General features: G+C 45.8%; 1 protein-coding gene across 2 annotated transcripts; it reads right to left on the reverse strand.

Moving 5' to 3' along the window:
• Nucleotides 1–22266: 22266 nt before the first annotated feature.
• On the reverse strand, nucleotides 22267–69912 carry SNRPD1 (small nuclear ribonucleoprotein D1 polypeptide). Of its 2 annotated transcripts, XM_085607358.1 has the most exons (4): nucleotides 69733–69912; nucleotides 47702–47778; nucleotides 37150–37341; nucleotides 22267–22813 (listed from the first exon to the last, which is right to left on the reverse strand). In XM_085607358.1, the coding sequence occupies exons 1-4, from the start codon at nucleotides 69744–69746 to the stop codon at nucleotides 22737–22739; spliced, it is 360 nt and encodes a 119-aa protein (XP_085463484.1). In that variant the 5' UTR covers nucleotides 69747–69912; the 3' UTR covers nucleotides 22267–22736. The 2 variants fall into 2 exon arrangements, with proteins under 2 accessions (XP_085463484.1, XP_085463485.1); XM_085607359.1 differs by lacking the exon at nucleotides 69733–69912 and having other exon boundaries at nucleotides 47702–47801.
• Between the last annotated feature and the right edge of the window lie 37966 nt (nucleotides 69913–107878).

Raw genomic sequence — 107878 nt, forward strand, 5'->3', positions numbered from 1 at the left:
TCTCTGGCCCAGTCACCTCCCGTGCCCCTCAGCACTTCTCATTCACCTCATCTCTCCATTCAAATTGTTGTCTATTTGTATCTTACACCTCTCCAGTCCCCCCCATTCATCTTTCACATCTACCCTTTGTTCTAACAGAAGCACTCACCTTTTCCTCACACTCACTTTTTGCGTGTCCACACTTCTCTTCGGCACCTCACATTTCTCCTCATCCTTGACCTCTTCAATCTAACTCTCTCACTCCCTTGCTGTCCTCTCTCATCGCTCCTCACCAAGCATACGGGTCGGGCCCGTATGCTCCTCTCGGCCTGTGCCAATCTGCTTTTTGTTCCCTAATTCAAGAAGGCATGAGCTGTCAGTCGCGCTGTTTTAGTGCAGGCCGCGCAGTTATGGAACTTGCACCCTCCTTTGCTTCGCTCCACCAAGAATCTATTATCCTTTAGGAAGATATAAAAACCTGGCTCTATGCTCTGTAGGTCACCCCATTTGGCTGGTTCTCCTTCTTCTGTGTGTTTCTCATTGTCCTTCCGGCAGCAGATGGTTATTAGCCGCAGGACATCTTTGGTAACAGTAGTGCACTACAAATGTAATTAATAATAATAGGGAAAAGCAGGGGAGCCACTAGACCAGAACTTCGGGGGGTGGGGGCTAACACTCCTAGCCACGGCTGGCCCTAACACTGGTTACACACTGTGCAACAGTCTTTTTTGGTTCCCCACCCCCGTTTCCTTCTTCTCCATGAATTCCCTCACTACCACTCACCAACAATGCACTTCATCTCTCTATAGCAGCTTTCTGACAAACATTTCATTTTTTATAGCGCTACTCATACTTTAGTCACACTAATTTCTGTGATCGGCATGGTACATATTCTTTGTAGCAGGCACATTAACCCTCTGCACTGTGTGGGTGACAAGAATGCCCATGTGAGTGTACGGTGAGAGATGCAACAGTGTGAGAGTAGGGTGAGAGGAGTGACTGCAGGGTGAGTGAGGTGGCCGTACGAATTTGGAGTGTGGATGCAAGTTCAGAATGGGACGAATGAATGTATGATTACTGATGGGCTTGTTTGAGTGAGTTGCATATTGAGCAGTGATGGGGACAGGTGAGTGAAGTAACACATGAGTGCAGGGTGAGTAGTGTGCTTCTGTGACTGCAGGGTGAGGTATAGGGTGAACAGCGCAAGTGCATTGTGAGTGCAAAGTGATCACTGTGAGTGCAGGGTGAGCAGGTGAATGGTGTGAGTGCATGGTAATCAGTGTGAGTGCATTGTGAATGCTGTGAGTGCAGGGTAAGCGTGAAAGAGAAGGGCGAGAATGATGAGTGAGTTTTCTGAATGCAGGGTTTATTCCCAGGCACTTGAAGTAACTCAGCATGTTATTGGAGGCAGCGTAGGGTTTAAGATCTAAGTTAAACTATTGCTATTATGGCATCAATCTGGGATCGAGGGTTGAGGAAATAAATAATGTGCTGATCCTGCAACAAACTTCCAGTCCTATGGTTAGGGTAGCCAGCAGATTATTTTGATGGCCCAGTTGGTACAAAAATAAGCAATCACCTAAAACAGTATTTTAAGCACGTATCTGTGCATACTTTGAACAGCAAATATAAATAGAAAGCACTTTTAATTGTGTTCTAGGGCTGCCGCAATGATCCATGACTGATAATTAAAGAGAACAAAGACAGAAAAGTCACATAACGAATGAATACATACTTTTTTATTTATAAGTCTATTTGGTGTCAAGACAAGAAGGTCTTTGTAGGCTCTTTAAATAACACATGGCTCGCATTTTTCTTTTGGCAACCCTACTTTATATTCCTTTTTAGGTCTCGCCTGGCTATCGCGTAAGCGATCGCTCAGCGAGACTCTAGTAAGGGGCTCCCAAAAGTGCTCCCAAAAGTGGATTGCATGGCGAGCACGCGCACAATCACGTGCATCGTGCCACCATGCAATCCGTTTGGCATCGTACTTCAAAGGGTCCGCTCCCCCGCCTGGAATGCGCTCCCCCGCCAAGCGCACGCGCCACGCTCCACCGGGCTTGTCTTGTTTGGGATGTATTAAGTGTGTGTCAGGTAAACGTCTGCTCACACTCAGCCACCCTTTCGTTGCCGCTGCTATCTACTCACAGTTGTCGGGTGACCTGCAGAGGGTTGCTGAGCGCCGGCAGGCATGAGCGGCTACAGGCGTGTGACGAGGCTCCGTCAGTCCCAGGCAGTAACAGAGGTGTGTCGCTGGTGTGTGCGTTCTTGCTATGGTGCTTTCACTCCTCGCTTGTAGATCGCAGGTCTCGGTGCCATTTTTAGGAGTCAGTGGTTTCACTTTCTCCTCCACTTTATTCCCCTTTGTCGGGAAGCTAGCCCTCCTCGGGCGTTCATGCACTCTCACGCCTCTCTACGGTCAAACTTTGTTCTGGATCGCGTGTGCCTGATTTTTAATGGGTATGCCAGAGTTGGCAGCCTCTCCCGCAACGTTAGTCCCCGTTACTTTTCCGCTCGCAGCTGCTCATCGGTGTCGGCGCATGTTGCCCACTCGTCGTTATTAGGGTTTAGTGGTGTCTTGCCTTCAGTTATGGGATGACGGTGTTTGCTAGTGCTGGAAGTGTTGCATGTTCTCGTGCCTCTATCCCCTCCATGTTGCAGTTTCACTTTCGAGTTCGCATCATCGTGAACGCCATCTTGCTGTTCCTCCCAGGACTACGATATCTCCTTTGATTTTCATCCAATACTTGATTGGGAAATCTTTGTTTGTGTCCCTGGATTCTGCAGTGGTTCCGATGCACTGCACCTCTTTTGGATCCCATTTCCTTTGCAAGGTTCACTCGGAATTGCTGTTCAACCTCTCCGATCCGATGGAGCGACGCTTTTGGGTAGCCATTTGTTCTGCCCTCCAAGCATTCCCCCCCCCCCCCGTTTTATCTTTTCATCAAAGCTTCTATGCCTTGAAAACGGGCTGTGACAAGACAACGTAGCATGGTTTTAGAGATCTACAATGAAAAGATTATGCGTTACTATTGTAGGGATGTCGTAGCGGTACCGATAGCATTAGTGTTAACCAGCATTTGAGATTTCATTAAACAGCACTCCAGTGTTGCGTGTCCTGGCAGGCATGGATGATTTTAACTGCCATACATTTTGACTGGATTATTAGTTGGTGTTTCAAAACGTCACCATCGACTTTTGACGGAACCCGATGCATTGGCCTCAAAGATAAGTAGGCTACTTTGGAGTTTCCCTAATCTGTCCAAGTAATACGCTGCCTTGAAGCTGCGCTACTTTTAAGTTCTTGTGAGATGCCGCACTGCAGTTTTGCTTTCTAGATGCATTTAGATTCATTTTGTACTACTGATAGAATCCCAGGACAAAAATGTCTTGGGTGGAATGTAAATGGGATATTTTTATTTTTTTTATATTTATTTAAAGTTTTTTTTACAACAAACAGTCAAACAATGAGCAATATAACAGAAAGCAAGCATAATATAAATAACATATAAACAGCAGTAATAGAAAAAGGAACAGGGTAGATCAATTAAATCCAGTTAGTGACTGGATCCCAGATTTTTAGACCTTGTCTTTTTTTCTTTATCCCCTTAAGCTTATACATAGCCAATTCTATATGATAGATAGAGAGCAACTTGCATTGCCATTGATGGAAGGTCAGAGGTTCCTTATCAATCCACCGAGAAGTAATACAGAGACGGAAAACGGACATACAAATAAACAAAAATGCTTCTTCAGCAATAAGTCTTTTCCCTGACTGATCTGCTTGCACACCAAAAATGACTAATTCAGGAGAAAGTTTTACAACTATCCGCAGATTGTTATTAATAAAAGATTCAATATCAGTGATAAACCGGGATAGTTTTTCGCATTTGAAGAACATATGGATAGAGCCCACATCCACCTCATTACAACGATTGCATCTTAATTCACCGCCGACCTTCCACTTCGCTAGCTTGCCGGGGGAGTAGTAAAGATCGAAAACGGACATATAGTGCTGGCTTTGGAGGGACCCATTAAAAAGTACCTTCATAGATATATCAATAGATCTTCCTATATCAATCTCTACTATGTAACTTCCTTTGCCATTTGCTCTCTGCGGAGAATAAATCATCTTCAAGATGATTAATAATCATTTGATAAGTTGGGCCTATTTTATTTATTTTCTTGATAGTTTCTAAGATCTTATGAGGATTCATACAGGGATTAGTTAGAAGTCCTTTTGATTCTAGAAAACTCCGAATCTGAAGATACTTAAAAAAATGATGCTGTGGTAAGCCATATTTGGTTCGGAGAGCCGAAAATGAAAAAAATTGCGCCTCTTCATATAGATCGCCTAAGATCTGAATTCCGGAAGAATACCAAACTCTGATGATTTGATCATGAAAAACCGGGGGCAGGGCAGAGTTATTGAAAATTGGGGAATAGTAAGTGGTTTCCCCCAGACACAGAATTTTGTTCCTAAATTGTCGCCAAATTGTAAAACAAGCTAGAATAATCTTGAATTTGGTTTTTTTATAATAGCTGGGTTCGATAATTTTAACTAAACATTGAGGAGCTGCCTTACCTAGCAGTAATTCATAAACTGAGGGGTAGACAGATTCTTCAGTGACTGTGTCAACAAAAAGAAGTATCCCCATAGATCTTAAAGAAATAAGCCAATAATACAGCCGAAAATTAGGTAAACCCCACCCCCCTTTCAGCCTAGGCAAAAAGCACCATTTTAACGCTCGACGAGAGCGGTGATACCCCCACAGAAATCTGGAGATCATTCTATCGATTTTTGTAAAATAATGAGCCGGAAACAAGAGCGGTATAGTGCGAAATAAATATAAAAATTTTGGTAAAATTAACATTTTAATGATATTGACACGGCCAAAACGAGAAAAGTGCAAGTTATTGAGTCTCTCCAAGGTTTTATTAGAAAAATACAAGACAGGGTCGATATTTAAACGTACAATATCCTCCACCTTGGATGATATCGTAATGCCCAAATATTGAGCTTCAAGATCAAAAAACATTTCTTTAGGTCGGCCGAAATCAGAGTGAATCAGTTGGGTTTTGGCCACATTTAATTTATAGCCGGATAAAAAACCAAATTCTTCCGCCAAAGATATGATTTTTGGGAATGCGCGGTCGATATCTACGGTGGTTACAGCAACATCATCTGCATAAGCAAAAATTTTGAAAAGATTGGTGTTAATTTTAACGGGTATGATGTCTGCCGCCAGGTATAAATTACGTAGGTACGGTTCTAGGTATAAAGCGAACAGCAAGGGGGAACAAGGACAGCCTTGCCTAGTCCCTCTTGTTATCGGAAAGCCCTTTGAAATGGAGTTGGTTATTCTAATGGCAGCTTTAGGTTGAATATAAAGGGCTTTCACAGCATTAATATATGAGATAGGAAAGCCCATCCAGAGCATGGAGGACCAGAGGAACTCCCAAGAGACCCTGTCGAACGCTTTTTCTGCGTCCAACAGGGCCACCGCAACCGGAGATTCAGAGGTCTGAGCCCAATCTAATAAAGCTATTATTTTTTTAACATGGTCTGTAGTATCTCTTTTCAATATAAAGCCATGTTGTCTGATGGAAACGAGGGTCGGCATCAATGGGTTCAATCTGTTAGCGAGAATTTTTGAGTAGATCTTACTATCGGTGAAAATCAAGGAGATAGGACGATATGAGCCTAATTCTTCACTATTTTTACCCTTTTTAAAAAAAATTACTATCGTTGCGAGGGACCATGACGCAGGTGGATTGCCAGCAAAAACCGAAGAAAAGATCTTAATTAATTCTGGCTTTAAAATTCCTCTGAATACTCGATAGAATTCCAGCGGGATAGAATCGGGACCCATGGCTTTTCCAGCCGCGAGACCAGTAATGGCGAGTTCAATCTCATCCCATGTAACTGGAGTGCTAAGACACTCCACATATTCTGCTGGCATTTCCGTAGTATGGATCTGATCAAAATATTGTTTTATAACGAGGCCCGGAACACGATCCGATTGATGATAGAGCAATTGATAGAATTCGTTAAAAGCGGCAAGTATATCTTCTTTAGAGGTTTTAAAGCCCCCATGAAGATCTTGAATTTTGAGGATCTCGTTAACAGTGGCTTTTTGACGTAGTCTATGTGCTAGGATTTTCCCGGTTTGTTCACTTAGTTCATAGCTTTCAGTCCGATGTTGATTAGAATGTAAGACTGCTTGATCAGCTAAATGAGCATAAACAAAGCTGCGTTTGATCGATAGATCCAGTTGGGATTCCTCTATATCATGGTTCAATTTAATACATTCAGCCAGCCGGGTCTCTGCATATAAAACTAAATCACAGTCCCTTTTAAATTTTTTCCGCTTATCCTTGAATTGAAAATTGGAATATTTTAATGTCTCTCCCCGTACCACAGATTTGAATGTGTCCCAGACTATTGGAACTGAGGCTGACTGATTATTTAACTCAAACAAATCCTGGATAACTTTAGACATAAATTGAATATAATCTGATTGTAAAAGTAAATTCCGTTGAAACGTCCAAGTAGATTTGTGCCCTGCTTCGATTGATGAGATACTAAGCTTTATATAGAGGGGGTTGTGGTCCGACAGCAACCTGGGGAGGATTTCTACCACAATTTTACCCAGAAAAAACTGAGATAAGAAAAAATAATCAATCCGGACATGTTTCTTATGCGGAGCAAAGAAAAAAGTGAAGCCAAACTCATCTGGGTGGACAGTATGCCAAGCATCAGATAAGGCATTGTCTAGTACCAAAGATCGGAGAGCCTTAAAAGACCGTGGCTTCGATCCTTTATACCTTAGATTTTGTCTAATGTTAAAGGCAGCGTCAATATGAATATTGAGATCCCCACAGAAAATAATGGGAATACTACAGAGAACTAGCTCCTGATTTAGATAATTAAATAACTCGGGGTCGTCAAGGTTGGGACCATAAACTGAATAAAACATGAACCTGTTCTGAGAGATTAAAAGTTCTGCCATGGCCCAGCGGCCCCATTTGTCAGCAGCACTCTTAATTAAAATGCCCAAATTCCGACGCATGAGTATGGCAACACCACGTTTAATACCGGTCTGCCTAGAAACCACTAATACTTCCAGCCCCAAACTCTTTAATAAATCCCTTTTCTCCCATGATAAATGCGTCTCTTGGAGGCAGAGTATATCTATTTGCCGTAAATAGATCATTTTGGACAAAATACCTCGCTTCTTCGCATCATTAAGACCATTAACATTGAAAGTACATATTTTAATTATCTTATCCATTGAGATACAAAAACAAAGAAAAATTAGGAAGCTAGGATTTATCAAACAAGGCTCTGTATATAATTGAAGACAAGCCAAATTAAAAAAGGTCATTGTTTTACCCAGTATTGAAACATTAATAAAACAGCCTGAACAAAACTCGATAGCTTGCAAATAACAGGACATTTTCATTGTATCTTGCTCAATTTGGACTGATGTTGAATTACACCCCCACCACCACCGCCCCCCCACACCCACCCCTGACACCTTCCCCCATCCCAACTCCACCCCCCACCCCAACCCACCTTATGAGGCACAGGGATAGCCAATCCCTGGGGTCACCGAGTGCCCCCCCCGTTCCCCTCCCAGATGACCCGAGAAGAAAAATGCAGTTCAAAGATCAGCTTAGACCAGCCAAGAATATCAACCCAACATAACTATACTATAACTATAATATTTAAATGTCATTCTTTTGAAGAAAAACATTAAATGATAAAGAGTCAAGATATTCCTTTGCAGCAATTTCGGAAACAAAAAATCTTGTTTGGTTTTTAAAAATAACTTTAAGTTTGGCTGGATTTTGAAAATAGACCGTGGCACCTTTTCCTTGAAAATTAATTGTCTTAACTGCCATCGCTTAGTAACAGTAGACTGACAAAAATCCGGTCTGACAAAAAAACAGCAACCCTTAGCAGAGCACTTTTTATCCAGTCGGGCCAGATCAAAAACAGCTTCTCTCGCTAAGAAATTGTTAAATCTAGCCAGAATGGCTCTCGGATACTCTCCCTCTTTTGGTCTAGATTTAGTTTGAAACGGAAAGCGATGAGCACGTTCAATGATCAGAGGCTAGTTCCAGGATGTGAGTTCGGGGAGTGCTTCCGAGAAGATCGCAGATAAATTTCCGAATGTCTGGACCACCTAGATTCTCAGGAATTCCAAGCACACGCAGATTGTTTCTCCGTGATTGATTTTCAATCTCAGCAAGCTTGAAGCTGACATCATCCCGTTGTGCTTTAACAGTGGCAAGTTCTTTTTTTTGCATAGCAACTTCATCTTCGAGGGAAGATTGCCTGGTTTCGGCTTCCAAAACTCTGGTTGTCATATCGGTACAAATTTTTGTAATGCGACGAACAGCATTTTTAACTTTTTGACATGTACCTTGTGTACGAGCGATCTCGATTTTGGTATCTGATCGATGAGCCAACATGGTTTGGTAAATCATAGAGAGAGTCACTTCCGGAGAAAGATCGGAATCCGGTGCTTGACGAATAGCTGGGTCACTTGAAGGATTAGTTTGAATGGATAAAGGATCTGCTGCACCATTGGACTTGTTCCGGATTGGAGGTGTTCTCCTAGCCCTGACCTTATATTTCTTTACTGTCACACTAGAGACAGGTGACGACTCGCTGGTCCCAGTCTCTTCACCCGGGCTACTGTCTTCTGGATAATCAGCCCAGTCCTTATCCATACTTTCATCAGATGTGAGGTCAGACATGGAAAAAAAATTCTCAGTAGGCTCCAAGGCAGATTCCTGACACAAAGTTTCGATAGATGCTGATATGGGCTGGGCAGACATAGACAGAGAAGTAATCTGAGCATTTGTGATGGTATTGGTATTCAAAGCCGCCCCAGCAGTATTAATGGAAATATCTGGAACTACAACTCCCAGAGTGCAGTGCGACGGTGATCCAAGCACATGCACAGAGTCAAGAGAACGTGATGCCTCTAACTCAGGATGAGAAACAAAGTTTGAGGAGTTTGAGGTGGTGTCTAAGGGTGCAGAGAGAGTCTGTACCAATACACACAGATTAGTAGCGTTTTTAACAGCTTGCTTATTGAATAATGCAGGAACTGTTTGATTGGGAACATCACCACCTTTCTTAGCCGAGGAAAAAGTAGATATGGATGCGGACTCACCGGATTTGACAAACCCACGGGTTAGATTAACAGCTTCCAGCTCCTCTATGCCAGCGTTTTGGGCGTTCTTGTTCTTACCGCTACGCGTGTGGAGAGGCTTCGGCGGCTGATTGGAGTTTTTCGGCGGCATAGTGTATGCAGAACAAAGCGCCGATTGTCTTACCCAACAGAGCGAGAGATACCGGGTGAAATCACGTAGCCGAGGAAGCCGAATGATGAGGGGCCACATAAACAACAGCGGAGGTGGATGCGAACAACCCGGCACCAACAAAGTTAAAAAAAAATCCGGTCACACAAACGGAGAGCCAAGCCCAAATCAGCAATAGCAAATAGCAAAGAGGAATCCCGGAGCGTGATAGAGCTGATAGTAGCAAGCAACTCCAAAGTCCGAGTAAGAGCAACAGAGTCAATCCGGCTATGCTTCGCGCCAGCGAGTCATGAATGCTACTGTGGAAATCAGCATGGAGACGGAATCAGGTGGTCAGTCAGTCTCCCATCGGCGTAGGCTCTCCTCGGGTCAGAGATTCCGGGAGTGAGACGGTAAGCAGCTTACACCGCTAGACTAGCGGTCGCCATCTTGCCTCTCCATTGGAGGTAAATGGGATAAAGTTAAATCTGATCCAGGTTTATGCTGCTACGTTGGTTAACGATCGTATAATGTTTTGGTGCCAGATAGTGTAACTGGACTAGGTTTCATAATATTTGCAGGCTCTTGCGAAAATGTTTTAAGCTTTTTTAAAAGACATTTTTATATTTACAGTATTGTTTAGCTTATGCTTTTAAATTTCTGTCCCTTTCCTGTACTCAGCACATGGGTTACACCGGTTTTTAGGTCGGGCCTGGGCAGCGCATGCGCTGCGAGACATGCTGTATTAGAGTATGGACTTGAAGCCCCGCCCACTCTCCGCTCCTATTTTGCCATTGTCCTTAATAAATGCTGACTTCTGATTCTTTAATAGCCTTGTTAGTCCCTCCTTAGTGCTGCCTTGTCTTCATTTGTAACCTCCCATGAGGACTGGCCCTTTTACTTCTGCTGTTACATGGTATGTTTATTTTAGTCTATAAGCACTATTTTCTTTAATGAGTTTCTGGTACTGCAGGCACGACGTGCTTTCTTGAAACATTCAGCGCGCCATGCGCAATTTCACTTTCAAAGCAGCCCTGGATCGTGGCCGCTTCTTTGCACTGAAATAGGTCTTGCATTTACGAGTTTGAGCTATTGGCATTATAAATGACAATAGCTTAAACTCTCGCAAATGCGAGACCTATTGTATTGCAATTTTTTTTTTGTAATCGCTTCCCATACGACTCTTTGACTTTAATGTCGGCCACGCATCTTTCTCTAGACGAGCTGCTTCTTAAGAAAGGTGCCCGGCCGCTATTAAAGTGAAACTGCTGCCTGGAGCACTTTTACAAAAAAAAAGCATTTGTCTTGTCAACTTGACAAACGGATGCTTTTTGTTGTAAAAACGCCCCATGCGGCTCCTTCACTTTAATGGCGGCTGCGCCCCTTTCTTTAGATGCAGCTCTTCTAAAGAAAGGTGCGTGGCTGACATTAAAGTCAAAGCTCTATTACAAAAAAATATTTGCAATACAATAGGTCTCGCATTTGCGAGAGTTTAAGCTATTGTAATTTATAATACCAATAGCTCAAACTCGTAAGTGCGAGACCTAATGCATTGTAAATGCTTGATATTAAATGGATTCTCACACTACAGCAGTAAATCTAAAATACAAATATAAGGAATAGGCAGAGTGAGGACCCAGGGTGTACTGGAAGGGGGTTTGGGGGGGGGGGGGGGGGGGGGGGGGGGGGAAGACACTAAGCCTTTGTAACCAGTTCACAAAGGCATGCAAATATGCAAATGGCCTTTAAAGACCTGTGAAAAACTCGGACAGGCGTGCCAGAGATAAGACTCCAGACACTGCCCAGCTGAGCCTCCAGCAGCTCGAGTTACACTGCAGCAGCCCAGGCTGAGACACAGGATGGAGGAAAAGGGGGGCTGAATCCCTTGGGCCTCGGCAGAAGTGTGCCTGGGAATGCGCGACCCCCTTTGCATCGCTCCATCCCCCCCCGGGGGTTGCGCCCCCCAGTTTGAAGACCCCTGCTTTAGAGTCATTATAAGAAATGTTAACACAAGAGGTGCATTCAAATCTATTCGTGCAGACCCTTGAAACTAGACGTCAATATGAGATGACACAGTTGGATGGCTAGACTAGCGATATTCTAAAGTATGTCGGTTAATGTCAGGTAAAAGGGGTTCTTTTACCAAAGCGACTCCAAGTGGGCTGAAAACAGCAGATTTCTCTGGGGGTTAAGAAACATTCACGCGAAGTGTATTTTCCTGCAATATACCCCGCACTTAGCCCACTCTAACCTATACATGCATTTCATATCTTGCATACGTTTTGCCTATGATCTTACACCAGAAGGGTCTTTACTTGTGGGAAACCTTGGCGGCAGTTATATTTTACATGTATGATTCGTTTTATGTCATGCCTTTATTAATCAGTGACCCATCTTTATCAATATGACCTTGCCATAAATCAATATTACAGAGTCAAATCATTCTGGCAGGATCCTCCATCAATGATTAGGTCATAAATCATAAACGGGGGACAGGTCATAAATCACCTCTGCCATATATGAATCCAGTCTGGTCATTTGCTTGTCATATTCATGACACCTTTTTGTTTTTGAGGCAATCATACATGCCGCTTTTGGGGTCAAAGATTCTTGTTGGTTTTCTCCCATCACGATTGGGGTAGCCTCTTCCTGCTGTTATGCTCAACTCGCGGATCTGGTCTACGAGTGCTGTGCTCCACTAACTCCTCTCATCCCCTCCCCCTCCCCCCCCCCCCCCCCCCAGCCAACCCTCCCCGGCTGTAAGGCATCCAAGGTAAGTGGCCTTCCTCCAGCCCACCACGACAGTGTACCTCCTTTACCAACAAATGTACTCCTTTGTCCGTCACACCACGTGAGGCTTACGTCTCCAGCAGCGGCTCCTTTCTCCTCGTTGCCCCGGAAAACTCATTCCTCCTTCGGACAGGTGCACCCCATGGGTAGCATACAATACCAGCGTCTTAGGTTCATCAGGCAAAGTCTGGTGCTCTTCAAGCAGTTAGCCTTGCAGTATTGGCTGACTGCAATGTTTAATTTCCTTCTGGAGTTATCCACTGCCCCATTTGACATGGCACCCCACCATGACAAACTGGGGATGATTTCTGACATAACAATGGTGGTGCTGCTTCTCTTAACCCTAGACGGATGTCACGGAGGAGAGCCTTACGCCCCAGTTGCTTGAGGTCGTTAAACTCCCCTGCCCACTTGCTGCCGCCCGAACCGGCCCCTTCCTAGTACTCCCACCAACACCTCTTACTAGTCTTGGTGTCCACACCCAATCCTCTGTCATGTGAAATGTCAGCGTTATGTCTTCTACGCCTGCTGAAAATTCAGCACCTGGCAAACATGCCTTGTGCTGTATTTAAAGGTATTTAGTCTTACTTTTACCCTTAGGCTGATCAGTCTTCGTTCTGGAATACCATGCGTTGTCCTTAATACACTCCACCTGTCCCAATTACTGGGCGAAGTGGCACAATCCGGGAAATGTTCTCTTATTGCCCTCGCGGTGGTGAAGGTGTACTGCAGGAGCAGTTCCACCGACCTTTCTGCAGAAGGAAGGCAACTTGAATGCTAATAGTGGATGTTAGACCTGACACCTTTTGGTGTGGTCTTCCCTTGAGACATTTTCGTCGTAGCCCCCCCCCAATTTTCATAAATTCGTTGTGGTTGTTGGCTTTGGGATTCCGTGTACTTTACCATGACCAATAAGAGCTAAAGGACATGCGCCATCTCCTTAAAACATGTTAGAATTGGCCTACAACCGACTGGCTTATTTAATTTACTCGAGGTCCTTATGAAAATTGAACTATTTTACCCAGGGCCTGTAAATTAAATGCTACTAGTGGGCCTGAAGCTTCTATTGTGCAGCCCTTTAAAACATGTACTAGGCCTGCCACTGTAGCCTGTGTGCAGTTTTAAACTGCCAATTCGATTTGACAAACATTTTGGCAGACATCAACCTCCTTTTAATGCTACTAACGGCCCTAAAATGCACATAGGGCAGAATGCACTGAATTAAAAAAGTTGGACATGTACCTTTAAGTTTTACATGTTCTGGTAGTGAAAAAACTCCCAAATTCATTTTTCACTACTGAGAGGTCCACCTCTCCTATAGGATAACAATGGGTTATCTTATTGCATTTAATAAGTGATAACCTTTGATTGGTTTGGCCTCAAAGGATTTCTAATTTAAAATAGTCTTTAAAGGTGAAGTTCAATTTGAAGTCACAATTCAGAAATTGTCACTTTTGGAAAGTTGGCATTTTCTTGTCTTAACCATTTGGTGCCTTCAGCCGATGTCAAATGAGTGGCAGTTGGCCTTTGTGTATTCCTCATAGACAGTGAGATGAAAAGGCCCTAGGTGTTGGCCGCATCAGCATCCAGCCAAGCAGGAGAGGCGTAGCCGTTCCTTACCCCCACTTACATTTTAATGGGGTTGTCTCCAATAAACACAAAACTTGACACCAGCATTTTGTCACCCTAAACACCATGGAGCCTTGCCAGGGGGAAGGATGGAACTTTCCAGACCAATTTTTCAACCATATTTGTATTGATATTTTACATTTACAGTGACATTTTGCATCGAATCACAAATCTTCAGAACACATTTACTTGTATTGCTTTCATAATGCTTTATTATTCAGGTGGTGAATAGTTAAGTTTTTGTCACGATTGAAATATTTCTACAGAGAATTGCTGAATATAACTGAATATGTAATGTTACAACGCGATCAAAATGATCGCGGTATGTAACATCGCAGTTTTTACAACGACTTGCGTTGGAGGGCGCTGGACTTAGTAGTAAGATTTACTATTCCAACACCAGTCTACGTACAGTAGTGAAGGTGTTGGAATAGTAAATTTTACTATTCCTTAGGTTATAGCGCCCTCCAGTGCAAGTCAATGTAACGCTCGCGTTGTAATGGTTGCGTTATAAATGCATCACGGTGTAATCACCGCGATGTAAAGGATGTTTCCCATATAACTGGGGGGCGGAGGGGTGCTCATGGGGTTCTGGGTACAGGTGTCAGATGAAGACTTGGGGCGGTATGTGTCTCGGTGAACAGTGGTTCCACAAGTTACCAAGGGTGAAGTGAGGGAACCTGCGGTCAGTCTATTTCTGGGGGTCCAGCTTACACTTAAGGCGTGAAGCTCGGCACCGATACCTAGTGACGTTAACTGTGCACTGCAGGGGGACTGGAATCTGTGTTCGCGGCCTGCAACTGCGGCTGTGTGTCTTGTGGTGTGTGATGGAATCCCTTCGGGTCGTCATGGGTTAGTGATTGTTTGAACTGATTAAATAGGATAGTCCAGTGATATAGGGTGTTTGCGTGTCCCTTTCACCTCTTCTCGTAGTGTTTCCTCCTCCGCCAGTGCCCATTTGTGTACCGCCCACACCCATGCAGCAAGCGGAGGGCCTGTAGGGGACCGCCAGTGCAGGTCTATGTTCCGTTTTGCCAGTAAGATGGCCAGTGATACAAATCTAAGGGGCACTTTGTGTTGTTTCCTCCTCTGATAGATACACAACGCACAGGCTGCCCACGTACTCAGATATGTAAGCCCCGTGAGGTCCTCGATTGTTCTTATGAATGTGTTGCCAGTATGATTGCAATGTGGGACAGCTCCAAAATATGTGTTGGAAGTCCGCCGCCTGCGATTGGCATCTGGGGAATAAGAACTGGGTGTCGGGGTAAAAGCGTTTGAGACGCGCTGGTGTCAAGTACACTCTATGTAGGATATAGAACTGTATATTTTTGAATCGCACGTTTCGAGACACCTTCTTAGGGTATTCAAGGGCCCTTTCCCATTCTTTCTCGTGTAGAGAGAGCGGCCAAATTCTTCTTCCCAGGTGGCCCATAGGGTCTCTAGTGGTTTGTTCCTGAGATCCCTGATGGCTTTATAGATCCAGGTGACCAAGTGTCGTCCCACTTCCATGTGTAAGATTGTGCGTACAACCGGGTGCGTGGCTGGTTCACCTGTCGAGAGGTCATGGTACAGGCAATAGTTTGCGAGGAGTTGACAGTGGAGTAGGAACTGACCAGCAGGGAGATCATGGTCCTCTATCAGAAGCTGGAAGGGCCTGAGCTGGCCATCTTCAAATAGCAACTCCGCCTCAGTGATACCGCAGTCTGTCCACATATGTAGCATGTTAGGTGTATAGTAGTGTTCACGTTTGGGCCATCCAACCAGCGGAAGAAGGGGGGAATAAAGAGGCCTCCCTGACAACATAGTATATCCTTTGCATGCATTTGCTTGCCACTGTTACCTGTACGGGATTTGTACATTTTGGTTTGGTGCCCGGTAGGAGTAGTCGCCAGAGTTCAGGAATGGACACGGGACCATTCGTGGTGTGTCTCACATATGTGTCTGCCTGTCGTCCAGTAGGAAAGCCACTGCAGTTGTGCAGCTAGGAAATAGGATTCGAAGGATGGGACAGCCAGTCCTCCTTGTGTTGTGGGTAGTTGTAATTTAGCTAGTGCTATCCTGTGTCTGCTTTTCCCCCATATCAGCAAGCCAAGGAGTGCGTCTAAGTCTTGAAGGAAGGATCTGGGTGGGATTATTGGCAAGTTCGTGAAGTAGTATAGTAGTCGCGGATCAATCATCATTTTGGCGATGGCCACCCGGAGCTAACGGGAGGTTTTTCCAGAATCCCACCGAGGATCTGATGCCTGCCAAAGCCCTACGGGTGGTTACCTTCGTAAATGTCAGCTTGGGGTGTGATAGAGACGAACCCCAAGGTATCGGGGAGCCTCTGCGCTCCAAGCGATGGTCTGATCTCCTAGCCCGACGACCCGGGGGAGGGGGTGTTGAAGGTTCGGGTGTAACAGGTACACTGTAGACTACTCCCAGTTTACGCATAACCCGGAGACTTTTGCGAATTCTACCAGTGTGTCCCAGATAGGTGTTAAGTCCTCGGTGATGTCTCTAATATATATATTAAAAGGTCATCGGCATACATAGAAACACTGTGCATGGTTATTTACTACAGGAATGCCCCACTGTTCCCCCCCCCTCTCGTCGCAACCGTATGGCCAGTGGTTCCACCGCGAGGGCAAAAAGCAGAGGCAAGAGTGGGCAGCCCTGCCTCTTTGCACCTCGAATTCTGGTGAGATGTAGCACCCTATATGAACACGCGAGGTGAGTCTGGTGTATAAGAGACGAGTGTATGCCAAGAGAGTAGGGCCAAGTCCTACACGTTGTAAAACCAAGAAGAGGTATTGCCACGTGAGGGTGTCAAAAGCCTTTTCTAGGTCTAGTATAAGGCAGGCTGCTCGGGCATAAGTGGCACTCACCTGATCTTGGACATGGAATAGGCGGCGTATATTCTGGGATGTGTTTCTGCCCGGGACGAAACCACACTGATCAGGGTGTACCAGGGGCCGTATGATGTGTGCATCTATCTGCTAATATATTGCCTAGAATCTTGCAATCAGTGGAGGAGCGTGATGGGGCAGTAGGATGCCATCAATTGTGGGTCTTTCTGCCACTCCTCCTCCCCCCACCCCAAGGAGGCAGATGGGGGCAATAGCACCTTATAATCTCCCCCCCCCCCCCCAAAAGCTACTTGGGCAAGGGCCATTGCTACCAACGTTTTTGGCAAAAATTAGCCAGTCTTTGCCTCTTCGCCCGCCCCCTCCCACCAAAGTAAGTAGATGGGGGCACTAGCACCTTATAAGCCGCCACCCCCACCCCCCCCCAAAAGCCTAACGGGCACCAGGGATATGTTTATGAGAATGTCACAGAGAAGCCCCAAATGCAAGGATCACCTCCCCATTTTTTTGCCACGCATTGCTGCCGTTTCCGTGAAATTAAGGGAAAGTTTGTGTGTAGAGTGGCCCTTGGCTGGCAGTGTGCCCAGAGTGGCCCGTGGCTGGCAGTGTGCCCAGAGAGCGAGTGAGTGTGTACTGTCACTTGGCTGGTGGGGTGGCTAGCATGTATCCCCCAGCGTTCCTACCCAGAATCCCCTGCAAACATCAAATTGACTTAAGTCATACTTTTTCTAACATTTGTGTGGGAAAGTTGCAAGATCACCATGGAGGCACAAATTTCCTACCACCCAGTGTTTCCCTTGGTCTCCCGTGAAAAATTATAACTCCCGTGTGTGGGTGCCCAAAGTGGCGTCAGACAAAGTATTAACTGCTCTTTTGGACCCGCTTTGGCCTCCCCCCAAAACGTATATGTGAGGTATAATTTTTATCCGGAGACTGAGGGGAGTGCGGAGTGGTAGGAAATTAGTGGAGGAGGTGATCCCACCATCTTCCCACACAGAAATTAGAGTAAAAATGTTACTTTGGAGCTAAATTTGAGGTTTGCAGCGGATTCTAGGTAAGAAACCGTTGGCAGATCCAAGTAAACCACACCTCCCTGGACTCCCCCAGGTGTCTAGTTCAGAAATACCGGGTTTTGGTAGGTTTCCCTAGATGACCAGCGAGCCCAGAACCAAAAACAGAGGTAACTCCCATACAAAACCAGGTTGTTTTGTGATTGATAATTTTGATGTCTCCACAAACATTTTGGGCCCTTGCCTGCCGCAGGTACTTGCCCCCCCCCCCACACGAGAGGTACCATTTTATCAGGAGACTTGAGGAAATGCTGGGTGGGTGGAAGTTTTCAGATTCCTGATTGAGTTTGAGGTTGGCGAGGGATTCGGGGTAACAGGACCTGGTGGAAGCCACACAAGTCACCCCATCCTGGATTCCCCTAGGTGCCTAGTTTTAAAAAATGTATAGGTTTGCATGGTTTCCCTCAGTGCTGGCTGAGCTAGGGTCCGAAATCCACAGCTAGGCACAATGCGAAAATGTGTCTCCACATTGCGTTTTGGGCTATTTCCTGTTGCAGGCACTAGGCCTACCCACACAAGTGAGGTACCATTTATCAGGAGACTTAGGGGAATCCAGAATTGCAGAACAAGTGTTATTACCAATTGACTTTTTATGCCTTTCTGCTTTCCAAATGCAAGACCGTGTAAACAAATGTCCTCTAATTCACATACTAGTATGGATACCCACCATTTAGGAGCTATGCAAAAACGACTGCTTCTAAACTGGATTTTGTTCCCATTTCCGAAATACATAGGTGTCCTGCATACCCATTTTTCACTAATTTTACCAAATTAATTGCTATTGACACGATACATAACGAAAAAACGTTACAAGGCGCAATTCAGTTATTGGCTCTGGGTATCTTAGGTTCTTGATGAACCTCCAAGTCCTATATATCACCACAACCAGAAGGGTCCAGCGGAAGTAACTGTATATTGCAAAAAAAAAAATCTTCCATACTCAGTTACAGGTAAAAACGTTGGCACAAATGGCTGTTTCTCAACTCAATCTTTAATTTCAACTGTAAGTTTCTATAGGAAAACCTTGAAGGATCTACATAAATGACCCCTTCGTAGACTCAGAATGTTGTTTTTTCAGTAATGTATAGCTTCCTTAGACCCATCATTTCTTTCACACCCATTTCTACCATTAACTGGAAGGAGGCTGAAAGCACAAACAATAGGAAAGATAGGCTATGTCCCAGTAAAATGTGAATACTGTAGAAAATGTTGATTTTCTGACAAAAGTCTGCCTCTTCCTGAAAGCTGCAAGGGTGGTGATTTTAGCACCATATTGCCTTTGTGGATACCATTTGCAGGGGGAAAACCAGACGCTTTCTTCTGCAGTACTCCCCCCATTTTGACCAAAAAAATGTTAGCTGTGTTTTGGCTCATTTCTGGGTACCCTCTAGGGGACTCCACAAACCCTAGGTATATTTTGAATCCTCCGGATGTTGGAAGGAAAGGACGCAAATTTGACGTGGATACCTTAGAGGGGCCAAAAAGTTACAGGGGCCTCAGCGCGAACTACCCCAAATAGCCTAACAAAAGGCTTAGTACAGGCAAGGGGGAAAGGTCTAGCAGCGAAGAGGTTAAATCAATGTATCCAAACCACACCCCATTACAATTTACCACAACTACTAACTGCCCCTGGTCTCACAACTAGATGCCTACAGAATGCGCTTTCATCTTTTATGCGCTAGTTTCCACTAAAAAAAAAATTCATCAATTCATATTTGTCATTTTATTTATTAAATTATTCTCCATTTTTATACAATGGTGTGGGATTTTTCGTATTTGTTTCCACTTTATTACTGTTTGTGTGCTACATAAATAATTAACACATTGCCTTTAAGTTAAACGTTGCTGCTTTTGTGCCAACCTACCAGAGGGCCAATTTAGTGACTAAATGTCTCTCCCTTCCACCCACCACCTTTGAACAGACCCCCAGCTGCGAGTGTCCGAATACTTTATTGGGTGCCCGAGCCCACTACTCTAATAATGAGGCCACTCCGACTCACAGTCGTAGACATTGGCAAAGGAGTTAGTATGAAAAAGCACCACAGGGTAGCATGAAAAGCCACATTCACAGAGTGCATAACAGATCAGATGGGGTCTTGAAGGATACACAAACAGTCATCAATGCCATCGGTCCTTCTGCACAGGGAAGGCCCCAAACCCCACCACCTCTCCAGGTATTAACCACGATGCCCCTAGCAATGCAAGTCATTTCACAGCGATCAGCAAGCACCCATTTTCCCAAAACACTATATACACACTTTCACTGCTGGGCATCGGACATTGATATGGGAGCTATGACTCTCTGTTTAGCATGAGACTGTTTGGCATTTACCCTTCAGACTGACTCTTCCTGTGTTACACAGTCTGGCAAGGCAACTGTAAACGAAGCGCGTCCCTCTGAAACTAAGATTGACATGCACAGAGCTGATTTGATAAGTGGGTGCGTTGGAATCCCTCACCACCGAACCTCCGGGGTGTCGGAGACATGGCTGTGTGCATCAGGGCTGAGGGCGGGGGGGAATGTTGTACGGTAGCCGGCCCGAGAGGTTGTAGGCATGACGATGTATGATTGTGGCAACTTGTTAATAAAGGTTTTTGAAATCCAAAAAAAAAAAACACTATATACACACTGGTCAACCACCTGGGCCCTGTTCTACCACCATAGTTTCCTTCACTTGATGAGCTTGCCAGACAAGGTGATAACCGAAACATCTCCCTCATCACTAAACCAGCTCAGCTCATAGAATTCACCCATACTGTCGTCCAATTCAGTGCACTGATTCGAATGATTTCCCAAAAACTCCCAACAACAGAGTACACAATCGCTTCCTCCAGCCAGTCACCCCCCTGGAGAAAATGGTGAGGTGCCCTTTAGTCTCATCTCACAGGGATGATTGGGACCCCTTGAAGAGCCGATTCCTCACTGACCCAACATCAACCTAAAACTGCTCAGGATCACCCATAATACCCCTTTACTGTGAGAGCTCGCCAATTGCATGCTACTATTTCGATTGCATCATTCAGAAACGAGACCTGCCCCGAGGGAATATTGTAGCTCCCTATGAGAAGCACAAAGATCAACCAAGCCCTGGGATGCACTGAACACGTTTAGTAAGAAAAACAAGATAATCACTCCAAGAATGTTAGGAATTTGGGGGGGGGGGAGGGGGGGGGAGTGATGGAGCGAGATGAAGACTATCAATCTTGACACTGGATAATCCAAGCAGAGTTTTTTTTCTCTTTTTTGGGAGTGGTGGCACATCCCTGGATGACACACATACCTTTTGGTCCCATTGTGCTCTCAAATCATTCGGGGGTGGGCAACGGAGGGCAAACAGAAGTAATGACAACCGTTAAAAGAAATGATTGGGCTGGAGATATTTATGAACCGTTTTAGGTCTCACCCAGACAAAGCAAGAGCTCTTGCTTATAAGAAATGTTAGCAAACTGGGGGCTTACAGCCCACCCACTAATTACCAGTGGTTGACTTCAATCTCACTCTTGTGTTTGCCCATTCCCTGGAGTATGGCCTTGCATCTTTCCACTGCTTTCGTTTTCGGAACGGATATAGATTTTCTGTTGAAGCACTGCACGAGAGCATGTTTGAGCTCTCTTGTGCTTCTCTCCCCTTCGCCCTCCCATCTCATTCACTCACCTTTTTGCTTCCCCTTTCTTGCTCTCAATCCAGCATGCATTTCTTTGCCCCCCTTGCTCTCCTAGGTTAATGTGCTTTTCACACTGCACCACTCCTTACCCCCACAACCCAACCCCCACCAACCCTTACTACCCAGACCCTATAAAAAAAATTCCACCCAAAACAAAGAGCAAGGATGCAGCCATGAGCTGCGTCATTTTGCAAGTGCGAGCACAAGTGTTCACAGGAAGCACACACCTACAAAATGACAAAAGTCCCAACAACCACGTCATCATGATTTAGTCCTTTTAATAATCTTTCCTTCATGCCGTTTAGCATCTGTTTTGATGATGAACAGCATGAAGACGACATTGGCAGAGCTAAAGGGGCACCACATTTAATGAGACCTAGTGGCTCTGCCATTGCTTACTCATCCTGGTAAGAGAGGGAACTCCAACATGCCTTAGTCATACGCCACCATGTGAGTAAAAGTACAAACAGATCTCGATGTGGTGCTTACAAGAAACATGAAACATGCACTCCAAATAACAGTATTTGGGAGTTATCACAAGGAAATTTCACCTAGTACAGGATCGCTTCATTCAATATATGAAGCACAACCGAGGCATTAATGTGCCAGATTCGAATAAAGACCATACAATATTTTACCTGAGAGAATGAGCTAAGAAAAGAAATGCACAAATCAAGATTTTCACCAATATACTTTCGATAAAAGAATTCATACAAGACTGTTCCGTTTGTCTTGCAGGTCGGTGTAGGACTGGGGAGTTGGCTGGTGCAGTAACGGATTGTGTTTGGATTAACCACACGAAGAGTACTACCTGACAGACCTATTAATAAAATGCTCAAACATTGGTCAAGCAAAAACCAAACATTTGAGTGGTTCGGATAAATGTGAATATCTAAAGTGAAAAATGCTGACAATTAAAATAGTCAATGTAATACCTGGAAAACAACAGGCACTTTTCTCCCAACATATCTATCAAATTTGCCTTTATTTCACTCGGACATTGCTGGTAGACCATACATGTCAAACTTTGTGGAAACACTTAATTTATTCCACTTTTACATAATGGAAACAGTCTGAACGAGGTAACTAATAAATGGCGACAAGGAACATGCTTTCAGTTCCAACTTCAAAATATGATCCTCAAATAGGAATGTATATATAAATAAGCTGTCATGTTGTGAAACTTAACATTCAAGATAACAATTGCTGAATAGCTACAAGGCAAGTGTTGCGCTAGAATTAAGTCAGTTTTATCTTAAGTAGCAAAAAGAGTGTGCTCCAAAAGGGGGCGGGTATTGAAAAAGAAAACTTAATGGAAATGGATCCATAAAACGGTGGACTGTAACGAGAGACAAGTTGTGGGCATATACCCGTTTATTAAAAAACAAAACCTGTACAAAATATTCCGTTTTTTGACATTTATATCTTGTGAAAAATTATCGTCTGGGTCCTCCTCTGCCTCTTCCGCGGCCACGCCCTCTTCCACGCCCTCGGCCTCTGCCTCTCCCAGCAACTGTGAATCAGAAAGGTAGCAATTTTTCAAACCAATGTTAAACCCTGAATATTTACATAATCATAAGTAAAAAAAGGGTCATTTATCAACTAATACCGAATGGCTAATACATTTTTAAATTAGAAAGCAGACTTGTATAGATTTGATCCACTGTTGATACTAAAGTTTGACAACAGTCACAAACTAGTCGGCAGTTCTAAAGCACAAGTTATTCTTCAGAGGGTTGTATCTAGTTCAAACAATGTTTATTGTGGAGGGAGGCACGGGAGCAGACAAAGGATGGGGGTGGCGATGGTATGGGGCAATGGAACTGCAGTTAGTGTCTGCCTTTACCACTACCATTTACTAGAGTGTGACCTCCCAGTCATCAAGTTTATATTAACTACCACGGATAACTGCGTGAATTAGTCAGTTTCCTTTAATGATTTTTTTTTTTTTTTTTTTTTTAAACCTTGGTGTTACCCGGCTCTGACGTTTGGTCTTACAGTATGGTTGCGAAAATCACTTCAAAACTGCAACATCTGCTTTAAGAATGCTGCATTGTGAATTAATAAAGCTCTATTTTGGAGCAGAGAATTCCAGTAAGCAAGACTGAGTATATACACTAGCACAATCAGAATTTCATTTTTTTTTTTAAATAATAAATTACCAATATCATTTACATCTACAATTTAACCCGGTCTCAAACTTCCCTGCAGTTTCTTACAAAGACAGCCTTTGACAGGAATATACATTTTTAAGTCATAATAGGTCGCCTTTCATGTCATTCTCATTTTATACATATTAGGGTGACACCAGGATCATCTCCATGTGCCAATTCTGAGAATCTGTCTAATTGAGCCTATATTTCTGACAAGAAATCTTTACGGATCACAAAATCCCAAAGCATATACATTTAGGTTCCTAACCTGGTTTGGCAGCTGGTACAACGATTACTCTAGTTTTTCAAAGAATTAAAGCAGCTCATATTAACATTTCTCTTGCATTTCTGTGAAGGACATCAAGCCTTCTATAGCTAACAGCTGATCAATCTCCCAGATCTATTTGTCTAGTCAGTCTTTACAACAGTGGTAAGATGTGCCAGAGGGCAATTATCCCACAAAGACGCACAACCCATTTCTTTATTTACATCTTTAAATTAGCCTTACAAAACTGATATCCTTGAGAAAGTGCGCTTAATGACTTGCAATTTAACCTTTTTTAAAAAAAACTTTGATCCAAGTGATTTGGCGGAAAAGCCTACTAAATTCACACAAAAAAGGAGCTTTGTAAAAACATTGCGAAAGTCTCATAGCAGGACTCGTTTACTAAGGGCAATGCGGCTCTTGCCACTGAGGGTTTTACCTGCAAAAGCAAAGAAACCACCAAACTATTAAATCTAGTGAAGAAAGGTTTTTCAAGGGTGCTTACATATTCCTAGGTATTAATAATATCTGGCTATATGCAGCCTCCACAGACTTGAAATATAAACCTCTTCAGGCATTCAAAAAGGCTACCCATGTTACACTTGAGGACAGTTCTACTGAAAGTTTGCTGTGCCCATTGTGAAGCGTACAAGATCAGCATCATTTATGATTGTTTGCACTCGTTTATCACAGGAGCTATTAGGGGAATTAGCAGAAGTATAAAAAAAAAATCCTTGACTAGTTTAATCGACTGAGCATTCCCCACGGAGAAAAGGTGTGTGTACTTTGATGTAAAGTCTTGGCTATGAGTTTTCTGGGGGGTCACAAACAAGATGGTCTCTTGTGTGCTCCAATCTTGGAACACCATTTGGAATACTTGCTGGTTTAATTCCCATTCATGCAAGACTTGCTCGTCTGCTTACACTCTCTGCTTCCGTGTTTTCTACACCAGACAGGTATATTGCTATCATGGTTATCCTTCTATCAATTGCCGTCTACAAATGCCCTGGGCTGGTTTTGATAGTGCATATGACCATGGTCGTCCTGGTTTGTTGAGGAAAAACATTTTGGTGTGGTACCCATGTGGACTTGGAGTCCATTCTCCAGACATGCGTTTGGAAGGCCTTTAAGGCAAGGAAGGCTGTCTAGAGTTCAAGGACATTTATGTACTAGACTGCTTCCCCTAGTACCCAGATGTTGAGCTCTACCCTGAGGGCTCCGCAGTTTGCCTGTGAAGAGTGTGTGGATTGTCACAGGTGGAGTTAAATGAATGCAAGATCAGGCCATTACGATGCCCACTCTTTATGTACAACTCTGAGTTGCAACCACCAGATCTTCACAACTCCATTACTTATGACGATTAATTCTAGAGCCATTCCTGAATAGATCTCTTGCAGTCTTGCATGAGGAATCAGTAGGATGAAGGACACCATCATGCTCATCATTACTGGCTGCCCGATGTAACAGTGCATTTCTGTTATGTTATTGCTTGGATCCACTTGAGTGGGGAACGCACTTGCTGTGTTGATCCTTGCTGCCAGAAAAATATTTTACCTCTCCAGCTCCAAGTTTACTGTAAACCCAAGTTTACTGTAAACCCTAGTTTGTGTAGCATGTCCAGGACTGTGCCAAGGCTTCACCTGTACAGGGAAAATGATCTTGCTTTAACCAGCCAGTCGCCCTCGCAGCCAGACACGCTGCGAGGGGTATGTATAACTTCTAAAGTGAGCAGCTCCTGAGGTGGAGCATTATGTGGACATTTTGGGTACTGACTTTTGCCAAAGGGAAGCTCCCTAGACTGGTAGTGAACCTTGTTTATAGAAAAAGTGCTGAAATTTCTTGTGCCTGCAGCTGATTAGAACGTGCAAGTATGCACCCTTTAGGTGCATCATTACCATGCCGATTTTATCTGGAGCCGCAGGATGACCTCCAGCAGCGCTCATTTAGAATTTTTGAATATTTATTCATTGATTTATGAAGCAATGATCTAGAATGCGGCATAGCAACTTGTCCGGTTTTGGCACAAGAAAATACGCTGAATAGTTTCCCTAGTTCACTACAGCCAGAGGGACTCTTGATTGCCTGCTGTTGCAGAAGTTGTACTACCTTATGCTGGGGGCATAACATTCCGTTTTTGTGGCGGACCTTCTCTTTGTGCTAAAGCTGGGCCACTTGCTTGAGAAGCTTGGTCTTCTAGTGGGCTGTTCCCTTCCTCTTGTCCTACCGTGAATGGGTAGACACTGGGCAGGTTGCAACTGCTGCAAAGTAGCTTGCTGAGGATCTGTGTTTTGCTGGGAGAATTGTGGGGTTCAGCTTTAGCCGCCCCCTATCAGTCTTCTCAGGGAGTTGCCCCTTTGCAGAGCCGAAATAGATTATCTCCAATAAAAAGGTGTGTCGATGCAGGCCTGCACCTTATTCTTGAAACCAGCCAAACAGAGTCAGCTTGTTTCCTCAGGGTTGTGGCCGTGCTAACATAACAAGCGAGTGGAATTATCAAAAAGTAAAGAGCACTCGTCTAGTGTAGTCTGCGGCCTTTCCTTTGGGGTAAGGGCATCAGTATCTTCTTAGCTTATCTTGCTATAGTCTTTCGACGTGGAGAATTTTTCCGAGGGATGTCCTCCACTGATGTCCTGATGTCGTGACCGGCAGAACTTGATTTTGACTGCATGGTCCACCTACTTTTTGGTGTTCAGTCCTTTACTTGTATGGACGTTCTCTGTAGATGCTTTCTTTAGAAGTGCTCGATCCGTAAAAAAGTTTTTTTTTTTTAGCATCCCTGGAGCTTCAACCATTGCTTCCAGACCAAACCTAGGGAAAAGTAATCTGTAGATGGCGACAACGCACATGGGGATTGGGGAACCCACCTGTGGTCACATAGGGACTCATAGCACCCAATGGGAACAGATGACGCAGATCACAAAAACTAAGAAAAAGACCAATTTGCCGAATGGGGCATTATTGGCATATCGACCCTAGCCGACGTACTCTACGATGGGTCATTGAAACCCTTACAAGAGCTGCAGGTGGAGTACCACAAGCACCAATTGTTCTGCTACTTCCAGCTCTGGCTTGCAGTCACGCCATATTAGAGACCCAATGAAGTTATTCCCAAAGACGGACCCTTAGAGGCGAAATCCTGCTCAGGCATCAAGGAACATAAACTGTCCTCTATTGGATGTTGCAGCGCAACGAGCTGGACCCAATGGTCGAGGTGAGGGAGGCGTGGACATGGGACTTGGAGCCGCTAGAGGACAAGGACTGGCTTGAGTCAGTGGCTGCCCCCTAGAGAGGCAGCGATGCAGCATCGCACATACCTCATGAGAAAACCGCAGTTCAAAATATAACTGGTTAGCTCAGGAAGTTGCTTGTGCTGTGGATACCCCATGGAGGACCAGTTGCACACATTATGACTCCAACCAGTTTTATCACACATTTGGAAGGGGGTACAATGAAGCCTTGAGACAATACTGGGCTGAACGATACCTAGGGACCCGAAATTGATCCCTTGACACATCCCAGGTGATATGGGGGTGTCAAATGTAAGAGGGAGCTGCACTAGTTGGGCCTGCTGATGGTTAAGCGCACCTCGGGACAGATTCAATTTACCATTGGAACTCGCAATTAGCTTCTGATCCTGCATAAAATCAATCAGTGCTCCAATATTTTGCTAGTCAACCAGAATGCCTACCCGTAGAATTGCCTTTGCCTTACAAATACAGATTGCTATGCAAAACGCAACCCACTCTTGTAAGGGCATTCAATCATTGATCCCGTAACAAGCAAAATGTCACTGCATCCTTTTCTGATAAGTGGCCTTGTTGGTAGTGGGGGTTCCTGTCCCTCACCGCCGCCACCAAATGCTCATGGCGGGACTCCGTATCCCACACCACAGTTGCCAGGTGCAAGATCCGGACCCCCTCGTTTCAACGTTAGGCTAAGTAAGGACACCATCTGAGATAGCCCTGCTCACCCCCTTAGTAGCTTGGCACAAGCAGCCAGGCTTAAACCATGGCACGAGTGTACAGTATGTGCAACCACACTCCCAGCAACCCAATGATGTCACCACAAACAGACTGAACACGAGTATAATCTTTATATAAGAAGATACAAGATATGACCACACAATACAAAACCAACATATAATAGGTAGTATTCCTTCCGTTGGATTGGTAGGGTCTAATCCCAACCACCACTTCTAACCAACAGTTAAGCTTACTTCTAACCGTTTCCAAAAGGTTAGGCCGGTCGCATTGCTAGAATCACCCATGTTGCAAAAGAAACGAAATACTCCAAAGCGTAACAATATACTCCTGTACTGGGCAATAGAGAAAATCCCCGATGTTGCGCCGCAGTCATCTACTTTGCAATAGAAGGAATAATGCAATGCGTCAAGCTACAATCATGTTCTGCGCAATGAAGAAATAATGCAAGCCGCCACGTTATAATCCTGTACTGTGCGATGAAGAAGAAACGCGTTACTTACCTGTAACAGCAGTTATCCAGTATTGGTGTCTTTCATAGATTCACATGCCTGAATCATTCCCCGTCGTCGAGACGGGAGCCTCCGGTACATAAAAAAGTAATGTCCTATAGACATACATAGAGAAAAATAGGCCTAAGGGCCTCCCCTTAGTAGCCTATCATAGTCCTTATGCAAAAAGGACCAAACTTCTAGAGCCAGCCAATCAGCTATCACCTCCCTCTAGAACCTTCCTGGCAGGAGCCTCAGTCCCTCAGATTTTCGTACGCACCAAGCTAGGTAGGCGTAATATAGTTAGAGAGAGGCGTGAGTCCTTCCAGGGGAGGCGGGAGGGTTGCATGTGAATCTATGAAAGACACCAATACTGGATAACTGCTGTTACAGGTAAGTAACGCGTTTCTTATCCAGTATTAGGGGTGTCTTTCATAGATTCACATGCCTGAATCAGAGTAGTTAGCAATGCATTATGCACATTTCCGATGTAACATGCCAGAAAGGTACTTGAGATAATACAATCATTATCATAACAGTTCAAAGCATTGGCATATATCAAAACAGTAAACAGTAAAGAATGTGCATACCAGGAAGGCGGGTTGTTGGAAGGCTCACCTCACTGGAACAGATGGCGGAGCACCGCCTGGCCCACTGCCGCATCCTTCGTAAGTTCGGCATCCAGGCAGTAGTGTCTGGAGAAGGTATGCGGTGACTTCCACGTCGCCGCTCTACAGATGTCCAAAATCGGCACTCCAGCAAACAGCGCTGCTGATGTGGACATCGCTCTGGTGGAGTGTGCTTCCACCCTGTCTCGCAACGGCCGTCCGGCCCCTTCATGGCAGAACGCTATTGCAGAAGAAATCCACCTTGAGATGCTCTGTTTTGTAAGAGGCATACCCAGCCTTGGTCTGCTGTAGGCCACAAATAACTGTGAAGATTTTCTGAATGCTTTTGTCTTATCCATATAAAACTTAAGACATCGTTTGAGATCCAGAGAATGGAGCGTCCTCTCTGCTGCCGTGGTAGGGTTGGCAAAGAAGGAGCGTAGGACCAAAGGCTCGTTGAGGTGAAAGTCTGAAGGCACTTTCGGTATGAACTTGGGATTTGTCCTCAGCACCACCCTGTCCTGTTTGAACTGCATGAAGGGCTCCTGAATGGAGAGAGCCTGCAACTCGCTGACCCTCCTGGCAGATGTGAGCGCAAGTAATAGAGCCGTTTTCCATGAGATGTACTTGATGGAGGCTCGGTGAATGGGTTCAAAGGGGTGCTTCATGAGTTGGTTAAGGACCAAGTTGAGGTGCCAAGTCGGTGGGACCCGTCGGGGCCTTGGAAAGGACCTATAAAGACCCTTAAGGAACTGTTTTACAAGTCTGCTGGACCAGAGAGACGGGCCTTGAAAAGTCCTGGTAAAACGTGAAATTGCCGCCAGATGCACCTTTATGGATGCATGCGCTAGTCCGGACTGTGCCAAGTGCAGGAGATATGGTAATATCTGCTCGGGTGTGATATGAAGCGGTCTCAGGCCCTTCTCTGAGCACCAAACGCAGAAGCGCTTCCATTTGAGGGAGTAGGTTTTGTTGGTACTGTCCGCCCTCGCCTTTGCTAGCACATCCCTGCAGTCCTGCGGGATGTTCAATTGGCAAAACTCTCTGTGCTCAGGAGCCAGGCCGATAACCTGAGCGATTGTAGGTTCGGGAATTGCACTTGTCCTTTGGACATTGTCAGCAGGTTCGGGTGCTGTGTTAGACGGATCGGCGTCCTGATGGAGAGGCGATGAAGGTCCGAGAACCAGTGCTGCCTCGGCCAGTACGGGGCGATCAGAATTAGTGTACAGGGCTCCGCCTTCATCTTCCTGAGGACCCTGGGAATCATCGGGAACGGTGGAAAAGCGTACGCAAATACGCTGAACCATCCTACGGAAAAGGCATTTCCGAGCGACTCCGGTTGGGGATGCCAGCTTGCGTAGCTTGGGCATTTGGCGTTCTCCCTGGTGGCAAACAGGTCGATTCCTGGGACTCCCCATTCCGAGAATACGTGTGTTAGTGCACTCTCGTCGAGCTCCCATTCGTGGGAAAGGGATTTCTGCCTGCTTAGGGCGTCCGCCATGGTGTTGTCCTTTCCCGGGACGTAGTCCGCCCTGAGCGTAATCCCCTGGAGAACAAGCCAGTTCCAGATTTTCTGCGATTCGCGCGATAGCGTGAGCGAACGCGTTCCTCCCTGTTTGTTCAGGTAATGCATCGTCGTGGTGTTGTCCGTCCTGACGAGCACCTGGGAGTTCTGGATGCGTGGTAAAAAGGCCTGCAGAGCCAGAAACACAGCCCTCAACTCCAGCAGATTTATATGGAGGTGTTGCTCCCGATCCGACCATTTGCCGCTGACTTTGAGGTCCTGAAGGACAGCTCCCCATCCCGCTAGAGATGCATCTGTGGTGATCACCAATGGCGCTGCTGGCAGCAGGAACGGTAATCCTCTCGAGAGGTTTCTGGAATCCTTCCACCACTCGAGACTCCTGGATATTTGTGGAGTTATGTTTATAATGTCCTCGAACGAACCTGCGCTCTGAGTCCACTGGTTCGAGAGAGCCTCCTGCAGTGGGCGCATCCGCAGCCTGCAGTGAGGGATGAGTAATATACAGGAAGACATCATTCCCAGAAGTGACTTGAAGGTGCGAACTCAGGGATTTCCTGGATTGCACCGTTTTGGCCAGGGATATGATCCTGTGTTTTCTTTCGGCTGAGGGAAATGCCCTTGCGCATTCCGTATTCAAGGTGGCCCCGAGGAAGGTGATACTTCTCGTAGGGGACGTATGTGATTTCTGAAGGTTCAGCGTCAATCCTAGATGATTGAAAAGATTGGTACAAGCGTTGAAGGATTTGGTTGCGCCTACGGCCGTAGGCGCCTTGACCAGCCAGTCGTCTAGGTAGGGGAAAACTTGATGACCCATTTGGCGTAGGAAAGCTGCCACAGGAGAAAGGCACTTGGTGAAAATCCGCGGAGCGGATTTGAGGCCAAACGGAAGGACCTTGAACTGGTAGTGCTGTCCTGCCACTTCGAAACGGAGAAACTTCCTGTGCCCCTTGAGTATCGGGATGTGATAGTAAGCATCCTGAAGATCCAAGGATGTCATGAAGTCTCCTTCCTCCAGAATGCCAAGGATCTCTTGGAGCGTCACCATCCTGAACGACTGACTCTTCAGGAAAGAGTTGAGTGCCCTGAGGTCCAGGATGGGTCTCCACTTCTTTTCTTTCTTCCGTATCAGAAAGAAACGGGAGTAGAATCCTTTCTCCCTCTGAGCTGATGGAACTCGCTCGACAGCTCCCTTCTTTAACATCTCCGATATTTCCCGGAGCAGCAGTCGCAGATGTCTGTGAGGAGACCTGCGGGGAGGGGTTGCAGGCGGGATGGCGGTAAATTCTAGGGAATGGCCGAATCTGAGAAGTTGGAGCACCCAACGATCTGAGGTGATGATGCGCCAATTCTTTAGGAAATGAGTCAATTTTCCTCCAATTTGTGTAGAACAAGATGGTAGCTGGACTGGCTGGAGTAAGCGGTCACTGGCGTCCGCCTGTGCCCCTTTTCTGGTTCTTACCCCTGAAATTGGATCTTCCGTAAGATGATTGTCGACCCTGTTGTTGCTTTTGCTGGTACTGGGTCTTGTTCTGGAACGAATATGAGGACTTATTCTGGAATGATCCTCTGTAGGAGGACTGGCCTCTAGATTTGTTGCCCCGAAAGGACTGGTTCCGTGCCTGCAAGGTTCCAAGCGCTCTAGCCGTGTCCGTGTCCTTTTTAATGGCTTGTAGCGCCTCATCAATCTTATCTCCAAATAGGTGCTGTCCGTCGAAGGGCATATCTAGCACCTTCGTCTGCACTTCCTGCCTGAACGATGTTGCTTTGAGCCATCCTTGGCGGCGCAGGACAGCCGCCCCAGCCAGTTGACGGAAGCCTGTCATGGCTACATCAATGGCGCAATCGATGATCTCTGCCGCAGAAGACTGGCCTTCGGAAAGGAGTGCTTTCACCTCATCCTGTGTGGCACTCGGAAGTTCTGCTAAGTAAGGGGCAATATCCTCCCAAAGTTGGCGGTTATAACGCCCTAAAAGGGCTATAGAATTGGCCACCTTGATGGTCATTGCCGAAGTGGTCGAAAACCTTTTGCCTATTGTGTCTAACTTTCTGCCCTCCTTGTCTGGTGGTGCTGAAAGAGGCGAGGATGGATTGCGTGAATTTTTCTGGGCCGCTTGGGTCACGACCGAATCCGGCTTCGGGTGGCCAGTCAGGCAAGCTGGCGCCGTGGATGGTGCTCTATACTTCTTATCCAGACGCGGAACGACCGCAGGAACTGAAGCTGGCGTTAGCATCAACTTCTTTCCCTGGTCCCAGAGGAAGTCAATGATAGGGATTGATTTGGACGTCTTTTTCGTCTGCTCCTTAAAGTCATGGAGGAAGCATTCTGTTTCCGTCGACTCCATGACCATATGGAACCGCGTCGCAGCCCGTTCCACTAGCTTATGAAAACCACCTATATCCACAGGTGGTGAATCTGCCTGGCGCGGTTGTGGGGAAGGTGGTGACGATGCTACATACTCTTCCTCCTCATCCTGGTCCGTCAGGTCTCCCGGGACCTCACCTTCCTCCATCTCCTCAGCCTCCTCATCCGTTGAGTCTATCACCTGAGGTGGCGGCTCGTGGCAGACCTGCGTTACCTGCCGTGATTGCCTTGGGGCTGTCGCTGGGGGGTTAGTAACTGGCACTGGGACCCCTGTATCCTGTGTTGGTGGTTCTGGGAAACGTTGTTTGTAATCCCTGATAAGGAACTTGAGGTCCTTAACAATTGCCAGAGGGAGGCAGACCATTGGGGTGACCTCCGTGCGGACTTGTTCCTGGACGGGGCGCTCCTGCGCACTTGAACCTTCCTGCTCCTCGTCCGTGCTTTGGCATTTGACAAACAGCTCGGAAGGGGAAGTAGCCTGTTGGAAGAACTCTTCTTCGGACTCTTCGCTCTGCAGGATCTCCAGAGGTAAATTGGTTTGGACCTTGCTTGGAGATGTTGTTTCCGGGGTAATCTGTGGTCTGGGAGCAGTTCCATGCACAGAAATCTCCTTGGTTTTCCGTCCCACGGACGACGACGACCTTGCCGTCGACGGCTCAGCTGTCACCAACGGCGTCCCCATCGACGATATTTCCGTCGTCGACGATATTTCCGTCGTCGACGCTTTCGTCGTCGACGCTTTCGTCGTCGACGCTTTCGTCGTCGACGCTTTCGTCGTCGACGCTTTCGTCGTCGACGCTTTCGTCGTCGACGCTTTCGTCGTCGACGCTTTCGTCGTCGTCGCTTTCGTCGTCGTCGCCTTCGTCGTCGACGCTCGTCGACGATGCCTTCGTCGACGATGCCTTCGTCGACGATGCCTTCGTCGTTGACATCTTCGTCGACATCTTCGTCGACGATGCCTTCGTCGTCGACGCACTCATCATAGATATCCTTGACGTCGACTCTTCCGTCGGCGGAGGGCTCCTCGTCGACGAGGCCCTCGACGGTACTATCTTCGTCGTCGACGATGATTTAGACGACGGTTTTAATAGTATAATAGATGAGATAGGGGTACCTGCAGACGATGATGATGGAGTGGTAGTCGTCGACGAGCGGGCCGACGCCGCTGTGGACGTGGACACTGTCGTCGTAGCTGTGGAGACATGTCCTGATGGCCTTTTTTGCACAGATGATGGCGTCGCAATTTTTGAGGCCGACAGAGTAGGCTTCTTGAAGGTGAGAGAGACTTTATCAGACGCTGAAGACTTCGAAGATCTCGCCTCTGAAGACTTTTTGTGCGTCTTCGTAGGAGGAGCGTCTGAGGGGCCAGGAGATGCCATTCTCGGCCTCTTCAGGGAGACTCCAGAGGCTCCAGAAAAACTCGCCTCTGAGGACACCACACTGTCCTTGTCTTTGAGCCTGTCCAGCCAGATAAGCAGGCGGCCTTCCCTGTCTCTCAAGGTCTTATGTGGGAAAGACCTACATATTTTGCAGTCCTTAGGGACGTGGTCCGGGTAAAGGCAGTACAAGCATAGTTCATGCTTGTCGTCCACATGAAGCCTCTTCTTCCCACATGAAGAGCAAGCCCTGAAAAGGGCTTTCTTCTGGGAGTCCGACATGCCAGGAGATGTAGATGAAATAAAACACTCACTGAAGCAAAAAGAGGCCTGAAGTAGTCAGCGGTGAAATCCTGAAGAAGAAAGTCACCAAAAACTGTGAATAAGTTGGTTTGAAATGAATCCTGAGGAGAGCTCAGGTTGGAGACTCCCTAGCACAACGTGCGGTAGAAAATCTGAGGGACTGAGGCTCCTGCCAGGAAGGTTCTAGAGGGAGGTGATAGCTGATTGGCTGGCTCTAGAAGTTTGGTCCTTTTTGCATAAGGACTATGATAGGCTACTAAGGGGAGGCCCTTAGGCCTATTTTTCTCTATGTATGTCTATAGGACATTACTTTTTTATGTACCGGAGGCTCCCGTCTCGACGACGGGGAATGATTCAGGCATGTGAATCTATGAAAGACACCCCTAATACTGGATAAATAATGAAATGCGCCACTTAATCATGTGCTCTGCAAGTGAAAAATAACGCAGTGCGTAGCGCACCAAGCATGTAGTTCGTCAGGCACAAAGAAGGTCAGGCGTCATACTACAGTTCAATACTTCATTAGAAGCAATAGTGCAAAGTGTAATACGACAGTCTAGGTGCTTCGTTAACAGTTGCCCCCAACATGGATCCATGATAACACAAAAGTACAGCTTCTCACTCCGGCCCCAGTACGGCCCCTTCTTGAGTCAGCACGGGCCTCGAGCCGAAGCAACAGGTTCGTGCAGCTGACAGAAGCGAGAGTCCTAGAGCGTCCCTCCGAGCCCGCACCCCATACCAGGTGACGATCGACGTTACCGAGGGGGTGGGGGGGGCGCGCGACCCCACTCTCCTCCTTCAGCGACTTGGGCCTTGATCCAGAACTCAGTCAATGAGCACGTGGAGCAGGGGCCAGCCGCTACCACTTCACTCAGAGGGCCCAATGACCTGGCCGTCCTTCTGGCGGTCTCAGTGGATACACTGCCCAGGCACTCCTCACCAGCGCCTCTGGTTGCACCGCGACACGCACTCTGCTCGTCCGGGACTCGCCTCTTCTCTGGTGCACACGATGGCCATACGCTATTCACCAACGCCTTGGCTTGCACAACGACACGCACCCTGCGCGTTCGAGACGCATTTCTTCTGCCGGTGCACACAACGACCAGGTGCTCTTCACCAATGCCTCGGCGTGCACCACGACACGCACCCTGCGCGTCGGAGTCAGTTTACTCCTGTGTGCCCACGATCACAAGGCACAACCTGAGGGTCTCAAGCTGCTAAAGCACGCGCACACCACGTTGCTTGGGACTCCTCCTGAAACTTTTAGGTCTCCAAACAGGGAATCAGCTCACCTCGGGCTCTTGGGGTGCAGGACACAGCACAGTAATGTTCAAGCCCCAGATCACGAAGCAAGGGTCAGTCCTATCCAGCAGTCTCTTCAGCAACTTCTTCCTTGGCAGAGGTTCTTCTTGACCACGAGAGAGGTTAAAGCCTTTGCTTTTTCAACCTGTCCATTTCGCCATTCAAAACTAAACCAAATTCTAGGGGTTTCAGTTCTCTTAGTTATGTCCCTTCATATCTTTGAAGTTCTAAGTGCTCAGGGGTCCCCTGACTCCTGCTTAAATCAGTTCTGGGTGTCTCCCTCCCAGTGTCACCTTTTCCTTTTGATACTGGGGGCCTGGATCCTTAATCACTCCGCAGGAGATGGGTCACTTGGTTTATAGCACCAGCCCAGGCCTTTCACCTCCCGGGCTTCTCCTCCCCCTTCTCTCCGGATGCAGGGCAGCCTGGTGCCATCTCAACCCCTCCCTTGAGTCAAGACCTCCCCCAGCTCCTCTCAGATCGACAGTCAATCCACATTCAACAGCGACACAGAAATGCTTAAAGCACAAAAGTCAGACACTTTCTAAAAGAGCGGTTTCTGAACACAGTGACAAAACCACTTTCACAGAAGATGTGTTATGACACTGAGTTCATACATACTAAACTTCACCTCTCCATTATAAACTTATTGAAAACTAGACTAAAACACCCAGCCTCCCGCATTCTGTCCTATGGGCAGAATGGCCTGTCACTGGTGAAAAACGAAATGGAGTGTTTTTCACTGTCAGGACATAACACACCTCAGTATATTTCCTGCCTTTTACCTACACTACACCCTGGCCAGGGGTTACCCGGGACCCATCACTGGGGTGCCCACTGTGTATGCATAAGGGAAAGTAATGCCTGGCAAGTGGTTGTACTTGTCAGGACAACATGCTAACTAAGCACTCTGCGCGCAGGCCCTACACTGAAGGCCTGAGTTCCCTTGTCTGCGCGCCTTTGCATTACTAGCCCTTGCACACACAGTGCACGTCACTAGGGACTTTTACTAGTAAGGCAAACATACCAATCATGGCCAACCAATTACCATTGTACTTTACATAGGGAACCCTTGTACTTTGACACTGATCAGCAGTGGCAAATTACCCAAAGCATCTAAATTGGCAACTATGTCAGGAAAACATTCTAGGGGAAAGCAAAAAGTTCTACAGGCCTCCTGCCCCTAGAGCCTTTCCACCTTCTGTAAAACAGCTGCTGGCAGTGTCAAACCATCTGCATAAACTACATCTCTAATCTATTAGCACATTAAATTCTGCAGTTAATGCAACAAAAAAAAAAAAAAAAAAAAAAAAAAGGATACAGCTGGTTTCAATAATGCGGCTTTTAAAAAAATAGTTTGATTTGTGATCTCTGCCCGATTTTCTTTTAGTGGCCTATAATGGACCGCACATTTGCAGTGTTTTTTGCTAACATATATCAAACAAACACGAACGTTTGTAGTTGTACGTTTTACAAACACTTACCCGCTTCTCTTTTCTTGGATTTAACTTTCGGTTCAACATCAACCAGCAGCGTATCAAGAGGAAGACTGTCCGGTAGAATGAAGTATCGAATGTTATTGCCTCGAATACTCAATGTTTCCAATTGTACAGGCTCTCTGTTCTTCAAGGTCATTTTCACAGCTTTAAGATGTGTATTCATACTCACATCCACACCTAGAGTATAGGAAGCCGGAGAAAAAACAGAAACATGGTGAGAAGTGCATCAAATAAAAATATTGTCAAATGAAGCAAAAAAATATATATATACATTTGTGAAAACAGTGGTTGTGTAGGAGCACTTTTTCAACATGCTTACAAACAAACTCCTGGTGGCTGAACTGACACTAGTGATTCCTTCCTGCTCCCCCCCTCCTCCTCCCGAGACAGCAACTCAAAGCACAACGGTGGCAGTGTAAGTACACCCAAGTTAAAAGATGAAGCCATGGAAGTATCACACAAGACTGGATACTAAAAGCTGAAAAAAGTATGGGTCACTGGAACAGACACAACCAGTTAACACACACTAGACATTGTCTTGGAAGTTACACATGGTGGTTAACTGCTTTATAAAAGTCCTTCTATGCCCAACTGGACAGAGGTGAGGCATTCTAGGTTGTCTGTTCAGGTGAGGACCTGGCTAGACGGTTCTGCCAAGACCCATCTCATGGGATATGCATTTGGCCGGGTCCAAACCGAGGTGGCACGGTGAGCCAAAAGGGCGATGGGTTGGGATGCTACCCTGAGAGGGTCATTGTTTAGACAAATTGCAAGCATTCTTACCACCAACTTTTTTCCAGGAGAAGTCAAGTAGCTAGTAGATACAAGTCCATTGTATTCAGGCCCATAAACAATTGTGCAAATATGAGCAGATCTCCTTTTTGCTATGATTTACAATATAATTAGGCTTGATTGGCAATAGTACATCACAAAACGCGAAATAATGTACAGAAAACTGCACTAATACACATAATGTATGGTTAATGTACTGTTCCATCTATCCATATTTTGTCTAAAAGGATTAGTGCTTTCTTCCTAAAATTTTACCAAGCATTCGAAAAGGAAAATGGCAGTCAAACAAATGTTTGCTAGCACTGCGTGTACAAATGCAATAGATAAGTATCCATTGGCTTTGTGAACAATAATCAATGTGTACAGATAAACTGAACGTGACAAACAGGTTGAGGACCAAGTGTTCTTTTTAAATGTGCTTTAGTACCCTGTGCATTCCAATGGAAGTAATTCTTGGAAGGCGGAAGAATAATCCAAATAGCGAATAGAATGAAAGGAGGAAAATAATAGTTTGAGGGACGCAAAAGCCATCTCGGTGTGTGTTTTAACTAATTAAGAAACACTGACTTGTATAGGTGGCAAATTTAGTGGTTCCACAAACATAGGTTTAAAAACTTGCTTACAAGCGGAGGGCCCAGCAGCCCACCTTCTACCAGACGGTGTGCCTAGTGTATTGAGACACCTTGATGAAGTTTCACTATTATCCCGCAATGTAACTTCAACTCGCAAGTTTAGTAGATACTCTGGATTTGATTACTACGCTGGGACAGCCTCATGAAAAGTCTAAATGTGGTTCTCCCCAAAAATGGAATAAAATGCTGTAAAAGAAAGTTTGACGAAAAGAAAAAACATGTATCTACAAAATGTTGGTGCTCAAATTGTCCCAGCTTTCTTCAAAAGAATCAGAAGAAATCATTTTTACAAAAATATACATCTTTAAGTAGTGGTGGATCTATCCTATTTTGTGGTTTTTAGGCCTTTAACATTTGGGAAAAATAGGCGAGGCACCCTTAAATGAAACCGTAAAGATCTAGCTCTGAAAACTCTACAAAATTCAGAAAGTCAGTTTATTTGAGTAGACTACAGAAGGTGTTCTCCAAATAATAATTGGCTTTACAAAAGTGACAATAAAGAGTGGGTCTTGAGGGGTAGGGGCAACACTACTTCCAGTCGCAGTAACACAAATACATAGTTGGGCTTAGATGTCACTCGTACATCGTACAAACCCATAGAAATTCAGCATTTAGTTACCCGAGGAAACTAAATTACATGCCTGCAAGGCACTGCTTATGACCTCACATATTTCATCATACACTACTTGGTCCGTGACATCACTGATGCGCTCTCAAATAACACGGACGACATTATCCAGTGATTGTGAACTTTTTCTAAATGTGTGACTGTTAAACATATATACTAAGTTATTACACAGTAATTAGTTTACTTTGTGTACAACTAATGAGTGATTCCATCTTAAAACAGATAGGAGTATCTTTGTACGAGTGTGTGCAAGTGTCTGTATGGGTGAGCGAGTGTGAGAGAGGCTCCATGGGAGACTAGAAGGGTGTATCAGTAACTTTAGGTGACAGAGCACATGAGTAAGTGGGAGTGTGCACCAGTCAGTGCTGTCTGACAATGGCATGGCATGAGTGATGTAATCGGTCGTCATAAGTAAGGCATTATAGGGGCACAAATTAACTAAGTGCTGAATTTCTATGGTTTTGTTGGAGTGAAATTTGGAAGGGGATGTGGGCGGGTGCGTGGGTGGCTGACTAAATGGGTTGGGTGTGCGTGTCCGAGTTGTTCTGAGGAGGTGCACGAGTACCCAAGTGGGTTCTGCTAGTTTTCGAATTACTTCTGACCATAATTTTGCTTCTTTTTTGCTAATTGCTGACCTTCAGTCTGCTTCTTTCCGACCTGGATGGGTTATGTGGGGGTGACCTTTCACAGGATATGGCCCAACCGAAATGGAAAAGGTTTGCCATTTGTCAATTTGGCAGTTAGGTTCTTAACCTTTTCAGCTCTACGGACCTACAGAATTCTGGATAAATCTCATGGGGGGGGGGGGGGGGGCGAACTCTTGTAATTCTTGAAGCTCCTCATCTTTAACTATTGAAACAAGCATTAGCATAGCCAATAGGTCTCGCTTTTGGGACCTTATAAGTATTTAGGTATGCAGCACAATATCCTTGGTGCAACAGCGACTGTTGCATGGCTAAACACTTATAAGGTCCCAAAGGCAAGACCTATTGGCTATGCCAATGCTGGTTTGTTCTTATTACACAGCAGTCGAAAGAACATGATGTACAGTAATAAGAGCCGAGGTGAAATGCGTTGTAGGAGACGCTGATGTAAGTTTTGGGTCTACCCTCTACATCAGGAGCTGCCTGCTGACGTCAGCCGTGCGCTTAGGGTGGAGGCAGCTATGATTGGGCAAGAGGGACGTAGCGCCCGGCACACTGAAAGGAACATAGACAATAGGTGGTGGTGGGGGGAGGGTTGGTGAGAGGTACTGCGTACGAAGAGAAAACACTATTCACTCCAGGTTTGTGATTTCAAGATAGGGTATTTGTGACCAGCAACCAATTTGAGGCCAGCCTTCCTTTTCTGTAGTCTTTTACGCAAAGTAATTTGTGGGTGCTGCTTACAATTTTTTGTTTGTACATATATCGCCTCAGTTCTTCCCAGAGCATAAATTAAGTAATAGGTTTGAAGAACCAGTCCTAATGTTAAAGTGCTCTGCATTGTCGTCCAGGCAAGGGGCCTGAAGCGCTGTCCACATGAGATTGCGAGTGCACTTAGACACATCCTGAGACGATGGTCGAAAATCTGGAAACTGTCAACGAAGAGGGCCTGCAAGGGGGTACCTTTAGAACAAAACGTAAAATCTGCTGTTCTTAGTCCATCCTCAACCTTCCAAATCATTCAGGGGTGCATAGAAGCACAGGATGTAGTGTTATGCTGCAGAGCCCCCTCAAACAGTAAGCCATCATTGCCTCCTTCGAAATTAAACAGCGGATGATGGATGAATTAAAACTATTTTTTGGAACTGTAGCAATTTTTTCAGTGGTCCTTGGAAGAGGAGTTTGTGATCGGTTTAAAATAACTTGCGTAATCTATGATTTGACGGCGTGGTTGCTTCTCATCAGGGCTGAAGTTATGTGGGACCAGTGGACAGTTGGAAAAGAATAAGCATTTCTAGATTGCTAATCCAGTGTTTTTTTGAAGAGCAAAAATAACATCATAATCGTAGGAGTTGCGGAGTTCGGCAAAAGAGGTGAGACAATAATGGATACACTCACATCTGCAGATGCGCTACTGACTTGCATTTGTTTTTATATCCAGCCTTTAACATCTGAGCAGGTTCCTGATTTTATATCGTAGTTAGAAAATAGTCTCGTAGTTGTGTCGATTGGCTGTATGCAAGCGCTTTCCAAAAGCCTGCGTCATAGTAAAGTCCAATCCAGGGGTGTAACAAAGACCGCCAACCTTCCGGACAACGCATTCTGTGGTATATGAGCAACTTAGGGACCCCCTCATCACATTCTGCAAAGGGCTCCGGCACCATCATTTTGCGTTACGCCACTGGGCAGCTCAGTGGGCAAATGCACCCACTGCAGATATGTGCAAATAACCCGAAGGTCACCGGTTCCCATCCTGTCTATGCAGTCTTTCAGCTTTCCAAGGGCGTATGAATGAGTGCTAACTAGTAAGTGCAATTAACACTTATTATCCTAGTGCTTTCAGCAGTGATCAAGAGCTTAATAAACACAGATCAACCTGAACTAAATTGCAAACTTAGTGTTTGCCGTTTGCACTTACGGTGACGGAAAGTAAAGAGTTCAAATCCCAGAAAGCCGGATACAGGCTTGCATTCTTCCGAGGTTGGTAAAGAGAGTAATATCAAATAGTCAATAGTAACATGTTATTCTCAGTGCTTAGCAGCAGTGGGCGAGAGGTATGAAGCGCTGTACAAACAAGCATTGGCCGAGCGACGCGGGAAGCTTGTAGTAATGTAAAAAAAAACAAGCTAGTGATGCACGCGTGCGCAGCAGCACGAAAAAGTGAAAGTGATCGTGCTGGAAGGGAGGCAGAGCGAGCGTGCACGCTCGCCTGAACGCAAGCGCTAGGCCATCAAAAGCTTGTGGCAGCACTTTGAAAACCCAGATACTAAATGTCTCGCAGCGCATGCGCTGGCTAAGCGAGACCTAAAAATTAGTGGGGAACACAATAGACCCTTGGAGGCTCGGGTAATTAGTGTATCAACAGGTAAATGTGCCTACAAGGGATTCTGTCATACTTATTCACATGTTTTTAGGAATCATCAGTTAGAAGCTCTAAAAAGTATCTTACCTTGAATTATTTCGAAAGCTTACTCATTTCAAGATGACCAGATCGACAAAAAATGATAAAAGAACACAGACAGGTGTATACTTCTTGATACACAAATTTATGTTGAAACAATATTAAAGGGTACAAAAATACTCCAAATGTAAACATTTATAATCACACAGTGATCGAGATTTAAATGTTTTTTGTTGCTGCAGTTCTCATTGTCACTAATTTGGTCATCCATTCCAAACAATATACACATACGGAAATTGTGACTGATTATACAGAAAGCAAATCTTTTAGTGAGAAAAATCACAAAGAAAATTGGTGCAATTGTAGACGTTTCGGTCTATTTAGTGAAGCCATCTGCTAGACCATCTCTAGGACGGTAGTGTCATATGTTGAATGACCCCCACATAAATGGAATGCGAGTTATAAGAAAAAGATACACTTGTGAAAAAGATAAGAAATAGTGGCATGCCAACTCCAGAATGGGTTAAAACTGGATGCAGAACCATCCAATGATAGAGCTGATAATTGCCCAAAGAAAAGGGTGAAATATTTACAAAAATAAGATAAGAAAATATCACCCAGAAATAGATTTAAGAAGTAAACTGCTACACCTTACTAGGGAAACGACATTGGTGACTTATAGTAGTTGATGTAGTCTGGTCCGTTGAGATCTTGAGGTCAAAAGCACAACTATTAGATAGCTAGCGGTGACAAAGCAATTGTCAAATAGGTCTCTATTCAAAAGAGAAGAGATGACAAGTATAGAATATCTAAAATAGTCAGCAGCTGGTATATTTAAAAAAACAGAAAACATAGCAAGTGCCCACAACATAGCTCTTAGGGATTCAACTCCGCGTTGCACTATACAAGTACTTGGCTAAAGTAGCTGGTGTTGAAACGTTAAGTAATACTTACAAAACAAGCGATGTTTATAGATTGAGGTACATTAGTGATAGCATTCAAAGGCCTGCCATATCGCTTGCTCGTGATGTGCTCTATCCAATGTGGCACACATGTGGCTTACCGGGAATGTGGAAAGGACATGGGGCAATCACTCCTCCAGTGATCCACCCAAAAAAGTATTTGAAGTGTCAATGTCACCAATCACTTCATTGCTATACGGAAACAAGAGGATGACATAAGAATTTGAAGCAAACACCGGTAAAAACTAATCCATTCACTTAATCGAGGGCTTGAAAAGCCAAAGGTATAGTATACTCAGTGTTCAAGACGGGCGCTGCTCCGAGTAATGATCTGTTACACACACGATCGGCATCAAGGAGCATGAGGGGAACCCCATATGTTTAAAGAAACTTCCGGAGTCACGTGATCAAATTTAAACTAAAGAGGGACTAAGTTCCCACAGACTAAGTTTCCACGAACGTGGCGGCCATATTGGAAGGGTGTCGTCCATCTATGTCCAGAAGTGATTTCAATCAGTGGTGCAAATTTGCACAATTTATTTAAAAATCCTTTTAAAAACAGGACTACACAGAGCGGGCAAGGTGGAAAATTCAATCTTGATCGCATGGCAAGTCAATGTTAGGTACTGTAGTTGCCATTTTAGAGAAGGGGCTTGTCCCAAAGACAAAGAAAAAGTTAAAGGCCAACTTAGGATAGATGCCCAAGAGGAGTCAGTATGTCATTGCGATAGAAATGCAGTGGCTCATGCAAGGAAGAACAAAGAAAAACAGTATTTACAGTAGAAGTTGTTTCCAAAATTGCTCCTTGGGGTTATAAATATTATATAAATCATGTAAATGGACACCACTCCAATCATCATAAAGGTAACAATTGTAGGTGGGGGTTGTAATTGCTTCTAGAACCATGCTACTGGTTAATATCTGATCTATATGGTCAGGCAGATATTCAATATCGTAAGGACACATCATTTAATGGAACAACGTTACTATTTATGCATAGCAGAACAGATTGTAAATTACATTGTCACAAAGTAAATCTGAACAAACCGATAATTTATATACGACAGATTGTACAGGCACACATACAGAAAAAGATGGATACTTAGCACTTTGTACAACATAACTTAGTGCCGATTCCTGTAACTGTCCTATGTATATGAAATGGATCAGAGATATTACAACATACAGGTCAGTGTGCCACTCTACTGCTGAATGGAGACCGCTAGCTATATGGTCAGTGTGACAAATCCAGCGATTTTCTTTTAGTGTCAGTACCTGGTCCATATTTGTTTGCCTTTTACATGGTTCTACCACTTCAATAACCCACCATGTCATCGCTCTGAGTGTTGGAGATCAGTATAATGTTCAACAAGGGGAGCATTTTCCACCTTAAAGTGGATTTGGGACCGAGGTTGGAGAATCCGCTTCTAACAATTTGGATGGTTTTACCTATGTAGTGTAAGCCACGCGGTCACCTGATGCAATACACTACATTTCTGGTGTTGCAGTTAAAGTGTTGAGGTGTAACCTGTTGTCCGTTGCACTACTGGTTGGGGGATGAAGTCCTCTTGGATGCGGAGGGACCTTGGGGGCCAAAAAAGCCCTCCTGTTACCTCCAGTAAGTCCCATACAGCGGGATTCCCGAGAGCTGTTTGGAGGCCCCGGACCCTTTCTCCACCACTCTGCAAGCTCAACTACTAGTTAAACAAGCATTGGCATAGCCAATAGGTCTCGCCTTTGGGACCTTATAAGTGTTTAGCCATGCAACAGTTGCGTAACTAAATACTTATAAGGTCCCAAAAGCGAGACCTATTGGCTATGCCAAGCGGACTTGCGGCCCCGAAAGTGAAAGCGATTGCGCTCGCGATCAACATCAAAGCGGCCTTGCGGCCGCGAAAGTGAAAATAATTGCGGTAAAACGCGGCGCGCGCGCCCGCGCACGCGCACTGTAGCTCTAGGCTGGCCTGGTAGCACTTTTTGGAGCCCTCTCAATAAGTCTCGCCAGACCAGCGCATGCGCTGGGTCAGGCGAGTCCTAAAAACTACAGAGAGATGCACTTTAAACAAGCATTGGCATAGCCAATAGGTCTCGCCTTTGGGACCTTATAAGTGTTTAACCATGCAACAGTTGATGTTGTTGTACCAATGATATTGTGCTGCATAACTAAATACTTATAAGGTCCCAAAGGGTAGACCTATTGGCTATGCCAATGCTAGTCTTCTCTGTGTCTCACGGGAATGTGTTTGTTTAACTGCAAGTGTGTGGGGTTGGACGGCTCAGAGCCTTGGGAAGAGTGGCACACAGTAGCCATTATTCAGACCAGTTGCGGTCTGCTTGCCTTGTGTTTTGGAAGGAGGAGGGTGGGATTAAGGCTTGGGGGTGAGGTGGATTCATCCAGATAGAGGTTTGTGTTCTTAGGGTGGGTGAGGGGTTTTCCACAAAGTGCACAGAAACATTTTAAACATATCTTGAGTTGCACCTTTGTCAGATGGCTGAGATAACCTGGTCTATAGATAATCATGCTTTGCAGAAGCTACTGGATGATGCAAGTTGTTCATATGCCTAGCATGACAAAGATACACATTGCCTCTGTTAACATTTGTGGGCTGAACAATAATGCTAAACGGCGCAAAGCAGAAGATCACAAAGCTGTTAAAGAAGAACTTGTGTCTAAAAGAGAGACATACCGAAGGTTCAAGAAGAAAGCTCCTTGAAACCCTAGGATATGTGTTAGGTGTAAGCACTATGCAAGGCACAAACACTTGGAGTGGCTGTTCTATTTCACAATATTTGCAAGAGCAAGCGGACATGCTGTGGTGGTGCAGAGTGATGCTGTGGTGCTTCTAAGATGGTGCTGAGTGGTGGTGGTGGTGCTTAGTGATGTCCTAACATTAGTATGAATAATGAAGTGTCTAAACACTGATAAAGCTGTCCCTATGTACATACAAGGCTAACAAATGTGTGATGACTTAAACATTAAGGTGCAAAACAGTACATGTGTAACTAAGGTGGAAAAGCTTACAGGAATATCTGCTAAAGTGCTTCATTCATGCTAAACGTTGCATGGACAAACGTAATTTATTTTAAAAGAATTACGATTAGAGTCTGTAAATAAAAGAAAAATAGTAACTAAATAAAGGTACTATGGTACCATGTAAAGTCATTGAACAGCGCTTTTTGCTTGCGTGAGGAAGAGAAGTAAGAGGAGAACTTAGCATCTCACAAAACTCTTCCGTGCAGTAAGGGAGGGGGAGGAAAGCCGGCCATGCGAGGAAAGGAATGCTAGAAACCAGGATAGCAGCTGTGCGCGTGCACGACATCGCGAACGCAAGCTGGAGGCCTGAAAAAAGCCACTAGGTTAGCACTTCCAAAACCCGCTTACTAAAACTCTCGTCAGAGCAGCACTACAAGCGCTGGCTCAGGCAGGACCTAAAAACCACAGGTTACAGGGACGTTATAGCTAGGTTCCGAATGTACCCGTACAAAAGCAGTGAAATTGAGCAGTTAAGGTTACCTGAGTAGTAAGGCACTGCTCATGACCTTACATAGGACACCCATAACACTATCAGTGAAATCACTGACGGGAGCAAATCTTGGGGATCTGCAACACAGTATACAAGACATGCTTTGGGCTTCAGAGAATAGCTTGCATTAATATTGAGGGTCTATTCTGAGCATTCACTTTACATCTGCAAGATAACAATTGGCCTGCTCCAGAGGTGCATCCCTGAATTACACCCCACTCAAACAACTACCAAGATGTTTCCACGGCAGAGCTGCCTGAGACCCAATAATCAGCATAAGCAGTGCACCCTGCAAATAGCACAACAGTTACTAAGTGAGCAGTGCAGGAAGAGATTCTTCATTTGTATCATGCTACTGGCCACCTCTAAATAATGCACTTAGTTTGTGGTTTAATTCATAAGTCAAGACAATCCACACTATATCACGGAGTACTTAAAGACCTTCTATTGACTCCCTTTCAAGCATTTATGCTCTAGCAAGATCAGCCACAAATGCCAAGCAGGACAGATGAGCAAATCCTAAGAGATGAACAGGACTGATATAAAGAAGGGATCTCCAACCATATCTGTAATAAGGTTACTCATTCTGAGCTACTATTAGTGTTGTACGACTTACTCAAAATCAACTTTAAATAGATTCTGGAAATACATTTTATCCAAAACATCAGCTATTGAGTTATGAAAATACACACATTTCCATCAAAAATACAGTCTCAGTTTTGGTATTCAACCAAGTAAAAGCTTTAAATTTAGTCAGCTGGAAACCACACAGGAAAGTTACTTATAGGTAGCTTGAGAACTACCAGTAGCTCACATGCTTTGTGGAGAAGCCCGATCTAAGGAGTGGTAGCCCATAAATATTAACTTCGAATCAATAAGCTAACCCAAATGTTCAAACAACCCTCCACCCAGGTAACCAGCAAGCAATTTAGTGAACGCTTGTGTGAAAATTACCTGTAATCGTTCCATGAACTTGGGTTCCATTTTTCAACTCTACAGTAACCGTTTCATGGCTCAATTTCATCAAGAACCTGGAGGAGAATAAAAGCACCATCAGCATTTTTGTATAGGAGTTAAATTATTTGAACACTGTTAGGTGAGTAACGTACAAGAAAGGATCTGCAGGGTAGTCAAAGGCTGAAACAGCAAAGACAAAACACTAACCAGAGGGACATTTATAAATGCCTGGTATAGAGGAATTGCAGTTCTTGTGCACATTAGATTCAGATTTGGTGTCTGGAACCGCAAATATACAGCTTTGCTTAAGCAAGTCTTGACAACGTACTCCCAACATGCATACTCTGAAGGAGGAATATGAAGAATGGCCTCATTGACAGTACAAGCCACCAAGGTCTGGAACTACCAACCAGCCAAGAATCGAAACATCCAGGAGCATGAACTTGTACCCCAACAAGCACCTATATACAGGGCCACAGGAATTGTGACAGTGCAGCCGTGGCAATTTTTGCATAATTACAGATTTCCCGCATAATACATTATCTAAAGACACTGTTGGCCAATCTGAGCACTCTAAACTAGTCATCCACTGCATGTCCCAACTAGCTTAAAACTGTGACCACTTTTACATTCTGCAATGACATTCAGACATTGGATGTTAGTAACAAAGCCCGCCCCAGCAAATCTCCCCTACCGTTTCGCTCTCTCTAACCATGCCTGCCTTGGACCAAAATCTTAAACAAAATTTCAAGTTGGACGACCCAGTGTATTTACCCAAAAGTAAACTAGGCGCATGAGAAATACCATAAAAGGACAGCAGAGCTGCACAAACCAGCCATCCTACGCAAACCCACAAACCATGTGCACATCTCACACCTCTTCAGCCACCATACTACTAAGCACGGTGTCCCATAACACAATAATCACACCTCATTGTTCAACATTAATGGCATGGAAACACTGCTTTAGAACTGTGAATTATTGCAGATCTTAACAGTCAACTGAGATCCAACAGTCAATTTCTTTATTTCCATGAATGATTTCTTAAAGAAATACAATATTGCAGTAATAAGATAATTGTATATTGCTATCATTTTAGCTTTTTATAAAAAGGGTAAAACCCCTCACAAGTTTAACAAATTAGGTTTTCCTTCAACATACAATATTTAACTATTTTAATAAAAAATATCTGAATTCATAAATTTGGAGGAAGAGGAAATCTTAGTAAAAAAACATAAAACAAATGTTAGCCCTGATTTACTTTATAGTTTCCAATAGCAGCTGTGATGCCAAAGTGCTTCAAAGACCATATAGAGACTTGTGCATCAGTGCGTCCTCCAATTACATGCTTCCTTCGTACTGGACGGAGGGCCGGCATCCTCTCACCCATTAAGTGGGGACTGCCTAGGAGATGTACCACTGTGTATTTCAGTTTAAATTCACACAGGCAATACCCAAGGTTCTCATCAACTTATTATCTGAAGACAGCAATTTTCCAACTGGGATCCACACTTATTTGGAAGCAAAAAAGTATACTTCTTACACTACTGTCCGGTATCTTATACATAAGGAAAGTTCCCAACGTCTCCAAGACTAGCAGCCATCAGTGATTTAGACTTTCTCTTCCCTAGATACAATCTATCTAGAATGATAATATCTGCTCTACCTTTAAGGATGTTTTTTTGTTGCTTTTTTGAAAATTCAAAGTTTGCACAGATAGTCAATAGATTCTTAGGCAAAACAGTGGATTTTCTCTGTTCAAGCGGGGGAGAACATAGAAAAGAAATTTCAAGGCTTGTGAGGTTGTCCACAGAGACCAAGGGTCAAAACAATTCCTGCCTGTCTAAATCATCGCATTGTTAGGTAGATCCAAAACTGTCTTTAAGCTGCGATTCTCTAAAAAAGTATCAATCCACAAGTAGATCAAGAGCTAATAAGTCAGCCCAAAGTGCTTGAGGAAGAAGTTTGCCCAATGTAGCCTAATAGGTTTGAATGCATAGCTTCCAAAACATCAAACTGATAGTGCTTTCATAGTTGATGACACTAGGACCCCTAAATTTGCAAGCAGGAGTATAAGATATGTATTCTCATTAATCTGCTCCAAGGGTGTTTTATTTAAATACCACATAAATTATATGAGGAGTGTTATTATCCAAGTTTAAAATGGATTTGCTAGATGTGCAATAGAAATGCAGAGTCTGTAATTTTCTTTAAAGGCATACGAATGGATCGTCAGGGTAGGCCAGACGGCTAATATATAATGCTCCTGTTTTCAGGGAGAACGTTTAGCCCTCATGGCGTTTGGCAGGTAAGAAGTTACAGGATGAAAAGAGGGGCTAACACGCCGCCCTGCAATAAACCATTTTAACCGGTATTTTTGTCAGATAATGCAACAGATCCATTAAGGTCCACCTGTACCCAATTATTTGTGCTTTTTTTTTATCATCATAAGCAACAATTTCTATGGAATGCTGCATTCAAGAAGTTTCTGGCAAAGGATACATCGGTCCATATGGTTAAAAGCTTCCCAGAAGTAAACAAAGCAGCAAAGTTTAGTAACGGTTTCCATGGACCCCCTGGCTGCTCTCAATAGGAAAAACGCAATTATCTATTTTGTGCGAAATACTCTTGCTCAGTTGTGCCAATTCCTGCTCCTAATGTCCATTCCTCAAAATGCATCAAAAGGGGTTGGGCACAGATCTTGGAGTATATGTTTAGGAGTGATATCAGTCTACAATTTGCAGGGTCAGAACTTGCGCCCTTATGCATTGGTTTTAAGATTGTCCCAATCCATAAAGATCATAAAAAGTACAGATAACTATACAATGGGGCGAAGAAGCACAGCTACAGAAACCATGCAGTCGCAGAAAGTGTTGTTTACAAAGAAACTAGTAGCTCTAGAAAGCACAAACACGCGAACACTGCACGCAATAAGCAATAGAAAAAAAGGAAACGAGTGACGACAAAGCCAACAAACACTAAAAATGGGCAGTCTAAGCCCCTTATAAGATTGTTAATTATCTGGTCCCCTTCCATGAAGACTTCATATAACTAATTATTTCCAGAAATATTTCGATCCCTTGGGATGTTAGTTGATTTTCCAACAAAAGGTCCATAACTCGATCCAACTGAGTAGGCCAATCAGTGATATAGCTGCAAATAAATTCTGTCTAATGCACTTTAGTTACTTGGGCTTCCAAATTGACAGATCACCATTTAAGTATTTGCAAACTCCAGAAGTAGTTGGAATTATTTTAAAGGTATAGCCTTCATCATACCATCCCAATTTAGAGACTTTATCGTCCAGTAATTGTCTATACTTGTAAAACTCTACACCCACTAAACACAAGGTCATCTTTGTATCGAGTGATTAATTTATTCACAGCACTTCTGGCCCCTGTACATTCTTCATCCAACCACCCTCTCTAGGAAAATGATTTTTTGCCCGATCCCCTGTGCTTTAGACCTTTAGCTATCTTGCAGAGGTGCTAGTTGGATCAATTACCCAGGCTCAATGTTTTGAGTACTTTTATCCACAAGGTTAAAAGATCTTTAAGGCTTTTGTCTGCGATACACACCCTTAACAAATTGATATACAGTATTTCAAGACAGACATACTGGATCATGCTCAAAATGCCGACCAGAAAGTACTGAATCCACGCCAATGTTCGCTTAGCCCTAAATAGATCACCTTAAAATCCTTGATGGATCCAAACCGCTCAAGAAACGTAAATACATATTAAACAATGTTTGGGACACCATTGAAAACAGTACAGTGCTCCGGGCTGTGAATAGCCAGTAGAAGTTAGGAGCTCCAACATCTTAATGTTTGTTCACAACTGTTGCAATCCCCTGGTGCTCAGGGAGGCCTTTATTTTTACAAATTAGAACATTTTGCCTCAAGGGGAGAAATAATCTACTAGCCTTAGAGCCCTTTGTAGCAGGCTCAAAAGCTATTAAAGGACCGCTGCCTTGTTAAAGGCCCATGCCTCTACCCTAACGCTGGAGCGAGCCTTTAATGGTCAGTAGGGCCCGCTATGCCGGGCTCTAAGCCTATAGTCAATCATTAATCTAACGTTTGCATGCATAAATGTTGCTTCTGCTGGGCAGCCACCTTTAGATGGACCTTTTACATTTATAGGAATTTGTTGGGACTAGATTAGATAAAACCGGTTTACTTCTGCGAGATCCAATGACTGTTGAGTGGTCATAGAGATCTTGTAGCAATCCATCTCCGAGGTATTCAATACTAAAAAGAGACCCCTTTAAATTAAAATCACCTGCAACAAAACAGGACTGAAGGGAACCAGTATTGCAGATTGAACACATCGAGCTTTTCCACTTTTTCGAACATTTTACAGTTTGGGGGAATATAAACATTTTGAGCAGAATAATATGCAGTTTCTTTGAATCTCAAATTATAGTATTGAGCATGCCAGCAACCAATTACACGTCTCTTAAAGGGTCACTTTATCCCACTAAGAGCACAGATGTGATTATTTATTCTCTCCCCCCCCCCCCCCCCCCCAACCTTCCCAGGTGTTCAAATTTTGATGGCGGCGCAGTCTTTGAAAGACAGGGAAAATTATCTACTGACTAGTAATCCCACAACCAAATTTCTTGACTAACCAATATAGAATGTAGTAAGTTAATTAACAGTGATGAGGAGTAAGAGCATGAAACCCATGTTTGTTCAAGACCAAGATCTTTAAAGAACCAGGATGTTCATTATCCTACTATAAATTAGAAATTCACTTTCTATATATCTGCAAATTAAATGCCTTTTTCGCCAAAACCACATCCATATCAGTTTTGACCAAATAACCAACAAAAAGTTACATTGGACTGCCATTGGATTGCCGGCGGTGCGAGGCATCAAAATGCTTGCCAAGTATATCACGTTTCCTCACTGCCAGCGGTCTCATGGCGGTGTTCACACCATAAAACTGCTGGCGGTGAGGAAACTAAAGGGGCCGTGCCTCAGGCCATGGGAAAGCATGCAGGGGGCACACTGTGTGCCCCCTTGTCTGCATGTACGTCCAGTCCCTGCACAGCATGGACTTAAAAGTCAATACAGTGCAGGAACTTGCTTTGGCATGCCCATTGCCTGCCTTTTTCAAAGGTACCGCCGTGGGAACACCAAAGGACCGCCTGCGGGACGACAAGAAAACTCGCAATCTGGGAGGCGGCAGAGAGATAGCGTACCGTCAAACTCGTACCCAGGCCCTTTGTCCTTGCACTGTACTAACCACCAGAAAACATAGTTCAGCTGAACAGATTTCCTTTAATGACGGGATCATTTTAAAATATGGTTAGCAGTCTACAGTGATTTAAGGACTGCATGTTTGACTTCCTTTTTGATGTAGTTGGAGGATAAAATATCTTGGCGATCTCCTCCTCCTCCTGCCATCTTGGCAGATTGTCACCTTTCCCCCTGTTAGAGGACTGAGAAGAGAAACTCCTCGGAGGCATATCCAATTGACGGTTTCGCCTGCCTGTGCTTCACAGATTTCCCCTACTTTTTTGGGGTGAGAACTTACCTTTCTACCACACTGGTCAAACTAGACTTAGCTCCTTGCTGTCAACCTGGGGCCTCGTTTTTGAGCCCATGTGAAACGGTTATATACGAACCTTACCGCCACGGTCCGCGTGGGCAGATATTGTTCTGCTCCCTTCCCCATTCGCAGGGGAACGAGAAATGGGGTGCCCCCTTTCCCCGCTTTTATTCACCTTGGCCATCAAGCCCTTGGCAGCGTGGGTGCGCCTAGATTCGGTCTTCCGAGGGCTAAACTGGTCGCCGGAGTGCTCAGATAGGATCGCGCTATATGCGGACGACACGTTATTCTTCATATCAGATCCTTGGTCCTCCGGGCCGCGGGTGCTCCAGATCCTGCGGATATTTGGGGAGACATCCGGACTATGCGCTAACCCGTCCAAATCTATCCTGTTCCCCATATGCAGCGAGCAGAGGAGTCAGGCTTGGGCCTCGCAGCTGATCATCGCGGGTGAGGGTTTCAAGTAACTTGGGGTATACATCACCAAATGTCCCAACGTAGCTTGGTAGCGTAATATATCCCGCTACTCCCTGTGGTGAGCGACGAGACGTCGGTGTGGTCCCACCTCCCTCTTTCGTTATATGGCCGGTCTGCCATTTTCAAAATGGTGTCACTGCCACGCTTGCTTTATGGGCTCCAGAATTATCCATATCCTATCCCCCCGTTGTGGTTTCTCCAAATAAACGCGCTCCTGAACAGGTTCCTATAGAGGGGCGGGGGAGGTCCGTGTGGATCTTGAGACGTGTATTCAGTCCACGTACTGCGGCAGGATTGCGGCAGCTGACGTTCGAGCGTATTACTGGGCTTCGTAGCTCGTGGTAATCAATGTCTGGTGGTACAGCGATCAGGCGGACCCAGCCTACGCTGTGGGACGGCTCTTCATGGCGGATACCCCGCTGCTCCACCTTCTATAGAGCAGCTCGTCCTTCGAGACGCTTCCCCCAGGCTGCCGGACGGCGATCCAGATAGAGGCGAGTGACCAGGTTTATGGGTTGGACTGGCATGTTGACTAGCGCTACTCCCCTTTGGCAGGGGTGGCACCTTCGGCCTGTTTCGACCTTGGTGGGGTTCCGCAGATGGGACGATATCGGGATATCTACACTAGGCAATATAATGCAGGGGCCCACACTTATCTTCCTGTAACCGCTGGAAGGACTTTTTAACCAAAACAAATCCCAGTTTCATAGGTACCTACAGCTCCACCATGCTCTGTCTCCCCTGATACAACATCTCACGTCTTTACCCGAATTTCACCCACTGGAGGGCAGGTTGCTGATGGGAGATCTGGGGGCTCACAAAATTCGTCAAATATATCAAACCCTCACTACACACTCAAAATACGATGCATCGGACTCGGGTGGCGGACTTACCTGCCCAGACAGACAATGATTGGGCCGAAGCGTTGGCTAGTCCCAGGTATTCTGCTGTTTCCACTAGATACCGGCTGATCCAATTTAAGTACCTCCACAGAATATATTACACACGCCTCCACCTCTGGAAGATGGGGGCAATTCAGTCCCCCACATGTCTCCGCTGTAACTTTGACGAAGGGTTGTTTCTTCATACGGTATGGAGCTGTGGGGCACTGCAACACTTCTGGTCGGGCGTACTGTCTTGCGTGGGGCGGGTACTGGCATGGGATATCCCAGCAGACCCTAGACCAGAGGTCTTCAAACTTTTGTAGGTCGAGCGCCCCCCCCCCCCCCAGCTGAATTTTTTTTAAATGTCAGGCTCCCCCACCACCTGACAGAAATTTCTGGAATCTGGTATACTACATTTTCGACCGCCACCTGCATATCCCGGCCATATCCGGCAAATAATGTTCAACACAATAAGAGTGTTTAGTGGGGGTGGTTAATTGACAGAGGCTTATTACACAGCTCAAGACACAATTTTCCAAGATAAAATGTGCGCAAATTGTTTTTACTAGGATACTTCGTTTTACACACGACAGATTGATTATAACACCACCAACATTAATGTGACGGGTGTGCCTGTTTTTCGCCACAGAGACTGTCAATCTGTGGAAGGATTTTCGCTACAGCCATCCTCAGGTTGTGATCCACATCCAGTCTTGAACGGTACTTAGTCTTTAATACTGCAAGTCCTGAGAACCCAATCTCACATAAATAGGAAGAGCTATAAGGCAAGAGAGTTTTGACAGCAGTTGTGCTGTGTGTACAGATCCCATGAGGATGAGGCACTCTTGCTTTACTTCCTGAAAATAAAATGTCTTTGCTCTCTTGTGTTGTTCTTTTGTCTGGTAATAAGTGGCTGCCTAAGAGTGAATTGGTGATTCCCATGTGGATATAACAGTTTTTGTAATAATGTAAAAATGAAAATCTCTTTGAACAGGAGAAGGCGCCGTACTCCAGGTTTTTGTTTTCTATATTTGGGCACACAGTTTTTCTCCTTTGCTCTGTTCCTACGGGCCTTGCCGAAACCCCCAGAGAGGTTTCTTTACACTACAGTATGGGCACGTCATGCCCCATTGCAATTTTCTTTACATTACCTTGCTCTCAATAGGTGTGCCAAGGTTTCAGATTGCTATGTGACATTTTCATAATTTCAGTGTAATTGTGAGTGACATTTCAATGACTACGAGTGACACTTTCTCACGAGCAAACTCAAGCAGTGAAGATGAAGGAAACAAATATCTGGAATTGCACCCATTTGAGCAACATGACTGTGCCAGCAAAAGCACATTTTCATAGCATACCAAGTCAGTGTAACAGTAGATCATGATTTACACACTCTTCCTGCACCGGGGCAATGGAGGTCTGACCGGTGTCCCCTTAGCACAGTGAGGAACTGAAGGTGCTGTAATGTGACACACTTTACAACTGGCACCCACGGACTGTAGGCAGTTGCCTGATCGTGCGCTGCCAAAAAGGCATTTGCTAATTAACACAAACATACTTGGTTGGCAAGGGCACTGCACAATACACTGAGGCTGAATAAATCGAATTACAATAGTTGGGCCGTAACAAGAAAAATTTCAATATTTCCTGCCAGGTGACTTGGTGTGACCAGCGCTGCTCAGCTCACTTTAACTGCACGATGTATTCTGGGAGCTGTAGTGCAGACCGGGTCTGGATTAGTTGTTCCAACTGAAGACAACACATTGCTGATTTGTAAAAGAAAAGTCCATGGCAGGCACATGTGTGAGAGCGAGGAAGGGCGGAGGTCTGGAAAGCCACAGGCCCTTCCTAAATCGATTTGATTTTTAAAAAACCTGCTGAACACAAGAGCGCTAGAGTTTGCCTTACTAGGGTGGGCAGGCATTCGCTCCAAGCTTCCCTCCCCTCTCCCCACATCAATTTTACTTGATGCATCCTATTCCATCGGAAAAAAAAAAAAAACGTGTACAGAAAAATATTGCAGTTTCTGCTCACAAAACCGGGGTACCGAGAAGACAGTTGCAAGCCTCCTAGATAAGAAGCACGCCTCTGTTCCTGACAGGCCTTGCTGAAACCCCCAGGGAGGTTTCTTTAAATTTCAAAAGTATGAGCACGCCGTTCCCCAGTGCAAGATAGTTAAAACTAACATCGTGTGCCTTCGATTTCCCTCTCCCCAACCCCACCCCAGCCTCCTCCCCCACCCACCCACCTCTGCCCTGACTTAGAAAACATCGAAAGAATGTTTGCATCAAAAGTAGATTTTTCACACACGCTGCAAATAAACTGGTAGTTTAAATCTTCCGACAGCAGCAGGAGAACACCAGTGCATCAGCAGAAGAATTCTTCACTTCCGACAGCAGCAGGAGAAAACCAGTGCATCAGTAGAAGAATTCTTCACGGCGAGGAAGCAAAATGTAAATCTCAGACCAAGATAACCGCGACAGGACAGCAACCTAGGGAAGTAAAAGGCAGCAAACGGGAGGAGTGAAGAAACGCCACACTACCCAAAAAGTTAGACTTCAGGTGCTTTATGTTCCTGGTTTTGCAGGACTTCCTGCCATCTGTAATGCTGTCCCCTTAATTGGTGTAACATCAGTGATGACGTTACTAAGTGCTGATTGGCTGCTGTGCAGGAGTTAGCCAATCCAAAATCCCCATTTGAAATGGGGAAGACTTGCAGGAATTAAACGTACTTTCGAGTCGACGTGAGACATTTGAAAACAAAGGTGAGGTTTAAAGTGAAGTGCCCCCCCCCCCCCGAGATGATGGCGCGCACCACAGATTTTAGAAGTTTGCCCTTGACTGACACTCCTGCACAGCACAGAAGACATCAGTGGGAAACAGATACAAGAGGCACCTCCTGTTCTTGTGCAATGCCCCGCTTAGCTAGTATGAGACACAACATTGGAAGCCCCCCCCCCCCCGTATTGTGACATGGAAAAAGGCCTTAGACATGCATGTCTGCCGAAATTGCGGTGTTTCAGGTGAGGGGCTGTCCACAGAAGTACGGGAAGAGTTGGGCCAGGTGGGTTAAATATCGCTGTATCTACTTGGCTCTCTTAACGCAGCCAGCAAACCAGGACCCTATTGAACGGCTGGTGCTAAATGACTCGCCAGTTTAAGGCGATAGGTCATTACAGACGTAGATGGAAACTTCTTTGCTGTATTTATATCCTGCTTTTCACGGGGTGTATGGTGCGTGGTTTGGGGTGGTTCTTGGTCTTTTGTTCTGCAGACCTCCTGGGGGGAAACTTTTCAGTACCTAAAGTCTTTAGCATCTGCCATTTCCATGTACGATGCTTGTCGGGCGTTGCCCACTTGGTACTATAGAAAATCAATAAAAACTGTTAAAAAATATATAAGAATCAGTCGACATTAACTGTATGTACTGCTACTTCAGCAATAGGCGACTGGTCACAAATCCAATTCATTACTGCAGGTGATTGGGGTGTAGTTGTAACGAGGTCACCATCAGCAAAAATCTCTCTGGGAGGAAGAAGCGATACAACCTCTGCCGCACAAAGTCTGTACTATGCCGGCATTTAGGACTGGAATTAGGGTTAAAATTTATGTTCGTACTGTTCAAGATTCTAATAGGCCTTTTAAAAAAATGCAGAAACAAGGACTGAAATGTTCTCAAAGTTATGAAGCAAGGTTGACGTAGTGGACATGGATAATAAACTATTCTTGGAGTGAGCCTCTTCTAGTAACCTCCTTGCTCTTTTCTCTGAACTTGGAGGCTCAGTCGACATTTTCTCCAGCCCACGCTGCCTCGTCTGTAGCAGCCAAGGATTCAACAAACTCCGGAATATCACTGGGTTCAACCATTCCCACCAGTTTAACATTTACAAGATCTTCAGAGCAGGATGTTAAGACTATTTGAATTTACTGACCCTAAGAAGACTGCTAGACGTACTTGATTGACCCTTCTATCCTTTCCTGCAGAAGTAGACTTTCCTTTTTTTTTTTACAGCGCCGGGGGGACACAAATTATTTAAAATTTTCTTAAATTTCCTTTTCTCGAAAATCCTCAGGAGTTCATCCGAACAGTCAGTATGATTAGTATAATCAGATCTTATCATGGAAGTGCTACTGTGAACTGCCTTGAGGAGCTGTGTACTATTTAGTGAGCTGGCAAACATCGATTAATCAAGTGACAATAAAGGAGACGGTAGCCCCCTCCTCCCCAGGGAGAGGCAACCCCTCATCTCTAAAGAAACTATTTAAAGAAGTCTCCTTCATAACGATCAGCCGTTGGGTTTGATGGCCGGCATTGAACCCTGGATGATAAGTGCCCACTCTGCGAGAGGTACGATGGCCTCTAAATCATTCAAGCTGGGGACCAAATTGGAAAATACTGTCAATACAGCGGATTGGGCGTCAGATTCCATTTTGAAAGACTTTACTTCAAGCCGGTATTTAACATGCCTTCTCTGGTGGTTAATAAGCTTTGAACTAGTGTAATGCTTGCCTCCGATCCTGGCGGAGACAAGGAGTATCCCATCTGTGGATCGGAGGTCAAGTTATTCTCACCCAATGATCACATTTACTCCTTCAGGATAATTATGGCTTCACATGTGGTTATCAACCATACTATTGCATATCTTTGACTGTAAAGCTCATAATGACCAGTATAGTCTGCGACTCCAAGAGTACATATAAAAAGTGAATCGCCGTTTATGGCCCATTTTATCAAATATATTTGAAATTGATGGACGGGTTAGTTCCTTTGTTTATACACGTAGATAGAGATGCTTATTGCATGCAGAGAAAAGAGAAAACTGTATGGCAGCATGAGGCACAGTTATTGGTTGAATAGTGTTACTGCTGTTTTTCTCTAGTGTTCAAGGGGAAAGTAGTTTTGGTAAGTTATTGGAATCCTTTTGTAGCTGCTATTTGAAATAAAGATCAGACCATATCCTTGCCTCTGTGTCCTTAATGGAACTGAAATTTCCCTACACGCAAGCTAAGAATTTTTGTATTCCCTATTAAAATCATATTGGCGAGAACCTCCAATTCTACCTTTATCTGCAAAGTTGTTTGATGAATTCTTGGGAAAGCCGAAGAGAAATCAAACAGAATATTTTTTTCTTTTAAAGCATGTGTACAACTATTCTAGAAGCATGACCAACGTGTTGATCTATTAGATATTAGGTTTGCTCAACTGAATCAGATTAAAAATGCTTTGATTGAGATCCACGTAGAAAAGGGAGCAAATTACTTTACCATTCTATACATCTATTCTCATACCTGTAAAGAATTAGGAGTGTTTACAAGAAGCAAAAATAAAGCTTAGAACAATACACAAACGAAGAAAGACAGTTTTAACCACTTAAACTGTACTATATATGGCGATATCAGCACATTGTCTTCATAAAGGCTGAGGCTCAATGCAATAGCCTTAATGAACTACTAGGCTGTTTAAATTGTTTGACACAGATGTAAGCAACTCTATTGAAAAATGTCGATACTTTGCCATTTTAACCATATAACTACTTTACTGTAACTGACGTGTAGATGATCTCCGATAATTACCGTAGAAACCCAATAGTCCAACCATGATCAGACACTCCTGCCTTACAAACCTTGCAGTAGTTTTAACAAAGTATAAAGGGAATGGTCGATTTTGTAGCCCTACAGAAATTCTTCACCATTCTTTTATCTCACTGCGCAGACAATACTCAAGTCACCCCATCTGGTTCCACCCAAATCCCTCAGCATTAATAGTAATCCTGCACCCTATATCAGCCCCAACCCCCCCCCCCCCCCCCGTTGCTCAAAGGAGCTCGAATCAATACCAAGCCTGTGCAAAACCCCAGAGTGTGGGGGAACCTTGAGCATTCAGGTGAAAGCAGGGGAGCCCCGAATAAGATTCAAAGGTTTAGGAGACCAAAGCATGCATTAGAGTGAGGGGAGAAAGGCACAGAGCCTTTAAGGGTAGGCGGAGATATACGATTGCTATGGATGAAAAAGTTGGATAAACAAGCTACAGGAGGACATTGGCTGACCAGAGTTCTGGACACAGACTAGGTCAGTCGGTCCCCTCACAACGAATGCACTTTCCCCAGCAAACTCACACCTGCCCTAGAGAAGATTAGTTAAAGTCAGACCTACTATTTGAAGCAGACGGTCCTCACCACACTGTGCCCAGCATTTGAAAAGGAAGCCGAGATCCAATTTAGGCAGGTCCAGTAAGTGACTACACTGACCTGAAGTGGAATGCCTGGGAGTTACCTGGGATCCCATTCCCCAGCAACACCTTGAGGGAGTGTATTGATTGGTCTACCTCTCTGTGGCACAGGGCCTGAAAGTAAGACAGCTGCAGTACTAAGACACCAACAAACACCTCATCATAAAAAAGATAAAAATAAGAAGGCCTAGTATGCATTTATATATATATTTAATATGATTAAAATTACCAACCCATTCTACTTACCAGCACAGCTCCAGACAACCCAGCAAAGTCAGAGTGCTGACACACCGCACAGTGGCTTATATATAAAATGTCAGAGACTCTGGCACCAAGCCCATGTTGAGACTAAAACACTTGTTCAGTATCGCTGCTCAAAGGCATTGATGAGTTCACAACCAGTTCCAACCAGGGTCTTTGCCGTAAGACACTAATATAAGAATAGCTGAGGAAGAACTAGGCACCATACCAGCTGCTCACAAGACTTATAGTCTGGGAATGTGCACTGATGACTACAGCCATATATCTTGTGCAACACACAACCTTCCTAGCTCCTTGTTGAGCTGGTATGTCATGCACCCAGCTCATGGACTGAGTCGATCATTTGCATTTGCCTCACACTGCAACCGCTGAGTGCATATGGACCTAACAACTAAGCAACATCTCCAATTAAAGAAACACATGAAGGGGGCAATTCAAAGCCCACACTGAATGATACAAATGAATGATACTTCAAGCATGCAAATGAGAACAGAGACTAACCCAAAGGCCCGTTATACATTACTTTCAAGAGTCTGGCTAGCCACTAAAGCTGGACATAGGCCAAACTTAAACAAGCATTGGCATAGCCAATAGGTCTCGCCTTTGGGACCTTATAAGTGTTTTGCCATGCAACAGTTGTTGCACCAAGGCTATTGTGCTGCATAACTAAATACTTATAAGGTCCCAAAAGTGAGAACTATTGGCTATGCCAATGCTTGTTTATACGAGCTTTCGCTAGCTCAGTTGGTGGAGCGGAGGACTGTAGTGGAGTGACTGACATCCTTAAATAATTCCAAGGGTAAGGCGGGGGAACCAGGCAGCGCAGGATGAAGTTTTGCAGATAACAATGGAGTGGGTCGGTTATGGCACATTGTCCCCCGTGCCTGTAATTATGGTCGGCGTGGGGCGTTCAGATGAAGCGATGCAGTACTGCAAGCTTCGCTCACATTTAAGAATAAAAACGCAAGCGTAGTGCAGGCTTCAGTTACACTTAATAGTTAAAGCTCAGGCAGTAGAGCACACTTCGATGGAAAGACGAGAGAGGCAGAGCCACATGCTTGGAAGGAGAGGTCCACGAGGGTTCAGAGGGGAGGGGGGGGGGGGACAAAAACAAGGAGTGGGAGAGAATAAACTCTTGCACTAACAGATTAACAGGAAGAGGCGGGGGGCTTAATAAGACTCTGGAGAGTCTTCAACACAGCTCTCGGAGCCGAAGTTATAAACAAGCAGGAACTGTCTTTTCTCTTAAATGGTGTAATTTCGTTTTAATGTTCAGCGCGGGCCGGGATGATCTCAACTAGGGGATTCAGGGTACTGAGTTAAACTTCAGAGATAACAGGCAACACCATGTGATTCTGGGCAAGTCACTTAATCTCCCCCGATATAAATATTAAAATAAATAAATGTGGCTTTATGTAACGCAATTCGGGCCCAATTTAAAGCGCTCCGATACCGGTTGCAAAAATTCAGGTTAAAAGGGGAAACAAGTAATAACGGGGTTGAACACACAACGATTTCCCTTCAGTGACGATGGGGCTGAAAACGCCCCAATAGCGCGAATTCATATTGTCAAACAACGACACAAGTATACCAGGAGGGGGAGAGAAGGCAGGTGATAGTCGGACAGGAAGATGCAGGAAGGGGAATAAAGATGCAGGAACAGGAGGTGGGCTAGGCGATCAACCCACTATTGGATCAAGGGAGCTGGGTTAACTTTCAGAGATAACGGTCAACACACTGTGATTAGGGGCAAATGCCTTACTGCCCTCCCCCATATATATTTTAATAAATAAAAGGTGGCATTATGTAACGCACGTCCGGCTCGGGTAAAGCGCTCTGATACTTGGCGCAAAATTGTTAAAAAGGGAAACCGGTCATCAACAGTTTTGCACACACGACGATTTCCCTTCAGCGACAATGGAGCTAAAAACGCTCCCATAACGGGAAGACATGTTGTCAAATAACAAACAATGTCAGGGCCTTAAGTGGGATGAAAAAACTGGGGGTTATTTCAAAGGGACGTGGCTAATATCACCAAGGGCATGGCTCACATTACATAAGAACAAGCGGTGCGCGCACATGCACTGTAGCTCTAGGCTGGCTGGTAGCACTTTTTGGAGCCCTCTCAAAGTCTCGCCAGACCACTGGGTCAGGCGAGGGAGAGAACTTCCTCAAAGCTACCCATTTAGTGCACAGACAGATTCCCAACAAAATTACCAATAAACCATAAACTGTTCTAGCTTGGTTAGCTGCTAATAGCACACACCCATGTATCTGATTTCATTCATCCACGCCTGCATTCAGTCACTCACAAAGCACCTTCCCTGTCCTGCATACACAATCCCACTTGCAAGGACAACCCCACTTCTCCAATTGTCCACCCCATCATCATATGTAAAATAAGAAAAAACACGATTTACGCGTTCCCAAAAACTACGGAAAAAATTAGACCGTAAGAAGCAATATTTTAAATTTGACTGGGGCTTTTCATTCCTTTTCCAACAGGATGGTCCTCTCCTACATTTAACTGTTGCAAAGCACAATGACGACCAATGGAATGTAAATACTGCCAACCTTTAACCAATTTTTTTCTTCATCTGGCCAGTCCACTGGAGATGCAAGAGAGGGTGGGGACTTAATGTCCTACACTTAACACGTCTCATTATGTCCCCACCCTTATTTTCTTTCAGCCCATCTAAATAATATATAAATAAACTATTTAAAAACGTAATTAAGTTGTACGGTTATAGGGGGGGGGGGATAGACTTTACTTCACAGCCTCGTTGTAATATATACCCAAATCAAAACTATTAACTGGCAAACCATGGCTAAATATTTTAAGAAACCTTTAATAAATTTACAGATAAGAAAAAAGGAAGCAAGGCTATACGACAGTCGCACTACTATTCATCAGTATTGTTATTAGCAAAAACTGGACGCTCAACTGTTTGTGATCCTACTGCCCAAGAATTACTACATAGAAAGACTTAATGGCAAAGTAGAGCAGGAGAGTATTATCTAAACCTACATTACCCTGGATAGTGAGGTACTATATCATAGTACTCACCAGTTTCGTACATCACATTGCCCTACGTTGTCTATAAATGGATCCCAGACGATACCATCAAAATAAATTTGACCCTAAAAAATGGTAGTTGTCGTTAGGTGTATGCTAGGAAAATACAAATGACAAAGGAATTGGTTTCCTTTCTGGATGAAGAAGGGCTAGATCACATACATTGGAGATGAACACATCAATTGAGGATTTAGTTTGATACTACCGGCAGTGATCCCTTTACAAACAAATGAGGGCAGACCTAGAGAACACATACCTGGTTTTGGGCGATAACTTACTGGGCTGATTGTTTGCATCCACAAAAGAATAGAAATAAATCAATTTTCCAATCAAGACCATGTGACTCCTGTTTATCACTAGTGCTTATTGCCGTGAATTCAGGTTGGATACATCATACACTTTGCTGATGCTGATCATTAGGTTTGGATACTGTTGATGGAAATGTTATGTATGAAACTGAGGGAGAGTACCATGTTATAGTACCTTACTATAAAGGGTAATCTGTTTAGATAGACACTCCTGCTTTATATATGCCAAAAAATCTTTAATAAACCAGCCTCAAATTCTTGTCCCAAAACTGAAGGCAGAAGTCCTCGTCCTCAGAACCACCCCCTCAGCATGAGACATCTGGTGCCCTGCCGCCCACCTACCCCCTCAGACCACGCCAAAAACATTGGCATCATACTCTACTCATCGCTCACCATGAACAGACAAGTCAACTCCATCACCTCCAGCTGCTTCAACACCCTCCGAAAGACCTTCAAATGGATCCCCCCAGAGTCTAGGAAGACAGTCACCCACTCGCTCATCACCAGAAGACTGGACTATGGAAACGCACTCTACGCCGGCATCAACAAGTTCCTTCTCTGCAAACTCCAGACCATACAGAACACCACAGCCAGACTCTTCCTCAACATCCCCCCGTAATGAACACATAAGCCAACACCTGCGGAGACTCCACTGGCTCCCCGCGGAGAAAAGAATAACCTTCATGATCCTCACCCACGCCTACACAACAACGGACCCAGATACCTCAATGACAGAATTAAGTTCCACGTACCCAAAAGAAACCTCCGGTCTGCCAACCTCGCACTGGCTGATACCCCCTCGCATCCACAGAGCCAGAGCAGGCAGAAGATAGTTCTCTCACATTGCAGCCAGAACCTGGAACAAGCTACCAGCAGATATCACTCTTCCCTAACCTGAAGACCTTCAGGAAGACCCTCAAGACATGGCTCTTCAGCTGCACGGATCTGCACACCCCCTCCCCCGCAGCACCTTGAGACCCTCACGGGTGAGTAGCACACTTACAATCGATTTGATTGATCCATATAACTAGTATTGTGCATTGTCTCTTGAACCAAGAATAACAATGCATTTCTGAAAGGTCACAAAAATGCAGAGAACACTCATTTTTAGGAGCAGACTTGAATAGCAGTGCTGTTGAACAGCCAAAGATACTCTAACACAAACACACTAAATATTCATTTAAGTTCCATATTGTAGCAGAACAAGTTCCTGTCCTAATGTTGGCCCGCTTGCAAATTGAAGCGGCCGAAGATCCACGTGACTGGATTGCTTTGATAAGGTTTAACGCGTTGTCGAACAGCTTTTTAGGTCTCGGTTAGCGAAGGCTGCGATTGCGGAGTCTCGCCTGGCGAGATTTAATGTTTTCTAGTATGGGGCTTGAACCTGCCCCTCTTCTCCATTGGCTGGCTTCCTAAACGGAGGCCAGCCATTGGAGAAGAGGGGCGTCTGTCCACTCAAGCCCCGTCTTTTTCGGATTCGGGGCGTGTTTTTTACTTTCTTTCTCTCCTCTGGAATGTAAACATTGCAGCCAATGGCAAGAGGAGAGAAAGAAAAACACGCCTGAATCCGAAAACGACGCTGCGTTTCTCCGAGGCATTTCTGCTTGACCTCGGAGAAAGATGGTGGCGATCGCTCCCTCTCCTCGGGCTTTTGGGTCACATCGGCTCAGATTTTCCAGTAAGGTTTGCAGCATTTCCCGAAGTTTCCCCGACAGGGGCACTGGCAGACCCTCCCCATAGCCCCCGGTTACTTGTGATTTGATTTTTTTTTTACTTTTCCATGGAAGCCTGTGAGGCAATGTCCAGCTGCCAAGAATGACCCAGTCCTGCCTGCGCACCCCCCCACGGAGAGGGCCCTCGTCTGGTGCTCCGAGTGACTGCATCTGCAAGGGCCCCACACGGTAACTGCTGCAGCCGGTGGAGGTGGCATGGCACAGAGGGGGGCAGGCGATGGTGGGGGCTGGTGCAGTGTGGCTGTTGTGCGTTATCCTCCTGCGCTTTGGAGCTGCTGTGTGTTGTGGCTTCCTCCATCATAGCCTGGTATTCTAGACAGGCTCCTTTTTCTCTGCTCCGGGGATTCCCGGGCAGAAGCGTGGAAAGGGGCCCAACCTCACCCAGCGTGAAGTCGGGCCACCGGGCACCAGCTTTGCCCGACTCCTCCCTGGAATTAGGAGAGGCTCTCACCCCTCGCGGAGCAACTGTTAGACACCCCATAAAAGGCTGGGACGCCCAGATACGCTTTATTTCTGAAACACCTCAAGACGTGTAGCTTTGTGGGAGTCGGAAGGCAACAAGCCGCCTCGTTCCCAGGTCGAGCTCACACGCCCCTCCCTGTTGGAATTTAGGATGGCCTTTCTGTGCTAAAACAAAATGAATCTTACTTACCTTGTGTAATGTAACTAGTGCTCATGTAATGCGTTCCAATGCGCTACATAGAACTGCAAAAAGAAAGAAAATAACTTGGTTTTATTCCCAGCCTCTGTGGGCCACCCCTAAATTTTGCCCCTACCCTGGAAAAGGGACTATCAGCCAGTAAAGGGGGGAGGGAGAAATTAGGCTGCTGTGCACAAACGCGGCTGTCTAAACTTGCGTGTAAAGGAAGTAGGCGGCAAACATGCATGTCTCCCACCTGCACATGCATTGTAATCAAACGCTGCTGTGAAGTTCTAAGCAGGAGTGTAACCGGGTGCTGTTATCCGAGTTGTATTTGCAGGAAGGTCAGGCTATAATTCTTCACCTCCTACTATGCTATGCACCAGCACTAAATTGGTTAAGAGGTGGTCTCAAAATACCAGTACATACAGTTGAATGTCTAACGCAGTGGTGAGAAGTCATTATGGGACTGTTGGCTCAATTCATCTGTTTTCAGTGCAGAATCAAATTAAGCTGGGGACAGAGCTCCTACTGTAATCTACGACGCCAAAAAACACAGTGCTCTGAACTGTCAACTGCATTGTTTGTGCTGCGACGTTCTAACCAATCAGCTGTGCACCGCCGACCATGCACAGAAACCGCTCCTGTGCTAGGGTTATCGGAGTCCCATGCTAAATGATATTTTGCTGTTTGGGCACTCCTAATCTTGCTACACGGACATTAGTATCCATCTGGTGAGTTCATGATAGCGCCATAAGGCAGCTGCCTACAATGGCCCTAACTTGGCCACGGCCAGCAATCACAAACCCTTCACCAGTGCTTTACCTCCCCCAGCCAGCCCCCCCTCCCACACACACCCTTTCGGACCTGCACATGTTTATTTAACTAGCTCGGCAAGCCTCAGTTGGATTACTGGCATCTGGCGTGCCTTTCTGTTAGTTGCTGGTTTACAAGATGCAGAGGAGCGCCAGCAAGCGGCCAAGCCTCGCCCGAAGTTACAGAACAATGAAACATTACCCTATAACTGATGCAGCTCGTGCACACATACTTTCAAATGTATATATGAAAGGTTGTTTCTGTAATATTAGGGACTCCACAGTACGCCCACTCGTGGGCCATCGCTTGATCTAAATAGATCTTCAGAGCACATGCTCGGGGGGGGGGGGGGGGGGGGGCTTTTTCTGGGGTCTGATGGTGCACAACAGACCAGACCATGCTCTCGGGTGGGGGGGAGGAGGCTTTTCATGGGGTCTGAGAGTGCACAACAGACCAGACCATGCCAAAAACATTGCCATTTAGAACACCAACAACTTTAAACTTTGCAAATGCAAGACCTATTGCATTGCAAATGCTGTGTGTGTGGGGGAGGCTCTGTGTGTGTGGCTTTTTTTTGGAGGTGGCTCTATGCGTGGTGGCTCTGTCTGTGTGTGGGTAACTGTGTAGGTGGCTGTGTGTGTGTGTGGGTTGCTCTATGTGAGTGGCTCTGTGTGTGGGTGCAAATGCAATAGGTCTCGCATTTGAGAGTGATTAAGCTATTGACATTGTAAATAACAATGCTGTTTCTTTAAATGTTTTAAAAACAAAAATAATGTCATGAGCAATGCCAATAGCTCTAACTTTAACAATGCCGAGACCATTGCATTGTAAATGCTTGTTATACTTAGTGCTGGTTTTGTGAGAGCCTAGTATGCGGATGATAATCTGTGCAGTAGCAGCACCGCCTTTGGCGTGAAGTTCAACAGGGCTCAGATGTTGGCGGAAAAAGACGAGTAGAGTTGGCGTGGGAGGTTTCCCGAGACAATGCATCGCCTTTTCTTGTTTAGCAAGAAATAACTCATGTAACAACTCCTGGACACGGCGTTTATATACCAAAAGGTGACCCATCGGTGTTCACGAGAGGCAGGCAGCAGCTCCGGAGGGGTTTCTTGAGCCCCCGCGCCCTTGCCACAACGCGCTCTTACTATTCCGCAAGGGCTATTGGTGAAATGCCCTCTTCACGGGCAGGTTAGACAGCGGCGATTCTCATCTCAGGCGTTTCGTGTAAGCACTAACAGCAGCAGTATATCCTTGAAATCAGGTGACTTTAGATACTTGACTCGAAGACAGCTTCAATCCAGAAACACACAGAATTGTCCAATTTGTATATAGCCTCGCATGAATTTGAGTGTAACGCAACTAGTATCAGACAACACGTTTGTTCTAGGATATAAGAAATCTCGGCGAAAACTCCTCTTTAGAACTGCTTTCCTTACAATAGGCCAGTCGGTTCATCTTGGCTGAGATCTGACAAACAAGTTGCATTTTTTTGACGCAGAGTATCACTTAACTGGGCATTCCATATAATACAGTAACCCGGATTTCAGTTATGCCATTACAAATATACATCACTTACTTACATAATAAACCTCACAGAACGTGAGCGACTTGTAATAGGCGGCACTGCAGGGGCAAGTTTCTTCCTTGCATTGTTGTGAAGTACATGCACCAATATAAACCACCTTTCCACGAACAAAGTGCAGTCGCTTTCTAGCCAGTTGGTCGGCACAATAGCAGCGAATAAGGGGCATAACTGATTCGGAATAATACATTTGAACATGCCCAATATGAACAATCCACGGGATTTCCCAAATGACTAGCGGGTAAGGTGCATCTCGCCTCCCCGTATGTCGCTAACCATTTATTGCCGTTCGAGCAAGCAGCCTACGGTTCAAAGGGCTTGAGAGTGGAACGTTCTCTGCCGCCATTTTGTACCTCCTCCCCCAAGACGCTGCACAATCAGCGCTATCGTTTACACATACAATCCTCTACCATCTTCACGTTCAGGTACGACGCCCACCACCAGGTCCGCATCCCCTGATTTCTTACCTCACGAGCTTCATTTTGACGGCTAAATTGGTGGGGAAATAGCACCGAAACTGCGAGACGTGGAGAGTTCCCGCCCAGCGAGCGGAACAAAAAAAAATTGAGCACGGAAGGGACAAGGCCACAAAAGCACAAGCCTCCCCGGCACGAATAGTTGAATTGTGGGAAGGTTTCAAACCGGAAGTGACGTTCGCACGACGATCAGACGTTGAATGCATTTTTTTTAAAAGACTGCGTGTACTGTTTACGCCATGGAAACGGAAGAAAGTGTGATCCGTTGAAGAATAATTGGGGGGCCAGCTTGGAACATTATAGCGAGCGGCGTACTCATTGGTTTCTCAATGTATCTGTGCAATTAAGTAACTGTGTGCACAAATCCACACTTTTTGTTAATATATTCGTATACTGCATTTTTGTGTACCAGACTGGGCAATTAATGATACACTCCTCTCACCCCCACGTTTTAGACGTTTTCTGCTCTTCAAATACTTATGCAGTACATTTATTCGAGGTTAGGGTTGCCACCAGACCGATTTTTTTATTGCCATAACCATTATTTTACTGTTCAGACTGCCTAAAAAAAGGTACGTCCTAAAGCCTGTATTTATTTCTCCACCAGAAGTTTATTTATTTATGCATTTTTATAAAGCGCGGACTTTACCCGAAGGTGTCAGAGCGCGTACAATAGAACCAGTTACGTTACATGAGAGAAATGTTACAAAATAGAGCGCACAAAAATAGCAGGACACAGAATCATACACAGCAGGCAAGAGGAACACAATATCAAACACAGCAAGCAAGGAATGTACAAAAAATAAATAAATACAACAAATTTACAATGACTAACGAACTTCCTGGCGGGGTCTGAGAATGAAGGAATTAGTTCTGAAAGTGTCTTTGGAATAGAAGAGATTTGAGGTCCGCTTTGAAGATCCAGATGGAGGTGGTGGCATGGAGCAAAGGAGGAAGCGAGTTCCAGATTCTCACCGCATTACCTCAGAACGATTGAGCCAACAATTTTTCCCTTTTGAAGGAAGGGGGACTCAAGCAGGAACTTTTCTGCATTCCAAGAAGGTCTCAAGCCTCCGGACAATTTCAGTTTATTCGCCAGATAGCGAGGGGAGGAAGAGTGCAAGGCTTTGTGGGTGATGCAAGCCGTTTTGTAAATAGCTCTAGCCTCGATGGGAAGCCATCGGAGAGAAGAGAGGATAGTAGTGATGTGGTCACTTCGTTTGGACCCTGAAATGAAGTGAGCTGCTGAATGGAGGACAGATTTAAGGGGGGAGAGGTAAGATTTGGGAAGGCCAGTCAGAGGGGAATTACAATAAACCAGTCTAGAGAGAACTAGTGATTGGACCAAGGTTTTTAGGTCTTTCTCCAGGAAGAACCGACGAATCCCCCACAGAAGGCGCAGCTGATAACGTGCGTTCTTGGCAATGGAGTTGATGTGTGAGATTAGGTTGAGTCTTTTGTCAAGTATGACACCTAGGGATTTAGCTCAGTCGACAATGATGGGTTTACTTTTGAGTAAATTCAGCTGATCCATCTAGGATTGAACAGGAGGCGGGGAGAGAGAGGTAGATAGGTGGAGGAATTCAGTTTTGGAGGGATTGAGAATGAGTTGGTGAACTAACATCCAGTTGTGAATAGAGTTGAGAGTAGAGTTGAGTAGTGAGAGATCTTGAGAGGAAGACACCTTGAGGTAGATTTGGGTGTCATCTGCATAGAGATGGTAGAAGATTCCAGATTTGCTTAGGAGGTTCCCTAATGGTTTCAGATAGAGATTAAACAGAGTGGGTGCAAGGATGGAACCTTGAGCGACGCCTTGACCAATCACCAGTAGAGACGAGAGACTGTTCGCAATCTTGATCATTTGGGATCTGTCCGAGAGGAATGAGGCAAACCATTTAAGCACTGTGCCTTCCACGCCCATTCTCTGTTGAAGAGTGTTAAGGAGGGTGTTGCGATTAACAGTGTCAAAGGCTGCAGATAGGTCAAGAAGAATCAGAAGGCCCGATTCCCCCGAATCGAGTATATGCAGCGCATCATCGATCACTCGCAGCAGGGCTGTTTCAGTGCTGCAATTTTGAATAAAGCGAGACTGGAACACGTCAAGGAGATTATTGTCCATAATGTGTTGGGAAAGTTGTTTTGCAACACATTTTTCTGTGATCTTTGAAAGAAAAGGGAGATTGGTGATGGGGCGGAAGTTATTGAGGATGTTCGCATCTGCTGAGTTTTTTTTTTTAGAAGGGGGTAACCTGTCCTATTTTGAGGACAGCTGGGAGGGATCCTTGACTGAGGAAGAGATTAACTAGCCTGGTCCAATAAGAGAGAGTATTGGTATAGAAATCAATGCGATGACACTAGGTATGGGGTCAGAAGAATGGTTGGAGGGTTTGGTTTTGAGGATGCATTTGAGGAGGTCATCTTCCGAGATGGCAGCAAAGTTCTGCCAAGTGACTAAGGATTTTCGCTCCTCAATGGGGGTGGGGTGGGTGACCTGATCCACCAGTGATTTGACCATTTCATCAAAGAATATAGCGAATTCAGTTGCTTTCTTTGAAGCATCCTCAGGTTTGATGGTTTGGGGAGAACAGTTTGGGTTTTTGATGAGGTCGAAAAGTTTTTTGGGTCTGTTTTTAGCTGAGTCGAGGAGGGATCTGAAATGTGATGCTTTTTCATGGAAGATGTGCTTGTGGTATTTGGATCTTGCTGAACGTAAAAGAGAGCGATTGGAGGTGGATGGAGATTGTCTCCAACGTTTCTCCAAGATTCTAAGGTTTTTCCTTTCGTCATAGAGAGCTTTATTGAACCAAGGTGCTGAGGGGGTGGGTCTTTTCCTTTTGCTTTGGAGTGGAGCGACATTGTCGATTTCGACTGCAAGGATTGAGAGGCAATGGGGAGTGAGATCGTTGACATCCGCATTGGGGTCTAGACTAGGAAGTGAACGCATAGCAGAAGCACACAGAGTCTCAAGATCAATGTTTTTAGTGTTGCGGAACCAGGTAGAAGCCCTTTTAGGTTGGCCGAGAGTTATAATGTGCGAGAGGTGAAAACGGAAGGGAATGAGGAAATGGTCTGACCAGTCTACATGGATAGGGGGAGCAATGGTAAGCTGGTCTGGTTCAGAAATAACAAGGTCCAGAATTGAGCCCTTGGCGTGTGTAATTTCCGAACAGTGTTGGACAAGATCGTTAGCTGAGAGAAAGGTTGCAAGCTTGTTGGCAGCCGAGTCTTCCACGGAGCCCCAGTGGAGATTGAAGTCACCTAGGAAGATCTGCCTGTCGCTTTGTGAATATTGGTCACTAATGAAGGTGGTGAGTTCCTCCATGAAGGAAGAGCAGTTACCGGGCGGGTGGTAGATGGCATGGAACCTGAAGGGTGAGCCGTGATGAACTTGAAGTTCTAGGGATAGGCATTCGAATGTGCGGAAGAAGATGGTGGGAAAGCCTTTAGTTTGAAGGGAGTTTCTGAAGATAAATGCAACACCTCCCCCGATCTTGTCTGTTCTGTCGTTTCTGAGGATAGAGTAGTCGGTAGGTATCGGAAGATCAAACAAAGTGTGAGAGGAGTCAGATCAGAAAAAGCTTTATTCGGTAAGATATTCACAAACCATAAAAGCATGTACATTTTATGTTGAACATTAGTACTATACATTTCAATAGATAAAATACATCAATTTATACAATTTAAAAAAACTTTAAAAAAGAAGAAAAAAGAAAGTTTGTTAGAAATATCCAGTTTTGCCAGCAGTATACAGGTCTGTGCAAAATAACAATCTTGAGTGCATGAATAATCAATTATTTATCGTTTTTCTCTTATATGATCAAGTTTTGTGTAATTGGCGGCTCTTTTATACGGAAAAGAAAAGCCCCCAACAGCAGGTTTAGGATGTCATAGGGGATATTCCCAGTTCATCGTAGAGTACATTGTTTTTGATGAGGTCCGCCTTAGAGTAGTTCTTTATTGTACATTACATTTATTTGTTACTTTTATAGAAATAGTTGAAGTGCTTTCCATGAGACAATTTAAGATCTAAAGATTTGTTCTGTGTCGTACGCTAAATTTTAAAAACTTGGTCATGCCTGGTCCTAGCCCGGGCTGACTTGGTTGCCACTTACACCAAGGTGGTTTACATGAAGGGAAATGCCTGGTTCTTCGCCTTCCAAGATTGAAACTGCAATTGCTGAGGGATATTTTCTACTCACTTCCTTGGTCATATATCCCTGCCAGTTCTTTTGAACGGAGACAGCTGACTGTAGGGTAATCTGGTATGGCACTGAAACCATGGTAGCAATGAGGACAAAAAAAAAAAAAAACTTGGTCATGTTTATCACCAACAATTCTGTGTCTAACATTTGGAGAGCCAAAAGGGCAGGTCGACATTGTTTTAAACCCATCAGTTTCAGCAGAGGGATCAGGTACAGCTTTCTTGGTTCAACATAAAATTTACAGAACATGATTACATGCAAGGTGGACTGAGCTGACAGTGAGCCAGTTGTTTTGACCAATCATTTGTCACTGGAAAGGTGATTAGACGATGAAAAATATTAAATCTGAATCTTGTCAGTAAAAATTTATCATAGCTACTCAGGTTCAAGGTCAGGTATGGCTCAATCGTGTCTGTTGTTTGAATTAAAAGAGAGTGCTGTACGGATGTTTTGTTTACTTCTAGGGCCAGGCGTAAGTCAGCCAGATGGTTTAGGCAGAGGTCTCGTAATTTCTTTCTGGGGATCGTATTTAATTCCTGCGGGCTAGAGTAGAAGTGCTCATATCCCAAATCGAGGAAAAAGTTTTTTACATATAGTAGCCAGGTGATTTTGATCCCGTAGTCTAAGTTCATACAATCAGTAATAAGTGCCTGCGTACATTTTAGTTCAGCTGTGGTCCAGATGCGATGCCATAAAAGAGCTGGCTGCATCCGGATCACATCTGTAATATATGAAAGGCCCAATTCAGTGTGAATGGTATATGTGGAAGTGGACGGCGGGACGGCCAGTAGGAATTTCAGAAAATTATTCTCTGTTTTTTGGATCGAGTCCACTTGAGCGTTTCCCCAGATCCCTGCCCCATATATAGCCGTACTGAGACATCTTGAGTGGTAAATGTCAAGCAGTTCTTTTGGTGATCTTTTTCCAAGCCTCCGTGCGAAAGCAACCAATGCCATAGTTGTTTTTTGGAATTGGAGCTTTCTCGTCTCTATAGCCCTTTTCCAGGTACCTTTATGGTCTATTATAACTCCCAGGTATGGATAGGTGGTTGTGTTTTCTATTCTTGTTTTATTTAGGTAGATACCGTTTCCCTTACAGATTTTTTTCCCTGATGTCATGGTGAATGTCTTTTTTACATTGATTTTTAGGTCCAGTTGTGTCATGAACTTTTTGTATCTGTCTAAGGACCGTTGTAGTTCAAGAGGGGTACGAGCGATTGTAACTGCGTCATCCGCATAAAGCAGAGCGGGGATCGGGCGTTTTTGATCCTGGGGAAGGTACTGGCCGCCCTTCAGCATAGCTGCTTCTAGCCCGTTGGTATATAGGGTAAAAAGGAAGGGGGCGAGGACGCATCCTTGCCCGACTCCCCGCTCTACCTTAAACGATGATGTTAACTGCCCCCCTGAACCGTATCTTACTTTTGCAGTTGCGTTAGAATACATTTCTCTAATGTAGTTGACCAGTTTAATGTCTGCCCCCATATCAGTCAGTATACTCCACAGTTTGTTATGTGCCACGCAATCAAAGGCTGCGGAGAGGTCTACGTATGCCATGCAAAGTCTGCCACCCTTAGCTTGGACATACTTTCCTCTCAGTAATGTGAGGTTTAGGACCTGTTCGATGGTACCTTGTCCCTCCCTAAAACCATACTGGAGGTCAGATATTATGTTATTTGTTTCTGCCCAGCCTTGAAGGCGTTCCAGGAGAATTCTTCCTACTATTTTGCCTAGCGAATCCAGTAGGGATATCGGTCGGTAACATGTTGGGCTGTTTCTATTTCCCTTTTTGAAAATTGGAACAAGAATAGAGTCTGACCAAGAGTCAGGTAGTCCCACCTTACCCATTGCTTCTAGAACGTTAAGTAGTAAGGGGGCCCAAAGGTCCGTGTTTGATTTGTAGAGGTCCACGGGGACCCCATCATGGCCCGGGGTCTTCCCATGTCTGCTTGCGTTCAATGCTAACTTGACCTCGGGGAGAGTGAGATCTAGTTCTAATGGACTAGTTGAGTCGATTAGGTGGGTATGTTTCTGTCCACTCATCCCTACAGAAACAGAGAATATTTTTGAGAAGTGTATTATCCATTCTGATTCCGTAATAGTTGTTTCAATTAGGCCGCTATCTTTTGGGCCTGAAAGAAAAGAAGAATTAACAACCTCGCAGAAAGCCGCAGAATCCTTGTTTTTGCAGCTATCGTGTAGGGCGGTCCAGTGTACCTCTTTTAGTTCTTTCTTTCGGGAACTTAAAGTGTTGTTATATAGTTTCCTTGCTTGCGAAACCTCTACTCGGTCTCTTGGGGATTTTTTTAGAGCTTTTTTAAGAGTTTTATGGGCTGCTGAACATGCTGAATTGAACCATCCGAACTTCGGTTTTCTCATTGAGGTTTTCTCCCCGTTAAAATTCACTGTCAGAGCCTTCTTAACTTCAAGTATAATTTTGTTGTAATTTGCTACGATCTCATAGGGAGATGAGCTCTCTATCAGACAGACAGAGAAATCTGGATTTGCCCCTCTAACTATGGTCTCTAAGATGGCATTAGGGTCAATGTGGGACCACTTTAATGCGTAGCCGTTCGGTCTGGTCATCAGTAGGTTGTCGTCATGGTATAAGGTTTGTGACTTTTTTCGTGGGGCTATGATTCGAATGGTTATGGATATTGGAAAGTGATCGCTAAAAGCGCAATCGTGGGTTGTGAACATGGTGATCGCTTCTGTGGGACTAAGTCGATACAAGATGACAGACCTCTGCCATTAAACGTTGGAGAGAAGGCGGCAGCAGGCACAAGCAGTTCATTGGCGAAAGCTAGTTGGAGAAGGGTCATAGTCTCGTTCATAAGGGACCCTTTTTGTGAGTGCGGGAAATGTGTGATGTTATTATTTTGATAGTCTACGTAACAGCATTTGTTGTTATGACTATTCTCACATAATGCTAAATTAAAATCGCCTCCCCATACGATTATAGGCTCTTTCCCTGGGTTGGTATTGTTGTGATCTAGTAAAAAAGGACGTATTTCTTTTAAAACTTCCATGAACTTGGTGTCTATAAGATTATTGTATATGTTGACTATCAGAATAGGTGGTGATTTTTTGATGGTTATTCTTAAAATCTGATATTGTGTCTCGTTTTTCAGGGCGTGGGCCTCTAAAGGTGGAATTAAGTTTGAGACATAGACCACTAGACCGCCCTTTGCTCTGCCTGATGTTGAGGCCAATGCTGGACAGAAGAATGTTTTAAAGCCGTTTAGGTAAATGGGGGAAATTGCCCATGTCTCCTGCAAACAAACTATATCATTTCCTCTTATAAATGTCAGCCACCCTTCATTGTTGGCCTTTGTGCGGAGGCCCGAGACGTTCCAGAAGACTATTTTTAAGTTTGAGCCAGTCAAGGAGTTACTTTTTGTGCTATTGCAAGCATTTTGAACAGTTGGTTTAGTGACGGAAAAATCCTTTGAGAGAGGGGTACTGCCGGGTTTGTGTTGGCTGTCTGTAATGGGAGATGTGGATTCGTGCATACCCTTGGGCTTCAAAGTTGGAATGTCGTGAGGTTGGACTGTGAGCAAGGTGTGATAGGGAATGGAATATACCATACTTTTTCCTCGACTGTGGTTTGAATCGGGCAGGTTTTTTACTACACTGTCGGTCCGAGTTGCGTTTTGGGGAGTGGTGTTATCTAACGATGTTGGTTGTCAATCCACCTCCTCTAATGTTGTCAGCTGTTCGAACCTATTCTGTAGTAGGATACAGCCATTCCGTCTATGATCGAGATTAGGTTCTGTGTGGTAGAAAGAACCAAGCGGTACCAGATTAATTGCTGTTTTTAGATTTGTTTTTTCCTCTTTGGCCATAAGTAGGGATCGTCCTAGTCTCGGTGATTTAAAATTCACAACTATACAGTCTCCTGTTATGTTTTTTTGGGAATGACCGATCCAGCCCACTCTCCTAACCATCAGGATTTGGTTGATATAATTTGAGTGGAAATATTTATATTTAATGAGCCAGTCCATGACCTTGTTTCTGAGTGAGGTCCATGTTTCTGTTGATCCTTTGTTTAAGGGTGGAACACCTGTTAGAACTAGGGCGTAGGGGCAAGCAGCAGGTGGCAGATTTAAGAGGTCTCGGTTTGGTTGAGGAAAAAGGTTGGGTGGGCTCGTTTTTTCCTTTTGGGGTCCTTCTTGAGCTCTTATTGGTTGTTCCGCTGTTCTAATTGCTCTAGTGTCTCCTTTTGTCCCCTGTGTCTTATCTTGTGTTCCTATTGCTGAAATGGTGTGAGTATTTATTATTGAGTTATTAGGGGGTTCCTTAACAGATGATAGAGGATTTGACTCTTGGGGGATAGGTTGGTTAATATCAGCTTGGGGGTCTATGTAAATTTATTCGTGTTTTGTTGTCAGTTTTTCTAGTCGGACGAATTTATCTTCAAAGACTGAGGAGAGTATGGAAATCATTTCACCCATTTTTTCTTCCAATGCTTGGTTCACCAATGTTTGTAATGATTTTTCACAATTTTTGGAAATCATCTCTATTGTCGCAATATGCGTTTCTAAGTGTGCGACAGAGTTAAGCTGGTTCTCCTCTGTCTGCGTTCCTGTGTTACATAGAACTGGGCGAGATGAGATCTTCCCCTCTTTTCTTTGAGGGCGCCCTTTTGTAGTTGCCCCCCTCCCACCGTTCGATTTTTGTTTGGTTTTCCCGCGGGTTAAGGGTCCTTTCGTTTGTGAGGGAGTAATATTTGGATGTACTGCTATGATCTCAAGTGATTTTTGGGGGGAGGGGACCGGGGAATCAGGTAGAAAGATCAAGTTAGGTGTTTTATTTAGTAGGGAGGAACTGATGGTATCAGAGTCTCTAATTATTCTGCTAGATGGTTTAGACGAGAGCCTCCTCTCGGTGGATTGTATTTCCTGGTCTATTATCGATTCGGCTCTCAGTAAATAGGCGTCTAAAGTGCCCACAGCACTTTTACGTTTTTCCATACTTAACAGTAAGGTTATGATTAAACACTTTATACAATGACCCACTTACCAGGATCTTTTCTGGCAGAGCCACGGAGGGTGGCCCGGCCCTGCCTCTGTCTGCCCCTGACGGCCACAGACGGCCCGCCCTTTGCCCGGGCTTAGCCCGGCGCAACCCGCGCGCGGTCCCGCGACGCGGGGGCTGGGCTTCACTTAAATGCGCCTCCGGGCGCGGAAACAGCGTTGGCGGCTTTCCTGCCGCAAAGGAGCCTGGGATCAGTAGTCCCCACCTCCACTCCGTGGCCGCAATGGCTGGAACTGCGGCGGCGGGAGGCGGGAACGGGCAAACAAACGAGCAGCAAAGGAGGATGTCGGTGTCTCCACAGCAGCGTGACCCCCTAGAGTGTTCACCAGGCACCCGCTCTGCCGAGGCTGGGCTTCACTTAAATGCGCCTCCGGGCGCGGAAACAGCGTTGGTGGCTTTCCTGCCGCAAAGGAGCCTGGGATCAGTAGTCCCCACCTCCACTCCGCGGCCGCGATGGCTGGAACTGCAGTGGCGGGAGGCGGGAACGGGCAAACAAACGAGCAGCAAAGGAGGAGGTCGATGTCTCCACAGCAGCGTGACCCCCTAGAGTGTTCACCAGGCGCCCGCTCTGCCGAGGCTGGGCTTCACTTAAATGCGCCTCCGGGCGCGGAAACAGCGTTGGCGGCTTTCCTGCCGCAAAGGAGCCTGGGATCAGTAGTCCCCACCTCCACTCCGCGGCCGCGATGGCTGGAACTGCGGCGGTGGGAGGCGGGAACGGGCAAACAAACGAGCAGCAAAGGAGGAGGTCGGTGTCTCCACAGCAGCGTGACCCCCTAGAGTGTTCACCAGGCGCCAGAGAGGAGTCATTAAACCAGGTCTCAGTGAGAAAGAGCATGTCGAGATTGTGGTGGGTAATAGTGTCAGAGATTTCCAGTTTGTGTTTGGTTGTAGATCTGCAGTTGTGGAGCATACAATGTAGCTCTGACGTAACTGTTTTGGTGATGGGAGTGTTTGGGCTGATTAGGGGGATAGGGATTAGATTCTTGAATGAGGGTGCCCCTTGAGAGGGAGACTGGTAAGTTCTGATGGAAGAGATGGTATGAATGGTGAATTGAGTAGAATTGTTAGGAGAGGAGAGTGGAGGGGGATTGACGTTGGTAGTCTTGTAGCTAACCAGTAAGTTGGTGATGTCTGTGGAGGACAGACTGTGGTTGGCTTTATTGGGGCGCAGGAGCAGGGAACTCCTCGGGTGGTCATTAAAGGGAGGGGGATATCTTAGCACTTAAGAGTGAGATGGACGCTTGAAGCTGGGAAATGGAAGAGATGAGAGAATCAAGTTTAGTTTCCAGGGATAGGTGGGCTGAGCACGGCGTGTTGGGTGGCTCAGTGGTTAAGGGAGGGAGTGGAGTAGGCGAAGGAGGACAGGGGGATATGGGGGACCGGGGAGAGTGTTGGGGTGCGAGGGTCAAAGGTGGGGGAGGGAGTGAAGTAGGCGAAGGAGGACAGGGGGATATGGGGGATCGGGGAGAGTGTTGGGGTGCGAGGGTCAAAGGTGGGGGAGGGAGTGAAGTAGGCGAAGGAGGACAGGGGGATGATGGGGACTGGGGAGAGTGTTGGGGTGCAAGGGTCGAAGGTGGGGAGAGATGGTGGTAGAAAGGAGTGGATGGAGTTACAGTGATATTTTTACTGGTGTTGAGCAGAGGTGAAGAATAGAGATCATAACTAGGAGGAGAACATTGAGAAGTAGAAAGGGAGGGCGAGAGGTGGAGGGGGAGAGGAGGGGGGTTAAAGATAGGCCAGGGATACGGTAAGATGAGAGGAGAAGGGGCTGTACAGGGAGGGGAGGGAGGTCAATGGAAGGCCAGAGGAATGGGGAGAAGAGAGAGGGTGCAGGCCAGGTACCATGGGCTATGAAAGGTGAATGTAGGGGGACAGGCACCAGGCAGAGTTGGGGAGGTTGGGCTAAATGGTAGTTGTGGGAGGAGTGAGGGACTGTGAGGTCAAAGGGAGGGAAGAGGGCGAAATTACCAAGAGGGGAAACAGGGTTGTGAAGCATAGGAGAAGGAAGGTCAGAGGGAGGGAGGAGGATAATTACAAAGAGGGGAGGCAGGGATGTGAGGCATAGGCGGGGGGAGTGTAGGTTGTAGAGAGATGGGAGGTGTAAAAACAGAATTGAAGGTACGAGGGAAGGGGAAGAGCGGAGAGGGATCAGGAGAAAGGGCGAGGAAACGGGATGGGTAAGGCGAGTTGATCGGTAGTTCAGGTTGTAAGAAAGGTGGAATAAGTAGGGGGGAATGGGTAGGAATAGGGGGGTTAGAATGCAGGAGATGGGAATAGAGAATTGGGGAGATGCAGGTTGGGGAGGGGAAGCGGGAGGTAAAGCAGACGAGGTAAGGGGGGATCAAGTTGGGAAGGGGGCAGAATGGGAGGGGAGGGAGCAAGAGAAGGGGGAGATAAAGGGTAGACCTGTGACTCCCGGGAGGGTGGTCTTAAGGAATGTATGGGGGTCATGGGGAGAGAAAGGGAGAAAGAAGACAAGCTAGAAGAAGAAGAAGAAGAAGAAGAATCGAGAGCGATCGTAGTCGCAGGGGTGGGACGAAGGGAGTGGAAGAGGTGGTCAAAGAGAGAGAGATAGGAGTCTGTAGCTTGGATCATGACAGTGCCATTATTATAAAGTGTAATGGTGAGAGAGCTATTGAAGCAAGCAGAGGGAGACATTTTTAACCGCTTCCCATGTGTGAAAGAAGAGGAGGAGGAGGAGACGTTGAAAGAATTGAAGAAGCTGGAGGACCAGGAAGGGATGTCGTGAGTGAAGAAAATGAAGTCATTTTTGATCTTCCCTAGACGCCAATTATGGAATTGGTCAACAAAGAGGGAATCTGGAAATTGTTCAATGGTGTTATGCTTGAACTTTTTTGCTGCTGCTTTGGACAGATTAGGGGGATAAATTACTTTGAAGCAGTTAATTCCAGACTTAATTCAAATGGAAGCCATGATAAGTAGATGAGGTGATGGCGTGGTGTGGGGGGTAGAAAAAGGGGCCACTAGGGTAGCGATAGCGCAAAGAAGTATAATAAGAGGGGGGCGCATATTCCGGAAATCGAGTGAAAATAAACCAACAGGAGTGAGGTCAGATCAGGACCAAAAGGAGATACCTAATGAGGCTAAAAACAGGCAGGAAGGTAGAGGGGAGAAGCAGCATCTGAGTATTTTAGGGGAAACCAGTGGTCAATGCACGAGTGTCATTAGTGGAGATCTCGATTATTCCAGTATGGTGGAATGTGGTGAGTTGTCATATCCAAGAAAGCCGCCATAGTAAGAGGATAGACCATTTCTCATTCTATTTCCATAGACCATTCCACAAGTAGGAAATAATGATGAATGTTGCCCTATCCAAGATGGCCGCTATAGATGGACCATAGGTAATTCCCCTTTCTATTTCCAAAGACCACTTTGATATGCGTGTGTACCTCTTCAATTTCTAATAGTTGAAGAGGAGGCACAAAACGGGTTGCCCTAAACAAAATGGCCACCATAGATTGAGAGAACATGACTCTTTCTGTTTCCAAACCCACTAAGTCATGCATGCATACCTCTTTTATTTCTGATAGTGGAAAGAGGAAGCACAAAATGGATGCCAGTCTGTGGTTGATATTGGAGCGGACTGCTTAGAACTCAGCCATTTTGATGGTGTCGAGATGTTGATACCAACACAGTTTTATTTTAACGAACTGCGCAGACTTAGATCAGCAGTGGAAGGGGGGACACGCTCGTTACCAGTCCCAGCGCGCCCCACGCAGAAAACGAGCGCAGGGGAGTCCAGCCGTCACAAATAGTTTAATATCTATAATCTATTATGCGTGTGCCGTCACCAATGCCCAGATTCTGTCTGCGTTTGGAAAAGGACTACTGGTAGTTATTGGGAGAGAGTCCACCTCTGTTGTGTGCTATAGAGCCAGCGGAGTTTTCAGTGTTGAGGGAGCAAGTGTGGCGCCTTTGTGCTGGGTGCCATGGAGCTCAGCTGCTTTGAGGCCGTAAGGTATGGCAGGGCAGGAGTATCCTTCTCTGACCTGTCAGGAGTGATGGAAGCCCTGTTTGAGCTGTCAGTTGGCTAGAGTACCTCCGCCAGGCAGGCTGGGGCAGGAACGGGCTAGTGAAACCATGATGTCTGGGGGCTAGTGCAGCAGGAGGTGGGCACACTGAGTGGCAACGTGTTTTAAGGTGATGGAACCGGGCTCAGCCCCTTTTGACCACCATGGGCGAACGCAATGCCACTTCAGGTCAAGAAAAATTTGAATCCAAGCTGGACCTGCTGCATAGACCATTAACTGTAGAGTCCTCTACTTCATGCCTGATAAAAAAGGGAAGGCACCGCTGACTGCACTTGCACTGGGCCTGGCGCGCACTTGCTGTTGCTGTTTGTTGCAGAGCATATTTGTTCTCTGCCTCCTTCTTAGATAGATAGGGTCCACATGTCCCAGAGACTGTTTATGCGGACAGCAGTGTAGGCAAAGGTAGGCTGCACAAGTATAGTGATTCTCAATATATTTATTGCTTTGTAATGCTCAACTTTTCGTGACCCCCACTGCTTAGAAGTGACAAATATAAGAGAAGAATTTCTCTCCAAACAATGAAAAGGAGCATACAATTAAACATAATTCCTTTGTGAATTACAAACAATTTGTCAAGATCCACAAAATTAAAAAAGTATTGAGCAACAAGTCTTGAAGTTTCTTTTCTCAACTATTCTTTATTCGTAGTGATATGCATATATCAGCCTAGCCAACGTGGCCACGTGGCCCGGGGCGCGGACTGTCCGCGTCGGCCCCGAAGACACGTGGTGCTCGGCCGGCGCGGGGCGCCCTGCGAGCGGGAGCGAGGAGCGGCGAGGCAGGAGGGCAGAGCAGCGGCAGCGGAGGACGGCGGACGGAGGGAGCAGCGCAGCCTCATTCACGGACAAGGAGGCTCACACGAGACCCAGGAGGGGCGAACGAGTGAGCCTCGGGTCTCTGCCGCGGGGCTGCTGGTGCCCAGAATCAACGGAGGCGACCGAGACAGCGCCGGCAGCACGGAGGAGGTGAGGAGAGACCCATCGAGGGGGGGGGGCGCGCGGTGACACACCGGCGCCAGGGGCTCACCGATTACAGCCTGCCTGGGTGCGAAGGAGGCACGGAGGGCTACTGCCAGGCAATTAACAGGGGTGAAACAGGGAGAAACTCCCCCCCCCCCGCCTACATATCATGGAGGGCTGCCAATGGTGGAGCTTAGTGCGGCTCGGCTTATAGCACCAGGGAGTGGCGGGGACGGCGGCCGCACCAGAGGAGAGCGCTGAGCCCGTAAGCAAGCGGACAGCAGCAGGACAGGAAAGGAGCGCAGGGCCCGGGACGCAGCGACGACGGAGAGAACGGAGGGCCGGTACGCCGGCGCGCGGAGGGACTCGAGGGCCTAGCGATCGCGGACACTGGTGCAGGCAGAAGCCTCCGCAAAGGGGTGACCACACGGACCTGGCCAGGGGCACCTGGAAGCAGCGCGGAGGGCGGTGAGCGGAGCAGACCGGTCGCAGGGCCTCACGCCCCACCTGACATGGCAGGCAACAAGGGAGGGAAGAAGGGGGAGCGCACACTCCCCGAGCTCCTTGGCAGAAACCAGCAGAGAACGGAGAGGGGGCACCCGTCGCCTGGCCCCTCTGGCAGCACTGGGGAGGTAGCCTCCGATCACAAGGTCCTTCATGGAATCCCTCTTTAGCTCCCTCAGGGACGACTTCCAAACCCTGAAAAATGAGGTGGCCGGCGAGGTGCGGGAGATGCGCCGAGAGGTGGATGGCCTGGGGGAACGGGTGGCCACAGTGGAGGATGCTGGCCAGAGGCGAGACGAGGAGTTCGAACTACTGCAACAAGAGGTGCTGCGACTCCGGGACCAGCAGATAGACCTCCAGGCACATGCCGAAGACCTCGAAAATAGATCTCGGCGGAACAATGTCAGGGTTCGGGGAGTTCCGTCAAAAGAAGAAGGGGCAGACACTGCGGGATATCTACGGGAGCTGTTTCGAGAGGTTCTGGGAGAGGCAGAGGACTTCCCCATCAGAATCGATAGGGCGCATAGGGTGGGGCCGCCGCGGAGGGCATCGGCGCCGCCCCCGGACATCTTGGCCTTTCTCCCGGACTTCCCCCTTAAAGAGCGCATCCTGGCAGAGGCGCGGAAGCAACAGTCCTTGACTTTCCGGGGACACCCGGTGGCCCTCTACCAAGACTTATCCGCCATCACACTTCAAAAGAGAAAAACTTTCAAAATTGCTACGGATTTCCTAAGAGAGCATAACATACAGTACGCCTGGGGACACCCTTTTCGTCTGATATTCAGGTGGAATGGCACTATGCACCAACTCCGCTCTCTGCAGGAGACGTGTGGAGTTCTGGGCATTACTGCAGCGGAGGATGATACGACAGCGCAACGACGGGGAGGCTCTGGGGGAGATGTATGGCAGCGGGTATCCAGGCGGCGACCCCACGAGCGCTCCGGGAGACCGGACTCGCCCACCATCAGGGCCAGCATGGAAAGCGCAGTGATGGAGGTGGCCGAGAACACTAGAGCCACCGCGGTGGCACTGACTGCATAAATCACTCCGGGGGGAGATTACTCTTGCCATCTTCTACTTGCAGGTTTGGGGGCTAGGGGGGGGCGAGCGGGGGGGGTCCGGTGGCAGGACGTCCACTTGAGTACCCTACCAAAGACAGGTCCTGGTGGGACTTGACTTGGACTATGATGACCAAGGGTGGGGGGAGGGGGTGGGGGAGACTAGGGAGGAGTTACCCAGAGTTACTGGCCCATTGCCAGGGGAGGGGTTGGGGGGGGTTGTAGGGGTAGTTGGGGAGGGGATTAGAGGGATGAGGAGGCCGGGGGGAAGGGGGTCCGATGGGAAAGAAGGCGGGAGATTGAAGGGAGAGGGGGGGTCGTCCAGGGCGTGAACAGGGTCCCTGTTGCAGTCGCAGCACCTGAGGCGCGAGTCGGAGGTCAGTTAAAAAATTACGCCGATACATCTGTTTCCTCCCGCGATGGCCACGACTCTTAACATTGTGACGCTTAACGTCAGGGGCCTTAATAACCCGGTTAAACGACGGGCTGTCCTATCTCTTTTAGAGAATACTCGGGTGGATATCTGTCTTCTTCAGGAGACGCACCATTTACCCCGCGATTGCCTTTGAGTACGTTCACGCTCATTCCCAACACAGTTTTTCTCGTCCTGCAACACGAAAACAGCGGGGGTAGCGATCCTAGTAGCCCGACACTTTCGAGGAGAAATCCTCAACTAACAAGCGGAACAGAAGGGACGGCTCCTAGCTTACAGGTTTAGAGTGGCCGGTCTCTCCTTCACAATCGGGTCTCTCTATAGTCCAAACGACAGGCAGGAATCCTTCCTTAGCTCAGCAGTGGGGGAGGTCATGGCTACGCCAGACAGGCATATCATTGTCGGCGGCGACTACAACATGGTCTTCGACTCGGCGCTTGACAGGACCGCGCACCGCTCCCCGCAGGCGGGGGAGTTCTCGGCCGGGTGCAAGGCCCAGCTAGCGGAGATGGATCTACATGACCTCTGGCGTTGCTTGCACCCTACCGACAGAGACTACTCCTATTACTCGCACGCACATAAAACTTACGTGCGGCTGGACCACTTTCTGGTCACGGGGCCAGTGCACTCTTTGGCCACGGCAGCTGAGGTGGGGGTGATATCTATGTCGGACCACGCTCCTGTCATGGCTACGTTTTGCTTGCCGCCGGCTTCCCGCTCCCCACGGGTCTGACGTCTCCGGAACTCCCTGCTCTATAGGAAGGAGGTGGTCACGCAGGTCACGGCGGCGATCCGGGAATATCTTTCCCACAATGACGGTTCTGACACTTACAGAGCGACCCAATGGGCTGCATTGAAAGCGGTTCTGCGAGGGGAATTTATCGCTATCTCCTCCGCGGATAATGCGGCCCGGCGGCAGAAGCGGGAGGAACTCACTCAGAGGGTCCGGGAACTGGAGCAAATGCATTGTAGGACTGGAGCCCCCCGGGTCTGGCAGCGACTCAAGGAGGCGAGAAAGCTCCTGACGGCGTTAGATATGGACCGAGCGGAATATGCGGCGTTGCGCTTAAAGCACGCCTATTACACAGGGGGGGACAAGTGCGGCCGGCTTTTGGCAAGTAAACTCCGGGTGGTACGACAGAAGCAGATGGTGAAAGAGATCCTCAGCCCAGCGGGCTCGAGAGTCTCGGAGGACACTGATATTGCAGAGCTTTTCCGCAGGTACTATGCCGACCTTTACGCCGGGGAACCCCCGGATGCACTCGCGACAAAGGGGTATCTGGATTCAGTTTCCCTGCCATCCCTGACGCTCTCACAGGCGGAAACCCTAGACAAGGAGATACGGGTCGACGAAGTTGTGTCAGCCATTGCTCGTCTAAAGCATGGCAAATCCCCGGGCCCGGATGGCTATACGTCCTTGTTTTACAAAACGTTCTGCACGACATTAGCGCCGGTTCTCACGCGCCTGTTCAACACCTTCGCTGAACCAGGGGCCATTCCACCGGACTTGTTGCAGGCGTCTCTCGTGGTTCTCCCCAAGCCGGGGAAAGATAGATCGCAGTGCGGCTCTTACAGGCCGATATCTCTCCTAAATATAGATCTCAAATTATACACTGGGTTCCTGGCAGCGCGCCTGGCTCCACATCTACCGGGACTTCTCGACCCGGATCAGGCGGGGTTTGTCCCAGGAAGGCAGACGGTGGACAACACTAAACGGATTACTCATCTCATAGAGAAGGCGTCACGGATCCCAGGGGAAAGAATGTTACTAGCGGTGGATGCGGAGAAGGCGTTTGACCACGTCCACTGGCCTTATCTAGAACAGGTACTGGTGAAATTTGGGCTGGGGGACAAATTCCGCTGCATGATATTCAACTGCTACCGGTCCCCAACCGCCGTGGTGCGAGTGAACGGGTACAGCTCTAAAAGTTTTAACATTGAGAGGGGCACGAGGCAGGGATGCCCGTTGTCGCCTCTACTTTTTGCTCTTTACATGGAGCCCTTCGCGCACAGGATCTGTGGCAACTTGGCAGTGAGAGGGGTGAAATTTGGCGGGTTTTACCACACCGTCAGCTTATAAGCTGATGACGTCATACTCTCACTGGAAGATCCGCTGCGGGCCTTGCCGGCGTGCATTGCGGAGCTAACCTCCTTCGCGGAGGTCGCGGGATTCAAGATGAACGTGAACAAATCTGTAGCCCTGGGCCTCTCTCTCTCACCGACGACCAGAGCCCTTCTGCAACACCGAGTACCGATAGTCTGGTCGTCAGATCCAGTGCCCTACTTGGGAATTATGCTGGCACCCACTTTTCCCGCTATGGTCGCGGCAAATTATACCGCCTTGGGCCAAAAGATAAAGGGGGAACTGACTCGGTGGGACCGCAACACCCTCTCGCTGCTGGGTAGAGTGGCGGCAGTCAAGATGATGATTCTCCCTCAGATCTTGTATCTGTTTCGAGCGCTGCCGCTACAGCCGCCGGCCGGCTGGATCCAGAAAATACAGTCTGACCTAGCACGCTTTATATGGCAGGGCAAGAAGCCTCGGATGCGGAGAGCACTCTCGATGCCGGCACCGGAGGCGGGAGGACTGGGCATACCGGATCTCCGCAAATACTTTCAGGCGACGCAGTTGCGTTATCTGGTGGAATGGAGCCGGTGGGAGTCCGACTAACACTGGCTCTTCCAAGATCAAGCGGTAGCGGGCAGGCCCCTGCAGGAGGTGCCGTTTCTACGTAGGACCCACCGTCCCGCAAATCTATATGCCTCCTATATCACCAGAGACCCTCTAAGGGTGTGGGACGCCACCAACATAGCGTTCGGCCTAACGTCCTTTCCTTCGCCACTGACACCATTAGTGGATAACCCTGATTTCACCCCGGGGATGGAACGGGGGCGTTCACACACTGGCGTACGGCGGGATGCCGGGTGCTGTGTCACCTGTACGACTCGGAAGGGGTCATTCCCTTTCAATGCTTCCAGCAAGAATACTCACTCCCAGAAACTGAGAGAATGCGTTACACGCAGGTGCGCCACTGGGCCCTACACCCTCAGGTGCGAGAGACCGCAGACAGACGACTCCTCCCTTACGAACGCTGGCTTCTGACTCGAACGGCGGACACTAAACTCATAAGCGACCTATATCGGTTCCTCCGACTACCCTCGTCACACTTTTACAACCCGGGGAGGGAGGGCTGGGAGATGGAATTGGGCAGAGCCTTAAGTCAGGAAGAATGGGAACAGATAGCCTATAGAGCCAGGCACTCGGCATACCACACGGGCCTCACTGAGACCCTCACTAAAATCTCGACCTATTGGTACTAAACCCCAGAACGCATACACGCCATGGACCATAGTAGGGAAGATACTTGCTGGAGGGGCTGTGGGAGGGTGGGTACGCTTTCACATCTCCTGTGGGACTGCCCGCTCTTGGACGCATACTGGAAGGAGGTGTTAGACAACATAGATTCCCACTTTGACATCGAGCTACCGCGTCTGCCGGTCTATATCTTGCTAGGCCTCCCTAATCAGTTGATGTACCCCTTAAAATCTCGCAGAGGGAGACAGATAGCCATTGCCTTAGGATGAGCCGCCCAGAACATCTTAACACATTGGCGCACCGCTACACTTCCCACAGTTACGGGTTGGCTCCATAGACTGTGGCATGTACTGGGAATGGAGAAGATGTCGCTGGCGGTGGCGGGAGAGGCGGAACGGTTCGCGGACGTATGGCAGCCGTTCCAGTCTCTACTGGTCACGGAATTCAAGGAACTAACATGCCCACGATATCTTCGACTTCTGCGACTGACCGTGCAGGGGGAGGGCGCCTCTTGATTGTGTTTGCCACACGATTCCTGAGAACGACTGCTCGAAATCTCCTGGAATATCCGATGTCGCGCACTGGACGACGGGGGGAGGGGGGGGTGGTGGGTAGGGGACTCTGGGGGGCGGGGTATTGGGACAGGGGAGGGGGGGAGTTTGGATGGGCGGGCTGAGTTTATTTTTCTCTTTGTTTTCTGGAAGTATCGAGGTGGATAACGCCCTAACGGGTAGATCACGGCCGCAGAGCCTTATGCCTAGAGCGGAATATTAGCCTCATTGGGGGAGTCCCCTCTCTAGCATGTACTGGGCGGATTGGTTCCTCAATGGCCGGCCCGGCTGGGCAGCATAAGGTGGAGAATGGTCAACACTGCCTCTCAGAGACCCCGGGGGTCCTCCTGACCCCTTCAGTTTAAAACGCGGCCGGCCCCATGGGGTTGTAGGCGACATGCTGTGTGTACAGGGGGCCCGACCACGGGGAGCTAGTTGAAGCCTTGATGGACTGACCTCCAAGTGCAGCGATCCGCCGGCCCGCAGGGTTGTAGGCGTTAGCTGCTGGTGCCGCTCCGATACTTTGTTTTCTCTAATAAAAACGGATTTAAACCTAAAAATATTACGGTCCAGTTATGACTAATCACAACCCTCGGTGAACTTTCCCAAATCATGTGCTGAACACCATTATAAGTGACTCAATCATGCGTAACGAAAACGAAACTCACTTAATATCTTTCAAAGAAAACTTGAAGCGATCTTCTTATACATTTCGCAGTGGACATACGCTGGGATTCCCTGTAGCATCTGGATAATCAGAGTTTAAAGGGTTATTGCATTCATATTCAGTCTAAAAACAGAAGATTTCATATAGTGTCAGGATCAACCCATTCATCCAAAGGGTATTCTTAATTCTTATTTCTTTCAAAGGTTAACGAGTTGAGCAGTTAAAACTCATCTGAATTATATAATCAATTGTATTTACTGTAAAATATCCCATTATTCATAAGTTACCTGAGTGAAATAGTATATCCACTATTGAATTTGATTTAGACCTCAACTGAGGTCAACAAATACAAGATTAGAAAATGATAAAACAGTTGTATTATTCAATATTAAAACAATTTTAAAAAACTTTTAAAAAAACTTATATAAATCATAACAAGTAAATTCATCTGGCAGAGACTTACAAAAGTCAATTAAGCTTCTTGCAGATCTGAGGTTATGTTTAAAATAAATAGGCCTTATGTGCCGGTGCCGGGCCTTTACCAGAATCAGGTTTGGACAAATTAATAACACATGAACGAGATCCTGCCATCCTCCATTACATAAATCCCAAGTTTCTGTAGAATTATCTGATTTGTCCAATTTAAAGGTCACGGTCTTTAAAGGTAGGATATCTAGCCTTATTAAAATTATGGTACGCCTGACCCCATGCTCTAATGAAAAACTTATATACATTTGTGGTGTTTTATATTGTTGACTATTTGCACAGTGTGCATAGTGTTTTAACCGAGAACAATGGTCTAAATCTAGCTTATAGCTTAATATTGAGGTCAGGTTCTTTAGATAAAGCTTCAGATGTAAGGGGGTCATTGATTTCAATAGTGCAATCGTGCAACCAGACTGAATTAGTGTAGTATTTAGGTTCTTATTAAAAGTATGCTGGGGTGCATCGTCTCTGAAAGTTACCGATTTCAGGACATACCTTATGGTCCCTTGGTCGGCATGTAAATGATTATAGGCCCAGCGGAGTATATTTATAATAGCTTTTGCATGCACGCTGTCTATAGATAGCTCTAGGCTAACTGCTTGAACAGGTACTGACTGATTGACTCTTAACAATTTACGTAGTAGAGTACCTTCTTTTACATTCAGTCGGTGCCATAACTTAATCGGGATATATTCCAGAGCTTATATAATAAGATTGGCGGTATCTTTGAACGATAGACCTCAAGCATATGAGCGAAGTGTCTATTACTTGAGGAGGAGTAAAATCTCATAAGCCCACCATCGTGGGCTTCAGCCTTTAGGCTGATGTGTCCAAGGTGGGGCAAATTTTGTAAGGTCTGAGTGAAAAGTCTTCCCAGGTATACATATTCCTTAACAACCTCTAGAGGTTTCCTATCTAGTGTCCAGTTATAGCGTAGATAGTGCTTTCTACCTCTAAAAGGGAGAACTTTAGTTTTAGAGGTATTTGGTAGAAGATAGTTATCTTTAGCATACTTATCTAGGGCATTAAGATTTCTTTGTAAACCTACCGGTGTAAGATCCATTATTACTACATCGTCTGCGTACATTAAAATGTGGAGGGGCATTATTAATTGTTTGTAAACACTCTGGGAGGTCACTTATGTATAGGGAGAATAAAATGGGGGCTGAGACACAGCCCTGATTAAGGCTATTCTTCGTAGCAATTGGCCCTGTCAATCCTTTATCACCCCCAAACTGAACTTTACACCAAGTTGCAGAATGTAATGCCACGATTATGGTGAGCAAGTTGCTCGGTATTCCAAGCTTCCCTAGCTTAGTCCATAGAGTTGGCCTATCTACACGGTCAAATGCAGTAGTGAAATCGACAAAAACACCATTAACTGTTTGCTTCTTCACTACTACATATTTATCTATGACTGTTTGTAACACTGCTATGTTGTCCGTCACAGAGTGCTTTGATCAAAAGCCAGCCTGAGTCATTGGTATTGCTCGTGTAGAAAATGCCCAGTCTTTCAGATATTCCAGCACACATTTAGCAAATATCTTCCCTGTGGCATCCAAGAGGGCTATCTGTTGGTAGTTATTGGGGAGTAGTCGGGATCCTTTTTTCAAAATGGGCACCACAATGCTCCCTTGCGATGATTTTGGGATTCTCCTGAAAGAAAGACAGTGGGAGAATACCGGAGCCAATCACTTGCTCCAGTCTTCAGGGTTACTTTGAAGAACCTTAATGGGGATTTTATCTGGGCCTATTGCTGCAGTTGGTCTTGCTGCCTTTATGTATAGTGCGATTTCTTTCACTGATGGTGTTGTCATACCAGGAAATGATCCCTCTTTTCTGTGTCCAAGTAGTATTGAATTTGCCGAGTCATAAAGATTTGGCTTATAGAGCTCGAAGAGATATTTTTCCCACTCCGATGGTGGAACTGGAGAGGAATTACTAACTTTTCGGGCACCTGTTGCTTCTGCTACGATCCTCCAGAATTCCTTACAGTTTTTTTGATTCACTGCTATTTTAATGTCCACCCAGTTTTTATCAGTTTGTGCACGCCTAGTTTTCTCTTTCTGTCGTTGATGTGCTTTTTTCAGCTTTACAACCTCTTTCTGCCTGGCTCCAGAATATTTTAGAAATTGCAGCCTAATCGGTTTGTTTAACTTAGAGGTTATACTGTCTGAGTGGCTTGGGGCTAATTGACCCTTACGCATCCCGCTTCTAACTGTGCGGGCGGTCAATGGGACCACTATCTCGGCAATCGTGTTCTCATAGACAATTATCGGGTCGACGTCTGTGCTTCCGGTCCCAGTCAATATTGAAGAAATGATAGCTGAATGTATTTGTGAAATTGATTCAGAGTTCCCCTTATATGCCCGTTCTTGGAGTACATTTCTATGGTTGCATTTAGTTGTTTCAGAGATCATGTATCAGGGGGTTGTAACAGAATCTCAGTTGTCAATAGTAGAATTGCATGGTCGCTTACTTTTGCAGTTTTAACGGTCAGGGTTTGCATCACCCCGTAGAGATCCAGACTACAGATTACATAATCAAGGATGGATGTGCCTGATGGTCCCTTTCTGGCATAAGCCGCAAGAATGTCTCCTTCCATCCTTCCGTTTAGTATAAGCCCATTTGAGGCCATCACCGAGTTGATTAACATTTTCCCTCTTTTGTCAGCCTTGATCTCTGAAGGGAATAACGGTGATGGAATTGACAATTTATCCTCATATGCATAAGTGCTCCATTCAGACAGTAGGGTATTAGAAATGTTCCCATTAAAGTCCCCCGTTATCAATACTGAAGGGAATACTTTGGATTCTATAATAGAGTTAATTTTGGAGAAAACTTTGATCAATAGATGGTCATTCGCACGTCCCGAAGGGATACAGACATTGAAGATAAGGAGATCGCGCATAGAGTCAGCAGCCTTTTTCCTGTACTTAATTTTTATACATTGACTATTTGGCAGGCACATATTTACTACTCTAAACAACACCAAAATCCACGGGTCTAGAGTTTAGTAAGGTTTTCTAGAACAACACAACACAATGTGCGGAATGACCAGAGAATTACCTGGGCATACCTACTGGTAGGACGGATTCGCATCACTCACCGAAGTGACATGCTTCATCATCTGGGTCTCCTCCTGGCGCCACACTAGTGATGCCAAGGGCTACAACCCCTCACCTATGAGGGGGAGCTCACGGATGTTTTTTTTAATGTAAACTGATCCACTAGATGTGAAGGAATATTAATAATGGAGAGTGATGGACGCAGTGTGTGAACAGTGTGAAAGTGAAATATAAAATGACCCTTCCGGGAGAAATTTATTTAATGTCCCTTAAGGGTCAGGTTAAAAATGATGCAGTGACAGTTTGACATAATAACTGTCTGTGTCAAAAGGTCGACATGTTTCTGCCTTACGGACTATTTCAGTCAACGGCTTTCTTCAGGACCCAACACTGTGTGGATTACTACTGCGCAAAAAATGTGCCCAAATTAAGTGCAAAATTATATAATAATGGTGAATAACAATCAAAAACACAGTTGGAACAAGCTCAACCATGTAACCTGAATATGTAGGTATTCAACTCCTCAGCTGTGCCACGAATACTGTGGGTATCTATAGAAAATAAATAAACACAGAGAGGAAAATCACCTATTGTGTGTCTAGAAAACCTTACTTACGTTGTTAGTTCAATGTTACATCAAATACCGGTGAAATATCAATTTTCATCCAGTTGCTATAATAGCAGACAAAACCTTACCCGTGTACTGTGAGGAAGGCACCTCACCTCGCCTGGCAAGGGCTCAGGATATTGAGGCCCGCTCTGTAGGGGATACAAAGAGCAAGAAAATGCTCAAAGTATAGTTTAATCAATTTTAAAACTGTTCTGGTTAAAGCGATAAAAAGACCAAGCGCCAGCTGGTACTCGGTCTAGTATAAGGACTCGTACATCTAGATTTAAACTCGTGCTCACAGTCATTGAGAGATCAACAAAAAATGTAATCTTTAGATAGGGCAAAGGAATTGATCATTGTCAACCAAAGTGCAGTCCAATACTATTAGTTCAACAGTTGCCTATACTGCTCGATGGGAAATGTCAAAGGTCAAAACTTCATGCGATACTCCATCCTTTCGCAAAACTCATTTATCTCTTGTGACATCCATAACTAAGATATCGACAAGCAATATCGTCAAAAGCCAAGCCCGTTCTCCATAAAATGCTTGAACTCCATTATAGATATAGTCGTTTACCAACTAATATTTAGCCAAGACTAAAATGCTTTGGATTACAAGCGAGGAGAAGCTTGCCAAACACATAGACAACGTCTAGGAAGATAAAGACCTAGACTGAATGGTAACGTACATTTAAAATACCATGAGGGAACGTCACATTTCACTGTGTTACATAAAGGTAAATTATCGTTCAGGCTGTTATTTACAAACAGGACAAGCTGGTCTAAATGTAATCGCCAGCGTGCCTATGACAAAACAAGATCACACTCGATATTTAAGGTCAAAACCGCACAAAGTGTTTCTTGGATGACCTGACGTCTCGCTTACCTATCCATCGGTACACCGGGTTTATACAAGAGCCGAAGGGAAGGTACCGGCCCTGTGCTCATGTCGGTCTTAAGAAAGGCAACTCCGAGTACTTCCGCATCTTGCGTTCATCACGTGAACAAGTCACGTGTTGATAACAATAACTATTATGTTGGCGAAAAATGCAATGCGTAATAAATCGCAATAGTTGCTGTTCATGTAATCTTTGTAGGGTAATGTAGAAAATAAGAGGAGACAGCAACAGACGGTGCTATAATATTAGGCATGCCGGGAAATGTAGTTCGGCAACCGAGCAAGAGACGTTCTAATAAAACGGTGCAAACCTTCGTAGCTATCATTTGGCGGAAGATGCATTATGCCTAGATCGATGTGATTCCTATCTATGCACTCTTTAGAAGGAAATGTAAAAAATACCAAGAAAAACCAGCAACAAGCAATGTTTCCAAAACCAGGCATCTTGGGAGATGTAGTTCAACATACATTAGGGACACGTTCTAGAAATCGGTAAAACCAAGTTGTGTTATGTCGACACCAGATCTATGGGTGTATTTTTAACGATCTACAATAGTATTAAGACAACCGATTAAAAGCAGTCAGTACTACAAGAAATCAAGTAACAATGTAGTTATTATAAAACACATGTCCATTGAGTGCCTGTTTATCCCAGCTAAAGCATATCCAATAATTGCTCAAACTTCCAGTTGGAGAACTATAAGCATAACGTATTAATGTTACCAGAGACCAAAAACGATTATCAATTGATAAAAGGATATTGATCACCCGTCAAAGTTTCTGGAAATGCTTAATTGAGCAGTAACTTGATACTAAATGTGCATAAGAAGATTGACATGCCTTACAGGGAGACCCAGGGTATATAATCATTTAACCCTTTCTTGTCACTTTGTAACCTAAACACCCACTTCTGTTCTCTGAGGAATAGGTACTTGGTGATATTTGTAACATGTGATGGTATGAATGCTTTCTCAAGTACTGCCCAGTTGAAATCATCATATCGATGATTTACTTCTAGAAAGTGTCTCGTAAATTTAGTAGTCTGTTTTTTACACCTAATGGTGCTCTTATGTTCAGAAATCCTGACTTTGATTTTACGAGTAGTCATGCCTACATATTGATAATTACAAAAAAATGTAATAAGATATTTCAGTCTGACACTGTTACAATTAGTGAATCTATTTTGAATCCACGGTCTGGCGGTGCCTATGTCAATTGATTTTGAGGGTTTTGCCTGAGGACAAGCCGCACAATTGCCACATGGGAAATGACCCTGGATAGCAGGTAGATTCCACAGGGTACTCTCTTTTTGGCATGGTCTAGTTCTAGGTCTTGTATGCACAAGTTGATCTCTTAGACGTGCCTCTTTTGAATGCAAAGAGTGGTGGTGAAATATGTTCTCTCCCCACATTCAATATATGCCAGTGCTTGTGGACACTCTTCTGAATCTTATTGGACAAAACACTGAAGGTGTTAACAAAAGTAATTCGATTCATAGGTGGTTTTAATACTGGAGGGTCTAGCAAAGCCTCTCTGTTGTTGTTGGCGGCCCGTTTGAAAGCACGCCGGAATAGTTTCTTGGGCTATTTTATGGTACGCAACTGTGTCGAAAGCGATGCAGCATGGTACTCAAATGCATCTCTTTCAGAGCATTTGCGGCGTATCCGAAGAAACTGGCCGTATGGAAGATTGTCGCAAAGCGACCTGGGATGATGGCTCTGATAGCTCAATAAAGAATTTCTGGCCATAGGTTTCTTATACAGTTCGCTGACAAGGCCCGTGGACGTGGAACAGATCAAAAGGTCTAAGAAAGCCCATTTGTTTTTTTTTATTTCTACCGTAAACCTCAAGTAGTCATTCCTCGTGTTCAACCAACTCAGAATGTCAAAATCATTTCTTGATCCCCCCGCCAGACCACCAAGATGTCATCTATATAATGCTTCCATAAGCGAATGGACTGACGGAAGGGATTGGTCTCTGATAGCACATGTTGTTGTTCAAATCCATGAACATACAGATTGGCTAGACTGGGAGCAAAAATGCTTCCCATAGTAGTACCGGAAGTCTGTAAGTAGATTGTGTCTTCATAGCAGAAGTAATTCTCTTTCATTGCTAATTGTGCACAGGACATTATAAATTGTACTGGTGTTCTGGAGTCCAAATTTCTACTGTCTAATAAGCTATGAATAGCATCAAGTGTCTCATCTTGTGGGATGGAAGTATAAAGGGACTCCACATCAAATGACAATAGATAATCAGTGTGTAGATCAAAATCAACATCGGGTAAAAGACGTAAAATGGCTTTGGTATCTTGTAAATATGTCGGCATCTCTTTGACCAATGGTCGCAAAAAGAAGTCCACAAACGTGGATAAAGGTTCTAAAATAGAACCTATTCCTGAAATATTAGGCCGTCCTGATGGTGGTCATTGTGGTTTATGTACTTTGGGAAGTACGTAGAAGTACGGCATGGTCGGATGTTCCGTCTGTAAGAAGGCTGCCTCTTGGTTGGTAATCCAACCCTCATTGCTGGCTTCCTCAACCATAGTAGCAATCTGTTGCTTAAGTTTCTCTGTGGGATCTGTTTTAAGAGGATGATATGATCTTCTGTCCCCAAGTTGTCGAAGACATTCTGTTCGATATACCTATGTGTATAGTATGACAATGGCACCGCCCTTGTCTGCCGGTTTAATGATCACTTGATCATCTGCCATAAGTGTCCTAAGTGCTTGTTGTTCATTTTTAGGGAGATTACAGAAAGAACTCTTGTCTGTCAAGAGCAATGCTTCAACATCCGCCCTCACAGCTTTCTCAAAGGTTTGGACCTGAACTGGGGCCAAGTGTGTCGGAGGGTTGAATGTAGATCTCTTTTTCAAACCAGTGTTGGTAACCTCACGATCTCGATTCTCTTCTGAATTGTTTTCTTTAAACATGAAATGAAGACGTATTTTGCGAAAAAACTTTGCAAGTTCGCAATGTATCAAGAAAGGATCTCCTGTGTTAGTGCGGACATATTTACTACTTCCTGATCCCAAAATATATCTTCCTTCAGTAAGATGGCAAGGCCTCCTTTTGCGTGGCCCCTTCTCACTTCCTCCTCTGGAAGTTCATACGTAATATAGTCTTTTTGGTCAAAGGATGCTATTGCCCATGTCTCTTGCAAAGTCACAATTGACGGTGAGTTTTCTACAATCAGTTCTAATTTTCCTGGGTCTTTCCCGGCTATTTTCCATGATGCGATATTTAAAGATCTGCTAAAAGGGAAGCTTGCTTATCTTACCCGGCTTATAGCTATTCAGGTTTTTAGATATCCAAGGCCATGGAAGATTTTGAGGCTGTGGCTTAGGATTTTCTTTGATGAGGTCAAAAATGTGTCGTTCCCCGTTGCTTACAGAGACAGTTAGTGTTCCTCCAGGTACTATTGCTTGTGCTCTTGCACTATGTAAAATGTGGGTGCTACACGTGGTCCCAGCGACTATTTGTATGTTTTGGTTTTTTGGGCGATTTCGGTTTTCCTTGAGTTCGACAACGTCAAATCCATATTTGTGGATGGTATCCTTCTCCTTTAAGATGATTGAAGGTATCACTTTAGACCAAAATTAAACATTTGCCATCGTAAACTGAGGTTTCTTTGGAAATGACACTCATTTTATTTCCAAAGGAGTTAGGCTGTGAAGCAGGTAAATTTTCTGCAATAAGCTTAGTATTCTCCCACGGTTTAAAGGGGTATTTCCTACATAAAACAAGTCTGTTATTTCCAAAGCATAAGGAGCAATCGAGTTTTCATTTTAATTTCCTGGAGATGAATTGTCTTCGTTACCTAGATTGTTCGCCTGTAAAGGGTCAGCTGGGAAGCCTGTAGTAAAGATTGGAGCATAAGGAATTAATTGCACTACCGGAGCATTTGAATTATGCACACATAATAATGTATCTTTTCTTAAGGTGATCTCTGGGGTTTTTAAGAGTTGAGACTTATGCTCGGTTTCCCTTTCTGGTGTCATGATAGGAGGTAATTTTCTTTTGTTTACAGATTGCCGAGATAGTCTTAGTTTTTTTCCCTTCTTGCACCCTTTGTTTTTACGTCTCTTTCCCTTTTGTTTTGGCTGCAGTTCAGTTTCTAATGCGATCGGAGATTCAGAAGTAACCATTGCCTCCTTATCAGGTGTATGGCTTGTCGTGGTTTGGTTTCTTTTCTGATCAAAGATTGGAAAGAATGGAATACTTTCTTTCATGTTAGTGTCACTTGAAGACTCCTTAAATAATCTCCGAAGTGAATATATTTTTTCATCAAGGGGCACTTTGTGAGAAGTTGGCCTGGTATATGCTGTCCACTAGTTATAGTGGGCACCTTGCACCAGTCCAAACAACCCCTTATTGATGATAGGTTTAAAGACAACCTTATTTGAAAGCTATCCTAGTGGTAGCTATGGAGAGCAGCCTTCAGGCTAAGTCTTGAAGGAATGTAAAGCAGCTTGTTTTACCACTCTATAATCTCTTGAATGACCAAATTAAAGGAGAACCACACCAGGTATATCAAATATATGTATTTATTACTAAACACACCTGACTAGTCTCTTTATGAGGCTAGAGGTCAAAGCACATATGTTACACTTCAAATATCACAGTAAATTAGCACAATATACGATACGCCCCAGGAGAGAACCAAACTATATATTAAGAAAGTGGTATAACAACCACGACTTGACTAGACACAAGGCCTAGAGCCTGTAGAATCGCTGGGACCCCAAGGAACCACCCAAGGTAGTGACACAGGGGACCCACGAGGGACGTGTGCTGTGTGAGAACACAGCCGCGAGCTCCGTTAGCTTCTATGGGGAAAGTCGGGGTAAGAATTTTAAAGTTTAAGGACACTTAGGACTGGACTAGGAACAAACCCTTTTGCACTTAGATGGTTCTAGGGCCAACACCCATGGGAGCACCGGAGTACTCGTATTACCTCACCCAGAGAAACCTGGTGCATAGGTGTAAAATGGTGTCGGGTCTCGTCGTCGTTTTCAATGGCAGGAGACTGAAAAGTGCTGATGCCGGGAAGAGGAGAAGTGTCCGAAGAGATCCAACCCTGGATCAAAGATTTGAAGAACCTGAAAGCAGAGGGGAAAGAGTCTGGGTATCTTGCCAGGGACCAGGGGCACGATAGACGTATGCCCACCGATGTCGGGTGCTTCAGGTGCGAAGAGGGAAAGCTTGACTCTTCAGCCGCGAGGACCAGGAGGCGTCGAGGATGACCAGGAGCTGGATTCGAGATGTCCCACAAAGGATGTCAAGTGCTGCAGCATCGGTGCCCGGATTGGACACAACAAGCCTTGGCAACAGCAACACATGCAGAAAGAGAAAAGATGCTTCGGTGCGGACCAGCAAGGTCCAGGGGGGACTCTCCAAGCGATGGAGAGTCAGGGCACATCTGGAGCAACCGGGGAAGCCCAATTAAAGCTAAAGTTCCCTTCACAGGGTCCCACCAGTCAATGGACCAGGGATCGCGAAGGTACCTCGAGCGAAAACTCAAAGGGCTGGCTCACGGAACACTCGTGGAGTGTAGGCCAGCAATCTTCAGTGGAAAAGGTGCTCGGGGTCTGGGCTACAAGTAACCCAATGCACAGCCCTAAAGGACGTCGAGAAGCTGATGCACTTGCAAATGTGCACGGTGTCTAGGGGTTCCGGTTCCACAGTACCCACGAGGGCTACAGGTCTCAGCTTTGCTAGGGACTCGGGTCAGCCTCTGGGAAGTCTGGAAACCTACCTCCTGGGTTGCAAATACTTCGGAGTCCGGCGGGAGCTTCGGAGATGCAAACCGGGCAGATGCGTCTTTGGTGCCTGCCAAGCAGGGGAGTAACTCATTTACTCCAAGGGAGATTCTTCAGTCATCTAGTCGTGTAGATCGTCGAAGTTCCGGGATTTCTGTGTCAGAGTTTTGTCCACGTGTAATCTAAAGTCCTGTAGCCAGGGGTTCGTTTCTTATACCCAAGGAAGGGGTTGGACATACTCTGGGGACCCACCTATGGAGGGTCTGGAAAGAGGGGTGGCTACACCCATTTCCTTTGTCCAGCTCTGCCCCAGAGCAGGGGCTGGTAGTCCCTGCAACCGGTTTGAGCTGGACTATGCACAGGGACACCAAATGTGCCCCCAGTGCAGACTTCAAAGCACTCCTGGAGTGCACCCACCCAGCCCTAATCCACTAAGGCCTGTCTGGTTGGTGATAACACCTCCCTGTGACAGGAAACCTATTGTCCAGGCCTCCCCTGCCGGAGTTTCGGTCAGCAGCAGGAGGCAAGCCTCATGTCTGTGGCTGGCAGCATCCATTTTGTGATGCCAGGGCTCTGTTAGCTGGTACCGGGTATACCGGTGCTGTCATGTCTCTCCCTCTAGAAGGGTGGGATCATACTCCCACACCAGTAACTGTTGTGGGGGTTACTGGTGTGGGGGTATGATTCCAAGGTGTTTGACACCAAACACGACATGTTTCCGTGCAGCCCTGCCAAAGTTAGCATTTACCGTTTGGTTATAATGCACCTAAGAGTATATGGTTTGGCTGCATCACAAACAACCCCGAAATAGAGGTTTCGAAGGCTGCAGAAGGGCTCTGCTCATGCATGGGCACCCTCTCACATAAAACCCAGCACCCTCCCTTCAGGATTAGTAAGGCCTGCCATAGGGGTGACTGATAGGTTTATATGTGCAGTGATATGGAGAGATATGGTGAACCTATATCTCAGTAAGGGGTGCATGTACCACCTTACCCAGGCTGCAGTAGCAGTCCTGTGGTGTCATTTTGGAAGGCTTCCCAGGGGTCTCATAATACATGCTGCAGCCCCTGGTAAGCCTCTGGGGTACCTATTCCCTGGGTACATAGTATACCATATACTAGGGACTTATAAGGATACCCCAGAATCCAATCTGGAGTGTACCTAAAGTACTGGTAATCAATTTAAGGGGGAAAACAGATAGGCTGGGGTCCTGAAAAGCAGGATCCCAGCCAAACTAAGTCGAAAACCAGCAAAACACCAGGAAAAAAGTGGGGGCAACCATGCAGTCAGATTCCACCTTCCTACACATTTTAACTATGTCTTATTTACCAACAGTCCTGGTGGTCTGCGTAGATCTTTGAATCTTTGTTGAAGAGTATGATTTAGTTGGCGGGGTAAGTGTCATTCTTTGTTTTGCTTCCTCATCTGTATCTTCTAGTTTCATTGATGAAGCTTGTTTTTTGTATTTGAGTTGTTTTTCCCGCTTTTATTTACTAGGTATTGCAGAATACCTGTTTGGGTTTCCAGCATTCTTAATAGCCCAAAGCACGTGCCATGCCACCTTCCGTGCTTGAGTCTCCTTGGTCAGCTCCTGATCAAACCAAAAGCCGAGATTCTTAATGGCCGTACTAGGGGCCTGGGTATCCCTGCATTACCAAGGACCATCAATTCGGTCTTGTCCCCGTTTAATTTCAGACAGCTTCCTGTCATCCATTTAACTACTTGTTCCAGACAAGGGGCCAGCTGACCTGACTCCCCATTGGTCCTGGAGTCCAATTACACCACCAACTGGGTGTCATCAGCACAGGAAGTAACGGAGATACCATGTTCCTACACTATATCAGCTAACGGCTGCATATAAACATTAAACAATGTGGGGCTTAGTGACGAGCCCTGTGGTACGCCGCATGTCAGAGGCTTTCTCTCCGACAAGAAGTTGGCATCCTTGACTTGAAAGGACCTCTCCTCCAGGAAGGATTTTAGCCATTCCAATGCTCTGCCCTGGATGCCTAATTCACTTAGTCTATGTGCCAGCAATTCATAATCCACCGTATTGAATGCTGCACTTAGATCTAGCAGAAGTATTGCAGCAGATCCCCCTGATCAAGAGTCATCGTTAATTCTACAGATACTGCTAGTAGAGCTGATTCTGCACTGTGCTGCGGGCGAAATCCCATCTGTTTGGGGTGTAACCGGAGATGATCTTCCAGGAATTGTGACAAAGTTTTGCTAACATGCTTCTCCAAAATTTTGCTATTAAATGGGAGCAATGATATTGGACAAAAATGTTATGGTAAAGCTGCATCCAAATACGGTTTCTTTAGCAGCGGTTGAACTAGTGCATGTTTCCATGCAGCAGGGACTCTACCTGTCTGAAGGGAAAGATTTAGCATATCAACTATTGAAGGCAGGAGGACCTCCATGGCCTTTGCAAGGATGTGCGGAGGTGCTGGATCGGAGGGGAAGCCTGATCTGATCTCTTTGATAATCATTTGAGCCGTGTCGATGTCCAGATCTGGGAAAAGGGATAGGACAGGAGTTGGGGCCCCCTGATGACCTAATTTCGGAATGGCAGGGTTGTTCAATATTGATTTCCCCTGCAGGGAGCTGTAGCTATCTGCGACCTTTTTATGAAAATAAGTGGCTAGCGTGTTACATTTCACTTTTTTTAAATAATTTTTTTTATTGCAACAACAATGATCTGCATATACAATTTTACAATCATGATGTCAGTCATTTACAATAAATCGATATACATTGCTAATTTAACACAATTATGACTTCAGCTATATTATATGTCCTCGTCTGACTCGCGATCCGACTCCAGAGGCATACAGATGTTTCCCCTATAGACGTTCCATTTGCCCCACACCCTTCCCCATTTCTTCGGGCATTTCCTGTTAATAAATGTGGCCTTCTGCGCTACCATGACTATATCCATATCTCTACACCAGATTGTTAAAGTCGGTATATTGCCTCACATTTCTCTTTTGAGGCTTGGTGGTAAGGGGTGTCTTGATTGATCGTGGTTAGGGATTTTACCACTCTAAACAACTCTTTAGAGGAATTGTGCGCCTGTATGAACTGAACACTAGACCGCTAACCCCCTGCGCCACGAGCAACTCATTGTTAAAGCGGGGTAACACTACCTCTCCACCACGCTAACACTCCTGCTCTATGGTTGCTGAACACCTCCCTGCCAGTGCTCAGTGCTTCCAGCGGCACTCTTGCTCCCAAGTAAGTGATCCTCTCGTGTGTCGCCCACTCAACAAGCTCCGGCCTATGGTTTTATTTAAAAACATAATTAAAACTGCTTAAACACAGTAATTATAAATTTTAATGGAAGTAAAAGAGCGAGGTACCTCTCACAGTCGTGCTCGCTGTCGTTATAGTTCACAATGCCGTTCGTCTATTCGTCGCAAACTCTCTCGCTTCGTGCCCTGAATTTAAATCTGATCTCAGACAATCTGAGAGATTAACATAGAATTCTATGTCAGGACCGGAGGCTCCGATTATGCTTCTCATTTTCTTTACTGAAAATCTCAATAGCCAATCAGAAAGTAGAAAAAATACAAATATGTACTACAATACCCATAAACCTAGTGGGTATCACGTAACAACCATAGAGTAGTCCCCTATAAATGGAGCACAAGAGAATACTACATCCTCTTTCTTTGCTGCTTCGCAGCCAGTTAAGTGCATTACTTATTACTTCTCTTTCGTTTCTGTTATGGTAATTTGAATTGCTTGTCTGTATCTTTTCGCGCTTCATGCGCTTTGCTGCATTTTCATTTTGTGACGCGTACGCACTGTTTCGCGCGTCTATTTGCTCTACCTCGTGGTTGGGGGACGCTGTGGCTGGCCCGGCTTCTAATCTGCCGGTATTTTTCCTCATTTCTGTTCGCTATTTCCCGCATCTTTTCTCGTTGGGAGCGCGCGCTGCTTCCTTCGCCGGGCGCTCTGCGCATGTGTGTATTAGGTTGTGGAGAGGGAGACGAGGGTGAGGACGCGCGTCGTTTCGACGCATAGTCCTCTTTTGGCTTCCACTTCCTGGTCGTTCCGCGCATGCGCGGTGGCCATTTTAAATGTTATTATTATTCCCGATTTTGCAGTTTTTTCGGGTTGAGAGAGCGCGGGAGCAGCGCTATTCAGCTCCAAATACCCATCAGTGACTGCCACCCTCTCCTGACGCTCAGGGGCACATACTAATATTACCTTGGGCTGTAAACTTTGCATAGGCTTTGCCTAGAGTGGTGTGTTTAGGCAAGCCCTCCCTCCACATTTGAATATATATATATATATATTTTTCCACACAAGTGAGGTTGTGTTGCTGTGGCTTGCCAGGGGTTTTTGCCACTCCCCCTTTCTAATATCACTGTCTACATACACAGTTTTTTCTTGTGTTTTTTCCACAAACAGTGCATATTTGCTCCTCTTTTGTTCCTCTGGTGGGTTGTATTGGTCACTTTACTGTGCCATTATGTCTGATTATTACGAAGAGGAGGATTATTTTGAGCAGGACCCTTCAGGGTCGTTTCAGCTTGAGCTAGTGGAAGCTCTTGATGTGGGAGTTCAACACTCCGTGAATAAGGCTATGGTCAGGGCTATTGAACCCTTAAAACGGCACTTATGTAATTATGCCAAGCAACAAGGCTGGTTTTCTGGGTCTTCTTCTTCTTGTTCCTCCTCTGGAGGTAAAAGTTCAAAAAACCCTCATTTTTCGGATTTAGCAAAATTGGCCAAAACCTTCCATACGGACCACTCTTATGGCACCTCTTCCAGAGGTACTCCTTCCAGCTCGCCTATCAGGGATGATGGCAATTCCTCCCCTGATACGGCGTCGGAGCCGGAGGTTTCACCTCCACCAGCTAAGAAGCTCCGCAAGGAACGCTTTGTCGATGCACCCTCCCATCCTACCCTACTTAATTTTGAACCCACCGCCATTGTCCACCCTAATTCCTCTTCTTGGCTTCCCTCTACCGAGGTTGCAGAGTATGTACATTCACATCTGCGTCAAGCCTTTGATAAGGAGTTAGAGCGTGCTTGCGTTCTGAATGTCCCAGACCGGATTTAGCAGACAAAGTCGCGGACACTCCTGAAGTAGATCCATCCATGCTAACCTACTTAAAGAAATATACAAAGGACCCTAAAAAGGGTCTTAATCGTGCATGGCGGCCCTGTCAGGACAAACTCCTGGATTTGACAGGTCCATTAACAAAAATTCTGGATCTAGGATACAAATCTAAGGCCTCGGGCCAAATCATTAATCCGGATGATCTCATTGGATGGGCCCAACGCGCCATTTGTCAATTGGGCAACGACAATTGCGCCATGTCCTCTGAGCGTCGTCGTTCCGTCCTTTTAAAACTTGATCCTAAATTGGCAGAGTTGTCTAATTCAGAGTCAGGCCCTTTGGCGCAGGGCCTTCTTTTTGGACGGCCTTTTCTGAAGGAGCTTACCAAATTTGTGGCTACTTTCAGTGGCCTTGACAAGGCACAAGGCCCCTCGACACGGGCCTTTCGCCCGTTTTTTTTGGCCGGGCTGGACGACATCGGGGGCAGTTGTTCGGCCGCGGTTATCAACAAGGTTCCCAGCGAGGATATTCTTCCCATCGTGGAAAATTTCAAGACTCCAGTTCCTCAGCTTCCTTTTACCCCACTCGGGGGTCCCGCAACAACAACAGGAAAGGACGCTATGGAGGCAACCAAGGAGGTCACCGTGATGCCGCACCTTCAGGTGAGCCTGATTCCTTTGTCAGAGGTTCAGTTGGGGGGCCACATCCAGTTGTTTCTCGCCAATTGGCGAGGAATCTCGCAGGATGCTTGGATCCTGGATACAGTACTAGGTTACAAGATAGACTTTTTTCAGACCCCCTCTCAAACTCTTCCCCCTCGCCCCATGCTTTTTTCCCATCAAGACCGACTGTTCATTTCCAGCGAGAGCGAGTCTCTTCTTCTTCAAAAAAGCCATAGTGCAGACTTCTCGTCACCCTCGCGGTTTTATCAGCAACGTCTTTCTAGTTCAGAAGAAGGGGGGTGAATCACAGCTTGTTTTAAATCTCAAGGAGTTCAATAGATGGGTTGTATATCGTCACTTCAAGATGGAGGGGATCCATCTTCTTCGTGATCTTCTGCAGGAAGGGGACTGGATGGTCCGCCTTGATCTGAAAGATGCCTATCTGTCAGTGCCCATTTACAAACCGCATCGCCGTTTTCTGCAGTTCCAATGGCAGGGAGTCTGGTACGAATACCAAGTCCTTCCTTTCGGCCTCTCGTCAGCACCTTGGTGCTTCACGAAACTTCTGAGGCCTGTAGTCGAAGTTCTGCGAGCTCTGGGCGTTCGGCTCATAATTTATTTGGATGATATCCTCATAATGGGTCAGTGTCCTCGTTTTATCTCACAGCACCTTGCTTGGACCATAGGTCTGTTACAGAATCTTGGTTTCTTGATCAACCCTCAGAAGTCTGCGTTGATCCCTTCTCAGTCTCTTGAGTTTCTAGGCTTCCTTGTCAACTCCCTCACTTGTCAACTCCTCTTGA

Source organism: Triturus cristatus, chromosome 5_2 (genome assembly GCF_964204655.1).
Source record: "Triturus cristatus chromosome 5_2, aTriCri1.1, whole genome shotgun sequence".
NCBI classification, from domain to species: domain Eukaryota; kingdom Metazoa; phylum Chordata; class Amphibia; order Caudata; family Salamandridae; genus Triturus; species Triturus cristatus.

Coding starts and splice junctions, on each gene's coding strand:
- SNRPD1 (XM_085607359.1), bottom strand. CDS start 47,801: ATGGTGCTTTTATTCTCCTCCAGGTTCTTGATGAAATTGAGCCATGAA. Junction 37,342..47,701: donor AGTTCATGGAACGATTACAG/GTAATTTTCACA, acceptor CCTATACTCTAG/GTGTGGATGTGAGTATGAAT. Junction 22,814..37,149: donor ATCCAAGAAAAGAGAAGCGG/GTAAGTGTTTGT, acceptor TCTGATTCACAG/TTGCTGGGAGAGGCAGAGGC.